The sequence below is a fragment of the Dipodomys merriami genome, unplaced genomic scaffold (assembly GCF_024711535.1).
Source record: "Dipodomys merriami isolate MVZ:Mamm:240054 unplaced genomic scaffold, mDipMer1.0.p SCAF_1394, whole genome shotgun sequence".
In the NCBI taxonomy this organism is placed as follows: domain Eukaryota; kingdom Metazoa; phylum Chordata; class Mammalia; order Rodentia; family Heteromyidae; genus Dipodomys; species Dipodomys merriami.
In genome coordinates this window covers 1-110,113 of record NW_027202709.1, presented here as the reverse complement: position 1 = coordinate 110,113, position 110,113 = coordinate 1, and the positions used below count along the sequence as shown (strand labels likewise).

The 110,113-nt window shown below is 44.4% G+C and overlaps 1 protein-coding gene across 27 annotated transcripts; it reads right to left on the bottom strand.

Moving 5' to 3' along the window:
* Positions 1-20,011: 20,011 nt before the first annotated feature.
* Positions 20,012-104,763, bottom strand: LOC138825660 (engulfment and cell motility protein 1-like). Of its 27 annotated transcripts, XR_011371477.1 has the most exons (14): positions 104,646-104,761; positions 98,225-98,376; positions 96,586-96,664; positions 93,710-93,754; positions 92,454-92,504; positions 91,504-91,627; positions 90,615-90,792; positions 89,899-90,030; positions 40,771-40,875; positions 39,341-39,477; positions 37,838-39,261; positions 36,882-37,002; positions 35,521-35,582; positions 29,973-30,032 (listed from the first exon to the last, which is right to left on the bottom strand). XR_011371477.1 is itself a non-coding variant. In XM_070020333.1 (11 exons), exons 1-11 carry the CDS (start codon positions 104,691-104,693, stop codon positions 29,249-29,251), a joined length of 1,032 nt encoding a protein of 343 aa, XP_069876434.1. In that variant the 5' UTR covers positions 104,694-104,763; the 3' UTR covers positions 24,472-29,248. The 27 variants fall into 27 exon arrangements, 3 of the variants coding, with proteins under 3 accessions (XP_069876434.1, XP_069876435.1, XP_069876436.1); XR_011371464.1 differs by lacking the exons at positions 35,521-35,582; positions 36,882-37,002; positions 37,838-39,261; positions 39,341-39,477 and adding exons at positions 20,012-22,501; positions 25,125-27,707; positions 27,812-29,306 and having other exon boundaries at positions 104,646-104,763; XR_011371463.1 differs by lacking the exons at positions 35,521-35,582; positions 36,882-37,002; positions 37,838-39,261; positions 39,341-39,477 and adding exons at positions 20,012-22,501; positions 25,413-27,707; positions 27,812-29,306 and having other exon boundaries at positions 104,646-104,763.
* Positions 104,764-110,113: the final 5,350 nt, after the last annotated feature.

Here is a 110,113-nt window from a genome sequence, read left to right as displayed (position 1 = left end):
TTGAGCTGAAGAGCTGAGGGACAGCACCCAGGCCCAGAGTTCAAGCCCCACAACCTACAAAAAAGAAGAAAAAATGAAAATGCTGGAAACTTGGTACTTGATCCACTCCAGGGAGAACTGTATTTCTGCACAAAAGAGCAGTATTTGGAGGGATGGTGGGTGGGTAAGCACTAGCACATGGTTTGGAGAACCAGCATGGGGTTGATTCTTCCCCTGGGCAGGAACCCTTTAACCCTCATTCAATTTGGAAGCCACAGGAGAGTCTGCACATAATCTCCTTTTATCTAGGGTTTGGAGGTTGAACGTCTCAGGGGTATTTGGAGAACAGATCTGAGCCTAAAGCCAATTCTGTTGATTCTTTTTTCTGCTACCGTTTCCCTCCTCTACGTCCTGATGTCTGCATGTACTGGTTGATTGCTTCTCTTGTTGGTTTTCCTGGACTTGCCAGCCTCAGAGACTAAGATGCTTGAGTCAGACTTTTACTGTAGTAGCTTCTGGGGAGGATCTTCATTCCTGCATGCTGATAGAAATGCTCAGTGGGCATTTGTGGTTGTTAGCACCTGTAATCCCAGCTATTCAAGAAGCTGAAGCTGGAGGATCAAGAAGATGCATTTATGCCCATGTAATTGTAACCCCTCTGTACAGTATGTTCACAAATAAAATAAAAAAAAAAAAGAAGATGCATTTGTCCTAGTTCAGCTGAGGGAGTTGCTCAAGTTGCATGCCACCTTGGCTTCTGTCCCCAGCACCATTAAACACACACACACACACACAGAAGAAATGAATGCTCTTGGTTGTGAGGGCTGGGCCTGTGGTTGCCATGGAAACCAAGGGCTACTTGTTGCCACCAAGGCAGAGCTCTGCAGACCTGACTTGTCTTTGGATGTGCCATACTGCAGATGGCCTTGGCCTTCCCCTTCCCATGGGGACAGGTGTCCCTCAGCCTAGCCCAGGATAGATGTACTCTGGCATGTGAGCCAGAGTATAACTTAGTTAATCAAAAGGAGAACTATTGCCATGAAAAATGATTTTTTTTATTTTCTCATTTTTTTCTTATTCTTTTTGTACCGGTACTGGGGCTTGAACTCAGGGCTAAGTTCTCTCTTAGCTTTTTCACTGGTGCTCACCAGTTGAGTCACACTTCCACTTCTGGCTTTTTGGTGGTTAATTGGAGATAAAGAGTCTCATGGACTTTCCTGTCCAGGCTGGCTTTGAACAGGGATCCTCAGATCTCAGCCTCCTGAATAGCTAAGATTACAGGCCACCGAGTCCTGGTGAAAGCAACAGCATAGGCCCCATGGTGTTGCTGTTGTTTTAGACTATAGATGAATACAGAGTGTGTTAGGCAGGGTGGCTTACCCCGGGGACAGGGGAGGGGGGTTGTTCAGGTTTCTAGTAATGTTCTTTCTCTACTTACAGAACTGCCCTTGAAATTGGCCCTCTTATTTCACAAAGTCTGGGTCTCAATGCTATTGACATTTCAAGCTTTATAACCAAAAAGTTCCCCTCCCCTCTTCCTGGGGAGGGCTTTGCCCATTGTGTTGGGATAACCAAAAATGTGTCTACCCTGTCCAGATTGTCCACTGGGGGAGCTCCCAACCCTCTCCCCCCTCCTGCCTAGATGAGAACCCCTGCTTTGTTCTCCCTAAGAAGTGAGAGCAGTTGTATGATATCAGAACATCTAGACTTCTGCAGCAGGTGTAAGCTTTGTTTTTGTTTTCATTCTTCTGAGCCTAGAAGGAGGATTCCCACGTGGAAGATTCCCACTAGGAGGCTTTGCTCTTTGTGTTCACTTAATTTTCCTGGGGTTCTTTGCCCTTTGTGTTGATTTATTTTCCTTAGGCTCTCCACATTTCCTCCCCAGTTTCCTTCACTCCTACAAGGCCATTCATTGTCTTCCTAACACTCCCTAAATGCTTTGCAATTTCAGCCTTCCTGTTTCTTTCTCTTATTTACCTACATGATGGTGGCAGGGAGAAGTGGTGACTGGTGAGTTTGAGTCTTATTTTTCTAACAAGGTTTGGATTCTGAGTGCTGGTGACTGAGTTGATAGCCGCCTTTAGAGGATAAGAAGAGTAAGATGGGTGGAGGAGGGTGGGTAACTGGGCCAGCCTGGCTTACTTAGTGGCCAGAGTCAGAAAAGAAAGACATGTATAGAATAGAGGCAGTGACTTAAGGGCCACACACCTCTTTCTCAGTCTCTCAAGTCCTCTTGGCTAGCTGGGTAATAAGGGATAATTGGTACTTGGTTAGTGTCCCCAAAATATTGCAGCAGAAGGCTGGAGATACTTGTGTACTTGATTAAATTAATTAATTATTTTGGGTTGCCACTGGGGCTTGAACTTTTTCCTTTCAAGGCTGGTACTCTACCATTTGAGGTATACCTTTACTTCCCGCTCGTGGCTTTTTATTTGTTAATTGGAGCTAAGAGTCTCATGGACTTTTCTGTTCTAGGCTGGCTTTGAGCTGTGATTCTCAAACTTCACCTTCCTAGGTAGTTAGGATTACAAGCATAAGCCACCAGCACCTGGGTCCCAAAATCTTTACCCAGTTTGTCTGTGGAGATTTGTGTCCTAACCCAGCCACATTCTTCTCTTATATAATGACATGCCTTTTGTTTACCTTCTCTCTGGCTGTTGCATCAGGTGGCTTAAGCTGCATCCCTGGGCTGTTGATAAGCTGAGTCTCCCCAAGCAGCCTTCTCAAAAGTCACAGCCCCATACCAACCGTTCACCCTTCCTTCCTTCCTTCCTTCCTTCCTTCCTTCCTTCCTTCCTTCCTTCCTTCCTTCCTTCCTTCCTTCCTTCCTTCCTTCCTTCCTTCCTTCCTTCCTTCCTTCCTTCCTTCCTTCCTTCCTTCCTTCCTTCCTTCCTTCCTTCCTTCCTTCCTTCCTTCCTTCCTTTCTCTGAACCTTTTCATTTTCAGTTTGAAATTGCCAGAGTTTAGGGTTCTGGGGTTTGATGGCTATGAAGTCAAGTCCTATGTGAACTATTTTTTTCCAGGCTACTACACACAATTAGCCTTGATTTTGAAATGTAATGCATTTCCAAATAATGTGTGTGTGTGTGTGTGTGTGTTAGCCTTAATTTTGAAGTGTAATACATTTCCAAATTGTGTGTGTGTGTGTGTGTGTATGTGTGTGTTTGGGCTCTTTAACTGAAATGTGTACTGACAGGTGGCTTTGCCCTGGGCCCTTCAGGAATCCTATGGCTTGGGAGGTAGAGCCAGTTGAAGGGTTTTGGGCAGATTGCATATATTTTGGCTGAGCAAGAAGTGAATTCCAATAAGACTTGGTAAGGATGGTTTCTCCATGACTCTTGACCACCCTGATCTGTGCTGCCTCACTGTGGCCCAGACTTTTCCAGTAGATTCACGGCCTAGTTCTTTCTATGACCACTTATGGAAGTCACCACTTACTTATTAACCATTTCTGACTAGGGGGAATGAGACTCTTTTTTCCATATGCTAGGTGATAAATTGGTGCTGAGTGTGTCAGATGCACACATCTACACACATTCAAGCAGTTATACTTAGAATGGAAGGTGGTCAGCAGCAGAGAAACAATTCTGTCAGCCACTGAATCCCATTTATTCTGGTGTGTGTCGCTTTTACAGTAAGTTGAATCAAATCTCATCGAAGCAAAGCTTTAGCCAAGGAGTGGGGGTGTTGTTACCACATCTGGCCTTCACTTATGGTCAGTGCTTTCTCAGTTCCATTCCTCACCTGAACCTGTTCTAGAAACCTCCCCTCCGTTCTGAAAATGCTTTATTTCCTCTAGGTGTTGGGGTTGTAGGTGATGATAATGCGCAAACCTAGCATGCATAAGGCCTTACTATTCCAGGCCCTCCGAGATAGGGGTAGGGATGAAGAAAAAAAAAAAAACAAGAAAAAGGAATTGGGAAGCATATCCTGTGTTTTAGCAGTACTTAGGGCTTGGACCTCACTGTAAATACCTTGGTGCTCCACCACTTGAGTCATGCCTTTAGCCAAGCTTTTTGCTGGTTATTTTGGGAGAAGGCATCTCCTACACTTCTCTGCCTATGCTTGCTTTGAACTGGGATTCTCCAGATTTCAGCCTCCTAAGTAGCAAAAATCATAAGTGTGAGCTACCTCTGGGTCTGGCTGAAGGAATTGTATACTTAAAATCCATATAAATATTTCATTTGAGCTATATAACACTCCATCAATCCATCATGCACCATCTATTCATCATCTATCCGTCCATCCATCCATCCATCCATCCATCCATCATGCATCATCTATTCATCATCTATCCACCCATCCAGTCAGCCATGTGACAGTCACTCTGATTATATTGTATATTCTTTGGTCAGAGGACTCTTTGTGAGGAGCATGGGAGTGAGTGCTGAATTGGAGGAAAACCTGTTAAAAGACAGCAGTAATTAAATATACTAAATGTATGCTTACAGTGTTTGTTTTTAGAGGAAGGAGTTCACTACTGATCTGAGTATTAAGGAGGATAACATGCCCATGGAATTCTGCAGGCAGTGTAAGGAAGTCTGAAAGGTCCTGTGCCACCTCTGCTGGGAGCTGGGCATTTGAATTGAGTGGGAAACAAAGCTAATGGATCTTAGGGGAGAGAAAGAGGCAGTCAGATTTCCCTGAGAATTCTTCACTCCCAGAGTGACCAAGAGGGTGATAGATTAGCTAATATAGCCAGCAGGAAGAGGCCCTGACCAGTGTGAACTGTGAATTTCTGTCTTTGAGGCCTACCCAGGTAAACACCATGGTCTCTGCTAGATCAATCAATGAAGCAGTGTGCTTGCTGTGAAAATGCCATTTGAAAACAGTTCAGCCCTCCCCTACAACACATTTCATGTGTTGATGCTAGGTCAGGAGGGGTGGACATTTGCTCCTGATGTTCACAACCAAGCATCGATAAGAGCGAACCCTAAAGGATTTGCTGATTGATTGGATTTGGGGAAATAGGGAAAGAAGGAGTCTTTGAAGTCAAAGCTTAATAAGGGTTCAAATCTCTTTCTGAGTATACCAGATGGGCGATTGGGGTAATTCAGTGATCTCCCCCCCTCCTCAGCTTTTACTTTTCTCAACCACAGGTGGTCTGAGCTGTACACTTCATGGTGTTGAGGTAGATAAATGTAATCCAATGGAGTGCCCCAAATGCATCAGATTGGCCAGTGCTGTTGATGTTATTGTTAATCATTTTGTAATTTCTACTCAGGTTTTTAATTCAGATACCCTCCTAGAATCACCTAGAGATCCACTTGGTTATTTCATTGCTCCTCCTAAAATCTCATTATTTTTGTTCCATAATTCCTTCAAGAATGCAGAAGTTCCCTGCTGGCATATAGACCAGGATAAAGTACAGTCAGTTCTAAATGAAAAGAACTGGAGTAATGAATCCTGTTACCAGTTGGTTTGCACTTCCCTAAAAGCCTTGGTAAACTGAGGCTTACATCTACTTCCACTTGAACCAACCTGAGATTCTGCTGTTTTATTATATTTTTACTTTGGAGGGAGAGAATGGATGTTGCTGAGATTCTCTCCTTTTTCTCTGTTCCAGTTTTCTGGGATGTTTATGAAGGATTTACTTCATTCAAGCTGGATTTCCTGTGATTGCATGATATGTCAAGCAATCTCAGGTGTTATAATCACCCTTTATGTATGTGTGTGTGTGTGTGTGTGTGTGTGTAAATGTGCTTGTGCATGTACTTGCCAAAACTGGATCTTGAACTCAAAGCCTCATGTTCTTGCTTACTTTTTTACTAAGGCTGTTGTTCTGCCATTAGAGCCACACCTCCACATTCATCTTTTTGCTAGTAAATTGGAGATAAGAGTCTTGCAGTTTTTTCTGCCTGTCCTGTCTTGAAACTGAGATCTGAGGATCTCAGCCTCCAGCGTAGCTAGGATTACAGCCATAAGCCACCTGCCTGGTGTATCATTGCACTTTGCACCACTTGGAACTTTCCAGTAGGTAGGAGATTATTGAAATTGGCTGTGGGCAGTGACAAGCTGTTAGATCTTTCTTCTTTGAGCTAGTTCATCAGATTGTCAGCCAGATTAGAAATCACTCCCAGCATAAAAAATAAAGAACTAAAAAGAGGATGAGTATGGCTCTAAGTGTATAGATCTTGTCTAGCTCAATTGTTCCAGAATAATGAATTATACCAACTTGTACTTTGCAAAGGGCCCTGTGCTAGAGGCTGACCTCATTCCCTTTCTGGTTGTTATTTCTGGTTATTGGTGGTTTGTTGGGCTACTTTTCCGCCTTCCACTCTTCTTTTCTTACAGGCTCGGCAGCTCCTGGTACAGCAGTTCATGTCCCCGATGCACTAGTTCCTTAGTAATGGCTTTTATGGTGGAATGGTTGGGGAAAAGAAAAAGCTTCATTGTAGACTCTAAGATGCCATAGAGAGAAAGACATATGGAAATGGGAGGTGTTGTCCTGGTGTATATTTGGAGAGTGGGATAGGTGGATTTCTGTCTCCCTCCCACAGCTGTTGTCCTGAAAAGCCATTTATCTGAGCCCTGTATGCAGATCTCCATTGGAACTAACATTTACACACTGTCTCTAGTATACACTTTCTAATCCCACCTTTCTGCTTGGACTCAGGCCCTGGGTGCTTTTCTTGATTTTTGCTCAAGGCTAGTGCTCTCCTACTTTGAGCCACAGTGCCACTTCTGGCTTTTTCTGTGCTTAATTGGAGACAAGTGTCTCACCGACTTTCCTGCCTGGGCTGGCTTTGAACCATAGTCCTCAACTCTCAGCCTCTTGAGTAACTTGGATTGCAGGCTTAAACCACCAGCACCTGGCCCACCTTCTGCTTTTTTTTTTTGTCTTGAAACTTTTGGTTTATTCCTGAATAATGTATTACAAATATGACACGGTTCTACTCTCTTTAATATATCCGGGTCTACTCTCTTTAATCCGATTCAGTTGGAAATATATAAATAGGCATAAACACCCATAATCCTTCTCCTTTCTAAGACACTATCCACATATGCTAGGGTATTATACAAGAGTATGTCATCCACAACTCTTCCTTCCAGTGATTTCTTTCCTTCTACTGCTTATCCAATGAAAAGTGAATAGACACTACTAAAACACCCTAGTAATCACTAACATGTACTACCGTCACCAACAACCATTCCTGTATGTGACCAATTCACCACAGCTTTCTCCTCTTGTGTTCTTAAAACTAGCACTTTGTAGGATTCCTGTTTGACATTGACAAGCCAGAGGTGATCATTTACTAAATACCTTCTACATAGGAGGAGACTTAGAGGGCCACAGCTGGCAGTGTGACTATCTAAGAAGAGAAGCTAAAACCAGCAAAGTCATTCTGCATCCTAAATCGGGTTCTGAGATTCTTCTCCCAGGCATTTAGAATATCTCTCAAGGCTTAAGACCCATCCTGCCCCAGGTCATTGTGTCAGGGGAGAGCTTCAGGTTGTAGGCCAGAGTTTGTGTCAGGTCAGAGGTCCTGGTGTCCTGTCACCGTCTTGGTGTCACTCTGCTGTATCCCAGTGTCCTGGACATCAGGAGCCCCCAGAGGAGGAGAGCAGAAGTCTTCATGACAGCCCCGCCTCCTGCTCACAGACAGGCCCTACATATGCACAACATGCCCACCGGAAGACCAGGGCTCCAGAGGACAGAGGCATTTCTGGGTCAAGCCCCACATCTGTGCCCCGTGTCCCCATCCTCGACCATCCTGCTTCTTTCTCCCTTCCCCTGCCCCAGCTTCTGTGGGTGAAGCAGGCATGTCTGACCACACCAAGGGAGGGCCAGGTTGGGGGGGGGGGCTCCTACACATGTGGTTATCTCGGCAGAGAGCACCATGGCCTCAGTCATTTATGTCTCTAGGATATAATTGCATATTATTTTCCTAGTAGCTATCAAGGGTTTCAGTGAACTATGGAAACTTGAGCTGTGGAAACTTGATCGTATCTTGGCTCTTTCCAGGCTGCTGTGCTTTATCCTGATGCTTGAGTGGCTGAGCTGCGCCCACCTCTTTGAAGCCAAGCAGCACATACAGCCAACCCCAAAGCTGAGTCTAATGAGTTCACTCTGGAAGCAGAGCAAATCTGGGTCCTTGGGTCTCCTGCCTCTCCCAGGGCCTTTTGCTCTTTCAGGGTTGGGGGTGCTGCTGTGGCTGAGTGTATACATGTGCTATTTATCCTTCCTGTACATCAGGGGCAACCTCTGTTCTAATTATGCATCCTGAAGCTGGAGGCAGACCTGAACCCAGATCCCACCAGTTTCTTTATCCCCACACGCCCTTCTTTCTCTGGGGCCAAAGTAATTCTTTGAGTCTTCTGGAACTTTCCAGTGGTCCCTAGGAAGCCTGACTGGATGTCTTTTGATCTCTTCCTCTTATACAATCACCAATATTCTGCCTTGATAACCTTACCTAATTCAAGCATCCCCTTCTTCCGGCAACCCCACTTCTAAACCCAATAGTCAAGTTAAGCACCTTCCTCTAGGTGCAAAGCTGCTCTGGGGAAAGGTGGTGTGTGTGTGTGTGTGTGTGTGTGTGTGTGTGTGTGTGTGTGTGTGTGTGTGTGTGTGTGTGTGTGTGTGTGTGTGTGTGTGTGTGTGTGTGTGTGTGTGTGTGTGTGTGTGTGTGTGTGTGTGTGTGTGTGTGTGTGTGTCCCCTTTAGGAAAAGATTGGCAGATTACATTTTTTTTAATTGGGTCTTGGGGCTTGAACTCAGGTACTCTACCACTTTGAGGCACAGCACCACTTCTAGTTTTCTGGTGGTTAATTGGAGATAGAGTCACAAGGACTTCCATGCCTGGGCTTGCTTTGAACCATGATCCTCAGATCTCAGCCTCCTGAGGAGCTAGAATTTAGAAGCATGAAGCAGTAGTCCAGGTTAATCATTCTTCACTTGTTGGAGAAGCAGCCAAATAAGCACATTGCTACTTGTTTATATTAACAGCTTTACAATGAGATTAACATTGAGGGACTCCAGTCTTGGATCCCAGCCAATTGTAAGTTTATTGCTAGTGTAAAATTTACTATGTGTTTGTGTAGCGGGTTGTTCTATGTGCATGGGACATTCAGGAAATGTTTACTGAATGAAAAGTATCCTAAAGGTTTGTGAGAGACGGTTGAGCTGTGAGAGATCCTTTGGCTTGAGTGCTGTGTGATGGCTTGTGATCTAGTTCTCAGTCACTGTTGGGTGACAGATGGTCTCAGAAGCTTAGCTTTGCCCTCCCTGGGGTATGCTGTGGGAATGATGGAAGGAAAGAGAGGTTGAGACTTAATATCCATTCACAGGTTTCAAAAGCCTCTAATGTAAGATTCTAGGTGGTTTTCTCTATTTTCCCAATTTGAATACCATGGTAACTTTATTCTTTATGGTCTCAATGCTGCTTCAAAATTACATGATATTTTCTTCCTGGGTATATTATCTGGTTCAATGCAGAAATCATATAGCAGGGTGAGAATTCAAAGGAATCACTAAATGATACAGGGCAATTTCTGGAGCTTACACTTGAATGTAGGGAAAGGTATATTGGGGGAGGGGGGTTGTTGGCAAGGAGATATCATTGGCATACCAACATCACTTTATTTTTTTAATTCTTTTAAATTTTATTAATTTTTTTTTTTTGGTTGTGGGCCTTGAACTCACAACCTGGGTGTTTTCCCTGAGCTCTTTTGCTCAAGACTAGCACCTACCACTTTGAGCCACAGTACCACTTCTGGTTCTGGTGTTAATTGAAGATAAGAGTCTCATGGGCTTTCTTGCCCTGATTGGCTTTGAACCGCAATCCTCAGATCTCAGCCTCCTGAGGACATGTTTCACCTTCCTAATGTTTATTTTCGTTAAAGTTCGTTGTACTTGTTCTCAGGAACTTTATTATGGTCCTTCACACATGCACCTATGGTAGTTTAATCAGATCTATCACATATTTAGGTACAGGATTTGGTATGTGTTTACTTATATGTTTATCTTCTAGGTCTAGCAACCAAGTATGAGAGTGAATTTGTGTGTACTGGTTATTTCTGAGCTAGGGTCTCACTTCGTGCCCAGTCATGTGCCTAGACTGTCATCTGCCTGTTTTCTTTAAGTTTTCACTTGTTGATAACACATGAGTATCACTTTACCCAACTCTCAGTGGTGAAGGTAACTGGAAAACTTTCCTGCCTAAACTGGTCCTGAAAAGTTATCTGCCTAATGTCAGCCTCCAAAGTAGTTAGGATTATGGGCATGAGCCACCTTCCTTGGCCATTCATTTCCTTATTCAGACATTTTTTAAGGGACAGTGAAGTGTTTAGACAGAGAATGTAAGAAGTAAGTGGATCTCTTTGGAGGTGCCATTATATAATACCTTACTACATATCAGGTCTATTCTAAGATGCTTACCTCATTTGTGACCCTCATTTGTTTATGGCATTGTGTTTACTTAGGGACAGAAAACAGGAGCATTGAGAAGGGAAATAATAGGTCTAATGTTACAAAGTCAGGGAATGAAAAGCCTGGGGTTCAATCTCAAGAGACTTTTTACAAATTTTTATTTTTGCAATTTGGGGTTTGAGCCTAGGACTTGATGCTTGCTAGTTAGGTGCTTTCCCACTCAAGCTACATCTTGAGCCCTTTTTGGTTTGTCGTTATTTATTATTGTTATTATTATAATACTGTTAACACAATATTATATTATTTATAATATATTACATATTTATAAATGTTATAAATTATATAATACAATAATAAAATACTAGGTCTTAAACTCAGAGCCTAGAACTTTTGCTTGACTTTTTACTAAAAGTTGGTGCACTACCATTTGAGCCACAGCTCCACTTCTGGCTTTTTGCCAGTTAATTGGAGCTGCAAGTGTTTTAGATTTGTCTGCTTGGGCCAGCTCTGAGTCATGATCCTTAGATCTCAGCCTCCTGAGTAACTTGGATTATAGGTATGAGCCACCAGTGCCCTTCATGCTTAGGCTAGATGGGACCAGAGGCTATTTTTCTAAAGTCACTCAAAAAAAAAGTAAGTGTCATGTCACCTCAAATGGCTTTGTGGTATCTAGCATCCCTAGAACATTCCACTGGCAAGGCCTAACCCAGGCTTTCTTCCTGGGTCTGGCACACTGGGCAGTGGTGAGATCCATGGGTGGATGTCACTGCAGAGAATTGAGCCTGCAATGTGCAGTTGCTAACAGGTGTGTGGTCTACCAGCGAGGCACTGCCAGCTTCAGCACACAGGAGTCAAGGTAGAAATGTGGGCAGCAGAAGCCTGGAGAGTCCTGAGGTGCGTCTGGGGGCTGGGTGAAGTCCTGGAGGCGGTATCAAGGCTAACATGCTGGAGCAGGTGGTTCAGCTGCCAAGAGCAGCCAGGCCTGTCATGGTGAGATGAGGTGTGTGAGTGGCAGGGTTGGGTCGGGTGTGTGTGGGGGGAGGCTCTGATGGACAGCAGCTGGGCAAGTCTTCTGACAAGGAGCCTCCTGCCAGGCTGGCCTGGCCACCTCCTCAATAAACAGCCAGGGGATCCCCAGGGGTCTCTATGCCTTAAGTGGGGAGTGGTCATGATGTTTAAGAGATAAGGGAGGCAAAAAGAGAGCAGAGCTTATAGCAAGGAAGAAATACAGAGGTTGGAAGGGGCTTAGCTGGGCTCTGGTGGCTCACACCTGTAATCCTAGCTACTCAGAAGGCTGAGATCTGAGGATCATGATTCAAAACCAGCATGGGCAGGAAAGTCCATGAGACTCTTATCTCTTATTAACCCCCAGAAAACGGGAAGTGGAGGTAGAGCGTTAGCCTTGAGCAAAAAGGAGCTCAAAGACAGCTCTCGGGCCCTGAGTTCAAGCCCCACAACTGACAAAACAAAAAGAAAGCAACTGGATGTGCATAGGATCAGAATGTGTGATGTCAGTTCTAGAATTTATGAAAATTTTTATTAAAAGTGTGAGAGAGAGGCCGCCGCTGTTGGCTCACGGCTGTAATCCTAGCTACTCAGGAGGCTGAGATCTGAGGATCGCAGTTCAAAGCCAGCTTGGGCAGCAAAGTCCATGAGACTCTTATCTCCAATAAACCACAAGAAAACTGGAAGTGGTGCTGTGGCTCAAGTGGTAGAGTGCTAGCCTTGAGCTGAGGAGCTGAGGGACAGTGCCCAGGCCCAGAGTTCAAACCCCACGACCAACAAAAAATTAAAAAGAGAGAGAGAGAGAGAACCATGGGGAGGAAGAAGAGGAGAAAGAGAAGGAGAAAGTGATGGAGGAGAAGACTAACATTTATTTCTGAGGAAGAGGGAGTCATGCCAGCAAATGGCTTATAAACTAAAGATGTAGTTTAGAAACAAACTGCCAAAAAAAGAAAATCCTAAATGTGGCCATTTTCATAAATCTCTTTATTTTATGAAAAGTAAGCAGAAATATTTTTGCTTAGGAAATGTGGTGTCTGGACTTACTGTCTTCTGTCAGTTATATCAAGAACTCTTGGAAAATAGAGCTAAAAAAGAAAGTTCTTTAAAAGAAAGCTAACTCCTTGAAAATGATGATTCTTACATGGTATACTGCTGATAGATTCATGTTTTTTGTTTTTTTTTTGGTCCGTTGTGGGGCTTGAACTCTGGGCCTGGGCACTGTCCCTCAGCTCTTCAGCTCAAGGTGAGCGCTCTACCACTTGAGCTACAGTGCCACTTCCGGTTTCCTGGTGGTTTATTGGAGATAGGAGTCTCACGGTCTCTCCTGCCCGGGCTGGCTTTGAACCGATCTCAGCCTCCTGAGTAGCTAGGATTACAGGTGTGAGCCACCAGCGCCCGGCAGATTCATGTTTTAAAAATAAAATTTTCCAGCCAGGAACTGATATCTCGGGCCTATCATCTTAGCTGTTGAGGAGGCTGAGATCTGAAGATTGAAGTTTGAAGCCAGCCAGGGCAGGAAAGACCCTGAGACTCTTTATTTCTAGTTAATCAGCAAAAAGCGGGAAGTGGAGGTGTGGTTCAAGTGGTAGAGTGTCAGGCTTGAGTGAAAAAGCCACGTGAGAACAAGGCCCTGATGTTAAGCCCCAGCACACACACACACACAATTCCCAGAATAATCTAAAATAAAGAACAAAGACTTGTCTGCTGTAAAATGATCTTCCTGTGGATAACAGGAAGGACGTGCGACTTGGGAACTACTGCTTAGATAGAAGCCTGGCCACTAATGTGCTAGTCCTGCAAAATCAGCTCTTTTGAAGCTGCAAACACAGCTTTGGAAACAGAAGGTTTAAGGATTAGCTATGGCGTGTGTAAGTTATGAAAACTTACTGAAGGAGTTAAGTAATTTTGATCCAATATTCTAAATCCAAATACTTTCCAGTTGATTGTAGGAATTCACTTTTTAGGTTTGTGGAATACAGGGAATAGAACCAGTTTGTTTCTCTTAGACCAGAATTTCTTTGAGGCCTTTTCTTTCCCTCAGGTGAAAGGCAGATTTCTCAGTGAGTCTACAGAAAGCTAGCCACATATTATGCAGGGTGCCCCAGGCCTTGAAGAGCTGGCAAGGTAGGCAGGAATATTTGTGTGTAAGCAGGCAAATGTTCAAAAATACGACCCCTGGAAAAGACTTCTGACTGATTTTACTGGTCAGACAAGGAGCGCATGTCATCCTGAGGGCCTTATGCAGGCAGAGATAAAGCGGTGGGACTAGATGAGTGTGGTCTGTGTGGGAGCTTTGCTCAGGGTTGGCTCTTGGACAGAGGCACAATAGCTCACCTATTTGGTACAATAGCCATGAGATGGCTGTGGTACTGGTGTCTGGTTTATCATCTGCAGGCTACACAATGTTCTTCCAAGTTGAGCCTCCTGTGATTCCCAGAAGACTGATTCTGTGCAGAGTGGAGTGGCAGCTTTTGTGTCTGCCAGCTTGTGGTAGGAGCTGCTTAGGTCCACCGAGCCATGGTACATGTGGTAGGAAATAGGGAATATGCTGATGGATTCAAGCTCTCCTTAAAGATATTTTTTCTTTATGTCAGGTGCTAGTGGCTCATGCTTGTAATGATAGCTACTCAGGACACTGAGATCTGAGGATCATGGTTCAAAGCCAGCCAAGACTACAGAGTTCATGAGACTCTCATCTCAATTAACCACCAGAAAATTAGACATGGAGCTGTGGCTCCAAGTGTGTAGAGCACTAGCCTTGAGTACAAAAGCTCAGGGACAGTGCCTAGGCCCTAAGTTCAAGCCCAGGACAACCTCCCCCCATATACACACCACACACACACACACACACACATAAATCTAGGAATTTTGTTTTGTTTAACAGAGATCTACTGAGTCTCTGGTTAGATTTGATTGGCCCCTACATACTGGGGTAGCCAAGACCAAAGGATGGAAGGTGAGGGAGTCATGGAGATGAATTAAGATGACTTGTTCTCAAGGGACAAGAAGAAAAGGGAGAGATACAAAGTCCTCCAGGGTGAGTCAGTTATTGTACTAAGTACAGTTAGAACAGTTCCATCTCTGTGGGGAGGGCTGGGAGGATTGCTCTGTCATGGCAATATCTCACTGTTACAAGGGGGGGCAGAAGAAAGACAGGGACATTTCAGCCGAGCCAGTGGCATAAGTGTGGAGAAGGGACTTTTCCATTTTTCTTTTTACTATGAGAAGTATATTGAGCTTGTATAAAATAGGATTTCCTGAGCCCAGATGATGGGAGGTCTTGTATGTGAAACTTAGAGATTTCAATGTTCTAATCATCATTCAGAATCCATGATGGATTTTACAACAACAGAGAGGCGTGAGCAAAATTGAGGAGGGGGGTGGGAGCTATTTTGTCCAATCAGTTGGCATGGTAATTGGAGAAAATGAGAGCAGCGAGTTGCAGGGTTGTTTTCAGGGATCTGCTGATGGAATCCTGAGAGCAAAAGTGGTAGGAAGAGTGAGGGAATGAACATGGAAGATGCAGCTGTGGAAGGAGTGACAAGGAGATTTGGTGTCTTGTGTTGATTTAACAACAGAGTATGTCATCAGCAACTTATGGAAGCCATTACTGGAGATGGGCTGGTGCTCAGGAAGGCTCTGAGGTTGGGAAAGCAGAATAAAAGCTCCAGGATGTGTGTGTGTGTGTGTGTGTGGTGGTGTGTGTGTGTGTGTGTGTGTGTGTGTGTGTGTGTGTGTGTGTGGTGTGTGTGTGTGTGTGTGTGTGTGTGTGTGTGTGTGTGTGTGTGTGTACTATAACCATCATCCTACCTTGAGATGAGAGAGGCAGGAGATCAGATGATAAGGGGTGGGGAGATTGAAGATGGAAGTAAAAGTCAATGTTTCTCCTGGGCTGCAGTGCAGCCACAGTGAGAGCCAGCGAAGGTGTTGGGGTGGGGTGGGGAGGTGGGAGAACCCGGTGTACTGCTGGGGCATGTGGAGGCCCAGGGAACTGGGTGTGATGACTTATGCTTGTACATTTCATCAGTTAATGAAGCAGAGTTTAAATGCTCCAACAGTGAGATGTTTAAGACTGTTTGGAAACAAAACCACAGACTTAGAATAATAGTTAAGTCAATAAGATCCACAAACTGATTGATGAAAGAAGACAAGAATGGAAATCTAAGGTCAGATCTGAAAATGTTGCTGGAATTAGGGTGGTTGAGGGGCTCACATTTGATTGGAGCAGATAGAAGTACCAGAAAATGGACCCTAAGGCCAAGCCCTGTCCCTACAGTCATTTTAATTGGCTAGCTTCCATGGTCCTTATGTAACGCTCATTTTAATTGACTAGGCTGCATGGTCCTTACATAACAGTCATTTTAATTGGCTAAGCTACATGGTGGGTAGCTGCCATTCCTTATGGCCTTGACTTTTTTCTTTAATCATTCTGTATTGAGTCTCTAAGCTTTGTACTTCGGTGGTTTTTATTCATTTCATATATCCAAGTTCAGAATATTCTAGATACAATAGAACCCCAGAGACATCTGTCTTTTTAAACTTGATTCTGTATCTATGAATCAGACTTTAATTAAAACTCACAGTATGCTCTGAAAAGCCTCACCTAAAAAGCTGAATTGGGGGAAGAGTTGTGTTCAAAGTCTTGTCCTACCTCAACAACAGTCTCCTTCTCTTCTGATCTGTTGATTCCATGTAATTTAAGATCAAACCTCAGCCTGGTTATTTATACTTTATTTTTTGAGGGTGCAAGAAGTCAGATTTGGCAATGGGAGAGTCCCTGATGAAGCTTACCACATCTGACATTCTGGAGGGGTCTGTGGCAGCTAGAAGCACAAAATTATTGTCTTTACAAAATTGTTGTGTCCTGGGAGATGTTTTGTTCCTAAAGCTCCTCTGACATTTAATTGTGAGAACTCATCTGCCACTTTGCTCACAGTGAGAGCCATAACCAGCTGACCAGTCCTTGCTAAGACCAAGGACTTGTGCATGGAATGTACCACTATAGGCCTCTGTCACCACTTCCATTCTTGTTCTAGAGGAAACCAACTCAGGATGTCAAGAACGCCCCCTCCAACCCTCAGTCCTGAATCTTCCCACTTACAGTGATTAGTTCTGGAGGACATTGCTTCAAATGAAATAAATCATCCCCCTAAAAAAGGGAAATAATACATGTTTTCACTTACCTATAAAAGCTAAAAAGGTTAGTCTTGAAGTACTAGGGAATAGAACCATGATTACCAGAACATGAAAATGAGTGGTTGGGAGTAGCTGGGGGTGGGGTGGGGGAGTGAAGTTGGATAGAAGAGGTAACATGTTTTGGTGCTGGGTTTGAACACAGGACCTCATGCATACAAGTGTATATTGTACCACTGAGCAATACCCCCAGTTTAGAAGGAATAACTATAAAAGTTAACCCATTATGGGTCAAAGGTGATTGATGTTGGGCAGGGATGTAAATGGGGACTGTGGGGTAATGTATACGGTGAAGAACAGATAGAGACAAATATAGAGACACAATTTACATATATATGCATTCAGTATATATATATAAACACATATACTATATATGAAGGTAACAATGAAACCCACTCAACACTGCAAACAGGAGGTTCAGGCAATGTGATAATAAAACAAAGGGTGAACTTGTTCAAAGTATATTGTGTCCATCTATGGCATATAATAATGAAATCCCCCTGTATTATATACATGTGTGCTAATAATAAGTAGAAAAAAATGATTAATTATATGCTTCAAAATAGCTAGCAGAAATGTGCCAGTGGATAGGCCAGTGGATAGACACTCATGTGCCTCTGGTCTGTACCATGCCTGTATCTCACCCCATGAATAGGAACAAGGCCTAGGCAACAATTAAGATAAACACAAACAAAAATATTTAAATAAATTAAAAATGTGAAAACACAGATATTCTTGTTTTCTCTTCTCTCAGGAACTGTGTTTAGCAGAGTTCTGGGCAGAGGCAGACACTGTCTTGATGATGTTGAGGTAGCGAAGTGTAGGTCACCTGCTGCACAATGAGGTGAGGAATTGCACAGGAGCTACAGGGGTTCTGGGGGAAGACTCTATGGACAGTGCTCAGAATTCCCCAGTAGAGCAGATGGAGTGACATTGTTTCCACACAAGTATATTCTGGGGATAAAAAGCTCTTTGAGTAACAGGAGAGGAAAAAAGAGGCCTCTCCCTTTCTGGGGTGTTTCACTTTTAAAAGTTAATTCCTATTTAACTTACAGCTATTCAAGTTCCTAACAGCCCTAGGGATGTGGAAGTTTAGTCTGCAAGACAGATATACTAGTGGGGCAGACTAAGGAAGTACTGGATGACAATGCAGACAAGTTGACAGAACTAGGAAGTGAACTTACCCTATTGTCAGAGAGGCAGGCATAGACCATGCTTCTACATTGATACATATGTAGAAACACACACACATTCACATATATATGTGTACACATCAAGAAAAGCATATATACATATATATATACATATATATGTATATATTTGTGTGTATATACATATACATATATGTATAAGTATATATATATGTATACATATATGTATATATATATATATGTATATATGCTTTTCTTGATGGGCACATCTGAAAATCCAGGACCATGCATTGTATTTCTTGGTTTTCTCTTCCTGTCTTCACCATCCGTTTCTCATTTGATTTGTTCTCTTCGTGTACATAGTCATACCTGACCTTGGAGACAGTGTCTGTTCACATCCCAAATAGAAAGAGTTTGGACATCTCTGGGCCCGTGCCTGTAATCCTAGGATTGCAATCCTGCAATCCTAGCTACCCAGGCGGCTGAGAGCACATTCTCCCCACAGAGCAGGGATCAAATGCGCTACTCAACACTACCAAGCTTCTTGATGAAGTCAGGGTCTCACTAAATTTTTTTTCCAGGCTCCTCTGAAAGTGAAAGATCCTTCAGTTTCTCCAACCCCTCAATCACTGGTTTCAAATTGCTGCCTGGGTACATGGGATTACATGAATGTGTTCAATTTCTATTTCATATCCTAATTTGATTAATTTTGAAGAAATAATAAATAAAATAATTTACATATCAGATGGATGGCTCCAAGTGTTCATTTATTCTCCAGTGATGGCTTACTATTTAGCAGGATTACATTAGATACTATAGTTGAACAGGATGAGATTTCAATTCACTAACTTTCCTTCAGATCAGTCCCATTCAGTTCAGAATCTTCCTAGGAAATAGGAGACAGAGACACAAAGGTCAAGGAAAGCAATATTCTAAGTCCTCTACTGATGTATGGGGTCACAGGCACAGGCTATCTCAGTTCTCATGTCTGGCCTCTTCAAAGATGCCTATGTATGGGGTCCTTTTGGAAGATGGGTAGACTTTTGACAAGTGCTGGAAGGTCACTGTATGAAGGGGGAGATGTGTGAGCAGTGAACATGGGTTAGTGTCAGCCAGAGTCCAGAGAGGGCCTCCTCATTAGAGAGAGTTAGAGGATGGCTGAGAGAGAGTTAGATGGTGTGGTTGGCTAAATATGTTCTGCCAGACTATGCAAGAATAGCATGGAAGTGCTACTCAAATTCAGTTTGGGCCTGGTGCCAGTGGCGCACACCTGTAACCCTAGCATCTCAGGAGGCTGAGTTCTGGGGATCTTGGTTTCCAGCCAGTAGTCGAGGCAGGATAAGGTAAGACTTGCCACCAATTAGCCACCAAAAAAGCTGAAAGCTAAGCAGCATTTCAAGTGGTAGAGCACTAGCCTTGAACAAAAAAGCTAAGGGATAGCACATAGGCCCTGAGTTCAAGCCCCAGGACCAGCATACACACACACACACACAAAAACCCTGAAACAAACAAAAAGTTTAACTAGATGCTTGAGTTTCTGTTATGTTAATCTGGTTCATTGTACATGCATCTTATAATGATTTACTCATAAAGTGAGAACAAGGATAAGGTGTGGAGCTGAGCTCCTCAGGGCTTCAGGATGCTATGTGCCAGGATGCATGGCCACAGTGTGAATGAGAAAGCCTTTGCAACACTGGCCTCCTGGGCCTGACAACTGTGCCAGCTCATGGCAAGCTGTGTGAGCTGGCACGGGCACAACTTTCTCCTTAGCAAGATGGAATACCAATGTCCACCTCACCAGACTGTAGGGAAGACCTTAGGGAAGATATAAAGGACTTGGTAGAGATCATGGCCCACAGTAGCTTCTCAACAGATACCTAGATGAAGATACAGCCATGTTGGCATCCTGGCCTGGTGGTGGTCTCCTTATTCAGAAATCTTTGCTATATTTTCCCCTTTCTTTATTTGTAAATATCTCCAGGAACTTTTAATTTCTACAGATTAGACTATGAAGGGAATGCTACTTCTTATCTCCTACAGATAACAATTCAAACCAAAAACCAGTGGCTTTATATGCTATGTATTTTCACATAGGTACTTTTGCAAGAGGAAAAGGGTCTTTTTTTTTTCATTTGATTTTATTTTTTTGTGAACATACTGTACAGAGGGGTTACAATTACATGGGCAGGATAATGCGTACATTTCTTATCAAGCATTGCAGCCTCCTCCTTTGTTTACCCTTCACATCCCTTCCCAGCTTCCCCCCCCCCCCGCACCCCCCCACCCAATCCTCCCCCACTCCCCCCCGCCCCCACACCAACGTTGTAAAGCTCATTTTCGACATGACAACTTGTACTTCTCATTGTTGCAACAGGTCCACCTGTATCCTTAAACCACTTGTTTTTCCCCATCTCCTCCACAAGTTATACTGACATCAAATATAGTGAAAGCAGGGGTTATACTGTGGGGGAGGGACATACAAAGCAACAAAGAGATAATCTTATAAATGCATTAGAAACAAATGCATGAAAGAAAAAAAAACATTGAAATACATATCTAAGGGTTCATTTTCCTAACATCACATTATCTGACCTTTTCAGCTTGACTCATAGATATACTAGATATTGCAAATAAGGGAAACCATGGGACCTATGTTTCTTTGGGCCTGGCTTACTTCACTTAATATAATTTTTTCCAAGTTTTTCCATTTCCTAACAAATGGGGCAATGTCATTCTTTCTGATGGAGGCATAAAATTCCATTGTGTATATATACCACATTTTCTTGATCCATTCATCTACTGAGGGGCATCTGGGTTGGTTCCATATCTTAGCTAAGGTAAATAATGCTGCAATAAACATAGTTGTGCTGGTAGCTTTAGTGTGGTCTTGTTTGTAAACATTTGGGTAAATGCCCAAAAGTGGGATTGCTGGGTCATAGGGGAGCTCTATGTGGAGTCTTGTGGAACCTCCATACTGCTTTCCAAAGTGGTTGAACAAGTTTACATTCCCACCAACAATGAAGTAAGGTTCCCTTCTGTCCACATCCCCTCCCGCATCTGTTGTTGTTAGAGTTCTTGATTTTTGCCATTCTAACTGGAGTGAGGTGGTATCTCAATGTTGTTTTGATTTGCCTTTCTTTTATGGCTAGGGATGTGTCTATGGCCATCCTTCTTTCTTCTTCAGAGAAGTTTCTCTTTAAGTCTTTAGCCCACTTATTTATTGGGCAGTTGTTTCTTTGAGGATTTGTTGTTGGGGGATTTAATTTTTTGAGTTCCAAGTATATTTTAGATATGAGACCTTTGTCCGTTGTATGGCTAGTGAAGATCTTCTCCCAATCCGTGGGCTTTCTATTGATCTTGCTAGCTATGTCATTTGCCCTGCAGAAGCTCTGCAACTTCATGCAATCCCATTTGTCCAACCTTTCTTTGATTTGTTGTGTTTCTGGGAAATTTCGGCCTGAGCCAAGGAGACCTATGGTTTCTCCTATTCCATCCTGTAATGTTTTCAGAGTGTCTGCTTTGACTTCGAGGTCTTTGATCCATTTGGAGTTGATTCTGGTGCAGGGTGATATATAAGGATCTAGCTTTAGTTTTCTACAAGTAGTTAACCAATTTTGCCAGCACCATTTACTGAAGAGGCTGTCTTTCTTCCATTCTATTGTTTTAGCTCCCTTATCAAAGATTAGATGGCTATAGGTCTGTAGATTCATTTCTGGGTTTTCAATTCTATTCCATTGGTCCTGAGGTCTGTTCTTATGCCAATACCAAGCTGTTTTGATTACTATGGCTTTATACTAGAGTTTGAAATTTGGTATTGATATTCCTCCAGCAGTGTTCTTTCCATTGAGGAGCGTTTTTGCTATTCGGGGTCTTTTATTGTTCCATATGAATTTTTGGATTGCTTCTTCTATTTCCTTGAAGAATGAGGTTGGAATTTTGATAGGTATCGTGTTGAATTTGTAGATAGCCTTGGGAAGTATTGCCATTTTCACGATGTTAATCTTGGAAAAGGGTCTTAAGTCTAATCAATTCCTCTCATGAGTAATCTAATATTTGGATTTATCTTTTCTCCTATACCTGGGTTCTCAATTGAAAGTGAAGTATGACCTGAATATCTATAACTCAAGAATGGTTCATTGGGGGCTGGGAAGGTGGCTCAGTGGTAGAGCGCTTGCCTTGCAAGCCTGAGGCCCTGGGTTTGATTCCTCAACACCACATAAGCAAAAAGAAAAAAGCCGGAAGTGGCGCTGTGGCTCAAGTGGTAGAGTGCTTGTCTTGAGCTGAAGAGCTGAGGGACAGTGCCCAGGCCCAGAGTTCAAGTCCCACAACCGACAAAAATAAAAAATAAAAAGAATGGTTCATTGGTAGCTAAGGGTCTAGATGGCACCGTCTTAATAAACATAATTTCAGTGGTGAGTGTAATATGGTCAGGACAAAGCCATTATTTTTAGAATCAAAGAGTGGTCAGAATTTGTCTTTCTTGTGATTTGATTGCTTTCACCTTTAAATACTAGGAAGTCATTTTAGCTCCTGTGGACAATTTGCATCCATCGACACTCAACAAGACACTGTCTACAATGAGGATACAGGCAGGACTTAAATGAGTTTCCTTCCTTCCATATCTTCTTGGAAAGAAATGACAGAGGCAGGATGTTTTCCTTGATCAGGTAAGAGGAGGTGCTAATGTTGTAAATTAAAACCAGTTGGTCAGATCCAGAGAAGCCACATTTTGAGAGGCCAAATTGGGAGTCTTCATTAAAAAGTTGACATCTACAGGCAGACTCCTGTCACAAAGACTTGCAGTCCTGTGAATACACTTACATTATTAGAAAACTGAGCCATGAGAGCAGAGAGGAAAGAAAGACCAGAAAAACCATACCAACAACCCATATGAACCACAATGGAAGGCTGAAGTGGGAGGCCATGTTGATCAGAGGAGAGTCAGGATATGGACACAGCACACTAGGCTTGGCTTAAAGGCTTCTGAGCTGTCTGCCCTAAAATAGTGTCACGTCAGGGGACAGGGCACAGGAAACTCAAGTCTCTCCCAAGTTCAGAGCACGGAATTGAAAGGTCCAGTAACATATCATCCAAGTCCCCACCCCTGCCTCTCCCAATTCAGGCATGCCCAGCACCTGGGGGGGGGGGTGGGAATTCCTCTTCCTTCACCTGGAAGTCAAGATGGCCCCAGTTAAACCCAGTATGCTATCCACTATGTGGCCATGATGGAACTGGTTAGACCCAGCATCCCTACTTCACTAAGATGCCAGAGACTGAGAGAATTGCAGTTTGACTCCAGCCTGTGGAAACAGTTCTGGAGATCTGGCTTTCACAGTTTTAAACACAAATGGGGTCAGATTAAGGTGGACTGACCCCTCTTGACAAACTCAGTCACGCTGACCACTATCATTAAAAGCTGGAGTTTATTGGATGGACAGGCTGGTGTTAACTCAACTTGGGAGTGAGCAGCCCCAAACTCAAGTAGTTCAAGGTTTATAAAGGCAAAACATGCATTCTGTTAGAGTAGGTGCAAGCAAGCTGCTGTAGAGAAGTGAACCTTAGCAGTTATTTTGCAAGTGCATAAACCACAAACATTTCTGCAACAATTAAAACCATAAATGTCCCTGTAACAATCTCATGACCATTAGATGACATGCTCTGTGCAGTATTTTAGAAGCACAGCCCCTGTGTTCCTTCCAGGTTGTTTGTATGCTTGGCCTGCTGGGCATTTTTTCTACTGGAACTCTGGTATTGTGAAGTAAACACAAAGGGGAAGTGCTATTGCCATGGCTGCTTTCTTCAACTGTTTAATAGAGCAAAGATAATAAATCTTCCTGTAGCTGGCATAAGTGCCCAGTAGGGCAACTATTGAGGAATTATTTGAACTCAATAAAATGATGGGTAAAGAGGACTTACATTACCTAGGGCTCTGCCATTTGACTAATTTGCTTTCTGTGATCTATGTCTGCTTATTTGCATGTTTTCTTTCATCAGTGTACTTAGGGATTTAGGCAGGTACTTGCTTTGGAAGAACTGTGATTTTGGTTTGACTGTCTTTAGCTCTTCTTGCAGCTCAGCAGTGTCTCCCTCCCTGGAGCACTGCCCTGGGTCTGGTGTGACCTCTCTTTGATTTTCCCCCAGGGTCCTGCAGTTGTGCATGGTGACTCCAGTCCCTCCCAGCAGATTGAGGGTGGATTCCCTGCCTGCACAGAAGCCAGCCAGCAGCTTCCCATATAGATCAAGGCTGTTGCACAGGAGACGTTTCAACACTCAGATTTCAAGGCTTGTGGAATGGTCCGTGAGAACACTTCCAAACCTAGCCCCGAGCGGGACCTGTTCTTCCTCATTCTGCAAAAAATGATCTCCAAGCCTGAAAAGATTTCATCTTCAAGTAGGATATGTGGAAGTCTCTGCCATTAACTAAGGCAAAGAAAAGCACCCACAAAAACCATGTTATTACTAAGAAATTATTTTAACAGACTATTAATATTTTTTTTTTTTGTTTTTGGGTCCGGTCGTGGGGCCTGAACTCTGGGCCTGGGCACTGTCCCTCAGCTCTTCAGCTCAAGGCTAGCACTCTACCACTTGAGCCACAGCACCACTTCCGGCTTTTTTCTTTTTGCTTATGTGGTACTGAGAAATCGAACCCAGGGCCTCAGGCATGCAAGGCAAGCGCTCTACCACTGAGCCAACTTCCCAGCCCCAGAGACTATTAATATTTTAACTTAATATTTTAATCTAAATCACCCACCCACCCACATTCCCTAATGGGTAATCCATGACATTTGAAATGTGCAATGCATTCCCATGATGCACTGGAAAATGTGATTGGAGTGCAGGCATCTTGGCTGAAGAAAGGGCAGCCTAGGATAGAGCCCGATGCCCAGTTCTGCTGGAGGTCTGGGGCTCAGGAATGGCAAGATGTCCTCATCTTCTGTCATCATGGTTGCCTTATAGATGTTTGGGGCACTGATATAATGGGTTGAGTGTGCACAAGGCTTGGGTGAGCAGCCCCAGTGCACGCTGGGTGTGTGGCTGCCACTCCCACTGCTGAGCTGCTCACAGGTCTCCAACTGGGAGCTGCTATTGCTGCTGAGCTCTCTGCTTGAGGCCTGGGAACTGAATGGAGGGACTGCCTTAATTCCAGGGCTTCTCTGAGCACACAGGGCTGTCCACACCCACTGCCCCTAGGCCTGAGGCGGCCTTCGTTATTCTGCTCACATCCAAGTAGCCATTTGCCCAATCTTCTGAGTGAGGTCCACCATGGAACCCCAATGAAGAAAGTGAGGTGGGCAGAGCTCAGGCCACACCAGCCAGACACAAGGGGCTGTGTGGCAGGAGGTGGGAGGGCAGCCCCAGCTCATTGGGCTGCCTGTCCCACCACCCAGTCCCTGGTGAGTCCCTGGCCCTGCAAGCCTATGTGCTTACTTTCTGGAGGGCTTCCTCAGGGGAGGGCTCCTCTTGTTGTTCCAGCTCAGGAAGCCTGCCCTGCGGGGAGGCTCCAGCTCCCTGGAGAGCTTGGAGCTAAGACAAGGAAGTGGCTGTGAGAACAGCAGGCTCCACACTGGGGCTCCCTCCCAGGGCTCCTGGGGACTCAGAAGCCCAAGCACCCTGCCTTCAGCAGGTCTCAGGGGGAACTTGACTCAGGGTATAAGTTCTCAGGGGCTGGCACGGGGATCCCCATGTCTGTTGCCTTCACTGTCTACCCCAGCTCACCTTTCTAATTCACTTAGGCGGTTCATATTGTTGAACTAAGACAGAAGAGTCAGGTCAGGAACCACGTGGAGCTCCTGACATGCGCTCTGCAGTTTCTTGATCATTGCAATCACTTTGTATTCCTGGTTGAGAGAGAGGACAGAAGGGTGATGGGCCTGGAGGAGTGCAGGGTAGGCCAGGCAGTAGACTTTGGGTCTCTCCATGGTCTCACTCCTGTCTCTCTCTCACACCCTCTGCTCATGTCTCTACTGAGATCAGGTGTCCACCCCCAGGAAGCTATCCTAGATTCCTGGCTCAGCGCCCCATCTCCCGTCGTCTGGACCCAATGTGGCCATCTACAGAGGCAAGGGACCTGCACAGACGGCCACCTGCAGTGGAAGGTGCCATTTTCTCACCTCTCCTAGTCTTTGCCTTGCAAGGCAAAGAATCAATGTGCTAGGAAAATACTGCTTGAACCCCGAAGGCTGCCTTACCACTTGGTGCCCCACCAAGTCTGTCCAGCAGAGGGCAGGCTAAGTGCACAGCTGGACTAGGATTGTTCTCAGTCTAGGGCAGGGATGCCAGGGGCCTGAGGACAGGTTGCTCACTGCTCAACTCTCTGTGGACATGGCAGAGACTGAGGCTTCAGTGACAAGGCCATGCTATTCCCACATGCTATGTCAGCTTGAGCACCTGCTGTCACACGGCCACCCTCACTGACCTCTCTCTGAGACATGGCCAAATGTCATCAGCAGCACTGAGGTCTGGGGGCATGGGGCATCAGAAGTAGCATTGCTGTGGGACTCTGGGGCTGGGGAGGACACGGGCTCTTGCTGGAGGTCAAGGGGCAGCATGAGGCTCTTTGTCCCCACTCTGCTGCCTCTGGCAGCATTGAGCATGGGAGTAAAAGGCTTTCATTCTCTAACCATTTAATCCTCCAGAGTCCCTTCTTTCCATGGGGTGTGACAGCTTTGGCTTGGTCCTTTAGATCTCAGGCTCCTTGTGACCATCAGCACTGTAGCCCTGGGCAGGCTAGAGAGCCTGGCAGGGCCTGTCTCCAGGGTGGATGTGGACATTTGCATGCCCTAAAAGATGTTTCTGTGGCTGCCTGGTCTGGAGGAACCCGCTGACCCCCGTGACTGGCAAGGCTTCCCTCCTGGGATGGGAAGGCCACCCAGAAACCAAGCCAGGGCCTGGCTTGGCGGTGCCAGGCAGGCAGGTTGTAGAGAGGCAGCCTCATCACAGGCCACACTCAGGAGGAAAGCTTGACAGGGAGACCTCTAGAGTCTCCCTGGAGGAGGGGCAGAGACAAGATGACAGATGGGAGAGGGCGAGAGAGGGGAGGAGTGTGAATGCATTGCCCATTTTGGGGCAGGACTTCATCCTAATGGGAACAGAGCTGTGCAAGGAGATCCACTGTGATCCTAAGGTCACATGGTTTGGAGCCAAGTCTTGAGGGGAAACCTCCAGTTTCACCCCAATTTCCAGTGTGGTTTTGTTTGGAAGAGCACTGCACAGACGGGTGTGGGCATGTTGTGTCCGAAGGAAAAAGTATGGCACAAAAGGAATCCCAACCACACAGGCAAATCCTAAGCAAGGCCATAGGTGTCTGAGTTGGGCAGAGCCGCAGTCCCGGCCATGGGGAATTGCCACTGGGCTCCCAGATGAGGGATGCTAGGCTGAGGAAGCAAGGGTTGCCCAGGAGAAAGGTGCACCCACCTGCCAACCAATCTCCACGTCTTCTTCAGGCCTTGGAGCTGGCTGCTGTGCATAGCACACATGATGGGAACAAAGGTGGAGCTATTTTTCAGAAAGTGGCACTCCTATGGGTGAGGAAGGGGTGAGGTGAGCTGTGGAGGGAGCTCCTTGTGGTCCTGCTTTGGCCCTGGGGCTGAGCCTTTGTTCCTGGGCTGAATGCGGAGATCATAGGGGAGAGGGTGGAATGGCAGTGGAAGCAGAGCAGGAGTGCACACAGTGCAAGCCAGGGCAGAGCACAAGGAGGGCTTGAGGGTTCAGGCAGTGGCTATGAGTGGGCAGGCAGCCCCCTGGTGGGAGTGGGAAAGGGAAGAAGGGTCCCTGGGCCCCTCCTGCTCATACCAGAGCCACCTCTATCCAGTGCTGCACCACTTGGGCTCTCTCTGCTGCCTCCATGCTGTGGTCCCCGAGGCACGTGCTGATCACACAGCTGGAGACCTGCTCACAGTGCTCCAGTATGGGAAGCAGAGTGGGTGCCAGGCGCTCCACACACTCTTTCTGGTCAGGTCGTATGTACACGTATCTCAAACAGTGATAAAGGACGAGTCTTTTGAACAGTTTCTGCAGAGAGGAAACAAAGGGTCAGCGTGACTCTGCCCTGAGGCAGGTGTGGTAGTAGAGGTGCAAAGGAAAGCCCGCACGCCCAGCCCTGCCAAGCTACTCACCACCGCCATGAGGGACAACTGCTTCACCTTCAGGTCGGGCAACCGCTCTTGCACTCGAGCTGTCTCCTCAGCATGGTCTGATTCCATCATGGAAATTCAGGATTGCTCCCTGGACGAAATCTGCACTCTCAGGGATCTGAGTCGATATCTGCTGGCCTGTCTGCATTGCTAGATGGTGGGCAAGCAGGCTCTGGCTTGGCCACACAGGGCAGAGCACCATCTGTGTCTTCAGCCACTGGCAGCTCATGGTCTTCGTCCAAATCAGTAACTGGATGAGCGTCCCTTCCTAAGCCTTCATCAGCGTCCAGCTGCGCAGATGGGACAGGTGCTACATCCCAGTTGGGTGGCAGAGGCTTCTGTATGGGTGGCTCTGGCTGCTCAGCAACAGGCTCAAGGCAGTCAGCCTTGCCAGCAAGCGGGCAAGACTGCACTTGCTCCCCACATGCATGCACAGAGAACAGACTCCCATCTTTTCTCTCCTGCAGCCTCTAGCTCTGGCCCTGAGCTGTTCCCTGCAGTGGACTTTGGGGCCTCTGGTTGAGCTGCAAATGTATCTTGTTCTTGGGTATGTAGCAGAATTGGGTCAGCCTGGCTTTCAGACAGCTGGGGTTCAGGAGTTGGCACTGACATCCTGTCTTCTCTTGCATGTACTGGCACATCAATCGCTGGCTCTAAAGCTATTGGTGCCACTGGACTTAGTGCCTCTGTCACTGGGGGAGCAGCCACTATTTCTTTACCTGAGAGATGACCTACGTCATATTGAAGGTCAAGATCCAGACTTGGTGCTGGTGACAGTGGAAGGTAGTGGACCATTGACTTCATCTCTTCAGTCAAAGATGGTAAAGGCGAGTCAGAACATCTGTCAGTCTGGGGTTCTCGCTGGAGCTCCACTGCAGCTCCTGGACCTGAAGGGGCCTCTGAGGTTGCAGCTAGTTCCAGCTCTGACTGACATGGTAGTCCTGCTTCTACGCGGGGTGTTGGATCCAGTGGTTCAGGTGACTCTTGTACACTGGTTTTCTCATCAAGCCTTGCAGTTGGTGGAACAGCTGCAAGCAAAGATCTCCTACAGCACTGCCCTCCCCTCAGTCATTCCTAAATAAATGAGACTCCTGCCTGCCTAGGAAGCTCCTGTTCCTGGACTCCACTCCAGGAAGCCTAGCAAGGACAGGTTTCATGCCAAGCCATCCAGGCTCCTGGACTGTCCTGATGAGGGCCCCACGGTAGGCTGGGAGCTGCCTTCAGGTGGAGAAAGCTTGGAATCTCCCACTTCTTCTGTCCTTTGCCAGCCCATGCTACTCACCCTCCAGCTCTGGCTGCTTGGAATGCATGTGCTCCAGCTGGCTGAGCAGAAGATGGGCCTGCTGCTCCTCCACAGAGCCAGGCATATTGCAGTTTAAATATGTTACCAGATGTGGTAGGCAGGACATGTCCGGTGCTTCAGTGAAGTCCTCTGGGTACTCCCTCATCCATGAGCCCAAAATGAAAGAGAAAGCTCCTAATGTAGTGGGAGAAATAGCAAAGTTAGAGGTTGGGCCTCGCCTCTTCTCAGACTCCTCAAGCACAGGTGTTGGAGCTGGGCTCCTGGGCCTACTCCTGTCTATACCCCATGGCAGACCTGGTAACCTGGCTGTGTCTACACAAGGGATGCTACTCCACCTACATCACAGTGAAACCCACCGCACCCACACCACCTCCTGGTGTCCCTGGTCATGCTTCCCAACCTGTCATCCCTGGGGTGCTTTGTCCTTATGTTTATTATCCCCCAAACCCAGAATGTCCTCATTCAGACAGCCTAGAGCCATCTGCGAGAATGGTCTTTGCCTGGCTCTCAACCAAAAGAGCACATCCTGGCCCTTGTGCACACAGAGGTCACTGCAACAGTAGTGTAGGCCTTCTCTGTTCTGTTTGGTCCTGAGGTTTCCCAGGGCAGGGACGTGGGACTGGGTGGACATTGTGCCAGAGGCTTCTTCCACCCCCCCACCCCCCGCCCTCAGGCACAGAACAAGCCAAACTAGCTCCCTGCATGGACACATTTCTACCTGGACTTGAGGCCTCCTTCAGGAGTGGCTGCCATTTCCCTTTGCCCAGGCCTCTCCAAGGCCAGCTCTCCACTGCACCCACTCTGAAGACACATGCCCTCCCTCCTCCCCCAGGCACTCACCGCTGCAGGTGCTCCTGCGCGTCTTCCTTTTCCTTCTCATGATCATGGAAATGGCTGTATCTAGGGGACACCATGAGAATGTCAAACATACTGTGTCTGCACATGATGTCTACAATCCCAGTGGTTTTCCTGAGCACAGGATGGAACTCAGGATGACAAGGATTTCCCTGTTCTTTTTACTGAGTGGTTCCAAGTGTCTTGAAATGGGTCCCCACACAAGCTTATGAGCCCACTAGCTTCCTCACACCTCTGAATGGGCAACTGGGGTGTCAGTGTTTCCCTTGGGCTTCCTAGTGAGGTTCAGGTAGGTCAGTCCCCTCAGATGGAATATATAGTACCACTATGAATTAGGAAAACACTTTGCTTGAGGTCTCAGCCATGTTCAGCCTCAATGTAGAGAAGAGGTGTCGGGAGCCAAAAGTTGAGTCTCTCAACATAATAGGCTTGACTATCTCACTGGAACATCTTGAGGCTGAGTTTACAGAATCCTACCCTCATCCTGCCCTAAGTAAACATCCTGCAACTGCTAATGACCACCCTTTCCTCCTGCCCTAAGTAAACATCCTGCACTGCTAAGGCCAATGAAAAAGCTTCCTTAATGGCTAATGAAAAAGCTTCTTTATTCCAAGCATATAAATACCCCTGTGTGAAAAATAAAAAGTTGCAGCTTGATCAGAACCCTTGTCTTGCTGTCATTCTTCGTGTCTCTTGTCCCTTCATTCCTTCTAGCTTAGGTTCACTGCCCTCGTTGACGTCCTGCGGGTCGGGACAACTGGTGCCCAACATGGGGCCTGAGCCTCTGACTAAGGAAGGAACGCCGTCCTCTGGGAAAACTTGGCCAAGTACAGTCAGAGATCGCCTCGACAGACCCCACCGAGAAACAGATCCAGGAGGAGAGTGAGGACGACGCAAGGTGAGTGACCCACCATGGGACAAGCAATGTCGTCACATGATCTATTTCTGTCAGACCTCAAGGAGGCCTTCAAGACACGGGGAACGCGGGTTAAGAAAAGGGATTTACAATTATTTTTCTCATTCATAGAGGACTTGTGTCCTTGGTTCCCCTTTGAAGGAATCATGGATGCAAAAAGATGACAAAGAGTAGGAGATTGTTTAAAAGATTATTATGAAACCTTTGGTCCAGAAAAGGTTCCTGCTACCGTCTTTCCTATTGGAATTTGATTAATGAAATTTTATACCAGTGCCAAGTTGAAACAGTTTTGTGCTATTTTTCAGATTTGTCATACTACTGGGATTCCCTATAACCCCCAAGGTCAGGGCATTGTAGAACGAGCCCACCAACACCCTAAAAACCTGGCTTACTCGCCTCAAAGCCTCTGCCTTTTCATTTTCCACTCCTAGGGATCGCCTTAGTCACACATTGTTCGCCCTTAATTTTCTAACTCTGGACAATGAAGGCCACTCGGCAGCTGACAGGCATTGGCATCCATCTTCCAGTTCTGCTCGCCCGTCTGTCATGTGTCGAGACCCCCTTACAGGCAAATGCAAGGGCCCAGATCCTGTTCTTATCTGGGGGCGAGGTTCAGCCTGTATTTTAGATCAAGAACAAGCGGCCCCAAGGTGGCTGCCAGAACGCTTGATAAAACAGGTGAATGGCTTACCACAACCCAGGGGAAACCTTCCCCCTGAGGATGATTCCTTTTCTCTTACAGATGCAGCTAGAACTTCAGATGGGGACCTTCCTGTTTGAATTTATTAAGCAACAGATTGATCTCTTGGCTTCTAAGCCCATACAGGTTCATCACCATCACCTTGATATGGCAGACCAAGGCATTAAGATCTAGGATTCACCCCAGGCTTTTAATTAGTGTTTTGCCATGAGCTTGTTCCAGTGGGAACCCCCCCTTCATTTTTCTTATTTAGAAAACCCTTCTCCTTATTCATAACTCCTGACCATTCAACGGGCAAGACCTATTGCCATAAGGGATAGGTTTGCCCCTCCTCCTATAGGCCCCTCCGCTTGGGGGAGGATGCACCTATGGGAGGAAGAAAAAATGCTCTAATCAACGGTGCAGGTAAGACTGCAGGGGGATGGATCCGCGAGATCCCAAAACCCAAGACCCCTGAGTGGCAAGCTCTGGTGCATGATGGTTGGCATGCATACCCACAAGCCGTCTCCTCAAAAAACATGCCAAGGCCTGTAAAATTCCCCACCCCAAGTGAGGACGCTCGCTCGGGAGCGGAGAAAAACCCTGGGCCCTTAGAGGAACAGAACCTCTGTCACCCCCTTAAAAAGAGCAGCCAACAATTGATGGTCAGTTTTCTAAATAAGAAAGGGGGAGATGTCGGGAGCCAAAAGGTGAGTCTCTCAACATAATAGGCTTGACTGTCTCACTGGAACATCTTGAGGCTGAGTTTACAGAATCCGACCCTCATCCTGCCCTAAGTAAACATCCTGCAACTGCTAATGACCACCCTTTCCTCCTGCCCTAAGTAAACATCCTGCACTGCTACGGCCAATGAAAAAGCTTCCTTAATGGCCAATGAAAAAGCTTCCTTATTCCAAGCATATAAATACCCCTGTGTGAAAAATAAAAAGTTGCAGCTTGATCAGAACCCTTGTCTTGCTGTCATTTTTCGTGTTTCGTGTCTCTTGTCCCTTCATTCCTTCTAGCTTAGGTTCACTGCCCTTGTTGACATCCTGCGGGTTGGGACAAAGCGGGTCTTCATGAGTGAGGGGCCGTCTCCCAGCTCCACCCACAGCCCTGTGCTCTCCGGGATTTAAGGTCATGATGTGGTCAGGCCTGTTCAGGGCCCATCCCACCGCTCCAGCCTCAGGCAGTGAGGATGTTGGTCCTAGCATGCCAGTAGCCAGGATCCAAGCAGATCCTCACTCGTGCAGCACATGCCAAGGCCTAGCCAGTGGGCTAGATCCAAGGATCAGAGGTAGCGCTTACCTATTGAACAGCAGGTTCAATACGTGATGGGCAGTTGTGAAAGTGCGGTATGTCCCCAGAAATACTGGGATAAACAAGGCATCTCCGAAGAGCAGGGCAGGCACTAAGTGGTCTACTAGCTTCTCCACTTTGCCTCCCTGCAGGTATCCTGCTTTGCAGGGATCAGGAAGGGTGGGGGCTAACACCCACTGAAAGGACTCTGTGTCCTTCCAAGGCTTGGGAACCCTAGAGCTGGTGTCCATCATTTTCACTGCACTCTTGTAGACATTCAGCCCCTGCACATTGTGTCTAGACAGAATAAACTGCCAACCAGTTGTCCTTGTCTAGGCCTCTTATTCCTGCAGTGGGAGCTTCTGGGAGGAGGATACCAAGTTCAAGGCTAGTCTGACCCAGGCAAGAGATTCTGTCTCAAATCCATGCAAGCCAACAATGAACAAAAGAAACAAAAAGGAAATGCAAGATCTGAGCTTCACATGGGGTGAGAATTTCACAAGTATAGACACAGATGAGGTTTTCTCTATTTGGAAGCCTAGCCATGAGAGACTCCCATGTTCAACACATCTATTGAGAGTGGTACACACATGACCTCACATATATACATGGACACCACATGGACACACATTCATCCACACAGACACAGTAGCACACATCAATGTGCATCCATATGGGTCCTCACATGCACGCATTGGAGCGAGATGGTGAATTCAGCTCTGCCTGCCAAAATGTTTGTGTGCTAATGAGAGGATGGGTGAAAGGTGGGACGCTGAAAAGAATGGGCTGTTTGTTCAATGTCCAACAGGATTCGAGGCCAATCTCTGGTCTCATTCGGTGGGCTGATGGAGTGAGGGGTGAGGGTATGGAGAGCCAGTGATTTCTGCACCATGTTCATTGAGGAGGAGATGGAAAGGGCACACAAGGATCAGGCTACTGGAAAGAAATCAGAGCACCTGAGCTACTAGGGCTGAAATTATTCTGGGGCCATGGAACATGGGGAGAGTAGTTAGGGACTGGAGCTTGAACTTGGAGTTTGTTGGTGTGGAGAAATATGGAGATGGGAAGCCTTCACTTTTCAATGAACAGGGAAGTAGACAGGAAGCGCCCCCACCAAGGGGAATCCTGGCAGTGAAGGGAAACCCTTGGGGTCCTTCTACCTATAGAGTCCTAGGTGCGCCTTTCCCAGTCTGCTACCTCTCCTTGGTGCTATTGTCTACCTAGCTCAAGATGTCACAGTCAGTGCCCAAGGCTCTGAGGATGGTAATTTATACTCATTGGTATTGTTCACGCATGTAGGCCAAGAAGACTGGCTTCAGCCCAACTTGGAGTCATGTGCAGGCTTTTTCACAGGAAGTGGAGGCTAGAGTTTCCTGCTCTAAAGCCACCCAGCAGAAGCACCTGAGGAAACCCTCCAACACGGTGTCTGCCACCACCACCAGGACCATGCTACTGATCCTGCTGACCATGGCGCCGATCCTGCCCTCTATCCTGATGACTCAATGCCTGGCTCTTCCTGCCTGCTCTGAGGAAGTGACCACTGTGTAAGGGCTGCAGGTAGAATCCCGGCCCATGACAAATGATGTGATGCACTTGTTCTTATTATTTTGTACTACTATAGACTCAATCTTTTTAAATTTCCCAAAGCTAGTATACCAATGACAATACTCCACCTCCCAGGCCGGTGAGGAAGAACTAAGGGAACCAGGAGTATGGCACAATCAATTCAGCTCCACCATGGGAAGTACTTGCCTTGCCCCACCTCCAGGGCCCCATTCCCGAATCTCACTCCCACAGCTGGCAGCGGCATACTCATCCTCTTTCTCCCGCAAACTTAATGGTAAGAATGGAGGCAAGCAGCTGAGAACATCCAACTGTGATGCAGTGCTGGCGGTGCCCACCGCTTCCTCTCCTACTTCTCCAAACAGCAGCAGCTCTCGACCCCCTCTGCCAGCACCAGGCAGTGCAGGACATGCTTCCTTTCTGCAGCCAGTCCCTTCTCAGAGACCTGCCCCGAGAACTTCTGCACAAACAGATCTTACTCTTTCCAGAAACTGTTCTTGGTGACACCTCCATTTGGTATATTATCTAGGGATCCAGATTTGAAATGGAAGCTTAAATACCTCAAGCCAGGTTAGCAGATTGCAAAAAGACAAGAGAAGCCTCATTTTAGACAGCATATGGTGGGGAGCAGGCAGACCTGGCCTTACTGTGCACCCAGATTCCTTGCAGCTGTGAATCAATGTGGTGACTCAGTGACATCCAGGTATCCATCACTCTGCAGGCCATCATGGACTGTGATTACAACTTCACTGCAATCTGCTCTTGAGTTATTTGGCCCCAGGATAGTAGAATCAACTCAATAACTTTTATGGAAACAAGTTTGTCATGCAGGCCTTTTCTTTTGTGATGGTTCTGGGCACTGTCTCTGAGCCTATGTGCTGAAGGCTAGGTTAGTGCTCTACCACTTCAGCCACAGCTCCACATATGGCTCTTTTGGTGTTGATTTGGAGATGAGTCTCCTGGACTTTTGTGCGGGTGCGGGCTTCAAATGGAGTCTGCAGAGCTCAACCACCTGAATAGCGAGAATTTCAGAAGGAAGCAAAGCCACCAGCATCCGGCTAGTCAGGACTTTTTACCTGGCATTTTACTGATCCTTCCAGGGGGTTCACACCGGGAAGACAGGCAATCCAAGTACCACCTGCAATTGGTGAAAATTTCTTCATCGCAGTGTGAACAGTCGGTGAGGAAGAATTCTTAGTGTTCTTCTACTCACATTCTCATGACTCTCTCAACTCAAACATGCCAGAAAATACCAACTCTTGGGTCCAAAGCAGACCCCTTTGTTTCCATTCTGTTTCCCACTGAAACTCACATGAGAGCTCCTGAAAACCTACAATCCAAGTAGGAAAAACGTCAATTCTCCAAATTGTGACCCCTTTCTGTGGGTTGTTTCTCTCCGGATAGTAGGGAAGAGCTGTGATGTGTGCCTGTGCAATAGCGAGAACATTTTCCTAGGTAAATTCTGTCCTAAAGGAAGGATCTGGTCCATTCATGATCTGAGTGTGTACGGCAACTGATGCCATCCAGTCCCACAGAGCCAGGCCTGGGCTCACTGAAGGGGCTCCTCTGTGGCATCACTCAGGAATATTTACAGATGCAAATATTCCCCAACCAGGGCACTGACAGGTCATTCTTCTCTTTGCAGGAAGCTGCCCAACCACATCCACACCTGTGTCAGCATGTCAGCACCTGTCTGTAGGCATGGCTGAGGTGGCCATTTTCGCAAGTCCTGAAGAACCAGGCAGAGCACATGCCTGAGATCGTCCTTCCACAGCATCCTAAGGACCTAGATACAGGTGTTTTTGTCACTACTTCTAAACTCGATATTCACATGAGTTGGTCTTGAACAAACTCTGAATGCACACTTTTACAAAATTTAAACACAGCCACTGAATTAGGAGGGACTAGGGTTTGGGAGTAAGTGCAGGCAACACATCTTCCCTATGGCATGTGAGGACTGTGACAAGGTGCAGACAGTACCACTGGTGGTCTGTACTTGTTTCTGTGTGCTTCCAGCATGGCTGGGGAGAATGCACACAGCGTGAGGGCTGAAGAAAGGCAACTGAGGTGAATTGCAGAGCTTCTATCAGTTTGTGATTGAGTAGGAAATGCAGACTTGGTCCTTTGCTTGTGGACCTGGCTGGGGAGGTACTGAAACCTAAGAAGCAGTTCTGTCCTAGTACAATAGGTCACTAGGGGCATGTCTGCCCACCCTCCCTGTACTGGCAGCCTGCTTTGGCTGCATGAGGAAAGCAGCCTCTGCCATTGCTCACTCCTGATGCTATGATGTCTGACTCACCACAAGCCTATCACAACCGAGCCTGGACTGAAGAGGCTGGAAGCCAGCCAAAACACACCTTTCCTCCTTGAAACAGTTTCTCTCAGTCACTTGTTATAGACAAGGAAAGTCCAACCACTTCCTTGTGAAGTCTCTTACCTTCTGAGTCTCAGTTGCCCCTTCAGTGAATCAGTACAAAGACTGAGTCAGAAAATACAGGAAAAGGCCAGGCCATTCCGTGGCAGGGTAATATATGAGGATCCCACTTCTGGGCATTTACCTAAATGATCACAAACAAGGCCATAGTAAAGCTACCAGCACAAATATGTTTATTGCAGCATTAGTCACCAAAGCTGAGATATGGAACCAACCCAGGTGCCCCTCAGTAGATGAGTGGATTAAGAAAATGTGGTATATATATATATATATATATATATATATATATATATATATATATATATATATATATATACACACACACACACACATATATGTATGTATAAACACACATATATGTAATCATATATACATATAAAATGGAATTTTATTCCATCAATAAGAATGGCACAACCCCATTTATTAGGAAATGGAAAGACTTGGAAAAATCATATTAAGTGGAGTAAGCCAGACCCAAAGAAATATAAGTCTCATGGTTTCCCTTATTTGAAATAATTACTATACATCTAGGATAATTTTATCAGGTGAGCTGAAAACCTCAAAAGCTATGAACATATGACCATATAAAATGGTGTTAAGTGAAATGAACCCCAAGATATGGGCAAAAGTGATGTTTCTTTGTTGTAATTTTAAAGTACTATGTGATCTTTTGGTTTCCTTTCTATGTTCTTCCCCTGTTGTCACTGCATTTGATTTTGGTACCCTGAATCTTGTATATACATTTCTCTACTTTGGGGAGGGTAAGGGGAATAACAAAACATTGAAGCAAGGACATCAGAGGACCCATTGCAACAATGATCCCCACAAGACAGTATATTGGAAATGAATGTTAAAACTTCAGGGTGGGAGGAGGAGTGAGGGAGGTGGAGGAGGAAAAGGATAGTGGGAGAACAACAAGGGAGGGGGTAACAATGCTCAACAAGAAATGTACTCATTACCTTACTCATGTAACTGTAACCCCTCTGTACAGCATCTGTACAATACAATAAAATCAATTACTTGTTTTTTAAAGGTCAGGCCATGGTGCTCCTGTGACATTGCCTTCTACTGCATTTGTACAGCAGGGATTGGAGGATGACCCCAGCTTTTCTAGGCATTTGATGGGCAACTTTCATGATCACCCTGTGTTCTCATTCACTCAACTACACTGTCTGAAGGTACCTTAAGGAATTCTGTCCTAAGACAACAGTTATCGGTACCTCTAATTGTATGATGATAAGCTCCAGACAGATGCCATGTTTGAGCTGAAGTGTCTCATTCTAACTTGTAGAATGGGATAAGCTGGGAGGGAGGGAGAAAATAACTGGAAACATGCGAATGCTCACTGAAGGGTTAAAGTCCTTGAGGCAGTGACCATTTGTTGCTCGTTTCAGAGCAGAGCAATACGTGGTGCTAAACCACCTGGTTGTATGCCTTTATAAGACCTGCAAATCCTTAACTTGGGGCTCTCCTAGGCTCCGCTGTGTCAGAGTGTAGGATGAGGTCTGAGCTGCAGCCCGCCTAAATACAACCTCAAAACAGCTGTAAAGTTGACTCTCGGTGGTCTTCTTGGTGGGGGTCCTGCAACCTAGGCATAACACTCACTTCCACGGCACCATCAGAAGCCAGGACTGCATTCACAGGCTAGGATAGCTAAGAGTCATTGGATGTAAATAAACTTTAGGTAATATAAACAGTCTGATCTATCTCAGAATGTTTATCATGTCTTCAGATATGAGGCATTGCAGAATGACAAGATGTTTCTCACACCTCCATTTCCTCATCCGTAAAGCTACATGAAGGGAGCTGGGAGCAGGGGTGCAGGCCCCGAGTCCCAGTTACTGGGGAGGCTGAGGCATGAGGATCACTTGAGCCAACTACATCAGGATCCTCCTGGGAAATGCAGAGAGAGGCCAATCTCTAAATTGAGTATGCAAATAAAGAAGTATACAGTAAAGATTCTAGTAATTGACTTCATCAACATGCTTCAATTCTGTAAGCACCTATTCACTTACTGGACAATGGAGCCAACACAAGTGGGACTAATTTCTAGTCTTTGCAAGCTGTCAGCTCTGCTGTGGTGGGACAACTGGCTGTGTCCCTTGGGGTTTTCTCTGTTGTCACCCTTGCATACAATGGACACAGCCCGAAGTCTCCTTTTCGTCAGGTTTCTCAGGAGTTACCATCTGTCCTTGGTCTCTAGGTGCACAGTCATTTGCATATACTGCTCCTCTTCTTGCTCTTCCAAAGTGGCAGACACCAGAGAAAGCTCACCCAACAGGGATACCAGCCAGGTCAGGCGAGAGATGCCACTAAATGCAGGAAAGCCAAACTGCCCTTCTTCCATTGGGCCAGCTGTGGGCAATCACAGGTGCTGTGAGGACTAGGATGAAGAGAATATCTGAGAACAGGCAGGACCCAGGTGCATGGGAGAACACATGGACAGGGGGACCTTGCCTTACCATGCGGCTAACTGTAGCCTCACAACAGCAAGTCCCTTGTAGGTTTGAACTTCAATTTTGCTAGTAAAATTAGACATGCTACTGGCAATAGCACACAATTCAGCTACACACAATGATAACTTGTAGAATGGGATAAGCTGGGAGGGAGAGAGAAAATATAGTCAGTTTACCTGTCTACTTAGGTAGATACACACACACACACACACACACACACACACACACACACACACACACACACACACACACACACACAGACATTGCATGGTGATCCCCTGTATTACAGATTGTAACCATTAATTCCCTGCTAGACATGGTAGCCCCCCCCCCAAAAAAAAATAATGCCCACCAAGTTTCAAACATGCCACTGGGGAAATGTGGTCCTAGCTTCAAGCCTTCAAGTCTCCCAATATTCCAGACAAGAGGAATTGCCCAGGTTGAGGCAATGAGTCAGGGACAGTTCAAGTCTTAAACTTTGATCTCTAGGAAGCCAGTACCACAAAGAACCGAGCAGGAGACAATGTCAGAGTTCATGCTGGAATGAGCAAATCTGATTTTGAGCTCAGATTCTAATTTGGGGGCAATGCATTCATCAAATGCTTCCTACATTTCTACAGAATTATGAGGGTAGCTCGTCCATGAGGCAGTGCCCTTGTTCCATCTGTGTCTCCCCCTCCCGGATCTCACTCGGATCCATTCTGCATCCTGGCTCTTCTCCCAGAAGGCAGAGAAGAGGCAGCATCATGAATCTCAGGCTCCCAGCTGTGCCACCTGCTGGACAAGCCTTCTATGTCACTGGCACCCGAGGCTCCACACTCATGCTTTGCCCTCCCGACAGGGGGCCACCCAGTCCATAGGAAGGATCTGCTATTTCACAGGAGCAGCAATGGCCTCCCCTTTCTCCTGCCCCACACCAGTAAGACAACTTGGTCAGTGGAGTGTGACTACTCTGCTAGGAAATATGGGAAGTTTCTCTCGTCCCACCTCTCCCATTTTCCTCTTGCTTTTTATTTACTTGGTTGCATTTTTAGCACGAGACATAGAAGAATACCTCATGCTAGAAAGAACTGGAGCCTTCTTTCTAACTTTAATATGTCTAAAGAGCTCTCCATGAAATCCAAGGTTGTGCACATTTTTGGTAAACACTTCGTTTCTTTTCCTGGTTATTTAAAATGTCTTTTTTCTTCATAACTCAATAGCAATCTATCTAAAAGATTTTCCTGATATCAACAAAATTTTCTAAACATCACTGAAGGGAGAAATCCAAAAGTTTAAAAAAATCCCTATTACATACTACCAGATCAACTATGATAAATTTCAATTTTTTTTTAGTTGGATGGGGGCAAAAACTTTGGAGTTGCACATCTAAAGCAAATACCTCTGTACCTGTAGGTGTGAGATTAGAACTCTAGCAGGAAGCAGGGCTTGCTTACCCGAATATACGCATCTTGGTGATGTTTGGCGAAGTACAGCATGTTCTCAAGAGCCAGCATCCCAGGAGGAGTCTGGGTGAAGTCCATGGCAGGGTTGACATGATTCTGCAATAAAAATCAAGTACTAGGTGAGGTTAATTCTTCAGCAGACTTTGCCAATCACAGCAGGGGGGAGACAGTGGAGGTGCACCTTGCCCACCTCAAGACTGAAGGTTAAGTTCCCAATGACCAACTATGTCAACCTATTGGGATGGGCAGAGGAACTTCTTCAAGCTCTGTGGGCTCAGCTAAATCACTTTTTATAACCCAGGGCTGGAAACCCAGTTAAAGATCGAAACACAGGATCATCCTTAGTCACGTCACATTTCAAGGAAAAGAAAATAACATGCAAGTTCAATCTCCAGCAGTTGCATTGAAGTGAAGCCAGGGGCACAGGGCGAGAAATATCTGGGCTGGAGTGACTCTGCATCCATTTCAGGAGCTGACTGAAGGGAGCCATTACTCCCGGATCTGACCCATCCTCAAGCTTATGCATGAAGGTCGGTCTGGCCACGCCTATCCATCGGCTTTGTAAACTGTCTTGGAGACACAGTCCCCAGGCCTCTACAGGCACTGCGCTCATGTCTGACCTGTGTAGTCTGCTGACACTAGCATGTTTCTGAGGATTGTGTCTGGCATGATGGACTCCACATATGGCCCAATGTTACCAATGTGCCTAACCAAAGAGCAGGCCTGGCTCAGACAAATATTTGTGCATGCATGACATTAATTGATCAATGAACACTATGACAGCTCTTCGGGCAACAAACAGCTCTCTGCCTGGACACATCAAAACCAGTCCCACCAAACACTGCACTGAAAAGCAGATCTGAACAGTGAATGATTGAGAGGAAGTGATGTTTTCCATTTTTTTTCCTGTTGAACACATGAAAAGAACATCCAAGTGGGGTGCTGTGGTATATTCCTGTAAGCCCAGCATGTGGGAGACTGAGGCAGACTGAGGGGGAGCTCCATATCATGACAACCTGTGCCAGCAGAACAAAGGCTGAGGATGTAGCTTAGTGGTAGAACAGTGTGCCTAGCATGCCCAAGGCACTGGTTCAATTCTCAGTGTTGCACAGAGTCAAAGGCAATTTGTTGTTGAGGACTGTAGGTAGAAATGCTACACATTTTTTTCAATTTTATTTTCTTGTACAGATGTACAGAGGGGTTACAGTTATATGAGTAAGGTAATGAGTACATTTCTTGTTGAGCATTGTTACCCCCTCCCTTGGTGTTCTCCCACTATCCCTTCCCTCTCCCAACTCCCTCACTCCTCTCCTCTCCCCAAAGTTGTAAAGTTCATTTCCAATATACTGTATTGTGGTTATCAAGGTTGCAATGGGTCATCCTGTGTCCTTGTTTCAGTGTTTTATCATATTGGACTTGTATCTAAGTTTGCTGAATTTATCTAGTAGTTCTCACCATGTATTTGGTGACATCATTAGGATTTTTCTGTACATAAAAGTGCATCATCTACAAATAACTTGACTTCCTTCTTTCCTGTATATATGACTGTCATTTCTTTCTTTTGTCTAATTGCTCTGACTTGTAATTCTAGCTCTATGCTGAATAGGAGCTGGGGGTGGGGAGGTATCGAATTTCACTACAAAAATAACAGCCATCTGAGATTAAGCATGTGTTAATTAAGTAGATTTAACTATTCCACAATGTTTATTTATTTCAACATATACTATACATGAGAAAATCACACATGTCATTTGTCAGTGTAAAAATATTTTAAAACTGTTCAACGATTATTAATGACAACTGCTTTCACCTCACAATCTGGAAAACTTGCATATTTTCATTTTGACTCTTTATTACATTTTTAATAATCACTTTGAGTTCTTCTCCCTCCTTTCCTCCCTCCCCACCTCCTTTTCTTTTATGCTGGGATAAATTCTAGTCTAACAGCATTTTTTTTTCTTATTTGTGTACAGGAAGGCCTTCTTATGTAAGGTTCAAACCACCCACACTTTGCTATATTATTAAAGTGTACACCTAAACTATTATCCTAAAGCTGATTTGAAAACTTGCTTATGAGCTGATAAATGACAGCTCCAGGCCACAGCTCCTGCTTCAAAACCACACAAGTTCACCACATCCAAACAGTACCAAAGTACTGAGTACAATATGTTACATTTTAACATTTCCTCCTCATTCATTTATTAAAATGTTGGAAAGTTTTTAGAATACTCAAATACTATGACGAGAGAGAGAGAGAGAGAGAGAGAGAGAGAGAGAGAGAGAGAGAGAGAGAGAGAGAGAGAGAGAGAGAGAGAGCGCATAAATCATACGGTGTGTCTCATACAGTGTGTCACACTGTGGTTCAGCTGGGTTTGACATGCCTCATTCACTGTGGTGAAGGACCAACTCCTATACTATAGCGGTAACAGGGGAAACAATATCCATTATTGGAAATGGACAACCAGAGAATTCACCACAAGAGCCATTTGTACTTAAATGATCTCCTAGGCAGAGTGATTTAGTAGAGTTTAGTGGAATTTCTCCCATTGTATACACACTGGTACTTGGAGGCATGAGATTTTCATGAACCTAAGTGACATAGAAAAGTTGCCTTTCTGAGGGCTTCCACTGCAGAGAACCTGACATGTGTGAAGACTCAGAATAACGCAGCCACCTGGTCCTCTTGTGGTATCCACATGACTGACGAGGAAACCAAGTTCACCAGCTCCCGGCCCTCCCTACTTGTCTGTGAACAAGTACACAGGACTTCTGTAGACAATGCATTTCAACCATCCATCTCCTGTCCCTACTTTTCCCCTTCCTACCAGTATGACAAGCCAGATGCATTTATTTTATTTTGGCACTGCCAACATTGGACTTTCATAGACGGACAAAAGTTTATTTGACATCAGCTTATCAATACGAGCCATCCCGAAGCACAGGCCAGCCAGTAAAGGAAAGGGCGTCAGACATAAAAGAGAAAACCGTGACATTTATTTCAGACCTACTGCTAGTATCGATTTATCAATGTAATCCCAAAATAAATACACATGGAAATGAGGGGAGAAAAATACATTTCTCTGAATCTAATTCCAACAACTCTCTAAAACACTAGGTAGATGAAGATGACCATGTAAAACCCCCATGGCTCAGCCACCATCAAACTTGTTTGAGTTTAGCATTTACAATCCCAGTGAAGATACCTTGCATCAATCACACCCATCCTTGGGCACCTGGGTGATCAAAGAAGTTACAACTGTTCTCCAAAGATCCTTCCAGTTAAAAACCAACATAGCTACAGGACTGTAAACATTCACATACAGCAAGACCAAAGGAGGATATTCTTAGGGGAGAGGAACTCAAAGGCACAATGCCTATGTATATCTGATCATATAAAATCATATTTATCGATGTGACCTCTAGAAAATGGAAACAAGAGGTATTTTGTTGCTTTTTTGTTTTCTTTCCTTTTTGTCTTGTTTCTTTATTTGGGAGGGTAAAGTGGAGAGCACAGAAATAGAGGGACAAAAGGTGAACAAATGGGGCAGTGGTACTCACTAGACACTATGCTCCCCCAACCCTCACCCCCCCCCCGCCACAAACACCAGACACCAGACCAAAGTCCTTCACATTTGCAACGAACCATGTCCTAACTGTCTCCAGCAAATAGGCTCTTGCCACACAAAAGCCAATTTGAAAATTGCTTTTGATGTAGATTATGAAACATCAGTGCATTTTTATATAAAACTAAACTAACCTTTTCTAGTTGGGAATGGTTCTGGCTCTCATTCTTCCAACCTGTGGATGGGGATGGAAGGGAAAAACGGGAAAGAGCAAAGGAAGGGGTGACAATGTCCCAAAAGAAATGTACTTATCACTTGACCCATGTAACCGTAACTCATCTGTCCATCACCTTTATGGTAACAATTTCGAAAAGGAGGAAAAAGAAAACCATAGTGCAGTGCCCTAGGATCTGTGGAGAAATGGATCCAGGATCCTGCATCCATTATCAAAATCTCATGATGCTCAAGTGCCTTCTCTATAATAGCAAAGCATCTGCACACATCCTCCACATACTTTACTTTTTATTCTTAATTATCTTTAAGAAGTTGTAGCAAGGGGTTTCAATTCCACCATGTTCTCTACACCTTTGCTAGATTCCCAATGGATGTCCAATATAACATGAGTGCTGTGTAGGTAGCTGTTATACTGTACAGTTGAAGGAATGAATGATGGCAAGCAAAGAACCTGTACACCTTCAGTCTAGATGGAATTCCTTTCAAATACTTTTCAATCCCTAGCTGGTTGAATCTGTGGGTGAGAAACCCACAGATGCAGAAGGCCCCCTTTAATTGATGTGTAAGGTCCTCATCCTCAAGTTAGTAAGTGGAGCTACTAAAATTGTGTCTATGATGTGGCAGGTATTATGTAAAGTGTCTTGCATATTCGAACCCTTAGGCCTCATCAAATGCTTCCAGGGTCAACATGAACTTTCTCTTCCTTTCCCAACAAGAAAACTGAGCCAGCCAGGCACCGGTGGCTCACGCCTATAATCCTAGCTACTGAGGAGGCTGAGATCTGACAAAGCCAGCCCAGGCATGAAAGTCCATGAGACTCTTATTTCCATAAAACCGCTAGAAAATCGGAAGTTGTGCTGTGGCTCAAGTGATAGAGTGCTCGCCTTGAGCTGAAGAGCTGAGGGACAGCGCCCAAGCCCAGAGTTCAAGTCCCATGACTGACCAAAAAAGGAAAGAAAGGAAGAAACGAAGAAAGGAAGAAAGGAAAAAAGAAAGAAAGAAAGAAAGAAAGAAAGAAAGAAAGAAAGAAAGAAAGAAAGAAAGAAAGAAAGAAAGAAAGAAAGATAGAAAACTGAGCCATTTTGGAGTTCCTGTAGCTCATTCAAAATTTCAAAGCTGCTTAATGTATATAAAACCAGCAGGAATCATAATCAGAGGGTAAACTCAGAGTGCAGATTTTGAAGCAGAATTTTGTAGCATCTGATTGACCAGTTGGAATTCCCAGCAAATTTCAAACAAACATCAGACTCAAGTTCTAGCTCAGTTTGAGCTGCTCAGTCAACAGCATTGTGTCATGCAGAGTAAGCCTAGATCTGTCCTTTCTAATCAAAGCTGTAATTTCTCTGCTGCCCTCCCAACCCTCCCCCCCCCCCCCCCGCCACAAACACCAGAAACCAGACCAAAGTCCTTCATATATGCAATGAACCATGTCCTAACTGTCTCCAGCAAACAGGCTCTTGCCACACAAAAGCTAATTTGAAAATTGCTTTTGATGTAGATTATGAAACATCAGTGCATTTTTACATAAAACTAAACTAACCTTTTCTAGTTGGGAATGAGCTATGTTCCGTCTCTTTCTGATTCTGGCTCTCATTCTTCCAGCCCCTCCTCTCTCCTTCAAATGAGTGTTTTGGTTACTTTTCTTGGCTGTTGTTGTTGTTGTTGTTTGTGGGTCTTTTGTCGTTATTTACAATTGTAGTTAAGAAAAAAGGATTACAGGCTGAAATATCTGGAAGCTTCTGTACAGTGACAAAAATACTCTGGGACCCAGCCAAGGCTCTGCCACTCCTTCCTTATTTATGAGCTGCTTTGGGTACAGATTTATTTTCCTTTCTGTATCCATGCTATTTTTTCCACCTGTCTTGGAATGGAAGTTGCAAGAGCTTAGATAAATGGCTTAAAATGTCCCCCTACTTTTACTGCAAAGCCTGTGTACATCCTTCTAAGACACCATTCTTGGGTCCTGTGGATGTCAGGCTCTGTGAATCAGAATGGACAGCTCACTGGGGAAGGGGAATAGCTATGTCCCATTCCAGGGCACCGGAGGGAGGCTGTGGGAGTGGAAGATGGGAGACCATGGATTGTGTTCCAGCCAGCATCTGAAGTCGTTTGGTGTGTGAGTCCTATGCATCGGGATCTCTTCTGTCACCTACATGCCAGCTTTCTGGCTGACTTATTCCAACCATCATCCAAGACTGACTTACTCCAACCATCCATCCAAGGGAAAGTTATAAGCTCTAAGATAGAAAAATCTCTGAACCTATTCTGGGCCCTAACTCTTCGGCCATTGGAAAATGGAGGTGTTCCATAAATAGAATCTAGGCCAGCCCTTTGTTTTATAGATGATAAGAACAAGCCTCTGATGGAAAATAGTAGGGCTTAAATTTGAGCACACATCTGATCTCCTCCTGGGGGACTTGGTAACACAGCAATTGCCGGAACTGCTTCCAGAATGTCTAGTTTATTTAAGCCTGAAGTGAGATCAAGAATTTGTATCTTTAAAGGCCATGAATGGCGCCTGTCATCTTAGCTGCTCTGGATGGGAGTGGTGGTATATGTCTCTAACCCCAGATACTCTGCATACAATGATGAGAGGGTCACGCATGGTTCAGGAACAGCCAGGGCAAAAAGTTAGAAGACTCGATCTCAACTAACAAGTCGGGTACCATGGTATGCACTTGTCATCACAGCTACAAGAGTGGTATAGTAGGCCCAGGCAAAAACTTATTTGAAACATGATTAAAAGCAAAAAGGGCTCAAATGATAGAGCACCTGCCTAGCAAGTTTAAGGCCCTGAATTCAAACTTAAGTATTGCCAACGAAAGAAGAGGGAGGGAAGGAGGGAGGAAGGGACAGAAGGAGGGAGCGAAGAACGGGGGATGGGGAGAAGAAAAGAAAAGAAAGAAAAAGAAGGGAAGAGAAAAGCAAAGAGAATCTGAATGTCTAACCATTTTTCAGGTGGAGTAAATGGTAATGGTGGGGCCACAGGTTGAGACTCACTGGAAGGGAGAATGCCTGACTCATGTCCATTAACGCAGGTCATGACAGAAGATCCTCTAGAACCTGGATTTACCACTTCCTGGATCTCATATAGTGTCTGTTACAACATAACTGACTCTCAGGTTCAACAACTGAATCCCTTGTCCTTCATCTGCTTTGGGTTCAGACCTCTCATGGATGAAACCGACTTCTTCGTTCAGAAATGGGAAATACAATTCAGCATCCTCTCCCTTGCTCTGTGGTTCACATTTCTAGCTATGGTTATCCACAGTAGCACCTCCACAGGAAGCTGAAATCTGCTGGTACTTGGTGCTTTAGAGGGCTTCTTGGTTCTTGGTTGGGGAAGCAGAGCTGGCAGTAGCTCACAGGATGTTTAAGGGGCTGGTGCTCAATTACCAAGGCCACACTAGTCCTTCGTTCATGTGGGTAACAAAGAGATGATTACGATAATGCCTGCCAGGTGGCATATGGCAGGAAAGCCTTCTAGGATTTAGGAGTTCGTATTTGTGCTATGTGAGTGCCTACATTTGGCTCAACAAATAGGGTATTAAAGCAATCTTTAGTACAAATCGCAGAGTGAATACACATTTTGACTAGGAAAAAGCCTTTATCTCTAGAGTCTGGCAGTTTGAAGCCACCATCTCCAAGAGGCAGGAGAGTTACATATGAGGTCCAAAACACCGACACAGAAACACACACACACACACACACACACACACACACACACACACACACACACACACACACACACACACACACACACACACACACACACACACACACACACACACACACACCCCAGGAGCATGCTGGTGCTTGCACATGCTTTCCACACTGAACAATCTCTGGTGAGCTCTTCCAAATCCTCAATTGCAGGCTGGACCCCAAAGAAGTCCCATGTGAAACTCTGCAGCTGGGAGCTAAGCAACTTCAAAGGGGAAAATTCTGAAAAACCTTCCCAGAGATGATTGTCTAAGCTCAGCTGCAGTGGATCTCTGCTTTCCTACACCGGTGGTTCTCCAGCTTGAACAACTATTGGAGAGAGTAATTTCTTCCATAGCATTTGGGGTTTGGCACAGGGTCCCCAGTGCTGCATGAGGGAAGCCACAGCTTTGAACCTATAGCAGCCCAGTACAAGTGATGTTAAGAACCTGTGTCCATTGAAGACCTGGGCTGGGAGCCAGGTTTTATGGAGCTCCTGTGTTCTCTCAGTGGACCCAACTCAGGCCTCTCTAACCCCAGCTGCCTCTCACATTTATACCGTGAGGCTCTGAATGCTTCTGACTGTGACCCCACACAGACCCGGACCCCAAAGATCCCACCAAGTAACCTTAAGGTGTCTTCTGGTTCCAGCCCTGGTCTCTCCATTCGACTCAATAAAAATCTCTATAGTCTAGATGAAAACAGACAAGATGGATGATCAAATCCAACCTAAGACAGGGAGGTGGGAAGTGGTGGGGAGCAAGAGCCTACTGGGGCCAGGCCTTGACAGTGATACCATCATACAGGAAGGCCAAGCGCCTGGCTCCCCGGTGGGGTTGAACTCCATTCCTAGCCAGGTGACAGCCAGCATTAACAACAAGGTCACAGCTCTTGGGTGCAGGGGCGCCTCTACACTGACACAGCTCTTTTTCCTTAGGTGCAAAAAGTCTTCAGAGACTCGCTCACAATATAGGCCTCATTAGTGTACACACACACACACACACACACACACACACACACACACACACACACACACACACACACACGAAGGTTTTAGAAACGTAAGCCCACATCTACAGACTGAGGGAAATCTGGATTACAAATAATTCATGAGAACCCAACAGCCCATCATTAAAATTTGATTCTTTCAGGTAAAAAGCACAAAGGAGACTCATGAAAGAAACACGCCAGCTGGTAAGATTCCAAACCAGTGGACTGACTGGCCTTCTCTCTCTCATTCCCTCTCCCCACCTGCCACCCCCCAACCTTGTAGCCTGGCCCTACATTTCCCGACATGGTCATGTCAAGCCCATGCTGTCAGACAATAGCCCCCCACTGCACAAAGCTCTGGGTTTCCAAGTTGCTGAGGGGGGCTTTCCCTGGAAACAGTCCACAGCCAAGCACACTGTGGAACCATCAACATGGCTAAAAGTTAAGAAGTTCAGGAAGCCCAGAGAAGTCACCATCATATGGCATCCAGAGGGCTTGAGATGTCCGGCTGCATGAATAGGAGCACAGTGATGAGGACTAAGGAAGGTCCATTGTGCCAAGGCTGGTGCACAACATCCACAGTGCCTGGCCTGGTGCAGGCCTTCTCAGGACACAACACAGAGTTTTTATAAAGGCCACTGGGAGAGTCACAGCCAGTACATAGAAAAGTCAGAACAGAGAAGCTGTCCAGGAAAGCTGGACAGAGGAAAGACATGAGGTAGTCGGGGTGGGTATGGTGAGTGTGGGTAGACCATCTACTAACTCTAGACATATGAAGGAAAGCTGAGCTAATTCTGTGATCCTGCAGCTAGCAGGCTCAGCATGGAAAGAGGGGCTGCAGGTACAGCCAATGATACTTAGGCCCCAGCCCGTTTCATTCCTCTTGCTCTGTAACTTTGGAAATTTTGAGCCAGATAGTAAAGAACAGACCACCTGCCTTCAAGCGTCAGAAGTGAGTTACGAAAACCTTAATGTTTGTGTACCAGGATACACACATGCACACACGTACATACATGCATATGCACAGACCCATGCACACACACTCAGATAACCTCACAAGAGCATGGCATTGCCCCATTTGTTAGGAAATGGAAAGACTTGGAAAAAATTATATTAAGTGAAGTAAGCCAGACCCAAAGAAACATAGGTCCCAAGGCTTCCCTTATATGTATATGTCTGATACAAGCAGAAAAGGTCAGATAAGTTTATGTTAAGTGAAATGAACCCCAAGATTGCTATTGTTTCTAATGGATTTATAAGATACCACATGATTTTTTAAATGTCCCTCCCCCACAGTATAACCCCTGTTTGCACTGTATTTGATATTGGTATAATCTGGGGAGGGGAAGGGGAAAAACAAATTGTTTAAATAGGGATACAGGTTGACCAACTGCAACAAGAGATGTACAAAATGCTATGTCGAAAAATAAACTTTACAATTTAGGCGGGGGGGGGGAGGCCTGGGGGTGGACGGGGGAAAGGGGGAGTGTAGTTATGGAGGAGGGAGGGAAGGGATGTAGGGGAATAACAAAGGAGGACGCAACAATGCTTGATAAGAAATGTACTGTACAGTATTTTCACAATAAATAACATATTTAATAGAGCTACGTTCTACAGAAATAAAAAAAACTCTCACACCCCAAATTTCAGATTTAAACTAAACTTTCTTAGGTACAAAAGAATATTCTGAGGGTTTTTTTTCCCCTTACAATTTATTCTTGAGAAGTCGGGAAAGGTCATGCCCTACCCCACAATCTTTCTGGAAATCTAGGTTGATTATGACTTCATTAGGTGGGAAAAGTAGAGTTAAAACTCACTGAGCAAAAGGATAAATGTGAGCAATTTGTTTGGCTCAATTGTCTATAATACATAGAATTATCATAAAAACTCAATTAACAAAAAATGTCTTGGAGGATAAACTTCCTTGAAAACAAAAGCTAGTTATGGTTTTGGAACCCGTCTTTATGAATAATGAAATAGTGCTGTCGGCATTTATAAAGGTTCCTGTGATTTTCTTCCTCAGCCCAGCACATATGGGATTCTGAACAGCGCAAAGATGGTGAGATGCCCCCGGCTGCAGCATCCTTCCTCTCTCCTTCCTTCCCAGCCCATTTGCTCTGCCCTTTTAGGACTCCTTCCTTCCCACCTCTTTATCACTTTTGTTTTTTATTGTGAAAATACCATACAGAGGGATACAATTACATGGGCAAGGTGATGAGTACATTTCTTATCAAGCATTGCTGCCTCCTCCTTTCTTTCTCCTTCCCCTCCCTTCCCATCCTACAAGCTGGTTAGAAAGCAAGTCCATGGTAAGCAAATGCTAAAACTCTGAACTAGCAAAGAAATCCTAGTATTTTGCTTCCTGGACACCATCATGACCTGACCTCTTTGTAAATGTTGGTTGGTCTTATTCTAATCAATAGATATTGTAAGAATCTCATAGATCCTCAGATGGTTTATTGGGCCAACCCTGAGTCCTGCAAATCTTAGTCTTTGTTTCCCATCATCTGCACTGATCACTGCAAGATCCCAGGCCCTTCCCCAATGGCAACTGTCACCTGTCACAGAGACCTCAGACAACAGCAAAAAATAGCTTTTCTCAAACAAGGTAAGTGACATTCTTGGGTACACTTAAATATTAATTAACTGAGGTGTAAAAAGGTTATGTTGACATCAATGTTATGTAAATATAAACATCTATGTTTCATTAAGTCCAGTAGAGCTCTTTCAATAAATATATTTTAAATACCTAAAAATGGAGGCATTTGGTAATTGCTTAACAGTTGGCTTGCCTTCTTTCCTTCATTCCTTCTTTCTTCCCTCCCTCTTGCTCTTCTTCTTTCCCTCCTTCCCCCCTCCTTTACTCTGATCCCTTCCTTCCTCCTTCCCTCTCCCTTCCTTTCCCTTCCTTCATTGGTTGTACATAAAATGTACCAATCATGCTGGCACCAGTGGCTCAAAGCTACACAAGAGGTTGAGATCTGAGGATCATGGTTCAAACCCAGCCCAGTCAAGAAAGTCTGTAAGACTCCTAGCTCCAAATAACTACTCAATAGCCATAAATGGAGCTATGGCTCAAGTGGTAGAACACTAACTTTGAGCAAAAAAGCTCAGGGACTGTGCATAGGACCTGAGTTCAATCTCCAGAACTGGCACAAAAATAGTACCAATCAATCAGTACCAAGCAGTGTCCTTGAACAATGAAATATGGCTGTAGATAAAGCAAGATTTACCTGGGTGACTTCTAGGTAACCTTACTAGGTAAAAATAATCTGTTAGTTTCTTCCTATAACTAGGCTCAATAGTCCAGAATCAGTGCTCTAAACTACCTCTTTAAAAGAAAAATTAATGACACGTTAGACAATCTACTCAAGGAAATACCCTACTATCTTAAAATTATGAACATAGAGAAGTTATCTAGAGTAAAAAGATAGAAATATAAAATTTATGTTAACTATATACTGTATATAATTTCCTTATTAGTATATATTCCAGTCTATGTATAATTTCACAAAATATTCTCTTCATTACATAAATCAAGACATAGACTCATCATCATTATGCACTTCAAAGATGCATTAAAACTGGAAAGAAATTCAACCAGAGGATTAATAATAATAATCTGTAGAGGTGAAAAGATAAGCAATTATTTTTCTGCCTCTATTTTCCTAATGAAGACACATTGTTGTTATTTTTTTCTGTACTTGCATTTGATTAGGTGTATGTCACAGCCATGAAACAAGAAAAAAAATCATTTTATAGGAGAACATGAGAAACAGTCCGGACTTTAATCCATAACCCTGCTCCAGTATTTACTGGGCTTTTCCTTGAAGGTCAGCTTCCAACTGTGCCTGTCATAAAGACTCAGCCACCTGGTAAGTAAGCCCATTTGCAGGGAGGAACCATGGGCCACACCCTACAGTACCAAAGACAGTGGCAGGAAAAGGATCTGTTGGAATCACATCTTCAGAATTACAAATCTCAGCATTTGAAGCCTCTTGGTCTTGGGACATGACAGGGTGTTAGCTCAACTCACAGCCCAGAGAAAAAGCTCCACACAAGCTCCACGGATTGTCAAGGGACCATGAGATCAGGATATCACCCTGGTGCTATCTCTGTCACCAGCAGGGCTATTACAGCCCAGCCCTGGGTAGTTTCCTGCCTTTGTTAAGAAGTAGTAGATGATTTGGTTCTGATGGGATCCAGTTCCAAAACCCTCCAACCTACAAATAACTCTGTTCCATAAACAGAGTTAAACCACCAAGCTGCTGATAGGCAGCCAATTTTTACCTACAGAAGTGGAATTTTTCCCAATTCAACCTAAGCTTAGCTAAATGCATGCCACCATCCCTCTATGTGGTCTTGAACGCTCAGGGGCAGTAGCTTTCTGAAGAAATGGCAGGAAGGGTAGAAACAATCAGTCAAAGCTGAGGATAAATGACCAGCAAGACTGCTACACTGCTGGACTGAAATTCAGAGCTGAACTTGACTTTTAACTTTTTAAATTGCATCTTGTGACACCCCCTCTGCAGAACTGGCAAATATGGGTATCAAATTAGCTCTTTTTCCCTTACCTGTTCAAGATCACTAGTTTTATTTTAGCCCACACAATTTGCCCTGTGTACAGTGTCTTGTGCTTTTCTAAGCCACGATAATAAGACTCTGAAAAAACTACCAATAAGAAAAGCAATAAAGGAAGTGGCACTGTGGCTCAAGTGGTAGAGCATTAGCTTTGAGCTGAAGAGCTCAAAGACACCACCCAGGCCCAGAGTTCAATCCCCACAACCAACAACAAAAACAACAACAACAAAAAGCAATAAAATGCCAGAAGATGAAAAGGACTGGTAATGTTACATAAGCAACATAAGATTAGGGCCCCTAACACACACACAAAGGAATATATATACACAAATAGATGTATGTATACAGATAGATAGATAAACAGACAGACAGACAGACAGATGCTGTCCTGATAAACCACTGATGAGCACGGTCTCAGGGGTGGTCTGTAATGAAGAGGTACACAGTGGGCATTCCCCTTTAGGGAGACTCAAGGGTGACCTATTAGCTGAGCTACAGTGGTATCTGGGGTCCTCCTTCTTCAGGAAGAATCTAAGGTAACCTCAGATGGCATAGAACCTAGTGGGCATGCTCCTTCAAGCCAGAGGGGAAAAAGGAGGTCTGAAGAATCACAAATGCTCATCCCTGAGCTCCTGTGGACCCTACCTGGTGGCTGGACAGGAGACATTTTTAGTGGAAGCTGAGGGGCAGGTTTGGAGGTTTTATGCCACATTTACTGTTGCACGCTGAGCCAGGCTCTTTCTGTCTCTGTCTCTGTCTCTCTTTGTCAAATCATTCTTAAATATTTTTTAAACCTCAACCATAATAACTAGCTAGCACACAGCTTAATATTTCCACAATCACTTTCCAAAGTAAAAAAAAAAAGATGCAGGAGAGTAATATAACTCAGCATTATGACAGGAGAGAGAAGGGAAGGGAATGAACACAGGGAGAGACAGTGAAACTCAGAAAACTGAGGGAAGGAGTGGGGTTGGGAGGGGTGGAGGGATGGATGATGAAAGAGGTGACATGATCAAGACGCATTGTGCTGATAAACTGATGTGTTCAATGGTAACACCTTTGTACAACTACTTAAATAAAAATGTAATGTTAAAAAAGAAGAAAGCAAACCAGGAGGGGTTAGATGTTGCCTGTATCTGCCTGGCCCATTTTCTTTAACTGTCACAGAACAGTTACATTTGAAGAAAGTACAGCACACTGCTAGTCTCTCTTAAATTTGAGAGGTGGGCTGGGTGTTAGCAGCTCACACCTATAATCCTAGCTATTCAGGAGGCTAAGATCTGAGGACTGTGGTTGAAGCTAGCCTGGGCAGAAAAGTCTGTGAGACTCTTATCTCCAATTAACCAGCAAAAGCTGGAAATGGAGGCATAGCTCAAGTCATAGAGCACCAGCCTTGAGTTTTTCACTAAGGGAGAGCATGAGGCCCTGAGTTCAAGCACCATTATTAGTGGAAAAATATAAAAGAGAAAAAGAGAAAGAGGAAGAAAGAAAGACAGAGAAAAAGGGAAGGAAGGAAGGAAGGAGGGAGGGAGGGAGGGAGGGAGGGAGGGAGGAAGGGAGGGAGGGATGGAAGGAGGGAGGGAGGGAGGGAGGGATGGAAGGAGGGAGGAAGGAAGGGAGGGAGGGAGGGAGCTGGAGGAGGAGGAAAGGGAAAAGAAAAACAAAATCTGAGTGGTGATACAGACTTGATTGCCAATTTCTTTCTGCAGTAAAAATACTTCATAAAGAAATCTTTAATTTAGAAAATCTATACTTTACTTAATGCATAATTAAATGAGGATCTGACAGGAGCAAATGCAAGGAAGTTTAATTACCTCTGGACTTCACATTCTAAGTATTATCAAATAATATAAGTAAGATTATTATTAAACCTAAGATCATTCGAGGTGGTTGTTGGGCTGGGAACATGGCTGCTTCCATTTGACACCTCTCCTACTGACTCTGCAGGGGTCCCTGTGGCTAAGGCCACACTAAGTAAGGGACAGCTGGAATCCATCCTCAACAGCACAAGAGGAAGCCAAACAGTCCAGATCCTTGGCGATCAGCTTTCATATTACATTTCATGGCTTCCAGCAGATGCCTCTGTTTCTCTCAGATAAGGAACACTAACATGAACATCATAATCCTCCACACACAAATCTTTCCTGAGCAGATTGGAATACGTGTCCAGTCCTTGTAAAACCATTCTTAACACATTTATATAAAAATCCCCTCTCATCTGCAAAGAGCATGCTTTCTTCTCTTCCTCTTTTTCTAGTCAAGGATCACCCCCCCACTCCGACCCCATGCTCTCACTGTGGAAACTTCTGTGGGGATCCTACGTTGTCAGGACAGCACCCAAAGGCAGTTGTTATCTCCAAGTGGGTACAGGTGCCCCCTTCCTGGGCAGCCTGGTGTGGAGGGTGGGAAGGAATAAATTCAGGAACAAAGGAGCAGTGCAGAAGGCAGCCTGACACATTCCAACCCATTCCAACACAATCTTCCACATGAGATGCTGCTCTTGGCAACGTTAATTTTACCTTTGTAGTCACAGCTCCTCCTGCCCCACTGTGGAGGAATTACCACTCTTACTGGCCTGGCGGGAAGGTACACGGAGATGTTACCCAGAAAGTGCTCTGAGCACCAGGTGGACCCTGGATCAATGGCAGCTGTCAATGGCCCATGACAAAGGAAGGTTCAACCCCAGTGCCTCCACAGCACTCTCCTGTGAAAAGCCTCCCTCTTGTTCTAGGCCAGAGCCCTGGGGACCCACACAGCCCTCTGCACCTCCAGGTGTCAGCAGGAAGTCAGTCTTCCTGCCCACCTCACATATACTGAGCTCAGGAGACTTCTTCCTAATGCTGCCACCAGGCCCCCAACCCCAGCACTCTGCACAACAGACCAGGCAAAACTAAAGAATCCAAAGTCCCCAAAGAGAGTAGGGATATCCAACCTTTATTTCCCTGCATGCAAGCATGGACATTTCCAGTGTGCTACCAGGATGATCATCTGTTCTATTTATAAGGATTTCTGGCAAAGAGATTCGGTAGCATTTCTACCAAAATGGAGGAACTCAGACATTCTACAGCAGGTACCTGACTTCCAGGTGCGGAGTTACATAAGGTGTGACATCACTGTGCTTTGGTTATTCGGGGACCACACAGCACTTGACCCTATGCAGAATTACAAGTTGAACGTTCCCAGTTTGAAAAGCCAAACTCAGAAAATGCTCCAACATGTGGAACGTTTGGAGCCCTTTTGAGGCAGTTAGGGTTTCAGATCAAAGGATGCTCAATAATCAAGTCTATGCAACTATTCTCCAAGTCTAAAAACCTCTGAGCTCTGGAAACTTCCAGTCAGGAGCTTTTCAGGTAAGGGATGCTCAGGCCACAGCACCTTAGGAAAACAGCAAAAAGAGCAGAAAGAAGGTCTTTTCACTGATTTCTGTTACCTTGCTCAACACGTGCTGTAAAAGATTTCATAAAGGCACTATGGAAAACCTCCAGGCAATCAAATAACTGTGTCACTTAAACACCCAGCATGGCAAACTAGGGAGGGAGGGAGGGTAGGAGGGAAGGAAGGAGAGAGAGAGAGAGAGAGAGAAAGAGAGAGAGAGAGAGAATAAAAGGAGAAAGAGTAATGGGATTAACAGGAAAAGAGGGATAAGAAGACAGTTAGCAGGAGGTTATGGGGAAGTCTAGCTAAGTTGGCTTATTTTGTGGTAGTTCAGGAGTCTTGTACTTGCTATGCAGGCATTCTACCACTTGAACCAAGTCCCCATCACTTTGGGCTATAGTTACTGTTATTTTTTAAAATACATTATCATGCTTTTGCCCAGTGCTGGCCTAGCCCATGTTCCTCTGACTCAAGATTTCAGTTAGGTGGGATAGGCAAGAACCACCACACTTCGCTTTAGTGTTTGAGATGAAGTATCAAATTTCTTCCCAATCTCTGCCACTTGAGTAGCTAGGATTATAGATGTGAGCTACTGTATTCAGTCTTTTAACTAAGAGTTAATGTCTCACACACAATTCTGTAGTTCTGACTAAGGGTTTCTGAAGTCTCAGAGAACTGAGGAATTGTTCCAAGTTCCTGGCAGATGAGTGGTAACTTCAGGATACCCCTACACACATGGTGAAGAGAGCAGACTTCTACTCATAGCAGGCACTAAGAAGCAAACACAAATAGCTGGCTCCAGGGCCAGCCCTGTATCCCCCACCCCACTCCCCCAAGCTGCTTTCCTGAAGGGAGTCTTATAATTTCAAATCAAGTCCTTATACTTTCCAACTCCTCAAAGAATCACCAGCTGATGACCATTTGGAATTCCTGAAAGAAGTTGAACTCACTCTCAGCCTCTACTTTTGAACATACATTCTTGGGGGTGCAGGTTCCTTTGAATTAGAATACACACCAACTAACTATGCCTGTCAACCTACAAACATGGACCATTAGGACTGGAAATAACTATTTGACTTGAGAGGTTTAAATTCCAAGAAAGCAATATTTTCCTAAAGGGACTCATAAAAATATTGACTAAATATATCAATAAAGAAATACAAGACTCAGCTAGGCACTCAGCTAGTTCACGCCTATAATCCTACCTATTCAGGAGGCTAACATTTGAGGCCAGATTGGGCAGAAAAGTCCATGAGACTCTTATCTCCAATTAACTACCAGAAAATCGGAAATGGTGCTGTGGCACAGGTGGTAGACCTCTCATCTTGAGCTGAAGAGCTGAGGGACAGCACCCAGGCCCAGAGTTCAAGCCCCACAACTGACAAAAAGAAAAAAAAATCTGCACCTTAGCATCTAACTCTCAGCTGTCTGACTTCAGGGAATAGTTTACAATGAAGTTGAGCACAAAGATGTTTTCTGGGAAAAGTCAATACTCCTTGGTCAGCTTTGTTTTCAAAAATGTCTCCACATGACGTTGAGAGAATATGTCACCCTACTATTTCTGCTCTATTTCCATTTCTGAATAATTTTTCTTCACCTATGGCTATGATGCTAAACATTTTCAAAGATAGGGAAAGACAGCTCTGACGTGTCATGCTGGGCTGCAAATGCAGGCACTTTTCGGTTGCTTTTTCTTATAATTAGAAGGATATCCTTTTTTTATCTTCTAAAGTCAGATTTCTTATACTAAAGCAGATGATTCATGAGGAAAGAAGATTTGTAACTTGCCATTCATAGTCAAATTGAGTCACTTTAGATGTGTTTTGAAAGAGAAATGTATTGTTAATATTTATGAACATTTCAGGAGGGAGGTGTCACAGAAAATGAAGAATTCCAAATTCCCAAGGCTCTGGGCTTAGGACTTTGATTTATGACTATATGAAAATTGACAATTTAGGGAATTCTCATGTTCTGTAAATTCTATTTTTAATTAACAGGCCTTGGAATTAACATTAGCATCTTTCATTGACTCAATCTAGGAAGATATTTTTTTGTTGGCTCCAAATTTTAATGGTTGTAAGTCTGTGAAGAATTTCAATGGATCATATCTTTGCATGGCTGTCATGGAGTAACTTTCACTGCAGAATGTGTGAGTATTAACATTGGCACCATTAAATGAGAAGAATAAGTTGCAAGCTCTGGAGAAAGCCTTAGGAGATGCCAGGGCATATTTTAACCGCAAACTGGACATGACTGTACAGCTATAAAGGAGTGGAATCCCCCAGCCAGCAGCCACCAAAGCCCCAACAATAACATAGCACATGACCAGTAGCTTAAGCACTGGGAAGTTTCCCTCTTTCTTAGCTTCTTTTTACCTGAGTCACCAACACTATCGACAACACAAGTGGCAAAATATGTGGCCAAGTCAGAAGCTTATCAAGATAGCTTGGCTCCATAGGTAGATGTTTCAGGAATGACCCTTGTACATGCATTCCCCTTGTATTTCTGTGTGTGTGTATGTGTATGTGTGCGTGTGTACATGCATAAGCGTGTATGTATTTACATTTCATTAAGTCCAGTAGTACTCTTTCAACATATCTTTTTTTATATTTTTCCAAAAAAAAACTTGAATTCAGGGCCCGTACACTGTCCCTGAGTTTCTTTTGCTCAAGGCTAGTAGTCTACCCTTGAGCTTCAACACCACCTCTGGCTTTTTATGAGTGGGTTTTTATTGGAGATAAAAGAGTCTCATGGATCTTCCTGCCAAGGCTACCTTCAAGTAGCTAGGATTATAGGCATGAGCCCCCAGCACCTGGCATATACTACAATCTATTGTTAAATACCTAAAAATGGAGGCCTTTGATAATTGCTTAACTAGTTGGACTCCCTTCTTTCTTTGCTTTGTCTCTTCCCTTCTTCCTTCCTCTTTCCTTTCTTCCTTCCTTCTCTTCCTCCTTCCCTCCTCTCTCTCTCCTTCCCTTCCTTTCATTGATATACATAAAATGTACATCTGCCAACCAGTAGCCTTGAACAATAAAATTATGGCTATACCAATGTAGATGCAGCAGTAAGATTTCCCTGGACGATTTCTAGGTAAACTTAACAGCTATATAAAAAAAAATCCATTAGTTTCTTCCTATAACCAAGCCTTACTTTCTCTTCAAACACATTTTAGACATAGTACTTGATGAAAGTACTTATGCCCCATCGCTTCCTGAACTCAAGCAGATTCAAATTAAGGACTGAAAGTCAACAACTTTTTTGCCTTGGCTGGCCTCAAACCATGATCCTTCCAATCTCTGTCTCCTGAGTAGCTATTATAGGCATGAGCTACTGTGCTCAGCCTTTTCACCGTTTTGTTCCTTGGGAACAAAACATTATCTGTCTAATGTGTAAATAAAACCAGGAAACATACCTGTAAAGTAAAAATATGTCATTTGGGTGGATACATTTTCACTATGGAGATGATAAAAAGCAAAAGACAACAATAGCAAACTAGCCTTCACTATCTGTCCTATAAGAAAATCTCAATGTGGTTTCCATTTGCATTTGTTTTATGGCCAATGACGCTGCGCATTTCTTCATATGTCTATTGGCTATTCTTATTTCCTCTCCAGAGAAGTCTCTTTTTAATAGGGTAGTTGTTTCTTTGGGGATTAGTTATGGGGGGAGTTAATTTTTGTGTATTTTTGATATGAGACCTTTGGCTTTTGTATAGTTAGTGAAGATCTCCTCCCAATTTGTGGGCTTTCTATTTATCTTGCTAGTTATGTTCTTTGCCATGCAGAAACTCTGCAGTTTAATGTAATCCCATTTATCCAGACTTTCTTTGATTTGTTGTGTTTCTGGATTTTTATTTAGGAAGTTTCATCCTGTGCCAAGAAGCCCTAGCAAATCCCCTATCCCTTCCTGTAATATTTTCAGGATCTCTGCTTTTACAAACTTAATGTCTTTGATCCATTTGGAGTTGATTTGGGTTCAGGGTGATATGTAAGGATCTAGCTAAAATTTTCTACATGTGTGTAGCCAATTCTGTCAGCACCATTTGTTGAAGAGACTACCTTTCTTCCATCTGACAATTTTATCAAGGATTAGGTGGCCACAAGTCCGTGGGATCATGTCTGAGTCTTCAATTTTATTCCATTGATCCTCATGATATTCCTCCAGCACTATTCTTCCTGCTAAGGATTATTTTTGCTATTCAGGGTCTTTTATTGTTCCATATGAGTTTTTGGATTGCTTCTTCTATTTCATTAAAGAATGTTGTTCGGATATTGATAGGTACTGCATTAAATCTGTAGATAGTTTTGGGCAGTACTGCCATTTTCACTATGTTAATTCTCCCAATCCAGGAATGTGGGAGATTTTCCACTTCTTTAAATATCTGTAATTTCCTTTTTTAAGTTTTTAAAGTTCTCATGCAAATCAAAACCACATTGGGATTCCTCCTCAACCCAGTTAGAATAGCCATTATCAAGAAAACAAATAATAACAGATGCTGGTGGGGATGTGGCCAAAAGGGAACACTACTACACTGTTTGTAGGAATATAAGTTGGTTTGCCACTCCGGAAGGCAGTATGGAGGTTCCTCAAAAGACTAAACATAGAATTCCCTTGTGATCCAGCAATCCCACTCCTGGGCATTTATCCAAATGATCTCAAACTAGGCCACACTAAAGCTACCAGAACAACTATGTCCATTGCAGCCTTATTTACATTAGCTAAGATATGGAACCAACCCAGATGCCCCTCAATAGATTAATGGATCAAGAAAATGTGGTATATTTACCACATGGAATTTTATGCTTCTATCAGAAAGAATGACATTACCCCTTTCATAAGGAAATGGAAAGACTAGGGGAAAAAATCCTATTAAGTGAAGTAAGCCATACCCAAAGAAACATAGGCTCTATGGTTTCTCTCATCTGTAATAAGTAGTATGTGCCTAGGTTAATCCTGACAGGGAATCATATTAGCTCAAGAGCTATGTACATATGATCATACAAAATGCTATTGAAATGACATGGAAACAACGGGTCTTTTTTATAAGTTGTCAACCTTGATGTCGACAATGTACTATAGCTAGCTCTTTCTTCTTATTTTACTTCATTTATCTTTTTCCATTGGTTTGTCCCTGGCAATCTCTGTCTTTGGTTCTGGTACCCTCCATCTTGTACACGCATTTATCTGATTGTGGGAAAGAAAGGGAAATAACAAAATGCTGAAAGAAATACAAGAGATGACCTATTGCAACAATGATAGTCACAGGTCACTATGTTGGAAATGAACTTTACAACTTTGGGGGGAGGGGAGAGGAAAGGGATAGTGGGAGAACAACCATGTTCAACAAGAAATGTACCTTGCTCATGTAAATGTCACCCCTCTGTACAGCATCTTTACAATGAAATAAATTCTTTAAAAAAAAAAAAAAGAAAATCTCAGCTGGCCAAGTTCCTAGGACTCAGATGGCAGGCATTATCAGCAGGAAAGTCAATTCCCTAGGGAAGTTTTAATTGACTTGGCTTACCTTGTCTGCTTCCTCTCTGTTCCCACCCTCCTCTGAAACTCACCATTCCACGAAAGTCTGTAATGATTGACGGCTGTGCTTTGGTTTGAAAAATAAACTCACTCCAAAATGAAGTCCCCTTCTGAACTACTTAAGACATTTCAGAATAGAAATGTAGTAGGAATATCTAGGAAATGTTCTCTAGATAATTCTTTTTAACTTAAGAAAGATGAAGGAAAAACTTGGTGCTGGTGGCTCACATCTATAATAATAGCTACTCAAGGAGCTGAAGATCTGAGGATGTCCGTTCAGAGCCAGCCAGAGCTGGCTGAGCCTCAGTGCCTGAGGCTCCTATCTCCAATTAACCACTAGGAAGTGGAGCTATGACTCCTTGAGTGAAACCTTGAGTGAAAAATCTCAGGGATAAACCCCAGGCCCTGAGATCAAGACCCAGGACTGACACACATAGACACAGACACAGAAACACACAGACACAGACACAGACACACAGACACAGACACACAGACACAGACACACACACAGACACACACACACACACACACAAACACACACACACACACACACACACACAAGAAGAGGAGAAGCGGAGGGGAGAGAAGGGGATGAAAGGAAATATTCTCTGAAAAACATTTCACAATTCACTTCCTTCCCTGAACTCCATACAAAACGCTACACCATCAAAACCAGCTGATGATATTATTCTCCCCATCCTTGGGGAAACTTCATCAGTGAACCAAAGAAGAGGAAGCATTTCAAATCAGACTGATACAAAAGGAGAAGCTATGCTGTGAGGTAATATTAGCTTTGATGGGAATTAGAGCCAAAGGCTGGCTTGTAGTAAGTAGGTAGAAACATGATTAACAATACAGAACTCAAGTCAACTACTTAATGCCTACCCATTTAGTGGAAAGATACAGAGAAGGAAATGGTTATCTTCAGTTTGACATCAAAGCTAACCAAGCAGGTTCTAAGTACGCATATAATTACCTCACACTTGATAAGGCAGAGTCCTCCACATAGATTAGCTGTAGAATGCATGCCTATCATGCACAAGGCACTGAGTTTGATCTTTAGCCACTGTCCCCCACACATAATTAAAAGAAAAAGTGCTGGTGGGCACTGGTGGCTCATGCCTGTAATTGGTGGCTCATGTCTATAATCATAGGTATGCAGGAAGCTGAGATCTGAGGATCAGGTTGGAAGACAGTCTGGGCAGAAAAACGCAGAGAATCTTTTTTTTTTTTTTTTTTTTTTTTTGGTCCGGTCGTGGGGCCTGAACTCTGGGCCTGGGCGCTGTCCCTCAGCTCTTCAGCTCGAGGCTAGCGCTCTGGAAGCAAAGAACTCTGGAAGCAAAGAACTCTGGAGCCTGCGATGATGAGAAAATGAAGTCCAAGAAGCCATGCAGCAGCCTCCGGTTCCAGTAAAGACCTTCACAAGACTTGACTTTCCTCCACAATGAAATGTGAAATACCATTTCCTGTATGGTAATTTAATCCGCCTAATAAAATGTCTCTAGGAATTACATCACTGGCCACAGGACTGAATTTAAAGCAGTCTTTTAACTCTATAGAGTTGCACTCTGTCCCTAAAGTAAGGGACTAAGATACTACCCCTGCCATCTTTGACCTGACCAGTGGAGGCACCTGGTAATGTGTGCTGCCCCATCCACTAGCCCTGAATCACCATCCGAAATTCCCAAGAAAAGAAGCAGGGATGCAGGACCCCCATTGACCAAGCATCGTTGAAGGAGGGCAGCAGAGAACGTGAGTGTAGAAATGCCTTTTGACTTGCCTTTTCATCCTGTCATTTCAAATCTGCCTTTGCTCCCACACGGGACCACTTATTGGGGAAGGTGCTTCATATCAGGCAGTCAAGCTGCCATGGCAAATCTGTACTAATACCTTGGCCATGGTGACTGTTTTCATTCCATTGTTATTTTTGAAGCTGGGCCTCCCTGGGTAACCCACACTAACTTGAAACTCACAATCCCCTGCCTCAACCTCCCAAGTGTAGGGAATGTAAGTGGGAACCACCATGCCCAGTCATGTGTTTGCTTTAGAACAAGTAATTAAAAGAATGAATCTGAAGAAAGCTGGGAGCCAGCCAGGGGCTCCTGTCCTCTGGGAACTCCACCAGACCTGTGATAGCCGTCTGATTCAGGGAGGCTCAAAGCAGGAGCCTAGAGGAAGTCTGCTTTGCTCTCAGCTTGTTACAAGGAAAACCCACAGAGAAGAGAGAAAAGAAATAATCCTTTTAAGAGCCATCTCTGTCCTGTGTGCTCCTCTCAGCACCACCACCACCACCACACCAGAGAGCCAGTGCAGCACCAGCTCAGTTGGCTTTTGTGATGCTGGACAAAGATCAACTATGATGGTGGCTTTTCCAGTTCACCATGGCCAAGCCTGCCCATTGTCAGAGGACACTAAAGTCCCAAAGTTCATGCTCTGAATAATGCCTCAGTGCCTACTGGAAGATCCTGACACTCCTGTCCAGCTCTGCACTCTACATCAGTCTGATCCATCACCTGATTCTTTAAGAAAATGGAATAACAATTGGGGTGGTTAATCCTTAAAGATTCCAATACCCTTCCCATTTGATACTGACTTACCACATGCATGTCAGCAACACATGAGCTACTCAGCACACAGCCACTGCAAGGCCCTCATCTGGAGATGGGGAAGCTATTTCTATGTATAAGGCTCTGTCCAGGGTGTCTGAGACTTGTGGAAATCTATTCTGAAATCTAGTTTCATTGCCCAAACTTGAGCCTTCTAAGCTATAGCTGAACAATAAAAGTGAAGTGTTTTCTGATTGTTTTCTAAACAGCCAACATAGACAATCTATCTCAAAATTCAAAGGGCCCATTGCCCCCTAGGCTTCTGGATACATCAGCTTGCAGATTTTTTAAAGTTATCAGCCATCTGCATGGAGCAGCTGTCTGCGGACACATGGCAGAGTTCACTTAATCTAGCATCAGGCTGGATGGAAATGCCACTCTTGGCTCCATTGCCAGGCATGCCCCATACCTGCTGGGTCCTTGGGTAGGGAAGATTCCAGGCTATTATTCAGTGCACCACTCTGACGTTATGGTCTGTGGCTGGCATGCTGTTAATTGCATGGCATGAAGAGGTCAAAATCTGGTGAAAATGGAATTGGCTATCCCCATCATAATCAAGTCCATCTGACACACTGTGCTGTCACCTCTAAATCACTCAGCACCAGCTTCTAGGCCTCACTTCTATTAATATGCCACAAATGAAAGCCCCGAGTCCTGCAGTTGTTCCCAAAGGAAATGACATTTTCTTAGCACATTCCACGTTGAAAACTACATTCTCAATGGAAAAGGAAGAGTAAAGAAAGGTTTTTAGAAAAACCTAGGACTCAAATCACAAGAGAGAGAGAGAGAGAGAGAGAGAGAGAGAGAGAGAGAGAGAGAGAGAGAGAGAGAGAGAGAGAGAGAGAGAGAGAGAAATAATGTTGAAAAAGAAATGGGAGGGGATAAAAGGGGAAGCAAAAGAACATTTGAAGTGAAGTGACCATGTCTTCCACTTGTAATCCTAGCCACTAGGGAGTCAAAGGACAGCACCCAGGCTCAGAGTTCAAGCCCAAGTGCCAGCAACACACATACACACGCACACGCACACGCACACACACACACACACACACACACACACACACACACACGAGTATTTGACACAATGCAAAAGACACAGTGAGAAAAACAAGAAAGAAAAAAGGGAAGGTGTTTGTGACGTGCAGATATTCCTGAAGCATTTGTCCCTTCCAAATTCTGAATATGGGTTTCAGAGCAAGCTGTCACCAACAATCGCCACCTCCTGCCATATAACAAATCAGTCACGACCCACATGGAGTATGTTAAATTGGCTCAGAAAATTTTCACCACCCTGTTGGAGTGGATGACAGCATTAGCCCATCAGAGAGCAGTCAGGCCTCCGGCAAGCCCTCTTATTCAGATGTCACAAAGCAACGGCAGATGGTCCAGGTGGCCCTGGAGTCACACAGAGGGTCACCTTCAAATTTCATAAGCCTCTGCATTCACCCCTCACCATGTCCAACTCAAACCACAACAAATGCACCCCAGCCCTGTCATGTAGACAGTATCTCCTGGAAAACCGTGACAGCCTGGATTCAAACTAGACATGAAAGAAAACTTCCATGTGGTATTTGATTGATTGATGGATTGATTGATTGATTTTTGTCAGTCAGTGGGGCCTGAACTCTGGGCCTGGGCACTGTCCCTCAGCTCTTCAGCTCAAGGCTAGCACTCTACCACTTGAACTACAGCACCACTTCCAGCTTTTTCTGTTTATGTGGTGCTAAGCAATGGAATCCAGGGCCTCATGCATTCAAGGCAAGCACTTTCCACTGAGCCAACTTCCCCGTCCTTCCATGTGATATTTAAAGTAAGACACAAGGCTAGTTTTAATAGTCATTGGACATGGTTGAGACTGCACAATTATTTCTTAGCGGGAACTTCAGTGAACAAAGACTATAGAAGATTACATCAAAGGATTGTAAGATGGCCTAGTAACAACCTAACAATTTGACAAGCTCCCTTAGAGACTCAGTGGCTGGGAGCAGAAAAGGAGCCTGGCTGGGCAACCAGGGCAAAGATCCTCTTTCCATTCAAGATTCTGCATCCTTCACAGTGGCCTTGAGCAGACCTGTGTGCAGGCTCTTGGACACCACATTACCATGGCCCTGAGCAGTCCCTCATGCTGGGCCCTGGGCATCACAGCATAGCCCATTTTAAGGAGGGGCTTTGAAACGCTTGCATGTAAGCAGTGAACTGACTGAACCCCAGAGGTGTGCACTGGGACAGGAGCCTGGTCAAAGGGGCTAAAGGGCCGGGTGCCGGTGGCTCACGCCTGTAATCCTAGCTACTCAGGAGGCTGAGATCTGAGGATCGCCATTCAAAGCCAGCCCGGGCAGGAAAGTCCATGAGACTCTTATCCCCAATAAACCACTCGAAAACTGGAAGTGGTGCTGTGGCTCAAGTGGTAGAGCACTCATCTTGAGCTGAAGAGCGCAAGGACAGAGCCCAAGCCAGAGTTCAAGCCCCACGACCGACTTAAAAATAAAAAAGGAGGGTGCGGGGCTAAAGGTCATATGAGAGCTCCTACAGGCTTCGAGGAGCCTCTGATTGGGCCTGGGGACAGAAATGTCCCACGGGCTGTCCAATGATCTCAACAGTCACATTGTTCGCTCCTATTGACACCATTTTAACACCTGCACAACGTACCCCAGGCCGTGCCTTCATTGAGACCTCTCCTGTCTAGCCAGAGTTCTGCTTATCTTTCTTTAATAAATCTTTGTTGTTTTCCTTCTCCTTCTGTGTGTGTGGATTCATTCCAGAAAGATGAAGGACAGGATACAGGTGTTGCAGGTTTTCAGTATCACATTCACCATTATTCCTCCCAAGAACTTCCTGCAGACCCCAATAATAACTTCACACAAGAGGGCTGCCCGCAAGGGGTTTCCTCCTCACCTTTCTCTTGTGGGTAGACAAAGGTCCTCCCCCGTCCCAACAAATATAAAGAAAATAAAAGGCAACTTTCAGTGTGAGAGCTGTGAAAATCCTCAAACACGTTGATCTACTCCAATGCAATAACTCAAAAGGAAAGAGAAAACTCTAAGAACAGACAGGGATAGTCATTTAGAAATAGAAAAATGTTGGTACTGTAGCGTGTCCAGCAGTTAAAAATAGCACAATCTATACTAGTGCCCAATGTGAGGAAGCCATAAATGTGATCATGGTGTAACAACATGAAGAAATTCTTCCATCATCACACATCAAGGAAAATATCGAACCACCTCTCCTCTCACAGTGCAATCATTTAATCATTGTGACCAAAATCTAGAAAGAACCAAAGAACAAAAATAGTTGGCCCACTGCAATGAGAACCTGGAACTGACTCTTCTTATACTTCCTTAATCCTGTTACACTGTAACCAAAATTAGAAGAAAATAACTGACGAAAATGAGGAAATGTCCAGAGCTTTTAGAAGTATACACAATCAATGCCAAGCCATTCTAACAGGCTGGCACAAGTCTATGAGAAACTACAGAGATGCTAGTGCAAACACAAATCTTAGAAAGGACTGTGGCTGGAACCCAGCTGAGAGGAAGGTGACTTCACACAGAAATGGGCATCCCTGGGATGTCTAGAACAAGGCCAAGGAATCAATGAAATCGCCTTCGTGATGACACCACCATCAACAGCTCTAAACATAGCAGGCTCTAGCAGAACATGGTGGGCTGTAGCAACGCTGAGATTTTCTTTTCTCTGTCCTGTCAGGAAACCTTCTCACATAGGTGGCTTCTGAAAGCTCTCGACATTCAAGTCTATGGCAAGGAGTGTCACACACATTCACACATCGACCAAGAAATACCAGCAATTAAAATCATCCGGTTAAAAAAAAAAAACAGTACAGAGCTGTAGTAAGAGAATATTTCTAACTTCAATAGTTCTCAAACTTCAGAGATAATTGTCTCTCTGGTTTTTTTCCAATTGGATGCTTAGATAATTTCCACTATCTAAGATGCAGCCCAATAATTCAGAATATGTACTAAGAATTATACATAAAATTAAAACTTAGGAAGTAAACAGAAGTGATCTTGTAAAGATGGACTTTCACTTAAAAAATACTACCTGCGTCTGTTTTCTTTTGTTCTGTGTTGTACCTCACTCCTTTCAGTCTGTGTTGACGAAAACAATCCTGCATGGATTTCTAAGTCATGTTACTGATGAGGGTCAGTGTGGGTGCTTACAGACTGAGTACACCTATGAGGGTCAATGTGGGTGCTTATAGACTGAGTTTACTTTGTGGCTTACTGCAGACTTCATTTTTGACTCACTACCTAACATTACATATCTCCTGCAGAATGCATAAGTTAGAGAAACTGAGATAATATCCACAATTTATCTTGCTCCTTATATTTAAAAGGAAGGTTTATATTGTAGATTTATAAACAGGCTGTAATCCTAGCCACTCAAGAGGCTGAGATCTCAAAGTCACGGTTGAAGCCAGCTCAGGCAGCAAAGTCTGTGAGACTCTTATCTCTAATTAACCACCAAAACATCCTGAAGTAGAGCCATGGCTCAAGTGGTAGAGCTTGGCCGTGATCGATAAAGCTAAAGGAGAATACTCAGGCCCTGAGTTCAAACCCCAGCAGCACTGCCTTCACCTGCAAAAGAAAATCTTAAAAGTAAAAGCAACAATATGGTCTCCCTGATATGTAGATGTTAAATCCAAACACAAGAGATATGACAAAGTAAACAGGACTTAAGAAACAAAAGACATCTGCTTATTTTGTCATATAATTTTTTTTTTTTGGTCAGTCATGGGGCTTGAGCTCTGGGCCTGAGTGCTGTCCCTCAGCTCTTTAGTTCAAGGCCAGCGCTCTACCACTTGAGCTACAGCACCACTTCCGGTTTTCTGATGGTGTATTGGAGATACGAGTTTCACAGTTTCCCGCCCAGGCTGGCTTTGAACCATGATCCTCAGATCTCAACCTTCTGAGTAGCTAGGATTACAGGCATGAGCCACCGGAGCCTGGCTCTGTCATATAATTTCTAAATGACTCCATGTTCTTGACCGTGTGTGTGTGTGTGTGTGTGTGTGTGCGCGCGCGCGTGCGCGTGCGCATGTGTATGTGTGTTGCTGGCACAGAATCAGAGGGAAATGGGGAAAAATACAACAGAGATGCCCATCAACTATACTGGAGATTAATGAAAATAAGCAACTCAAGGGCAGCAATGGGAGGGAGGGAATGAGATGGAAAGAGGGAACAGCTAACACTAAGCAAAAGGAAAGAAATGTACATATCACCTGATGTGGAAGAAATAGTTATATTGTCAAAGCTTATATAATTCACAAACTTTATGGACCATGATAATGACAATGTGCCTTGTGAAGCTTACAATGTGTCTGTGACTTTAACTAAGTATCACTATCGCACAATACTATGAAATTTGTGAAATTTATGTAACCGCATAATCTCAATAAAAAATATTTTTTAAAAAAAGTAAAGGCAACTGACAAGTTCCTTAGTAGGAACAGGCTGGGGAGAAGAATTTGGTCTTAAGTCTTAAAAGTAATGTGGCTTAAAAGTAATCCACATTTAATCTCTACACCTTTGCACAAGTTTTTACATTTCAACTTTTACAACAAAGGTTACAACTGGCCAGGCTATACCCGTAGCTCATATTTCTAATCCTAGCTACTCAAGCAGCTGAGATCTAGAATTAAGGTTGAAGGCCAGCCCAGGCAGACAAGTATAAGACACTTAATAGCAAAAAGCTGGAAGCGGAGGTGTGGTTCAAATGCTAGGGCACCAGCCATGAGCAAAAATAAGTGAGATCACGAGGCCATGAGTTCAAACCATAGTACCTGAACACATGCATACACACACACAAACACACACACACACACACACACACACACACACACACACACACAGCCAAAAGTCTTAAAAGAAAGTTGAATTATTAAATACAGCTGGTTGTGGTCAGATTTTGAAGCAAAGATTTTGAAGCTGGGAAAAGAGAACGGAGAAAAAACTAAAAAGTGCAAATCACTGTTTCCTGAGTCTGCTTCTAACATGCAAGGTAAAGGGATCATAATTGATAGGACATCAGCCATACGTCACAGCTGGTGGTCAGCTTATTTCAGGGTAGCTCTATGGTTTGGCATGGCAGAGCGAAGCCCCCCATGCAGAGAAAATGAAATGATCCACTCAGCCCAGAGAGGGGAAGGAGGCTGACTTCCAGGCTGACTTTATTATGGTGACCACTTACATTGCAGATTGTCACATTCTAACTCCACATCTGACAAGCGAATAAACTCACAGCAAATTCCCCATGGCTTCACAATACCAAGACAATGACTTTGACAAAGTGGGCTACACAACTTGCTTGTCTATCCCTGGTTGGGGGGGGGTGAGGAGCTATAAACCTACTAGGAAGTGATTCCACTATCCGATGCTCTAGCTCGGCATCTCCAGTGGTGCCGGGGAAACAAAAGCACAGACTGCTTCAGCCCACAGGACAAGGACATCTTCACCTATGAACTCAAAGAGTGCCATCCAAATAAATGCTGGCCTTCTCAAGGGACAGGATAATAAATAATGCTCATGAGATTAACAGTTGGAAATCAGGATTCGTGTTTCCATGGGGAGAAAAAGATCTAAAAGATAGCAAGAGCTTGAAGACTATCATGATGAACATTACACAGATTCATCTGAGAAGAACAATGCACATCCCCCTGGCCCACTCACTTCCAGAAAAGTCAAGGTGGAAGAAAAGAGGCAAGGGGAAAACATACAAGAGTGGGACCCATCAGCTGCACTGGATATTGATTAAAATGACTAAGCAACTCAATGGCAGTGATAGGAGAGAGGGAATGAGTGGGAAAGAGGGAACAGCTGACACTAAGCCAAAGGAAAGAAATGTACATATCACTGGACGTGGAACAAATAACTGTATTGTCAAAGCTCACAGAACTCATAAACTTTATAGACAATAATAGAGACAATTTGCCCCAAGAAGGTTAGAACGTGTTTGTGACTGTAACTATCACTATCCCACAATACTGTGAAATGTGTGAAATTTATATAATCATTTAATCACAATAAAAAATTGCAAAAAATTTGTATATTAAAAAAAGAGGCAATGGATGGCCTATTCTGGGTTAAAGGAGGGTGCAGAGAAGGACAAGCAATGTGGTCTGTGGATTGTGTCCTGGTTTGGTTAAAAAGGGGGGAAAAAGGACACTGGATGTAATCTGAGGAGTCACTGTAGATTAGACTATAGTACTGTGTTAATGTTGAATCTTCAGAATTTTATTATAGACCCTAAGGAAACATAGGGTCTCCACCTGTTTACAAATGCTTTGGGGAAAAGAATTTGGGTGTACTTAGATGATAGATAGATAGACAGACAGACAGACAGAAAGACAGATAGAGTTGGATACATAGATGAGATAGATGATGGATGGATGAATTGGCAGATGAGAGATAGGCAGGTAGATAAATAAACAGATATAGAGAGTCATGGTAGGCAGACAGACAGACAGATAAACAGATAGACGGATGGATGTTAGATGGGTGAATTAGCAGATATGAGATAAATAGGTAGATAAATAAATAAACAGATATAGATAGGCAGGCAGGCAGACAGATAGATGAGTTAAGATAGGTAGACAGATAGATGGATAGACAGACGCACAGACAGATGGATGGGTGGATGGATGGAGGGATGGATGGATGATAGGTGGATGAATTGGCCGATGAGAGATTGATAAATGACAGATAATTGACTGACAGATGGCAGAGATAGATGATGGAGAAAAGTCAGACAGACATACCATAGGAACCACACTATCAAGTGAGTAGGCAATGTAAATAGCAACAATGCAAGGCTGAGGTTATGCAGAGGCTCCTTGTTTGAGTTCTAGAACCTTTCTGTAATTTAAAATGATCTCAAGCTGGACGCCAGTGGCTCACACCTGTAATCCTAGCTACTCAGGAGGCTGAGATCTAAGGATCAAGGTTCGGAAGCCAGCCCAGGTGGGAAAGTCCCCGTGAGCTTATCTCCAATAAACTACTCAAAAAAGCCAGAAGCAGTGCTGTGGCTCAAGTGGTAGAGCACTAGCTTTGAGCAAAAAGTGGCCCAGGGAGAGAGCCTAGATACTGAGTTCAAGCCCCAGGGCCAGCAAAAAGGGAATAAAGTTATCTCAAACTTATATCATAATTTTTAACAGGATAGGGTATGTGGACCACATGACCAGTATATTCAACAAGTTGTCCACGCTGAAAGTTAGTTTTTAGATTAAGCCTTGTTCATCTCGTTACAAGTACAAGTAATGAGAGACTCAGGATCCCTAATCCTGGGCCACAGTGGCTCAGACTTCAGGGGGAAGAAGGGACTGACAAGACTTCACTGCCAGTGGCCTCAGGCAGCCTGCTGAGGCAGGGCTCACCTCCAGGTCCTGAGATGTGCAGGCATGAAGGGAGGCTAGGGCCTTGCCCCTCCCACATTCACCATGGCGGCTATCTGTAGGTTCCCCCACCCCCTCTTCTCAGCTTAAATAACTCAGCCTTCACCACAAACAGCGCTGTCCCGCATTCTCAGATTTGATTACCTTTACAGCTCCCATATCTGACAGAACCCCTGACAGGAAGACAAATCTAATTATATAAACAAGAGGCCAATTTATACTGAAGAGAGGTATATAAAAATAGCATTATAGGGCTGGGAAGGTGGCTCAATGGTAGAGTGCTTGCCTTGCATGCATGAGGCCCTGGGTTCAATTCCTCAGTACCACATAAACAGAAAAAAGCCAGAAGTGGGTGCTGTGGCTCAAGTGGTAGCACCCAGGCCCAGAGTTTAAGACCCATGACTGGCAAAAATAAAAATAAAAATAAAAAATAGCATTATATCTAGTATATAATAGTACATTCTATATGTAAGAAAAATTCTCCATAAATATTTATTGGATGAGAGAAACTGCAATGTACCAAAGATGAGTGTGTCATCTTCAGAGCAGTGAAGTGATTTACCCAAGGTCAACAGCGTGATTTAAACTGGGCTCTGAAGAGCAGTCAGGTAATACTTAAGTCAGTATCTTGAATGGGACCTTGAAGCCATGTCAACACCGCACCATGGACCTCCAATTACTATTTTTCTTTTGTCTTTTTTGTTGTTGTTGTTGTTGTTAGCTGTGGGGCTTGAACTCAGTGTGTGGGCACTATTCCTGAACTCGTTTGATCAAGGATAGAGCTCTACCACTTTGATCCATAGCTCCACTTCCAGTTTTCTGCTGGTTAATTGGAGATAAAGAGTCTCAAAGACTTTCCTGCCCAGGCTGTCTTTGAACCACAATCCTCAGATCTCAGCTTCCTGAGTAGCTAGGATTACAGGTATAAGTCACAAGTGCCTGGTTACTGCCACATTTCTTGTCAGGGAGACAAGTAATCTTGAGCAAAGCAGATGTGACGAGAGGAATAGAAACTTATTCTTTCTTTTTTTGGGGGGGGATTCGGTCATGGGGCCTGGGTGCTGTCCCTCAGCTCTTCAGCTCAAGGCTAGCGCTCTACCACTTGAGCCACAGTGCCACTTCTGGCTTTTTTTCTTTTTGCTTATGTGATGCTGAGGAATAGAACCCAGGGTCTCATGCATGCAAGGCAAGCACTCTGCCACTGAGCCACCTTCCCAGCCCCTAGAAACTTATTCTTTCAATAGAGGTCAGAACCACACACACACACACATACACAAACACACTCCCTTTATACAGTACCAAATATAAACACATGAAATGTGCAAATTATATTTACTCTTTTTTTTTGTTTGTTCTTCTTTCTTTGTGTGTGTGTGTTCCTAGGGACTTGAGCTTACTCAACTTGTTTCTTGGATGACACCCTACCACTTGAGCCATGCCGCCCCAGCCTGGATTTTTTTCTGGTTAACTGGGGATGAAGTTTCATAGACTTTCTTGCCTGAACTGTAGCTTTGAACTTGACTCCTCTAGATCCCAGCTTCCTGAGTAGCTAGGATTACAGGCGTGAGCCACCGACACTCAGCTCCCATTTCCCCATTCTTATAAAAGCAAGGCAAAATAAAACAAAAACACAAAAACCAAATGTCAACAAAGTAGAGACTGTCTTGCATTCGTTTGTGAAGAGGGATAGCAGCTAATAGGGGTCTCCTATGGGCTCCAGAGCAGCACTGGATTCTTTTCAAGCCCTTGAGTATGCACAAAATTATGCGGAGATGCTCCCTCCTGGTGGCTTCAAGAGGTAATACAACCAACCCTTGGGTAACAGAGGCAAAGCATCTTGGGGCCCTGAGTGTCCTACACAGGAGCAGAGGTAGTGGAAAGATTCAAACCAGCCTCTACAGCAACTCTGTACCTGTTCATCCAACATGCTCTTGAGGCAGAGGAGCAGCCTGAGCTTCTCTATCCTGGAGTTCTCTTCCCTTTAGTGTTTATTAGCACCAATTAGTCACGCAGAGGGGCTCTTGGTTGTGCTGCTTACCACATGCCTCAGCATAAACTAATTGTGCAAAGGGGATTTTCATGGTGATATGCAATATGCAACCTCTCTCTCCTCCCCTCCCCCGGCCTTGTTTTGAAACAGTGTCTGGTCAGTTCCGTCTTGTTCTGTTCATGTAATATTCGGCCCTCTGAATTTGCTTATACATATTTTTATTTCAAAAAGAGACAGTATGGCTTAGGGGGGAGGAAAAAACACAAGGAAAACACAACACTATGAAATAAAATGATCACATGAGACTCTGGGTAGGTACTGACCCTCCGTATTTCAGGCATAAGATAACGGAGCAAACACTTATTTTTTAGTAGTTAGTTGTAAGTAGGAAAGTACGTCAAATACCCCAGAAAGGCACTAGCATGTGTAACACTGACACAATCAACCGTAGCCACTCTTTCCCTGGTACAGCTGCCATGAAGAAGAGCTCCGCTGCTGCTCCTGTCACAGACACTTTCAAAACTGTCTACAAGGACTGACAGAGTATAGAATATATATGTATATTATATACTGTGTGTATCATATATATAAAAAGGCAGGTGCTTTACCATTCAAGTCATATCCTCAGGCCTTTTCTGCAATGTTTATTGGTTCAGCTATGATCTCACATTTTTGCCCAACGCCAGACTGGGACTAGAACCCTCCTATCTGTGTTTTCCTTGTAGCTGGGATTACAGGATGTGCACCACCAAACCTGGCTTGTTTTGTGAGATGAAATCTCCCTAACTTTTCTCCCTGGTTGGTCTCAAGCTATGATCCTCTTGACCTCTCGCTGGGATGATAGGCAGGTGCCACCACAAGTCAGCCTATGTTTTCATTTTAAAGAATCATGTCATCAGTGTAGATTGTATGAACAAGTGGGCCTGTAACCCTCTACAATAGCCTGAGGATTTCAGGAAGTTAAAACAGTCTTAGATCCTGAATCTCTTTACAAGGAAATCATCAGATTTCTAGAGATTTAGTTTATTGTTTTGCCCTTCACTTATATAAGAAAGGAATGATGATATTTATCAGAAATCTTCATGGCTGATGAAAAACCCAGAAAAGATGAATAGTTTACTGTTCATAAACCACAATTGAGGTGATAACAAAAAGTCAATAAATGAATCAACTATGCTATGCTATCTAATGACAGACTATAGATCACCAAAAACTCATTGTCCTCTAAGACACTGCTTTTGCTTTGCTCTGCAGGTGGCTGTGGCCTCTCGGATCAGATCAGCATTATATAATCCAATATCATCATTTACCAACCCCAAAACTAAGGTAAGAGCAGAAGTCTCCACGCTTTCTTATCATAGTTTAATACCTGCCTGAAAAGACTGGGCTAGAAGTATGGCTCAATGGTGCAGCCAAGCAAGCATGATACCCTGAGCTCCAATCCTGGTCTCAGAAGAAAAAGGAAGAGGAGGAGGAGGAGGAGGAGGAGGAGGAGGAGGAGGAGGAGGAGGAGGAGGAGGAGGAGGAGGAGGAGGAGGAGGAGGAAGAGGAGGAGCAGCAGCAGCAAGAGGAGGAGGAGGAAGAGGAAGAGGAAAGAGGAAGAGGAGGAGGAGGAGGAGGAAGAGGAAAGGAAGAGGAGGAGGAGGAGGAAGAGGAGGAGGAGGAGGAGGAGGAAGAAGAGGAGGAGAAGAGGAAGAAGAGGAAAGAAGAAGAAGGAGGAGGAGGAGGAGGAGGAGGAGGAGGAGCAGCAGCAGCAGCAGCAAGAGGAGAAGGAGGAAGAGGAAGAGGAAAGAGGAAGAGGAGGAGGAGGAAGAGGAGGAGGAGGAGGAGGAGGAAGAGGAGGAGGAGGAGGAGGAAGAGGAGGAGGAGAAGAGGAAGAAGAGGAAAGAAGAAGGAGGAGGAGGAGGAAGAGGGGGAGGAAGAGGAGGAGGAGGAAGGGGAAGGGGAAGGGGAAGAGGAAGAGGAAGGAGGAGGAGGAGGAGGAGGAAGAGGAGGAGGAGGAGGAGGAGGAGGAGGAGGAGGAAGACTTCATGAAAGAAAACATTGCAGTGGGCTGGCCTGGAAGAGGGAAGTTTGGTGAGGGATTTGCCGAACTCAACAATACCTGCACCTCTCCCAGCTCCTTTAAAACCTGACCTCATGAGTGTGTTGATTAGATGATTCCCTTTGGTTTCCTCAAGAGGCAGGCAGGAATTCACAGGAGGAGGGACACTAAGTGAGCTTAAAACTCTTGCTCCAGGCAGGGGCTAGGCTGTCAAAGGCCTGCATGCTCACCTGACCCAGGCCCCTGGCTGGCTGGTAGTTTTACAGAGCTCTCTTGGAAGAAAGGGGTAATGTTTCTCACATGGGAAGTGAGTGGGGATGAAAGCTATTACATAAGCAGCAAGCAGGCGGGGAAGGCTCTGTGGGGGACTTGCTGGCAAAGAGTGACCCGAGCTCCCTGGCAGGGCGGGAGCTCAGGAGTGGGTGGCCTCCTTGGGAGCCCCAGCCTGAGGCACTTGCTTAGAATCCAGACTAAAAATAAGGCCGCAGTGTGTACACAGTGCTGAGTCACTAAGAAACCCTAAATATAAGACTGCAGCAAACGCTTTTTCTAGGAGCAGTATCATTTCAGCTTCCTAGCTTACAACAGTCAGAGTCCCTATGCTGCCAGGCTATCCCATTACACACTTTCCCTCCTGGTGGTGCAGGGGTGCACACACTCTCATGCATACAAGCAAACATGCAAACACACAGCTTCATGCACACACACACACCCTTGTTTATGCACACGTGCACACACCCTTGTGTGTGCATGAGTGTGCATACACATCCTCTCATACACTTCACACAGGCACTGACACATACCCCCTAATACATGCACACACATGTAAACACACATCCCCCGTGCATGCACATGCAAGAGTGCACATTCATATTCATGCACATTAAAACACATAGCCTCTTGCATGTGTGCATACACATGCACACATGCACATTTTTAGTGGGAGCTGGGTGGCGTTATGTACTGCAGTTATTCAGTACTGAACTCAGTGAATCCTGACCTTGAGTGGTATTTCTCAGTGGCAGTCTCCTTGGAACCATATGCTCTTAGATTTCAAGTGTCTCCTATACAATTTGTCTCAAGCAAACATGCTTAGGCATCCAGAAGTCCTCTAGACTTTTAATTGATTGACTCTGGCCTGCCAGCATGCTCCCTGTGTTCCAGACTTCCTTCCGTCCTTATGTCTCTTGGTTGCATTCAGCTCTGCATATCCTAACTCGATTCTGTGACAGCACCCCCTCCACTACCAGCCCTCCACCTTCATTGGCCTACCACCATTGCAACATTCCTGATGGGCTTCCCCTTCCCTCCCACCTGAAGGCTGGGGTTTTCAATCTCCCACCCAAGAGGCTGTGACCTCCCTTTCTTCTCCACGCTTCTGCTGTAGCAAACAGTGTTTCTCTGGTGTAACCACATCGCTGGCACTCCTTACCCAGAATGCTCTGGGGTCTGGATCCCCCTGGAAAGTTCTCAAACCCAAGTTTAGGACTTGATGGGGAAAGACAGGAGAAGTTTTCCAGGAGCTCCATGTCAGCACAACTCTTTTCCCTCTCTGTTCAAAATAGTTTCTTAGCTGAATTTTCTTTAGCTTCAGATATCACTATCGCATGCTTCAAGCAAATATTGAGTGCTAAGCATTATTTTTTATTTTGAATGGACCTCCAACTAACCGCCCCACCGGTAATTCAAGTGTCTCCGTCTACTTGGGCAGCTATGACGATGGAAATCCATCTCTCATCTATCTGCATGTCCAAGGTGGAGGTCACAGCCGATTCAGTGCCTGCTTCAAATGGTGTCTTCAACAGTCCCTCCCTCCCCATAAGGAGATGGGTGAAGTGCCCTGCACCTCTTTTATAGAAGCATCAGTCCCCTCCCCAAGATCTCATTTCTTTTTCTTTTCTTTCATTTTTTGGTAGTTCCCAGGATGGAACTCAGGACTTCTCACGTGTTACGCAGACATTCTGCCACCTGAGCCACATCTCTAGTCACCTTTTGCTCTGGTTATTTTTCATATAGGGCCTCACTTTTTTGCCCAGGCCAGCTGGAACCATAATCCTCCTATTTAAACCAAATATAAGCATATACCACCACTCCCAGCTTTTGTCTCTTGAAGTAGAATCTCACAAACTTTATTTGCCCAAACCTGCCTAGGATTATAATCCTACTGATCTCAACCTCCCACATCGTTGGGATAGCAAGTATGTGCCACTGTGCCCAGCTGATGGCTAATATGGACTCTTACAAATGTTTGAAGGCTGGCTACAAAATACAGTTCTCCCAATCTTAGCCTCCCAAGTAGCTAGGATTACAAACAAGAGCTACCAGCACCCAGCTAAATCTCACTTCTTAATATCACCACATTAAGGATTAGGTTTCAACATAATATTTAGGGGTGTGGGGGAGGAGCAAAAAGGAATAATCCCATCTCCTGCAAAAAGCATTATTTGAGGTTCATCTCTATCATCCCCCCTCCACTAGGAAATCCCACAGGTTCCATGAACAAAGTCCTCATATTCCCTTGACAGATTACAAGGGCATTCCAAAATCTGTATTTTTCTTATAATATATATAAACTGCTACCAGTGATTACACACACACACACACACACACACACACACACACACACACACACACACACACACAAATACACATCTATGGTTTTGAATGGTAAGATCATTAATTTGACTCACTCATGTCAGGTTAGTAAGAACCATGCCAGGTGACCTATGCTGACACTGAAAGGACCTGGAGCTAGGACAGTTCCCAGCAGAGTCACCTATAAGAAGTAACAATGGAACTAGCTGGGAACTGTAGAGGAGAGAAGAGAGTTGGGAGGGAGAGAGAGGCATATACATGGAGGTCCAGAGTGACAGGAAGTTCACTAACCGTAATATCATGAAGGCCATGGTTTCTTCCTAACTCATCCCTGTGACTTCAAGCTCATTGGCACCATGCCCTAAATAATACATCTCCTGTAACTACAGTCACAAATCAATCAATTCATTAGTCTCTGGTAGACTGGCTCTATTCTGCTTTGTGAACATGCCCTACATGACCAATGGGAGGCCATCTTTCTCAGAGTTTCCTACAAATGACCAATGGAAGGCCAGACCTCTGTAACCCAAACTTCCCCTCCATGTCTGAGATACCGATTGTGGATTCTCAGTTGGGCTCACTAGACTGGCTCTTCTTCTATGAGACCTGCTCCCAATCCTAGTCCCTGGGCTGGATCCCCTCAGATCAGTAGGTCTCCCCCTCCTTCCAGTGGCCTGTACCTACCCTCCTCCTTCCCCGTAGTGCTCAGGAATGAAGGAGCAGCTGCAGGAGGGATGCAAGCAAACCTTTCTGGGGAGCTAAGAAGAACATGTCTTAATAGATGAGATCCATAAATACAGAAATTAGGAAGGCCAAGAGAAGCTAAATCACAATGTCTTGCTTCAGGCTCCATGGAAAATGGGAGAAAGGCCAATTTTGGGGTTCCCCCGGAATCAAAAAGATGGGCATGCAGAACCTTGATCATCAAACTGGATCTTCCCTCATCACTTTGCTCGGCCTAAGAGCACCCATTGCAACAGCTTCTGCGGAGAGATGGAGGCCTTTCAGCCAGCAGCCTGCAGACAGCACAGCACACCAGGGCAGAGCTGGCCACACACTGGCCGTGCCACTTGCTGCCATGCACACTTGGGAAAGTTCCCAGAGCCCTTGGAAAATCAAAAGTGCATTTCTCAGTGAGAAGCAAGCATCATTCTGCTTCCGACCCCAGATAAGAATGGGGCCCTGCTCCTGCTGGGTTCAGATGGAGAATATCTGTCCAGTCCCTGGAGAAGCAAGGTTGGGCATGGGGAAGAGCACAACCCAGGTGAGTGGTCATATCATGTCCAGCAAGACAAACCCATGGCAATTTAAACAAGCCTGTGTTGGTTTTCTCAAAGATTCTGGGTGGAGCGTGTCCCTGGTGTCCCCTTAGAGGATCTGGGTGGGAAGGGGGAGGGACGCAGAAAAGACACACTTTTCAAAAAAGCCAAGGCATGCTCCATTTGCTTCATCTGCGTTAGCTAACCAACTCAACAATGAAAAGCAAGTATGTCTGTAAGTCCTGACGCAACATGGCAGCCTTTTGGGGAGATCATTAACCCCTTGAAATGGGAAACCCACCATCTCTCTCTGTCCCTCTGTCTCTGTCTCTTTCTCTCTTTCTCCATCTTTGTCTCCTCTCCACCCCAAATGAAAAGTGTGGTGTGATGCCCTCCTGGGGACAGTTCTTATGTCACTGGGAGATTCTCAGACAAGTTCTGTCCTTTCCCATTGGAAGATTTCAGTAATCTGAATTCCTACAGAGACCGAATGTCATGTCCACAATTAGAATCCCTCGCCAGGGAGTGGCTTGTGGAGTATACACAGCGTCCTCACAGACTCAAAGCACATACATCCGAGTGTATGTGTGGCAAGATGTGTAGGCACATACCACTCCCCCAAGATCATCTCACATAGAATTCAGAGCTCTGTAGGACATTTGGGCAATGCTGCATGCTTGGAACGATGGAAACTGAATAAAAACTACTGTGACTGTAGCCAGGTGCCAGTGGCTCACACCTGTAATCCTAGCTTCTCAGGAGGCTGAGATCTGAGGATCGTGGTTCAAAGCCAGCCCAGGCAGGAAAGTCCGTAAGACTCTTATCGCCAATTAAAAAACCACTAGAAAACCAGAAGTGGCGCTGGTGGCTCAAGTGGTAGAACGCTTGCCTTGAGCTGAAGAATGCAGGAACAGCACCCAGAGTTCAAGCCCCATGACTGACCCCCCCCAAAAAAACAACAAAAACAAAAACTACTGTGACTACATAAGGTCTCAGGATAAAGACAAATACAGAAGGCACAGGTCCAGGTGTCGTGGTCAGGGCCAAGGGAATCCTAAGTCTCTCATAGACCTTTTCTTCATTCTCTTTGTCTCAGCTACCCTCAAATACCAACACTGTTCTCAAGGATGCTCAAATTCAAACACTGTATTCAGAGATGCTCAGGGCATCCTCCCAGGGCAACAAAGTTCCCATGGAGAGATTCTGGACACCTATGAAGCCCTGTCATCAGAACCAGAGGCCCATAAGCTCTCATCCAAGTCCAGATCCTCATCAGACATACTGGTCCATACCCTTTTGAGAGAGTGTCACAAAAGCTGGAGATGGTGTGGCACATAATCCTAGCATTTGGGAAGTTGAGGAAGGAGGGACATTAGTTCAATGCCAGCATGTGCTACATAGCAAGACTCTTCTCAAAAGGGGGACGTGGGAGAAGGTCAGCATGGTACAGTAAGAGGTAGATAATTGTGCCGGTTAGCAAGTTACCTCCTACCACCGCCACATTTTAAAGGGCACTGAGTTCCTATGCCTCTTAACCTAAAAATGGAACAAGGAAGGACTTATCTGGGGAAAATTCCTACCCACGTGTAGAAGGCTAACTTCTCCATACTGTGAAACATACCTGAGCTGCTCTTCGTAAGAACAGCTGTGGGCTCCCATGCTTTGCCTACGCATGCCCCCTGTGGCCACAGAGCAGCTCCAGTTGTGTCTCCTAGGATCCAATATGAGCAAACTACAAAGTGGAATAAGGGAAGGAAAACCAGGAGCAGAAGAAACCTGGGGATCTACACATCTCATTTTCAATAACCAGCTCAGACTGATTCTATCTGGAGTTGAACTTAATCACAGTTGTAAAAAAAAAAAAAACCCTAGGAGAATGAAACTCGAGTATCATCCCAGCAATGAACTGTAACAAGTTTTCAGAAGTCCTTTCAAGTATTTCCTTAAAAAATATCGAATGTTTCAAAACCACAGTTATCCAAGTGTCCCCTCTGCAGGACACACGGGTTGTTGTGGGAGTTTCTGGGATGGAACCCTTCCACTCCCCTGTTTCTCCTGTGTTCTTCGTACCCTACCCCTGCTAGGTAAGAGGAGAATCAACACAACACAAAGGCAAAAGCACCAGACAGAAGCTGCCATCAGGGCACTGCAGGCCAGGTGAGCTACAGCCAGAGTGTTCACACTGCGAGTGGACAATGCGGCTGCAAGCTACTTGCCCCAAGATGGGTCAAGGGGAAAAAAAACCTGTAAATATTCTAAATAGAGCTTGTGTGGGCACATATATATATGTGTGTATACATGTACGAGTGTGCATGCATCTGCACGTGTGTACATGTGTGTAGATGTGTACATGTGTGCTTGTATGTACTGTGTATATGCATGCATCTATGTGCATGCATGTATTGTGTAAATGTGTGTGTGTGTGTTACTGGGCTTTGAATTCAGGGCCTGTGATTGCTAGCCAGGCACCCTACCACCCCCTCTAACCTCTTTTTGCTTTAGTTATTTTTTTAGATAGGGTCTCACACTTGGACCATGATCCATTTACTTGTGCCTCTGGGCATTATGGATGTGAATCGCCATTCCCGGCTTGTTCTCTGAGACAGGCTCTCACTAACTTTTTTGCCTGGTAATTCTCCCATATCTGCCTTTCTGGTAGCTGGGAGTACAGATTTGTGCAATGCCAGGCCTGATCCAACCTATGGCACTTTTGATTTCCCCACTGGCATCATTAGGAAATATGTTGACACTCCCCTGGCTTCATGAGAGCCCTGGGCCAGAGCCCATCCAGCAGGGTCCAACCACAGGAAGGAAAGCTGGACATCAGTTCCAAAGTTCCTTTCTCCTACTGGCTACAACTTCCTGTGGCTGTACATTTCAGACACCTGCAGTCAACACATATGAAACCAAACAGACAGAGTACCATGACCTGCACAATGACACCAAAAACACCCAAGAAAGATATGACACACTTATACACACAGCGTGCAAGTCGCTACTTACTTTCCAATACGACCACCAGAATTCACACCCAGTATTCCCTGTCAGCAACTCTGGTTCACTGTGACTCCATTTACCAGCCTGATCTCTCTAAGCCATCACTGGTATACATTTGGACTAGACTTTTTTCATTACCTGCTTATTTGTGCCATAGTTTGAATTCAGGGCCTCACACATTTGCCAGGCAGGCCCCTTAGTATGTGAGCTATATCTCCAGTTCTTTTTTGTTTCATTTACTCTTCAGGCAAGGTGTTGCTTTACTCTCAAGCTTCAGATATCAATCCCCCGACTCGTGCCGTCATGGAGCTGGGATGAGAGGCCCAGGGCACCACGGCCAACTTTTAGCGTTGAAATAGGGTCTCCCTGATTTTTTTTCTCCAACCTGGCCTTGACACATAATCTTCTCACCTTTAACCTCCCTAGTAGCTGGGATTACAAGTGGAAGCTAATATACTCAACTATGCAAACTTTTAAATCCTCAAATATGTTTTCACTTTTGTTGTTTTCATACTTAATGTTCAAATAGGTCTTCCATGCACTAGCTCATCCTGATGGGCTATGCCATGCTTATAAGCTTCCAACAACATCATAAAGAGAAGTCACTGGGCGTGAAATTTAGGAGAGGGAAGAAGAGGCACACTCCACTGAATGGGTACCACCGCCTCCCTCATCCCCGCATCCTGGAATGCTTCTAATTCCAAATAGACACTGATGCAGGAGACTCTGAGGCCCATGAGTGGGTCCCTCAACTTCAAACCCCACAGGCTCCCAGGACAGCCTACAATGGAGCAGGCACCCCAGCCAGCTCTGGGCCAAGGTCTAATGGCTGTGCTCTTGCACCACCTGGTGGCTGTTTAATTTCAGGTCAGTGTTATCTGTCAAGGAAGCCAAACAGTACCTAGATCTCCTTAGAACTAGGTCTGCAGCATTTCAAATGAGCATGGGGGATGTGTGATCAGTTGAAGCATGGAGGAGGCAGCCAATCCTGAGATCAAGCTCCCAAGACAAGAAAGCTCTCACTGCATGTGCAAGGCGCTCCCCAGCATGAACCACACAGCAGCCTTTGCATGTCTGAAACCCTCTACCCAGTCCCCCAAGGGAACCTTGGGCTTAATAGCTGACTTCAAATGCTACACTTGATGGTCCCATGCAGACATTTCCTACAGATCACTCAAGGACCTGGAAGTCTTGGTAGCTAAAGTTTATGCATTTGGGGGATTACAAACATTTTTCTTTGTAGAGGAATTTGCAAGTACAGGAATCCGTGAGTCATGAGGACTGACTGCATATCTCAAACCCTTCTGAATTTAACATTCTCCATTATCTTTCCCTCCCTCCCACAGCCAAATCTACTTGTTTATCTCCTTTGATGAACTGCCCCTGCCTTGGGGAGAGATGCTCACTTCCACTTTGAGCAAATCCAAAAGCTACCTGTGGCTTTTCTAATGTGTGCTCCCAGAGAAGAAGTGGAAAGAAGCATGAGCTAAGTGCTCCTGAGAGTGAGGAGGCCCATCGGCTAACTACTCCCCGAAATGAGAAGGAACATTGACTAGGTGCTCCTCAGAGTGAGAAAGACCATCGGCCAAGTACTCCCTGGAACGAGAAGGATCATGGACAAGGTGCTCCCTGGGTTGAGAAGGAACATGGGCTAGGTGCTCTCTGGAGTTGGACCATCAGCTAAGTATCCCCTGGAGTGAAGAGGACCACTGGCCAAGTGCTCCCTGGAGTGAGGACCATCAGCCAAGTACTCCCTAGGCCCAGGCCCTATGCTGGCCACTAGTCCACAATCTCACAAGGTCTCCAATGATCCTAAACTCACAAAGTTGTTGCCAGTTTCACAGCTGAAGAAAGCGAAGGGCACACAGGTTGAGGACAGACCACTGGCCCATGGGCCAGAAGGGAGACAGCTAAAATTTTAATCTAGATCCACTGGACTCCCAAGCCTGCTTGGAGGCAAAACAACATCATGCAAATCTCAAAAGGAATCGCTAATCTCAGACCAAGACAGTGAGTAGAAACAGGCAAGGTTATCTTGCTTGGTGAACAGAGAATCAGGCAGAACTCTGCGTACAATTCCAGGGTGCCCCCAGCCTACCCTGAGCCAGCTGACAGTGTTTCTGCCACATGGCCTGTAGGTAGCAGAGTGAACACATGAGTTTGCTCCTAGTACTTAAGAAAGTTTGCCTGGCTGGGTGTGTAAAAGTGAAAGCAGCTTTCTAAAGTTATTGGCTTGCTGCCCTATAAATCATTAATCAACAGTCCTTCCAGCTTCTCAACTGTCTGATCAAGATCTTGGCCTTGGGGAAGTTCTAAAATTAAAAGCTAAAAGAACATCATGAATATCTAAACTAAATATCTAAACTGAAAGAGTATCATATATACTAATAATAATTTTAAAAAGAAAACCCTATGTCTCCTGTTGGTTATTGTCCATTTGAGTTCTACTTTTTTTCCAAAATAACTTTACAAGTTGTTGCAGGAAAGTGTATGTTGGGGGGGGGAAGGGGAGAATTAGTCCTACAAATTCTACCCCTCCCATCTCCACCCCCTGGAAGTACTGGTTGTAAACTCAGAGCCTCATGTTTGCTTGCTAGAGAGGCAAGCTACCACTCAGACCATGACCCCTGCTGCCTGAGCCACACCATTACCACACCCACAACATTAGAGGTTCAAATTATTCTACAGGCCAGAAAACCAGACCAAGTCGATGTCCAATGAAACCCTACATCACTCTTCATTCAGCAGTCATGAGACACGGCACCCTCCAGGCATAGAAAACAGAGACAGAGATGTCCCAACACCCTAAGTAAGAGTCATCTGACATAGACGGAGCCACACTGACTCATGGTAGAAACTGGTGATTTTATACAAGGACCAAGTCTGGAAATAAAAAGAGCTATCTTACCCACTCCCTTCCCATTTACAAGCCTAGGCCTGTTCGATCTTCACACCCTCCTTTCCCTATGACTCTGCTCTCTGCTGCCAATCACGAAGGACTAGAGCAGAAATACAATCAGCCCTGAAAATGGCAGACATTTTTGGCATAGTTCGTGGGAAATCAAAGCAGTGGCAGAAGGAGGACAGTGGAGCTACAGTAGCACAGAGGAACCCAAAGGCCACCCATGCACCAGAAGAGGGCAGCAAAATCACTTTGGAGTGATGCTGAAATGCACAGGCCTTGAACTCTCTCTGGAAATTTGACTTGAAGAATATGGATTATGCAAACTTCCAGGGAATTTAGACATGCCTTGCTCAGGACACAAAAGTAAACTTAGAAGGCAGGGGAGTGAAGTCCCTTCTTCACCAGGCTGAATGTCTGGGAAAGAGCTCTGTCAGGTGAGCAAGAACAGCTTGGTCATCATCACAAATCTGCACCTGTCCTGTCAGTCATGACCCTATTCACCAGCATTTTGAACTTCAATTCAACTAAACAGTCAAATGGAACTCCCAGGTCAAAATTCAGGATATGATAGAACAAAAATGATGTCAGAGTATCATTGTCGTAAAAAAAAATCCCTTATTAGGAAGGACATTGAGACTAACACTACAAACTTAATTCTTAACGAAAGAGGTACTAAGGAGAGGATTTTAAGATAGTTTGACCATGGAATTACTAGATGTTTATTGGAAGCAACTGAGCTCTATGGAAAGCTTTGAAAATATTTATCATAAAGATGAGTTTTATAAAGTCATCCTAATAATGTAATCAGGGTTATGTGTGCATAAATAATGGGTGCAGTACTGTAATTGCAGATGAGTAGGTGGTTTCAAAACACTGAGTCAGAAAAAATAAAAAAAGCTTAAGGACAGCACACAGCCCCAGGACTGCTACAAAAAAAAAAAAAGTTAAGGATTCTATTCAAAGAGAGAGGCAAAAGAATTGAATAAAGCTAAAATTTCAAAAACTTGACGAAAACTATGAACACACAGATCTAAGTACACAGCATGTGTGTGGGTCAGGTTGGGGGCAAAGGAAAAGACACCAAAAGTGATCATAATCAAGCCCCTCAGGGATTCTGAGGGCAGCAGAAAATAGCAACAGGAGAACAGCATATTTCTCATCAAAAGCAAGTGAGAAGACAGTAGGGCAACATTTTCGGGGGAGGGGAGGGAGAGGGGAGGCAGGGATTCAAATTAGAATCCTATGTGCAGAGAAAGTAACTTTCAAGTTTAGATAACTTTCAAGAGAAAAGATAGGAAGTGGCGCTGTAGCTCAAGTGGTAGAGCGCTCGCCTTGAGCTGAAGAGCTGAAGGACAGCGCCCAGGCCCAGAGTTCAAGCCCCACGACCGACAAAAATAAAAAAAAAAATCAAGAGAAAGATAAAGAAACTCTCAGAAACAAAAGCTGACAGAGTATGTCACACCATAAGAAATTTAGGGAAAATCAGAACAGTTAGAAATGGAGATAGACATGCCAACTACATGTGTAAGTGCATGGAACTTTTTCTTATGATTTAAGCCTTTTCAAAAGACAGTGGTTTAAAGTAAACTATAGGGCAGAATTTGTACTTTATATATAAAATTTATACTTTGTGTATGCATACATATGTAAGGATATACATACATAGTTTATGTATATAGTTTATGTACATATATATGAAGTAAAAAGTCTGATAAATTATAAAGTACAGAAGTCAAGAAGTAGAGGCACATTCCTGTAAAGTTTTTATAGCATGCATAAAGTGGTGTTATTGAGGGGAAAAAAAGAGGCTGTTCTGGACACCTTAGGGTCAGATTCACAGAATGAAAAAAACAAATAATCAACAACAACAAGAATGCCCAAAGGAGAACAACCATATTGGTGTCTTCAGCAAGACAAAGCTCTCAGGAAAACAAATTGTACAAATCTTGTGATGTATTACATACATTCCAGGAGACTCTGGGTTGGATTCCGATGTGGACTTGACGTGTGTAAGTTATTCAGTCCCACACCAAATCGTAAGACGCATCCAGAACTGTCTCCATCCCTCAGCCCCATCTGAAGGAGCAGGTCTGAGGAAAGCCACATGTGTTCCAGACTGATTATTCTTGGCTACACTTAATCACCACCGAGTAAACAAACGCAGCACTCACTCACACTTGTGCAACTTATTCCATCCCCTGCAGCCAGAAGAAACTGTCATGGGATGCTATTTAACATCTGGAAATGTGGAAGCGATTTTACAGAGCACACAAGGACCACAAGCTTCTGGCAGCGGCTGAGGTCACCCAGGGAGTGGAAGGAGAGAACTCACTTACAATGAAGCCAAGTTTCTTGTAATCCCGGGTATACATGGACTTGCATTTCTCCAAGCTGCTGCTGCTATTATTAGGTTCAGTCTCTGCATCAAAAGCAATTCTTCAAAGTTCAAATATGATGTCTCTTTGAGCCTAGATTGAGGGAGGGAGAGGAATCTGCTGTCATTGTGCAAAGAGACATCAACTCTCTTTTTCTTCACCCCCAGAGTCCAAATGAATCATGCTTTAGAGTAAAAGAAAACCAGATAAAAGTCAAGCCATGTTCTAAATGAGAGCTGAGCACACTTTGCCCTTTTCCCCTCCCCCGGCTTCTCAAGCTTGGCATCTCTCCAGTGACCCCAGCTGCCATCTCATATGGAATATTGGTAACCAGTTGCCAGGGACCTGGCCTAGATGAGGCCCTAATTGCGAAGGGAGGCAGTGAGGGGCGTAGGCTGAGGTAGAGTCTGGGAGGGCCCACTGCTACCTACAAAGCAAGAGGCTCACAAGGCCCGTGAGCAGTTCTGCAGTCGCAATGGATCTTTTACTCCACTAATCAAGGACACATCATCAAAACTAACAGGAAACCAAAATAAAAGGAAGATCCCAAAGAAGAACCAACCCCTGTGCCCTTCCTTGTCCATCCATAGTAAATGGATGAGCACATGACATTCACAAACAGCAGGAACAGAATTCCATAGTGCCAGTGGCTCAGGCTTGTAATCTTAGCTACTCACGAGGCTGAGATCTGAGGATAGCAGTTCAAAGCCAGCTCAGGTAGGAAAGTCCATGAGACTCTTATCTCCAGCTGACCACCAAAAAAGCCAGAAGTGGAGCTGAGGCTCAAGTGATAGGGTGCTAGCCTTGAGCACAAAACGTCAGGGACAGCATACACAAGGACAAACCTTAAAGGTACTAGGTGGAGTGAAATAAGGCAGATAATAGGTGACAAGTGTTGCCTAGAATACTTCTGTGTAGCCACACCACAGCAACAGGAAGCAAAATGGAGCAAGCTGGCCAGGGCTTGCAGGATAGCTCAAATGGAGTTATTGTTTAGGGGACCCAGAAATTCAGTTTTGCCTGATGATACTTGGTAATGTTTTCATAACAATGTGAATATACTCAGTGCCAGTGAGCTTCCACTTTAAAATTACTCCCTTATTCACCAAACAAAAAACCACATGCATGTTCAGGGCCTAATGGAAGCCTTTATTTATTGCTAGCACTGGGGCTCAAACTCAAATCCCCATGCTCTTACTTTGCTTTTTCACTCAAGGCTTCCATTCTATACTTGAGCTATTCCACTTCCAGGTTTTTGCTAGTTAATAGAAGGTATGAGTCTCACAGATTTTCCTGCCTGGCTAGCTTTGAACCAGGACCTTCAGATCTCAGCTTCCTATCTAGGATGACAATTGTTAGCCATCAGCATCCAGCTATGATCAATTGGTTTTATTATCTATAGGTATTCACCTATATTGAGAAGCCATATCCCCAAGCCCTAAGAAAGTAATACAATACTTATAGGATCCTCACAAACTCCAGGATTCAGAGTTGCTAGCAGAAAGATGGCTGGTGGCATTGCACTTTCTGTTTGTCACATGTTACTGCTGTTAGATGCACACCTACCTGATCCTGGGGGTCCATTTTGGTCATCATACTGTCTTCCAGGAGGTTGAAGGTGAGCACTTGGGAGAACATATAATTGGTGGGCCATCTCGTTGTTGATGGCCCGCTGGGCAAGGATGACATGCTGCAGAAATACTTTGTTAAAATACTTACCAAAAAAAGAAACGGCAGACCACAAACTAAACATCATCAACAGGCCCAAGTGGAGGCTGGGCAGTCTGCATCTAGATGCAACCAGGAATGAAGCCTGGTGGCTCACCCTTCAGAAGGAAAGCCAACATACATGTGAGCTCAGAGCTCTCCCTGATGACTCAGAGGCAGGAAAAGATCTTCTGTGTGCAGAAGACGAAACAGAGGGTGGGGAGGCTCTTAAAGGAAAGGGTCGGGCCCTGGCTCCCCCAGGTCACAGGGGGGGAAATGGTGTCACCACCATCATAGTCCCCTACCCACGCATCCAACTTCCAAGAACTAAAGCAACCTTGTTCCCACCCTACAGAAGCAAACTAAGTGCAGGAACACTGCCAGAAGCCAACACCATCATGGCACAGGGAGCTACCTCTGTCTCAGTGCTTGAATCTCCAGCTCACAACTCAGTGAAAAGTAAACTGCTTTCCCCCAGAAAAACTGGGGCAGCACCATGGTGCTAGGTATTAGAAGTTGTGGAGTTCTGATTCCTTTCCTTACAAAGCTAAACCGTATGTGTAGAAAACCACCACAGGAAGGCGGGCTCCAGCTCAGAGGCCCAATCATGTCATCTTTACTCCTACAGTAGGTCCACTATGAAGGATGCTTCCTGTGGGACAGAAATATTGATTCTGACTCTCAGAGCCCACCATCTTCCCTCCTTCCTAGCCCTAGCCTTCACCAAACAGTGGAGAACAAAGTGCAGATCAGTCACAGAAGGGACACTAAAGTTGCACCAGGCCCTTCCTCCCCAGTTAGGTACTCACTGTTAGAATGATGGAACGCAGCTGCTTCTGAACCAAAATATTTGCCATTTCCTGGGGAAGAAAAACACCCCACACAAAGGCTTTGGTTAGAAAGACAGGCATGCTTTCCACACAACCAAGTGTCATTCTTCCCGTGTGCTTCAGGGCCTGGATATCAGCAGTATTTCTTAGAAAACTGTGGCCTTGGAAGGTACTAGTATTCCATGATAAGGCTGGATATTCCATTTGGATTATAAAAGCCAAGTACAAAGGCATATATATATGAATACATATATATACATATATATATATGTGTATATATATATATGGAATTTTTTTCCTTCTAGAAAAATCACTCTCCAGAAACTAATGGTTTTCCACTCAAAAAGTGCATCAGAGGCTGGGCACCAGTGGCTCATACCTGTAATTCTGGCCAGCCAATCAGATGTCTTAGATCTGAGAATCTGGTTTAAAGCCAGCCCCAGGAGACTGGAATTATCTCCAATTAACCAGCAAAAAGAAGAAGTGGGGGTGTGGTTCAAGTGGTAAAGAGCTAGCTTTGAGCTGTTGAGTGGGTAGAGGAAGGACCCTGTACCCGCTTTTCTTAGATTGTATGAAGATGACCAGACAACACACACCCACAGCAAGGACATCCTGATGTTGGAGAACCATCACCCTAAAATCCCTAACTCACCTAAAAGCAAGTTCATCTACCTGCGTGCAGAACCAAGGGCAAATGGCATACACCCCAGAGCTGGATCAGCAAGCTATGCAAATGAACCACATGGGGTTTCAGATGGACAAATATCTGGCCAGATGTGATGCTGTGGAATTCTCCCTTGGCTTCTGCATGATATAAGTTGTGCTCCAGCCTCTCCTGGCCTCAGCAGAGTACTTGAGGATGGTTTTATGAGATGAAATGATTCACAGGCCCTCTTTGGAAGGAATAAGGGAGAAAATTCATAGTCAAGCCACATCCTTGGGACACACTAAGAAAAAGTCAAAATACTGCTCATATGCAGGAAGACACTAGAATGCCAGTCTGTGCTGGGGATTTTTTTTTTCGGTGCTACGAGTTGTACTGAATAGAGAAGAAACTAAGCTACAATGAAAAACAACAGAACCATGATATCTACTAAGGTGAAAATAAATGTACAGAAAGCCAGGGGAGCGAAGAACATGAGGAAAGGAACTCGAGGGGATGTAAGGGGTACAGGCAGGATGGATGAGGGCAGACTGAGACAGCAGGGTCCACAGAGGGAACATGGATGACTTACAGTCAGAGGACACCCAAGGATGTCAACATTGTTGTCTACATCAACCTAACAGCGCCAATGCCACCACAGAAAGGAGAGCAAGCAAGAGAGAAGAAGAGATGGAAATTCAGAGCTGTTGGCAACTTTGATGCAATGCCCTGCCAACCCACTGCCTAGGGAGGACTGTGAACACCTTTTACACTTATATGGGACCAGAAGACATAGAAATGGAAATCCATGATCAGGTCATCTTCCTGCCCTCAAAAACAAGAAAGCAAAGGCAACCACATCTTGAGACACAAGCTGAAGGCAAGCCCAGAAAACACCATCGGCCATCTCTACTACATGATTCTTCCCCAGCTAAATACAGTAGCTCTTGGGTGAGGGTTGATCTGGCTTGGTTAGGTTTGATTTTTTTTTGGAGCAGGTAACAAACAAAAGACCGAAAGGACCTCTATACATACATCTCCAATATTGCTTTTTATAAATATTGTATTCCTTTTGCAAATGAAAAGTGCAGCCCAATAGTCACCAAAAAAAGAAAATAAAAAATATGCTTTGTGCTCCTATTTCATCTATAGGTTAATATGATTTTATAACATTGAAATGATAGAAATGTAGAATAATTACAGATACACATAGACAGCCACAAGATAGTCGCCAATAGTTAGAAGGCTATTTCCTGTCCAACAGCTACTAGTCATTGACTATCTACTTACAAAAATATATATATACATATACATATATATGCATAAGACTGTGTGTTCTTGGGGGCACAGTGGACTCCATGTGCTTCTTTGTATCCCAAGTTCCAGGCATGATATTCAGCAAGCAGAAGATGACAATAAATATTTCATTAAGGAACAACTGAATATTTGATAGTACTCTCCTAAGAAACAGAAGCTAGAACAGAGAGAAAACAGAAGGATTTTTGTGAACATGAGAGATATCTGTCTTAGGGAATAGTTTGAGTAAACATGAGAGTCCATGGGGAGATTTTCATAGCACTGAAATGACAGAAACATATAAATATATAGATAGATACACCAATACGGAATGATGTCTACAACATAGTTTTAATCTTAACAGAAGTTTTCTATAAAGACAGTACATGTAGTATGCCGAGTGTTGGTTAAAAATACAAACAAAACTCTGGGCTGGGGGAGTGGCTCCATTGGTAGAAAGTGAACATCATTGAACAAAAGCATTAGATATCAAGTTCGAGTCCTGGTCTCGGACCAAAAACAAACAAAACAAAAGACACAACTAGGCAAATATTTGCATAGAACAAAGCAGGATGACCCACAGCCATGGAAAGTACATGGGTACTATGAAATTGTAGCAAGTCTCTCTTTGGGAAGGTAATGAAAGAAGCTTTCACACTTCTTTCCTTTTGGTCTTTCTTTCTTTCTTTTTTTTTTTTTTTTTTTACTTTTTTTTAAACCAACTCTTTTAACTGAAAATATAATTAAATTTTAGGAACTACAAATACAGCCCAATGCCTGTGCTCATGGCTATAATCCAAGCTATTTAGAAGTCTGAAATATGAGAATCATAATATAAAATCAGCCTGAGTAGAAAAATCCCATTGACTCTTTTTTTTTTTGGGGGGGGGGGAGGGGGGCCCGGTCAAGGGGCCTGAACTCTGGGCCTGGGCGCTGTCCCTCAGCTCTTCAGCTCAAGGCTAGTGCTCTACCACATGAGCCACAGCACCACTTCTGGCTTTTTTTCTTTTTGCTTATGTGGTGCTGAGGAATCGAACCCAGGGCCTCATGCATGCAAGTGCTCTACCACTGAGCCACCTTCCCAGCCCCTCCCATTGACTCTAATCTTTACATAATTGGCAAAATGCTAGAAGTGAAGGTATGGCTCAAGTGGCAGAGCTTGGAAAGGCCCAGCAGGGAAACAAAAACAAAACAATAATGAAACCATGGAAATGTAACTCCTAGAAATGAACCAACAATCCTAAATGGAAAACAAATCAGAATCCCTCACATTTAATAACTGATATTAAAATCCTTGGAAACATGAAGATAAGATAAATAGGATAAATAAAGTCTGATTCTATGCACAGCATTATGTAGCAGGTTAGCTTTCTACACTCTTGTGAAAAATTTCCTGGCAGATGCCATGATCTCCTTAGTGAACTCCTATGGCAGTGAACTGTGGTCAGGGTAACACATTCTATGTTATGCAGGTAGAATTAAAAAAAAAAATTAATGGTCTTTGAGGACTAAGCTAAATTCCAAAACATACCAAAACTCTTTATTCTGTTCCATCCCCTATTTGAGAAAGAATCAAAGAATTTATAGTCCAAAGAACCCCAAAAGTTAGGTTTCTTCTGTGTACCTTTAAGGGATTCTCCCTTCCCTCTATACACAAAGATACAAATGAATGGCTCAGTTCCCCCACCCATGACCCCAAGGGTCAGAAGATCTAGGACCAAGCAAAGAGCACCTCTCATACATGAGCATGGTGATCTCCACCACAAGCATCATCTTCAGCTGCCCCCTCTCGTTCTCTCGCTTTCGCATCTACTGTTCTCCTGAGCAGGCAGGACACCTCTGAAAAATGGGGACGACACCTCCCTGGCCTTGGTGAATGACTAGATGACAGAAGACCCTGGGGGCTTCCACCTCAGAGGCCATCACATCAGCCAGGCTCCCATCTTTGTGTGCTCTGAGATTTTAGGGAAGGGTTCTTAGGGCCAAACACTCGTTTCAGTCAATGGCTTACCCAAGTCTCCACCTCCTCCCTCCCCTACACCCTGCTTGGTGACATGGCAGGAGCCAGAGCCACAAAGCAGCCCTCCAAGACCCCCAGAAAGGAAGGAGAAGGCATCCTCTGCACAAACACTTCCCAACCCTGGACACAAAAATGGAAGCAACACAGCTCACCTGCCTGCGCTCGTCAGGAGCTTTCAGGAAGAGTGCATTGATGACAGCGATGGTACAGGTTTGAATTTCCTGATCGGTTCTGCAAAAGTAAAATGGCAGCAGAACTCAGATGAGGTGAGCCAGCCCAGAGGGAGGCCATAATAAACCTCATCATTACACAGCAACATGGCTCCTCCCACGGGGAGAAGAAAAGGGAGGATCCTCTGTAGACCTGTAGTGAGCACTGAGAGCAGACTTCCAGCACCCCTAAGCTGGAAACAACAGATGCACAACTGCTATGAGTGACCACTCAGTGCTGAGAGCAGTATATGTACAGGGGTGAAACCCCTCTGAACAATTAACTGACAGTTTAATATCAGGAATACAAGGAAGCTAAGTAGAGAGAGGAAGGGTAGGTAAATACAGTCACAATTTTCAATGTACACTTGTGAAGATGGACCCAGAAAACTTAAGTGGATGAGTGGGGCTGGGAGAGATGGAAGAGGTGACACAAACCAAGATGTTGTACACTCATAAATGGCCGGTTGAGGGCTGGGAAGGTGGCTCAGTGGTAGAGCACTTGCCTTGCATGCCTAAGGCCCTGGGTTCGATTCCTCAGCACCACATAAGCAACAAGAAAAAAGCTGGAAGTGGCACTGTGGCTCAAGTGGTAGAGCGCTAGCCTTGAGCTGAAGAGCTGAGGGACAGAGCCCAGGCCCAGAGTTCAGGTCCCACGACCGGACCCAAAAAAATAAAAATAAAAATAAAATAAATAAATTGGCAGGTTGAAATGAAACTCCTTCAAATAACTACAATAAAAGATTCCTAGTGAAGAGTTACAGTGTGGCTCAGTGGTAGACTGTTTAGAAGCATAAAGCCTTAGTTCAGTTCTATCAAAAGAAGGGAGGAAAGACTGCTTGAAAATGTCTAGCATAAAATTTCTAATGAATTCTGAAGGTGTTCGTAATATTACAGAAAACATTATACAGTTAGGTCACCCTCGGTTAAGAACTTAGGAGAGCAAATTGCTTTATGCCTTAAAAAGAAAAACTCTACTGATAGCCACAAAGACAGGTTAAAAGCCAAAGGTTTTCCCAGGGCAAGGGGCCGTGGACAGAGCAATGCCAAGGACAGACAAAGCAGTCCTCAAGGATAAGAAGTCACCTTGCCATGTCAGTGTAAGGGGAGAGAGAGGTGCATGACTCACCATAAACCAAGGCTGCCAGGTGTGGTGACATACTATAATCCTGGCTACTCAGGAGGTAGAGATCAAGAGGACCAAGGTTTGTGGCCAACATAGACAAAAAGTCAGCAACTCCTACATCTTAACAAATAAGCTGGGCTTGGTGGTTCATACCTATAACCCCAGCTAGCCTCCATAGGAAAGAAGATCACTGTCCAAGATCAGCCTGAGCAAAAATGCAAGACTTTATTGAAAACAAAAACAAAAGCAGATAAAGGAAAAATGGGGTGGGGTATGGCTCAAGTGGTACAGTAAATACAACCGAAAAAAAAAAGGAAAGGGATATTTGTTTGTATATTTAGTAGAATAGTACAAAATAATTTGCAGCATCTCTGTGGCTACGGGAAGCCCCTCTCCAAAGAGAACAGCTCCTTCCCCAGAGATAACAACCTCTCCCCAGGAGAGCAGCATGCTTACCCTTGAAGATGAGGAATGAGTTGGCCAATGGTGATCTCTTGTGCCACCTTCTGGTAGAGGTCATGGCTATTGAGCACCATGGACTCCAAAATGGCCAAGGACCGCTGCAGGATTGAGATGTCCATGGCCGACTTGTTCACAAAACTTGCTATCTGAAAACCCAAGAAGTACATCATGGATGGCTCATAGAGTCAACAGGGAAAGGAGGAAAAAAATTAAGCACATCAGGAACTCAGCGAGGATATCTGATTCTAAGGATGGAGCATAATTCAAAGTAGCAAGAAATACACCCAGTCCCCATTGAGATTGGTGAAATCCTACCAAACACAAAGAAACCTCTCTTATAATCACTGATAACTGGACATTTCTTTACTGGGTATCTTCAAAGAATTATTCTGCCTGGTTTCCCCCAGACTATTGTGTTCTGAGTTTCAGCTTTCCAAGGCAGACAATTTTATCATGTACGTTACACGGACTGGCGCATTTCTCTGAGGGGATAAATTCAGTGTAAAGCACGGCCATTCCTCTCCCCTCCCCAGGCTGCTCCTTCATTCATTCATTCATTCCATCCACAACTCTTATGTTCTGATATATTCCTCACATACAAATCACACTCATCAATGCAATTCAAATGGCAAGTTTTCAGCAGCTGGCTATTCCAAATTATAAAGATGAGAAAGTAGAGGAGGGGGAGGAAGTGGAGGAAGTGGGGGAAGAGGAAGAGGAAAAGGAAGAGGAGCAGGAGGAGGAAGAGGAGGAAGAGGAAGAAAAGAGGGAAGAAAACCTCTCCTTCTAGGGTTAAAAAAATTATCATCTCCCCCACAGGTAGCAAAAAGAAAACTCTTTAAATTAGCAGTGCTAAAAAATGTAATAGTTTCAAGTTCTCAAATGCATTCCCTAAGGGGAAATCAATCCTTGAATCCCTAACTACAACCAACCACAATATAATAGGAAAGGAAAATAAAAGAAGGGTTACGATAATGGAGCAAGGCAGTCCAGACACATGGTTACCATAAAGGTTTTATTTTAAACATCTCATTAAGATTTACTACAATCTGTTGACAACCCACACTAAAAAGGCCATTATTGTATCAACATGATGGCTTTCTTAAAAGCCATCATTATTTTGTGACAAGTAACCACTCCCTGAGTCCCACTTAAACACAAATTTATCCCCTTCTGTGGTCCAGTCAGGCCCTCCCCTCAGACTCCCTCCTTCCCTAAAGGGGTGAAATGCCAGTGTACACACACCATTCTAGCTACCATCCCATACTTGCAGTCCACACCCTCCATATGGGAGCCAGAATGGGGGAACAGATCCAAACAGGAGCCTACTTCAGATCTCCACACCCCACCTGCCTCACTTCATTTATACCTCAGTAGGTAAGAAAGAATGAGGTGCAGAAAAACAGGAGTGAGCCTGGTTTCATGTTCCAAAAGGCAATTATTTTACTATAGGAACTGCAGGAAAGGCATGAGGATGTTAACAATCCTTTAAAGACTGCTTTGGCTCTTCTCCTGCGAATGTGTTTATTGTCCCAGGCAGGTGTCAGCTCTGCTCCTCACATCTGCTGCAATTTAACAAGCTCTTTACAGGGCCTACCAAGGGAAGCCTACTGACAAAAATCCAATGGCCATCATGCTCTGCCCTGGGTTTTAATGTAAATTACATCTTTTCTAAGAAGAATGTAAATGCCTGAATCCGCCACCCCCCCCACTCCATTCATTTTCATTGTTCCAATTAATTCTTTTTTAAAAAATAAATTTTTATGCCCCTACTGGAGCTTGAAATCAAGGTCTGGATGTTATCCTTCACTTTTTACTCAAGGCTGGTGCTCTATCATTTGAGGTACAGCTCCACTTCAGCTTTTTGATGGTTAATTGGAGAGAAGAGTCTCAAAGGCTTTCCTGGCAGGACTGGCTTCTAACTGTGATCCTCAGATCTCAATCTCCTGAGTAGCTAACATTACAAGTGTGAGCCGCCAGGGCCCAACTTGTTCCAGTATAATTCCTGACTCTGGCATAAGGAAAGTGAAAAACCCACAAGAAAGTTCATTGATCGGAACTTCTTAACTTTCTCTCTACCAAGGGCTCTTCCTCATTGCTCGCTCCCTTCCTGCCTCTGTATATAGAATCTGGATGTGACAAAAGTCCAGGGGTCTCACAGGTGAGCACCGCTTGCTAACTTTATCAAGCCCCCACTCCACTACCAACTCCCAGCCCTCAGTGATAAGCATTCCTGGTTCCACACAGCGGGTCCTCCAGAGACACCAAGATGAGCAAGACCCACAGGTATTTCATTTAAAGCAGGGACAGATTAAAAAGCACTGACTATGAATTACTCGAAGTAAGCATTCTCAGTATCTAAATGGATCCATTTGGTTATTCCAACAAGGCCCAAAATTAAATGGTATGAAAAAGTATCATTGTAGTCTTCTTCTTCCCTTCCTAACTGCCTCACTTTTTCAAGTATCCATACTCATTAAGTGCTTAATCTCCCCAGTAACATGAGAATGCATTTGAGATATTTTTCTTTGGGGCACAAACTCAGTGGATGTAGTAGTTGGAATCTTTTCTGTAGAGTGATTGCTGGACACAAGCACCACCATGTTAAGAATAGCTGCTACCAACTCACAAGAAGCTATTTTAACTATGCCACTTCCCTTGTTTTCCTCACAACTTCTGGCTTCAGTCAGGAGTCCTGGTCTCAGTTGATGGCTCAGATAAACTTTTAACCCTTTGCAAACTAATCATTCATTCAAGATTGTGACACTAAGTTCTGACCAAATGAATAAGAATTGTAATACAGTAGAGATAAGACAGCTGCGCAGATATCCTGCCACTTGCTTACTTGGCATCCTGTCAGCATCATGACTTTCTGTGGAAGAAAAACCTCGCTGAATTCCTTTTGAGCAGGTGTCCTGATTCCTGTGTGGTACTCTAATATCCTGAGATATTTCCAACGGTACATACACACAACATGGGCCCTCCAGTCCATTGCATCCTTGGGTTCCTAAAACACCATCTTTTCAGTTTCCTCTCTGCTCAACTGTTCACCTCACCAAAAAGAGCTGTGTATGGTGATGTACCCATACGATCCCAGCTACAATGGCTGCATAGGTAGCAGGATCTCACCTTGTGAGCCAAGGTAAGCCCTGGGCAAAAATGGAAGGCCTTAGCTGGTTGAGTAGCTAAGTGGTAGAGCTACCTGCCTGGAAAATAGGAGGTCCTGAGTTGAAACCGTAGCACTGCCAAGACAAAGAAAGAACAAAAAAGTGCTAGGCCCTGTCTAAAACACAATGAACAGGGAAAAGGGGACTGGGGACATGGTTCCAGTGGTAATGCGCCTGCCTAGCAAATGTGAGACCCTGAGTTCAAAACCAGTACCACCAACCACAAGCAAAACAAAGTAATCCCGAAATCAGAGAATTACTTAGGTCAGTTTTCAGAAGCTGAGGAAGTAGATCTCAAAATTCTCATACATTATCAAGGCAGAAGAGAACCATGGGGCTGCATGGTTGATTTTAAATCATCTGGCTGAGGTTCATAAATCTCTCCAAGTTTTAGAAGACAAAATATTGAAGCCCAATGGCTAGATGTTGTCTAGGCAGTGGAATCATCTGATCTTCCCAGCAAGCCAGAGCCTCCTCAAAACAAAGGCCTCAGGGGAATGCATAGGAAACTTCCCTTCCGAGAGAAGGCACTAGGGCCATGCTTGGCTAGCGGAAAATCAACTCAGAACACAGGAAGTCCTCTTTAGGCACTAGGGCCATGCTTGGCTAGAGGAAAATCAACTCAGAACACAGGAAGTCCTCTTTCTTTTCTCTTCAGGCCTTCCCTCTTCTAAGTAGCCAAGTCATTAAAAAGCAACTCCATAGCAGGGTGCCAGTTGCTCACTCCTACAATCCTAACTATTCAGGAGGCTGAGATTTGGCTGAGATTTGAGGATCATAGTTTGGAGCCAGCCCTAGCAGGAAAGTCTGTGAGACTCTTATCTCTACTAAACTACCAGAGAAAGAAAAAGAAAAAGAAAAAGAAAAAGAAGGAAGGAAGGAAGGAAGGAAGGAAGGAAGGAAGAAGGAAGGAAGGAAAAGAAAGAAAGAGAGAAAGAAAGAGAGAAAGAGAGAAGGAAGGAAGGAAAGAAGGAAGGAGGGAGGGAGGGAGAGAGGACAGAAAGGCAGAAAGAGAAAGAAAGAAAGAAGAAACAAAGAAAGGAAGGAAGGAAGGAAGGAAGGAAGGCAGTAAATAGGGAGGGAAGGAGGAAGGAAGGGAGGGAGGGAAGGAGGGAGGGAGGGAGGCAGGCAGGCTGGCTGGAATTGGAGCTGTGGCTCAAGTGGTAGAATGCTAGCCTTGAGGGAAAAAACCTCAGGGACAGAGCCCAGGCTCTGAATTTAGGCACCAGGACTAGCACAGAAAACAACAACAACAACAAAACAAAACAAAAAAACCGCTACAATATACTAGCATCAAGGGCTTCCATGTTCCATGGCATTTAGGAAATAGTGTTAGTTCTTGCAGCTACAATTGGTAAACTCAAATCTAAATGCACACATAACAAAGAGAACAGACATGGAGAGAGGGCTGGCAAGAAGAACAATATTTCTCCAAAGTACTCTGAACTTGGCATCAATCAGAAGCCAACTCAAGATCACAGAGAGAAGCACCTTTTGTCAGTGCTTTTCCTAATTATTTTTGTCGAGATAAAGCTCCATTTAAAACATAGAGGCCAGCACAAACCCGGGGCTGTCAGGATGCTGAATACGGTCCAGCTAATTAACAAAAAGTGAACCTTACCCAAAAACTGTAAGTAATTTTCTAGTGACTAATTTTCAAAGTCATATAAGAGACTTTTTTGTAAGTGGCAAGGCAAAGGAAATGAGGAAACAGGAACAAGTTGCTTTTAAAAAATATATCCAATTTTTAAATTTAGTTTGCTTCCTGAGAATTAAAGTGGGTTTCTGAAAATTTCACGTTAGTAAAGGCAAACCATTTTCATTAGAAAATGGAACAGCTGCCATGTTCTCCCAACATTTGAAGAAACCCAGCTCTCAAGTGAAGTTTTTGACTTGACACATTCCCATCTCTGCCCATTCTTCTACCTGATTCCTTTGGAAAGAAGAGCCAGTCATAAATGCCCCTCAGTAGATGAATCGATCAAGAAAATGTGGTATATATACACAATGGAATTCTATGCCTCCATCAGAAAGAATGACATCGCCCCATTTGTTAGGGAAAGACTTGGAAAAAATTATATTAAGAAGTAAGCCAGCCCCAAAGAAACATAGGTCCCAAGGTTTCCCTTATTTGCAATAACTACTCTATGTCTGGGACAAGCAGAAAAGCTCAGAAAAGATGATGTTAAGCAAAATGAACCCAAAGATAGGGACAAAAGTGGTTTTTTTCTTCCTTGCTAATATTTCTAACGTATTTTATAAGGTACCATATGATTTTTTTTGTTGCTTTGTATGTCCCTCCCCCATGGTCTAACTTCTGTTTTCACTGTATTTGGTGTTGATATAATTTGGGGAGGGAAGGGGAAAAACCAAATTGTTTAAATAGTGATACAGATTGACCCTTTGCAACAATGAGATGTACAAGACTCTATGTCGAAAAACAAACTTTACAATTTACGCTGAGGAGGTGGGAGGGTAGGGATGATAGGGGAAAAACAAAGGAGGAGGCAACAATGCTGGATAAGAAATGTACTCATTACCTTGCTCATGTAACTATAACCCCTTTGTACAGTATTTTCACAATAAAAAAAAACTGTAAAAAAAAAAAAAAAAAAGAAAACTTGCCAGTCTGGCACAGACGTGAAGTGCCTTACATTCTTTCTGACGTCAATGTATACTCAAGAAAAATGCTAATTGTTATCATTAGGAATAAAGTTTATCTTAAATGAGGGGGAAAAAAAAGTGGTTAATACCTGCAATCTTTCTTACACCAAGACCATGAGTCAGCAGGAAGGACCCTACCTAAGACACCTGAAGCAGACCCTCAGTCTCCTCAGTTCCTCATTAAGCCCATGAGTGCTGGACATCAGCTTCCTTTGCCTCTTTCCCTGTCGCTGAGCATGGGGTTGGGGATGGATAGTGAAGATGGCATCTCGGCCAAGTTCTTGAGTTCTGAAGCCATGCAGTAGCACATCCGAAGACACTGTGTCCTTAGCAACAACACAGTTTCCCTTAACTCTGGGTTCTCATCCACACAACATTTTATGTTCTCTGCAGGGACAAAAGGTCACGTTCACCCAGAATGTTCAGAGCCCCACATTTATAGGCCTACTTAAAACACACCCATGCACACCCCCCTATCTTTTAACATAACCCAAGGAAACAATGATAAAATAATCCTCAAAGCAGAGAATGGTACCCTTGAAAGGAGGGAGTGATGGGAGCCTAGGAAAGCAGTTTGCATTTACCTTCTTTAATGAACGCCACCGAAAACGTGTCCCAAGACACGATGCCATGCTCTATGAGCTCTACAAAGGCCATCAATGTGAAGGACAGCATGTCCCCAAAGCTGTAAAACATACGGGGGGGAACACACAGAGTCAATGCTGGGCAGTGGGGAAGTGCACAAGTGAGCCAGCTTTAGGAAGCAGACCCAGACCTCTGGACAAGCAGCTGGGCAGTCAGACCCACTCCACTGGGCAGCAGCTGGGCAGAGTCAACAGCTCAAGTGCCAGGCTGGCAACAAACAGGACAGGAAGGGACAGGTGCTTGCCGCCAGCCAGGGATCTGAGAAACACGGAGCAATTCACTTGCCCTCTCTGAGCCTCTGTGCTCTCAGCTAGGAAGTAAATAATGGCTCTTTACGGCAAGTCTTTAGGTAGCACACTCAATAAAGTTGGTAGCATATCAGTATTTAGTAAGGAGCATCTCAGTCAGTGAAAGTTCCTAAATGCTCCCTTTATAAGCCAGAAGAATCAAGAGGGATAATCCAAAATGATTCAATTAGCATAACAGCCCTTAGGTAAGGATTCAGAGCCTCTGTATATAACTTTAACAAAAATGGCATAAGCATGATAAATAAGCATATTCACCTTGATGTTACAATGGCCAGCATCCTGTTCTGAGTTAATGGGTTTCAGGGACTATCTATGATGATTATATTATGATTCCATATACTGGGTTTGCTCATCCCATCATTCATTAGGGGGGTCTGATATGTGGTTTATAGATTCAGAGCAATTAGGGGATGCTATGGTCTGTGTCAATCACAAAGTCCTGCGTGTTCAAGGTGCAGCTCTGGTGAGAGGCAATGGAAACTGTAGAAGGTGGGGCCTAGTAGGAAATCTTTAGGTCACTGGGGGTGCGTCCTTGCATAGGTCTTAGAATCACTCTTTTTATCTTTCTGGCCATGGAGTAAGGGCTTTCAGTCCATCATAATGAGCTGCCTACACAAAGCAACAGGGCCAGCCCATCATAGGCTAACACCTCTAAAATGTGAGCCACAATAAATCACCTCTGGTTGTAAGTTAACCTAGTCATGTACTGACTATAGTGATGGAAAGTTGCCTATGACCAGAGGGTGGGGAGGCAGGGGAGGGATGTTGAGGAGGAAGAAGAGCCATCTTTGTAAAATACCTTCATCAGAGGTTCATCCTAGGTTCTGACAATTTCAAAACCATTCTTAGTCATTTATACATCTCAGAAATTTTCACTCTTATAAATTTTCTTCTTCATCATCATCATCATCATCATCATCATCATCATCATCATCATCATCATCATCATCTATAGTAACTCCAAACCATCAAGAATCTCTCTACCAGCAGATAGAATTATAGGATTTCTATACTACATTATACAATAATACAGATTCCTACACTCAGTTACTTTTTGTTGTTGTTGGTGGTGGTCATGGGGCTTGAACTCTGGGCTTGGGCGTTGTCCCTCAGCTCTTCAGCTCAAGGCGAGCCCTCTACCACTTGAGCTACAGCGCCACTTCTGATTTTCTAGTGGTTTATTGGAGATAGGAGTCTCATGGTCTTTCCTGCCCTGGCTGGCTTTGAACTGCAATCCTCAGATCTCAGCCTCCTCAGTAGCTAGAATTACAAGCATGAGCCACTGGCGCCCAGCAGCTACTTTTTTTTAATGAAGCTGGACATTACAATATTTTTGGGGGGGAGGTCCGATCGTGGGGCCTGAATCCTGGGCCTGGCTGGGCACTGCCCCTCAGCACTTCAGCTCAAGGTTAGCACTCTACCACTTGAGCCACAGTGCCACTTCCGGCTTTTTTCTTTTTGCTTATGTGGTGCTAAGAATCGAAACCAGGCCTCAGGCAAGCAAGGCAAGTGCTCTACCACTGAGCCACCTTCCCAGCCTGGTCATTACAATTTTTAATCTAGAGGATCGGACATCCCATTATTGCTATATCACAAAGTCTGCTAACAGATTCAGATTTGGATTTAGGTTTATACTTCTTTTAAAAAATAGCTTCACAGTATTCCTTCCTGCTATTCTTCTACTCAGCCCAGTCTCAAAATAAAATGATTTTTTGAAATTCTGCTCTATTTCAACGGTCTTGATACTGGCAGAAGCCCATCCAAGGGGAGATGACTCTCAGAGGAGGACCGTGATTAAGAGACCAGAGGAGAGGATACACACTGGACAGACATGGCTATGTGGTGATCTCTGGAGCCACACATAGGGGCCCCCACATCAAGCTCTAAGTGAATTCTCCAACACTACAGTCTCCCCATTCATGAGGATGATGATCGTGGTGGTGAGGACAATAGTGATCTTCATTCAGAGAGAAGAAGACTGGAGAAAAAAAATGAGCTAGCCTAGTCCTGGGATCAGGAACAGTATGTGGCAAGTGCTAAGTTAACAGCCATGTGCCTATTACCTGGGACCGCGGCATAATAGTAGCATTGTGGATGCAGGAAGCTCCTGGTTTTCAAACGTTTTGCCATCAATGTGGAAAAAGTCAAGAGGGAGAAAACATACAAGGGAGAAAAGTACATGGAAAAGCCAGATGGAAAAACCAGATGGAAAAGCAGCCCATGTCTCTGGCTTCCTGCACACAGGCAGTCCCAATCTCACAGGGGCCCTAGGTGGCACCAGAGGCCAGGCCTCAAAGACAAGCTCCCAACAGGAAACTAAAATGACGGAGAGAACAAATAACTAGACAGCAAGGTGGATGACGACTCAAAACAGTAGCAAGAAAGGTTAAATAAAAGTTCCAGGATAATCCACTCTACAAAGGATGAGTTATAAGAGAACAAGTGTTAGAGTGCAAAAATAACAGAAACTGCCTTAGGAAAAATAAGATAATAAATGCAATTAGTAAGACTGGGCAGGAGTCAGTATTACAGTACTATGAAAACATTATTACATAATAATGTATTAGTAGCAATAAATACTTTGTTAACTTATGCACGAAGAGAAAAACAATCACATAATAATGAATAGTTGGCATTTGCTCATATCTGACATAATAGGATTCGAAATGTTACAGGTTCTTCACATACCTGCCAAAGACTCCACTCAGACCAAGATCTTTGCCTTGGTGTCAGCGGTTAGAGACAGCAGTTAGAGAACCAGGAGAGAACAGAAAGAAAAGGAATGAGCCCACAACTGGGCTCAAGCTGGTCTTCTGTTTTGTTTTATTGACAGCACTGGGGTTTGAGCTCAGGGCTTTGCACTCCACCATTTGAGCCACATACCTAGCCCTTTATGCTACCGTCATGTTTCAAACAGGGTCTCACATTTATGCCCAGGCTGGCTGGGATGACAAACTTTCTGTTCATGTTTCCCATTGTACCTGGGATGATATCACCATACCCAGGTTTTCATTGGCTAAAAAGGAGTACAGAGAACTTTTTGACCACAGTAGCCACCAAAAATCACAATCCTCCCGATTTCATCCTCTTGAGTAGCTCCGATTACAGACATGAGCTACTGTGCCTGGCTCAAATGCTTCTTGACATTCCCAGTTAGCCACCTGGCCTGGGAATACAAATAAACTTGTGTCCAGATATTAGTCTTCCGTAGCTACTTTAAGAGCAAATGTCTTCCCTCTAATTATCTGAAAGCAAATGTCTCTACTTCTTACCTACCTGCCCAATGAAAGGCTAATCTAAATGGCCAGAAGGAGCCCATCTGAGGACAATCAATCTGCCCTAAAGAAATCCAGTTTGTCTATAGACTCTCCAGGCAGGCTTTAAGGACCTTTGGGGGTGGGATGGAAAGTAGGAAGAACATCATGTGTTTTCCAGATCTCCAAGTGGTGTTAGGGATCAGGATACCCTCTCTATGGCTATCAAGGAAGTGAAACACTGTTTCAGAGATGGCAGGTAAGGCTCTCCATACTTACAGTGGTCCATTTCTGTGAGTGATTAACAAGTGGGAGAAAGGGCATTTCATGTCACTCACCCACTGAGGAGGTCACAGGAAGTGACCTGGTCCACTCAGTAATGTGAGAGATAGACAGACAGACGGGACATATTGACGATAGAAGACAGAGACAGAGAAAGAATTGATCCAAGATAGAAATGATAGAAAATAGATTTGTAGATGATAAAAGAGAGATGTTACATAGATACATAGATGATAGGTATACATAAATGGTAACTAGAATTATATGACCTCCTATAAAATACATACATATGCATATAAGACACAAAATACATTCAATATAAAAATATGTAAAATGTTCATATACTACATAATAAAATGCATAATACACATATGTGTGATAGAACATTATATAATACACTGTATGTAGTTCTCTATATTAAACGTCTATTTCCCTGGAATAAGTTATGTTTTTCCTGAGGAAGAGCTTTTCAGACTTCAACTTCAAACCTTCAACAACAAGAAAAGGATGGCATGTTCAAATATGGTTACATTTCAAAAGAAAGGCCCTTTGTCAAATAAGGTGGCTGGAAGAGCTGTCCTGGAACCCTCACATCCGGGTATCCATCTCCACTTCCAGAGAGGAGAGATTCAGACTCCCAGGAGAGAAGGCAGAAGCCAGCTTCCGACCTCCACACTCCATCTGTATCGGACACCATGCTTGGAAAGCACTATAAAAGAAAAACAAGCACTTGGCACATTCTGGAACATTTTTATTTACTGGGTTTATTTGTTTTTATTATGTGCTAGGCTAAAGACTTTTACAGTAGTGACTGCCACAAAAGGAAGCGTCTGCAAACTACATACTGGGCCACCGTCTCTGTCACAGCCAGCTGCACACCATGTGTGCTGCAATGACTCAATGAAATGTTTCTCAACTTACTAGGGATCATCTTCCTTCCAGAAAAATCCAGCCAGTCTCAAAACAAGCATCTAAATTTATGCTGCCAACTTTTTCAGAGCAGAGTGCATCCCAATGTTTCTATGGAATGATGTACCCAATACAGACTGGAGAAAAGAAAGGAAAGGCAACTTTTAAACCCATCCTACAGGCTCATGCCTGTAATCCTAGCTACTCACTAAGCTGAGATATGAGGATCACGGTTCAAAGCCAGCCCTGGCAGACAAATCTATGAGACTTTTATCTCCAATTAACAAATAAAAAGCCAGAAATGAAGGTGTGCCTCAAGCGGTGAAGTACTAGCTATGAGCAAGGAAGCTAAGCAACAGCATAAGGTCCTAAGTTCAAACTCAAGTAGCAACACAAAAGAAGGAGGAAGAGCACATGGAAGAGGAGAATTATCAGGAGTGGAATCAGCACACAAGTGATCTAGAACAAATATTTTTCAATCTATGCATCAGTCTCAAATACTTTTTAGATGTAGTGCTTTTCCTTCTTTCTGAGTCACTGATAAAAACCAAAGCCTTCAATCTCTGAACATCACATAAGCCACAAAAGAAGAAAGCTCGGCTTAAAGTCATATACAAAACTCTACCCAGAAGTGCTATAGGGGAAGGGAAGAGG

Coding starts and splice junctions, on each gene's coding strand:
- LOC138825660 (XM_070020333.1), bottom strand. CDS start 104,693: ATGGCATCGTGTCTTGGGACACGTTTTCGGTGGCGTTCATTAAAGAAG. Junction 92,505..93,709: donor TCCTTGGGTGTCCTCTGACT/GTAAGTCATCCA, acceptor TTTCTTCCCCAG/GAAATGGCAAATATTTTGGT. Junction 40,876..89,898: donor ACAAGAAACTTGGCTTCATT/GTAAGTGAGTTC, acceptor TTTTTATTGCAG/AATCATGTCAACCCTGCCAT.